Source organism: Leptonychotes weddellii, chromosome 12 (assembly GCF_054177405.1).
Source record: "Leptonychotes weddellii isolate Sample4059 chromosome 12, ASM5417740v2, whole genome shotgun sequence".
Lineage (NCBI taxonomy): Eukaryota > Metazoa > Chordata > Mammalia > Carnivora > Phocidae > Leptonychotes > Leptonychotes weddellii.
This window is the reverse complement of record NC_138380.1, coordinates 24,601,651-24,724,494: the sequence shown is the minus strand read 5'-3', so window position 1 is coordinate 24,724,494 and position 122,844 is coordinate 24,601,651. Positions and strand designations below refer to the sequence as shown.

Here is a 122,844-nt window from a genome sequence, read left to right as displayed (position 1 = left end):
AAAAATGTGAGACTTCGAGGGTATTTTTCAAAAGATTTCTGCAAACCATTTAAAAACAATATAAATGAACTTTTTAGGTAAAGCAAATGGATTGGTTAACAAACTGAAAAGAGCCTTTTGACTGCTCCAGTCATGCATTCTGGGCAACGCTGGGCCAGACATGCTGCTCTCGTTCCACACCCATTTGTGATCAGAACACATCCTATTAAATTCCGAACAGAATCTACATCTCAATTTTAATGGTAACATACCTGCAAAACTAGAAGAGGGAGGAGAAATCATCAAATCAGATCATGACATTTTCCTACCTAAGATGCTCCTGTGGCTCCTTCTTGCCTCCTGTAGTGGTTCTCAGACTCTGACACATTTGGACAAACTTACTCCACAGCGTTTGAAGATTATGGCTTTTTGGAAGGGAAGGATGTGTGAGGATGGGAGGTGGGGTTATACTGGAATGCCCCAAGGGAGTGCATGTTCAATGTTCAGAATATACACACAGCCTTTGAGACTCTGGTGAACAATACCACACACCCCAGTTAATGCCCAGGAGTAAGTCCTTTGTCAATTCCACTGCCCTGGAGGAAGAAATAAAATAAAACATAACTTCCCTCGTTTAGTATATAATGTTCTCCATATGCCGACTCCAGCTCATTTACTACAGGCTCCTCAGTGCATTCTGTGACCTTCCTCCCACATATGCCATTTTCCTTCAGTTATGTGTGTTATCTCTGCCTGGAATGGCTGTCCTTTTTTTAGATTATTAAAAAAAAAAAAAAGTCCTTCTCATCCTTCTCAGCTCAAGCCCTTATCTTCTCTGTGACACATTCTTTGTCCCCTCCTGGAAACTAAAGCTCACCCTCTTTTGGCCATCTCTCTAGGAAGAACTGCCTCGGAGATTACCGTTGTACTTGGCACATAGCTAATAAATCCATGCCTAGTAAATAAATGAATGCAGTACTATTCAAGGGGAAACACATTGCATTTAGGTTGCTCAGCTCAATGGTAATGTAGGATGTAAATGCTATTTAAGGGCTAACCTGTTAGCCTGTTTTTCTTAAAAAGATTTATTTATTTATTTATTTATTTATTTATTTATTTATTTGAGAGAGAGAAAGGGGGGAGGGCGAGAGGGAGAGGGAGTGTCTTAAGCAGACTCAAGCTGATCGCAGAGCCTGACCTCACAACCCTGAGATCATGACCTGAGCCGAAACCAGGAGTTGGACACTTAACTGACTGAGCCATCCAGGCTTCCCCCAAATAGCCTGTTTTAAAATCTAAGTCAGATAGAAGGCAAAGGAATGGCCAACATCACACACAGAATATTTTAGCAGAATCTGAAACTTTAAAAGTAAAGACTGTTCAAGCTATAGAACATAAAATGTAGAAAGCATTATAGATTCTTAAAATTGAAAGGGAAACAGCTCATCTAATTCCAGGACTCATTTTAATATTCTCGCTGAGAAAGGGAAGATCAAAAGAGGTAAGAGATGGACCCATTTCCAAATGTCCCAGCCATTTCTGATCTCAGGTTATGGGAGGAGCTATCGTGGGGAATGAGCTCGGAGGAGAAGCTAGAAGTGAGGGCCATGAAGTGCAGCAAAACTCTGAACAGTTACAAAAGCCCTCACGTGTGGTGCTTAGCGCTCTGGTCCTGCCCTGCACCTCACCCACTTGCTCATCCTGCACTGGGTGATTTTCTAAGGAATTAGTAGAATTGTAAATTCTACTTAAATGTCTATTATATGACATTGTCTCATTCTAAAGCAGTTGCTAGTATAAACTTTAAAAGAACTGATTTTTACAAATCCATGTCCCTTATTCAACATAAGGCTAACAAAATGAGCAGAGAGACATTTTTCAGAGAGAAAAGGTATAAGAAAGGAAGCAACATTCCCCGATTGAAGGAGCTACATATGGGTCCTATAATCCCCCAAACATAAGAACACTGTCTCCCTTCCCCATACCAAGAAGAGGGGCAGAGTGGGAGAGAGACGGGAAATCACAAAAGGAAGCCTGGATGGTTACTGAGATGATTTTGGAATAGAAAACAAACCTAAAGTTTGCTGAGTCCAATGGTCAGTTCTTAGTCCTCATCTTACTTGACCTAGCAGCAGAATTTGATACAGTTGGTCACTCCCTCATGCTGCAAATATTTTTCTTCCCTTGGCTTGCATTCTATCTTGAAGCTTCGGTTAACCCCAGGCCTCATCCCTTGAATGTATTTATTTTTACATCTACAGGTATTCATTTGGTGAGCTCATCTAGCCTCATGGCTTTAAATATCACTAATTTATTTCTGCAGCTCAGCCTTCCCCCTACCTCCCTAAATATGGACTCACATTCACCAGCCTATTGAACTTTTCCTCTTGGACTTTAATAGGTATTTCAAGCTTTACATGATCCAAACTGAGCTCCTATTCCTCCTCTTTAAACCTGCTCCTTCTGGAACATTTTCCATCTTAGTTAATGGTAACTCTATCCTTCCAGCTGCTTGGGCTCCATCCTGGTCTCCTCTCTCATAAACCCAATGTTCTGGGCACCTGGGTGGCTCAGTTGGTTAAGCGACTGCCTTCGGCTCAGGTCATGATCCTGGAGTCCCTGGATCAAGTCCCGCATCAGGCTCCCTGCTCGGCAGGGAGCCTGCTTCTGCCTCTGACCCTCCCCCCTCCCATGTGCTCTCTCTCTGTCATTCTCTCTGTCTCAAATAAATAAATAAAATCTTTAAAAAAAAAAAAACAAAACCCAATGTTCAATTCAAGCCAATACTCCAACAGATAAAAATCCCTGTATGTCAGAGGGTTCAATTCAAGCCAATACTCCAACAGATAAAAATCCCTGTATGTTTTATTCATTCCTGTACCCTGAACAGTATGTCTGGCACATAGCACTGCTCTGAAAAGACTTATCGAATAAGGGAATGTATGATTTTGAGACTAGGTAAGAATGAGTACATATTTTAGGGCGGGCACCTGGGTGGCTCAGTTGGTTAAGCGACTGCCTTCGGCTCAGGTCATGATCCTGGAGTCCCTGGATTGAGTCCCACGTCGGGCTCCCTGCTCGGCAGGGAGTCTGCTTCTCCCTCTGACCCTCCCCCCTCTCATGTGCTCTCTCTCATTCTCTCTCTCTCAAATAAATAAATAAAATCTTTAAAAAAAAAAAAAAGGAATGAGTACATATTTTATTTATTTATTTATTTAAGATTTTATTTATTTGACACAGAGAGAGACAGCGAGAGAGGGAACACAAGCAGGGGAAGTGTGAGAGGGAGAAGCAGTCTCCCCGCAGAGCAGGGAACCCCAATGTTGGGCTCAATCCCAGGACCCTGGGATCATGACCTCAGCAGAAGGCAGCTGCTTAACCGACTGAGCCACCCAGGTGCCCCATAACAAAAATATTTTTAAAAGAAAAATGATGAGGGATGACTTGCCCTCCCAAATAACACACCATTCTATTTAGCTGTAATAATCTAAATAGTGTTATCCTAGTGAAGGAACAGATGGATATAGGAATGTGTTAGCATTTCCTTGTGTTTTTCAGTTGGGGGATATAATTACCTCAATACGAAATCAAATAATCTTGTACTTGAATTGGGTACCAAATCCCCCTCTCAGAGATTCATTTTTTCTGGTTAAATTTTCTGAAAAATAAACTGCTTAACCTTGTTAAGTGATTAAAGAAACACACAACTTGTTTGAAACAGGAAACGCCTCCTTATTCCCTAAATCCCAATTTAGTAAGCACTAGAATTAAGTCCCCAAACTGAGCCATTACTTGTGGGGATTCCTATGTGACATATTTGTTACCAACGATTGTCATGCTCATTTTCTTCATAAAGTTTACTACAATTTATTTTCTTGTTTAATATTTACTTCACCAACGTAAAAGTAAATACTTCAAGAATAGGGACCTGGGGGCGCCTGGGTGGCTCAGTCCTTAAGCGTCTGCCTTCGGCTCAGGTCATGATCCCAGGGTCCTGGGATCGAGTCCCACATCGGGCTCCCTGCTCGGCGGGAAGCCTGCTTCTCCCTCTCCCATTCCCCCTGCTTGTGTTACTGCTCTCGCTCTCTCTCTCTGTCAAATAAATAAATAAAATCTTTAAAAAAAAAAAAAAAAAAGAATAGGGACCTGGTAGGTCATTGGGGGCCTAGGGCAGTACCTGGCATAGTACATGCTCAACAAATATTTGCCAAATATAGCACGGGTGAGAATCCTGTATTCATCTACTTCTCTGTGTCCTACCATTCTTGACTTTGTAAGATGCTCCATAGCCGGTGAATAGGTTCACTGTTCTATCCCACCCAAAGTCCCCTTGAAAGTATTTGCTTACACTGAGACTAAATGGTTCAGATCTTCAGGATTGGGAAATTACCTAAACATTCCAAGCTGCATAAAAACACCTTAACAGGGGCGCCTGGGTGGCTCAGTCGTTAAGCGTCTGCCTTCGGCTCAGGTCATGATCCCAGGGTCCTGGGATCGAGCCCCGCATCGGGCTCCCTGCTCCGTGGGAAGCCTGCTTCTCCCTCTCCCGCTCCCCCTGCTTGTGTTCCCTCTCTCGCTGTGTCTCTCTCTGTCAAATAAATAAATAAAAATCTTTAAAAAAAAAAAAAAAACACCTTAACAAACCTCAAAACTTGGGGCACCTGGATGGCTCAGTCAGTTAAGCGTCATGATCCCAGGGTCCTGGGATGGAGCCCTGCCTTGGGCTCCCTGCTCAGCAGGGAGTCTGCTTCTCCCTCTCCTTCTGCCCCTCCTCCCCCACTCGTGTTCTCTCTCACTCACTCTGCTCTGTCTCTCATATAAATAAATAAATAAATCTTTAAAAAAAAGAAACCCTCAAAACTCAACTTGATTTTAATATTTTTGATATTATAGGACCTGTGAAGGAAATGCGAATTGCCCTATTTGTATGATAATTGCATATTAGAGCCTCAAATCAAGTCACAACTAAGCCAAATATTTAGTAGAAATACCATTTTGGAAAATCCAGACTATTCTGTCCCATTACTTATACTGTTTTACTAGAGATATATCTAAGTCTAGCAGAAATAATCACGTTTTTCTAGTTTCCTCAAAGAATCACCAAACTTACCTTTTATACTGAAATCATTTGAACACACACAAAACAGTGGGTCAAAGTTGAAGTATAAAAAAATAAAGATCTGAAAGCAAGAGCAGCAAGAAGAGGGTCTTTTAATAGTAGAAAGGATGGATTTACATTGAGATTGTTGGGTTTTAACACGGTAAGTTTTCTTTACCAACTTCAGATAACTTTTATATAACAATTAATATTAAAATGTTCTTGTTCATAAACAAATATTAGTTGATGGAATTTCATGCATTAGTAGCTTCAAAAACATTGAAACATAACAGGTGCACATGAAAAACATCCTTCTTTTCAGAAAGTACAGTATACAATACTGAATTTTCAGTAATTCAAATTTTACTTTGGTTACCAATATAAAGTTCTATTATATAGTCTTGATTATGTTTATCTTAAATAAGATACTAAGAATATCAATCCCAATCAATTTGGGATAGATAAGAGATCAATATACAAAAGACAAGAAGAAAAATAAATACTCTCAAAGTACTTTGATGGTCTATTGATGTAAAGCCATTTTCTCTTTTTAAAACTCAAACATGTGTATGTCTTTGTTCTCTGGCCTTCTCCTCTAAGGCTACTTATGCATTATCACTCTTACCCAATTCTGGCTTCTTTTCTACTTATTTATTCTCTACACAATGGTAAACTTCTTTTTTTAATTAATTAATTATTTATTTATTTTTGAGAGAGGGGAGAATGTGAGTGACAGTGGGTGGGGGAGGGGCGGAGAGAGAGGGAGAGAGAGAATCTCAAGCAGACTCTATGCTCTGTGCAGAGCCTGACATGGGGCTTGATCTCACGACCCTGAGACCATGACCTGAGTTGAAATCAAGAGTCGGATGCTTAACTGACTGAGCCACCCCACAATGGTAAACTTCTTAAGGACCAGAACTGCATGTCCCACCTCTCTCCACATGTATATCCTGATGTGGCCTCGCACCACTGCACCATTCTGTGTATATTACAATGTGTGTGTCCACATATAGACTAGGCAGCCAAATGGGATAGTTTCTTTAATGTCCATTTTAGGTCTCCAAAATATAATACAGCTGACCTTTGAACAACATGGGGATTAGGGACGCCAGCCCCCATGCAGTCAAAAATCTGTGTATGACTGTTGACTCCCTCAAAACTTAACCACTAATAGCCTAGTGTTGACCAGAAGCCTTACCAACAGCATAAACAGTTAACACACATTTTGCATGTTATATGTGTTTTCTATAGTATTCTTATAATAAAGTAAGCTAGAGAAAAGACAATATTATGGAGAAAATACATTTATGGTATTGTATTAAAAACATCTACGTATAAGTGATCCATGCAGTTCAAACCTTCAAGGGCCAACTGAACAATATGATAGTAAGTACTCGATCTGTAGAGTGATTACTATTTTTTCAAAGAACTTCCTAATTATGCTCTCATTTTACTCTCATATGAATGATGTGAAATAACAAGAGCAGAATTATTATATAGGTGGAAACCAGGGCATAGACATTTAAGTGATTTGCCTTAACTCACAAAAACATGGGCACATCTGAAACTAAAATCCAAATTCCCTGCCTTCTTTCAATCCAGGGTTCTTTCTCTTTGATGTTCCTGAAATGTCTTCCATGGTAGTGAAAATTAATTACATCAACCTGCTTTCTTGAAATTTACTATGACTAAGTATTAATTGAATTCAACTTTAGTTAAAATAAATAAGAAATAAATGCGGGGGCACCTGGGTGGCACAGTCGGTTGAGCTTCCGACTCTTGGTTTTGGCTCAGGTTGCAATCTCAGGATCATGAGATCAAGCCCCGTGTTGGGCTCCACACTCAGCACAGAGTCTGCTTGAGACTCTCTCTCCCTCTGCCTCTGTCTCTCCTCCCCGCTCTCTCTCTCTCAAATAAATGAATGAATCTTAAAAAAAAAAAAAAAAAAAGGAAAAGAAAAAACTGCTAACCCAGATGAACAAGTCACAGTGTTTAGAAAGCATTTAGCATATATTTCATGTGTGCTTCCAACATGGTGAGCACTTTAGCAGACACCGGGGATAAAGTGCGTATAACTAAGTGCCAGGACAGAACACTTCCCCTTTTTCGCTCACCATTGGCTTAGCGTCTATCTACAGTGGTGCCTTACTAAAAACTGCTTTCTTGTCCCTTGCCTCTTTGCTGCTATATGGAAACAAGATGGCAGGAGCGATGCCAAGGATGCAGCTTCCTCAGAGGCCTGTGACGTCAGCACCCTGGTGGAGTGTGGTGCTGATCCATCTGACCCACAGGTTCGGCTTTTAAGTCTGAGAAACAAAACAAAACAGTAGAAAGCACAGTGAAAGCAAACCACCAATTATCAAAGTCCTTGGATGAACACCAGAAATAAAGTATTTTTTGTCTTTCTCACATTTTTCTGCTGTTTTATATACAATTGAAATAAAATGTGCATTTTTTAATCACAACCCCGCACAACCAAAATAATGAACAAGTGTAAGAAAGGGAGGAAGGAGGAGGAGAAAATTGGAAATACTGTATTTCAAAGTAAAAATGAAACCAAGTGACACATACATAGATGTTGCTTACTAAACTGCAAAATAATGGGACAAAACAAAGCAGCGCTCTCCAAGGAGTTTGGACCATGCCATTTTGCCCAGAAGGCAAAGATAAAATTGCAGTCTGATAAGGCTTTTATAAAGAAAGGGCCGGATCAGAAAGGAATCTGATAAATGGCTTTGTCGGGGTGGGGGTGGATGTGATTGTTTGGCTAATCTTAGCAAGATCTGTATTTTTAACTCACCGGCAAAGGCCTACAAGACCCATGTTTTCAGGAACACGTAGTACCTGTGAGCAAGTAAGGAGTGAGTAGCAGCAGGTGCCTTAAACATGAAGGCCAGGAAGCCACGTGCTTTCTGGAAGTTAATGTACAATGCTACCCAAATCCTTCATTCCCCAAATAAGATGGGTGCTTCCAGGGACAGTCCTTCTGACACTGTGCTTCAACCCTTTCAACCTAAGACTCCTCATTTTAGTTGCTATAATTATCATTGTGGAACAGGACATGGATTTCTTGCCATATAAAGATACAAGGACATGTATTTGGATGTCAGTATCATTATATGTGCCTTCCTCAGAACAGCAGTTGTATACAAAATTCACAGCTTGATCATACTCTTTGCTTGAAACACTCTTTCCAGGCAAACCCGAAGTCCACTGTTCAAAAATCTGATTCACTTTGTTTCCATTTTGAGAAGATCAACAGGAAAAGCCAACTTCCAAAACAGACAAATATGGAAATGATTATAAGCATATGAACAGATCATTCTTTTAAATATTTGAATTACTCAAAACATGCTTTATTGTGTGTGTAGAGAAGATTAACTGTTCGAGGAATAGGCCTCTTAAAAATGGTGGGTGTCACGGTCATTATATTATTATTTTCATTATTATGGTTATTATTATTCATTTCAGATGAAAAAATTGAGTCTCAAAAAATTTAAACAGCAAATCTAAGGTGACAGAGACAATAAGTGGTAAGGTAAGACTTGTTCATGGGCCTACGACATCAGGAACAAATTTTCATTTATTTGGCACCCAGTCTCTTTTTTGTCCTTTATTATTTTAAGCATTATTTTAAATATTGTGTGATGTAAGGAGATCTATAATAACTATTATATAAATGGATAAAACAGCCATAAATTTATCGGTATAAGAGCAGAAATGTCCCTGAAATGTGCCAAACCACATTTTTAAATGTTGGGTATAGATTTTATCCATAAATTGCATTGTACTCTAAGCCTTCATATGAATGTTTAATATTGTTAGTTTAAAAACGTACGGTATAAAAATTAAAGGGTTTCACAATGCCATTTGTTTTTTATAAGAATTTTTATTGAAAAATTCCAAATTATATTAATAGTTATAAAACATGCACAATGTTCTAACCCTCAACCTTGACCATTTCAAGATACAGTTAATAGTGGTATAAATACATAATATTTCTCAAGGTCTGCTCTGAGAATGACTGAAGTACAGCCTCTTCTATCACAAAGAAGAGCCAGGACCTCTGATTTCATGTTTATGACATTCAAAGTTTGAAAGTAAAACTGTAAATTCACTACAGTTGATGTGTTTATTCATTGACACCAAGTCCAAAAAATGGGTCAGACAGAAGAAAAACAAAAGCATATAGTTCTCCCCGAAGGCTGGGAGTAGTCAGTTCAGGAGAAAGGGAGGGACCGACGGCAGAAATCTAACAGACGGTCCGAAAAGTAATACACACAGTGTCTTTAGACACTAGGGGGGCATTGACGCCCTTTAGAAGAGTTGTTTTAGTTAAGTGCTGGGGACAGAAGCCAGATGGCTTTGTGAATGCTGACAGTGGCCCAAGCTAATCCAAGAAGAGCCATGTCAAAACAAATTTAAGGCAGATTATTTTCATTAGAAAATCAGTAAGACACTCAATTGCATTGGGTTTTTTTAAAACAGGAAATAAACAACCCTCCCCAATTAAAATCCTGATTTTTCTGCTGCTTTACATCAGCTGCTCACTTTTTTTCAGACTATATGTTTTATAACTTGACCTAAAAATCCTTGATTAAATTAGATGTCACTGAATGTCATATCCCCATCGGTGTATCAGACTGGCAGGTATGCAATGCAAATCAAATGAAAGGCAGTAAATTCATACACCAAGAAGATTGTATTTAATGAGATTTGACGTGAGTCTAAAAGATGAAGAACGAGAAATAGTGTGTGTTAAAAATTGATTACAAGTGGATTTGGATCTGTAGACACACAGACTCACAGACTCACAGTTTTGTCTCTTAAACAATTAATTTTAAGATACGTAAAAATTCTACTGAAGTGGTTTTGCTTGGTTCCCTCTGCAGGACCCCTCACTGCAGCTGGGTTGGCAGATCATTTATTTTCATGAGCGCTCTTTGAACCAATCAGGACACAGATAATCTTATTATACCTCTGTGGGCTTATGTTTCTTTTGATGAGAGTCTAGAGAAGTCATGGGTAATACTTTATTGTGTGCCAGGAACTGCTTATGTTTCAGTTGTTCAAGGTCAGATCTTAATTTAACCACCAACTGGGTACTTAATTTTAGATACACAGAGGAACACATTGGCTCCAAGCACTTCCTCTGGTTTAGGAAGGCAAGGCCCTGGATAAGAATGACAAGATGATCATTCCAAAAGGTGAGATTATGAAATATTTGATCTGTACCTCACCAGCTTGCTTATTAAGTAGTTTAGTATTGGGAATATTTTAAAAGGATGGAAATACATGTAGTGGTAGCTTCTCATTACTTTCTTTCTAATTGATCACCCGTGGGTTTGCCTTTCTAGGGCTTTTTTAATCACAGAATAAAGGCAGGGTTATTTTTTGTTTGTTCAGAGAATATTAACTCCATGGCATAGTTATGAAGCATAATAATATCATGAGAAAAACAGATCAAGAATGAGTATGCTTAGAGAAAGTGTCAATATATACACTATGGAATCTCAGAAGGGTCTTAGCTGGCCCTCGTTTCTGAGAAAAATATTAAATGATTTTTGTGACTAATTAAAATAAATTTCTATCAAGGCTTTTTCATCACTTACAACAAAAGATAGATGCTTTATGTTCAGGTCAAAAAATTCCTTTCAGTTCTTTTAAATCAGATGAAAAAAAGGAACTCAGTAGAATTGGAAATTTACTTCTGCAAAATAAATCATAGAATCTTGGGATTGGAAAGCCCTTAGAATTTACCTGAGCCCATCACCCATCTGGTTTGTAAATGAACACATAACATCTAAAGAACCTTCTACATCTAAAAGGAAATGATTTCTGTGAAATAGCAGTGATGTGGATGAGGAAGTCCTAACTCAGCGTTGTGCTGAGAACATTATATTATCGTCATAAAGTATTGTAATTTTACACTTCGGTTGTTTCTGTGGGAATAGCTTGTTTTCAGATGAAAATTTACATAAAATATGTATATTTCCACTAGAATTGTTTGATAGATTGCTGATTGTTTGCTTAAACTTTTAGAAAACTTACGAATATTTGGGTTACAAAATGAGACCTTCTTTTCATGAATTCTATTACAGTAGATGAATCATCAGTTATAGTAGAGTGGTTAAGCCTGTGTGACCTCTCATGCCACACAACTGGGTTTCTATCCACATCTCCACCACTCACTAGATGTGCAAGTGTGGGCAAATTACCTCACAACTCTGTGCCTCAGTTTCCTTATCTGCAAAAGAGGGGAAAGTGTGTTATCAAAATTAAATGTCATAACTGACTAAGGTACTTAGCATAATGCATGTCACAGGTAAGTACTCAATAGTTGTTACTTATAATAGTTATTAAATTCAATAAAACAAATTTTTATTGAGGATGTGCCGTGCTTGACTTTCTGCCAAACTTTGGAAAGGAGGGGAGCAACTGGTGTTGTTTCTAGGGAAAAGTCTAGAATGCATTTTTAAAGACAGCAAACTCCCTGAGGGCATGGATCCTATTGTCTTGTGTCTAGCACTATGCCTGGAACATAGCAGACACCGAACACATATTTTTTAATGAATGAATAAGATGGTTTGAAAATCCTTAGGAAAAAAAATAATAATCACCGAGAACTGGTGTGTCAATATTCCTCCTTTATCTTTTTGATTTAGTAGAGAAAGGAAATGTATAGACATTATGCACCTGTATTTCAACAAAGTATTTGACAGTATTTCTTGATGATGGTTATCAAAAAGGAGACATTAATACTAGATGGTGGGGTATTTGGGAGGATTTGTAACTAGATAAACAGTTTTTCCTGAAAGGTGCTAAATAATAGATCAATGTCAACCTGAAGACCTCTCTGTCCTGTGCCAATTTCTGTTCAACATTTATCATTATTAATGGAGCAGATGGACATATAGAAGACATGCAAATAGATCTGCAAATAGAACAATACTTGGAGGGATAGAAAATGCATTAGATCTTAGCAGACTGGAATCTTTTTTTTTTTTAAAGATTTTATTTATTTATTCATGAGAGACAGAGAGAGAGAGAGAGAGAGAGAGGCAGAGGGAGAAGCAGGCTCCCAAGAAGCAGGAAGCCCAATGCGGGACTCGATCCCAAGACCCTGAGATCATGACCTGAGCCGAAGGCAGACGCTTAACCATCTGAGGCACTCAGGCGCCCCCAGACTGGAATCTTAAAAAAAAAGAAAGAAAGAAAGAAATGTAATAGGGTTAAATAAAGAGTCCTGCATAGAAATGCAGAGCAATGTGAGAAAAAATATGAGATGTAGAATTTGGGCCAGTAGGGGTCCAAATCAAGCGTGTAACATGATAGCCCCCAAATTCATCTAAGCTTAGGCTAAATTAACAGATCTATAGTGTCTAGGAAAAGGGAGGTGGTCACACCTGCTTAATGTTGTGTTGGTCTGACTACAGGTGTTGTGCTCCCATCAGAGCCCATGGTCCAGAGCCACTTTTAGAAATAAATGGATAAACGAGTGTGTTTACAGGAAAGTGATCAAGATGGCGGAGGGAGGTGAACCCACGGCACAGGAAGAAAAGTTGTCTTGCCTCGGGAGGAGAAGGCCCACTGGAGACTTAACAGCCTTCCTGGGGAATGATTAAAGGGCTCTCATGTAGCAAAGGAACAACATTTTATCAGTGTGACTCTGAGGAATAGAACTAGGATCATAGAATAATGATTTGAGGAGATGGATTCAACTTCACTGGTTTTCCTAATTGCTAAAGCTGGCCGAAGATGAAGGGCTCTGTGGGGATATAAGCTTCCTGTCACTTTGGTGGTGAGGGCTGAGGCCGAACAATTACTCGTTGGGCATGTTGTAAATGGAATTTACACGTGGGGCTACCTAATGGTCAACTCTGAAATCTGGTGATTCTAGAGAAAAGGAAGGAGACGGAAATAATGAGTATGTCAGAGTGCCTGTTCAAGGGTGAGGAATAGAGCTAAAACTGCCTAACAACCCTTAGAATTCTAGTTCCTCATTCCAGAGGAGTTCAACTACAGGAAAATAACAGGTAATGTTTGCTGACGACTCACATCAAACACAGTTAATGAGGCAGCTAATCCAGAGGGCAGGATTTGAACAAAGTTTCAACTGCTACACCCAACTATCTCCCCCAGAAAGAAATCAATGGCCTGTATGTGATTTCAAAATAAAAGATGAAGAAATGCAATGGCTCATTACTGCTTGAGTTTCGAATGGGTAAAGATTTGACTTGAGCCTCAAGCAGGAACTTCTGCCATCTGAAATGAACACGTCCATATAGTAGTATATACATATACCATATATATAGTATAGACATATACTATAGTAGTGTGTTCATATACATATATAGTACATAAACAATGCTTTTGTTAAAGTCTAGAGGCATTTCATTTTTATTATTGTGGCTAATTAATGTAGTCAAAACATTTTACCCTAGCACTCAGTTGTCTAAACCAAATGTAGTTATTTTGTCTGTAACTGGCCTCATTTCCTCAGAAGCTGCCACTCACTAATTAGTGGAAAATGAACTTTTGGTCTCATGCAGACAGAATAACTCGGTAACAAAGCCTTTACTTGGATGATTCAGATAAATGGATCAGTCTTTCAGATTTCTGTTCTTCCCCAAGCCAAGAAACTCTCTCCACCAGATTTCACCTGCTTTACTACAAATTTGTGCAAATTTCTCTCTTATCAAAGTCACCACGGTCCCTGACCTGTTTCACTACCTGTAAGGTTCAGCCTGTGGGCCAGATGCCAGGCCAGTTTTCTGGAAGGCTTTGTAAACTTTGGTTCCATAAAGTCAATTTTAGTTTCTTCCAAGCAGCCGGTCAGATCTGATGAAATGAACATCATTCTCATACATGGCACTTTATCTATGGCAATAAATATTCTTCAAGGATATGAATTTTAGTAACTGTAGAGTTTTCCATTGCTTAGATATACTATAATGTCTTATACAAATTTCCTCTTGTTGGACATCTGATTGTTTCTAATGTCTTGGCAGTTAAATATGGCTGAGGTGAACATTTTCACATATAATTTTTTTGTCCATATCTTTGATTATTTCTATAAGATAGATTCCTAGATTTAGAATTATAAACAAAGGATAGGGCTTTTAAAAAAATCGTATTATCATTTGAGCTCGTGGTAAGGGCATTACCTATTAATAAGTTGCCTTTTCATAGGCCATCTTGCTCTGTTTTTTTCTATTCTATATTCCTCTAGAAATCCACCTATTTGTGAATCTAGAGCTCCTTCCTGTTCTGTGTACCATTTTCACAAACTAGCACGCATCTTCTTATATCTCTGTTGTAAATGGATTTGACATAGAAATCAATAGTAGAGAGTAAAAATATCTAATGTTATAATATGAAACTAGAGATAAGCGAAACTAATACGATAGGTCTTATCACTAGTGTATTTACGTAAAAACTAAGCCTCAGTTAATGCAGCTCCAAAACAGGAAGTGAACTTGCAAAAACATATGACATAAGAAACACAAGGTGAATCTATTAATTTGCTAGTTTTGAGTAGTGTTTATTTGATTATTCATTTATTTAGCCAATAGTTAGTATACTTTGCCTCTTTATATCTTTTCTAGAATGTCAAACTGTATCTCTTTGAAGCAATGTAAAAGTAGCACTGATTTTTTTGAACTGCGTGTGTGTGTTTGTGCATGCGTGCGTCTGTGTTCAATTTACCAGCAGAGCAAGTTGTGCTACCGAGGAAGGAGAACTGGTCTGGTTCTCCCTGTCATTTATCAGATTACACCATGTGGACGGAGTTGCTGTAACATCACTTATAAATAAAAGTTACCTGTGTCGGGACGCCTGGGTGGCTCAGTCGGTTAAGCGTCTGCCTTCGGCTCAGGTCATGATCCCGGGGTCCTGGGATCGAGTCCTGCATCGGGCTCCCTTCTCAGCGGGAAGTCTGCTTCTCCTTCTGCCTGCCGTTCCCCTTGCTTGTGTGCTTGCTCTCTCTCTCTCCATCAAATAAATAAATAAAATCTTAAAAAAAAAAAGTGAGCTGTGTCTGTGGGCTGGACCCCAATTCTGACAAAATTTTAGCACTCTCTGAAATCTCTTGGTTGACTGGTTGACTCACTGAAATCAGTCCAATGAAGCCATTGATCTGATTGGCCACTTTGTGCCACAGGATTCTGAAAGAGCAGAAGTGTGTCACCACCAAGTAAATACCAAAGTTATAACACGTTTTATTCATACTGATTCCAATACATCCAAAAACAAATAAATAAATTAAATAAATAAAATTACACATATAAATGGTCAAAATGCAGGCAAGTGAGAATGAACCTTGCTTTGAATATAATAACTGTATTTTCTTAACAAGACCAAAACATAAAAATCCTCTTTCACTGTTGCTATTCCTCTGGTAGGAGAAATCCTGATGATTCTCTCTGGGACCTCCAGTAGATGAACACATCACTCTGAAACCGTAGCAGTTTCAAGGTAAGAGAAAATTGCCTCAGGGTATGAGGGTCCCCCCTTCCACACGGCAGAACCTCCGGGTTTGGACTGGGGCTGGGTATGAAACTGTGAAGAAATCTAAATTTTACTGTATGTCCCTTTTCTTATTCCCCCTTATCACCCCCCACTCGACTAGGTCTTAGACCCTCTGCCCTTTTCACCCCATGCCATCCTCTAACCATTCCCAGAGACCCTCGTTCTGCACTGGGAACCCAAAGAGTGCGGCCGGCATTTTAAAAGGTTACACTGGAAGATGGAACAATAAGCCATAAAGAACAGAATCTCTCCATGATGCAACTGAATGACACTGGGGTGACAGGTGCCGGGGGCAGCGTGATCTTTCTGGACACAAAGGCCTTCCTTGCATGGAAGTGACTGGACATGCTGGAAACTGTTATGGCCAGCCCCGTTTAGGGCCCACAAACTCATCAATGGTGCAGCATTAGCATGGAACATGGATTGGAGGTAGTTTAGAGAATCTGATGCAGAGAGGCGTCATGTACCCACATTTGCTCCTGCATCATCGCTTGCAACATCACCCCAACCTCTTGACCACTTCAGTCGGGCACCAACTGCTACGTTGATCCTTTTTTTAAAGACAGTAATGTTTGGACTCCAAGACAAAAAGTACAGAATGGAGGCAAGTTTAGGACACCTCAGACCACCCTACGCAACTCAAAGCCTTATTGCAGGGTGCCAAAGAGAAAGATTTATGTGTCCCTGGGAGCTATTTTTTATTTTTGGAAGTTATTGTCATTTCGAGCTGGCTGTTGAGAGCAAGATCAAAGTGTTTTCTTTAAAGGGCAACAGACTGTGGGTTGTTTTCCTGCCACTTGGGAAAGACCTTAAAAATGAAGGTACCTGTGCCCTCTCCAGACTCTACGCAGTAGCTCTGTGACATTGGGCGGGTCTCCTGACCTCTTGACGCCTCAGTTTCCCCTTATGCACAACGAATCTATAATACCGACAAAATAGAATTGGGGGGTTTAAAGCAAGGCAGTATATGCAAAGTGGGTTCATAATCACCGAGTTTTTTTTTTTTAATTACCAAAGATATTCTAAAACTTACATGACCACCAAACTTACCCTGTTCCCACTATCTAAACCTAGGATTTTACTCAGCCCACCTGTAAAGTAAACTACTAATTACTGATACCTGAATAATACATTTAGCATTTGGAAATCCTTAATTCGGTGGGTTTTTACGGGCGTAGGTGACAGGGCTTCTGAGGATCCATGAATTTCCCAAAATTTTTTGCAGAATTTTGAGCAGGCATGTATCCCTCTGGAGAGAGAATCCATCGCTTTCATCAAATGTGTTTTTGACCTTGAGGAAGGTTAACCAGCACTTTATTTTTTTTTATGTATAAATTTCTTTTTTTTTTTTTTTAAAGATTTTATTTATTTATTTGAGAGAGAGAGCACATGAGAGGGGGGAGGGTCAGAGGGAGAAGCAGACTCCCTGCCGAGCAGGGAGCCCGATGCGGGACTCGATCCCGGGACTCCAGGATCATGACCTGAGCCGAAGGCAGTCGCTTAACCAACTGAGCCACCCAGGCGCCCTATGTATAAATTTCTTTTGAGTATAGTTGGCACACAGTGTTACATCAGGTCCAGGTGCACAGCAGAGTGACTCAACAGCTCCATATGTTGTGCCATGCTCCCTGCAAGTGTAGCTCCCATCTGTCCCCACACAACACCACACAGCACCATTACCGTACCATTGACTATATCCCCTCTGCTGTGCCTTTTATTCCCATGACTTGTTCATCCATAACTGGAGGTTGGTAACTCCTCTCCACTTCCCGCATTTTTCTCATCCCCTTCTGGCGACCATCAGTTTGTTCTCTGTATTTATAGGCCTGATCCTACTTTTTTGTGTGTTTATTCTTCTTTTATTTTTTTAGATTCCACATATGAATGAAATCATGGTATTTGTCTTTCTCAGTCTGACTGATTTCACTTAGCATAATAACCTCTAGGTCCATCCATGTTGCGGCAAATGGCAAGATCTCATCCTTTTGATGGCTATGTAATATTCCATGATACATAGCCATTCATCTACCCATTCTTCTTTATCCATTCATCTATCAGTGGTTAACCCATGCTTTAAGTGAAAAGGTTAATTGTCCGATATGATTGTTCTAGTTATTTTGTTAGCTGCTACTTATTGGTAGTAAATAAATCTCATTAGTAGGCTTCTCCAGAATAAGATTGGCAAACCATTATTTAGAAAGGATCAGTTAATTTCTCTAGACTGAGAAGCGGAGCCCTTAAAGGAGGTCAAAATATTATTTGGCCTTTCCTCAGATTCCTGGTTGGTGCTTTATTCTAAACAATTTTACATAAAGGCTGACAATAGAGTACTGCCAGCCTTCAGTTGGGATTGAGTCCTGGTTATTTTAAATTTGAGATGCAGATAAATAACTCTCCTCTTGCTCTTCTCATTGCATCTCAATGTCTCTGGGGTCATTCCAATGATGCTCTTTGATTGTCTGTTTGACACGTTCGTGCACCTGCACACAGATCTTCATTTCATCCCAAGCTTTCAGTAAAAGGTGGGAGAAAGCTTGTGTTAGGTAGGGGTTGTTCCACATGCTAAGCGTTTCCTCACTATTTCTATCCGGCTGTTGTTAAGGAGACAAAATAGTTAAGAGTCTTAGATAACTTTCTCCTGGATGGTGGTGAAAATGGCATCTAAAAAAAACAAAACCAAAACTTTCACAGATCACCTCAGTTCCATAAGGAGTCTATGGTACTGGAAGTCCAAATTGCAAGCAGGGTTAGAGCTGAGCTGATGATTTAAATAGGTAAAAAGGCTCTGGATCCCATTACTAATCCCAGAGCCATGCAATCCCCCTATCACCACAGGGATACCAGCAAGACAGGCAGCTGGCAATGCCACGGCTGAACTTCATGACCTAACTGTGCTGTCGGAAGGACTCGGGGCTTGTCTGCTAGTAAGGAGTCAACAATTCTTTCTACTGAGAACAGCCATTTGCTCCCAGCTGACTCGGAGTGGAGGTAGAGAAAAAAGATAGAAAAGAAAAAGAAAGTAAGATACTTACCTCGGGAAACTAATGATCCAGTGATGCAAAACACAAATACGTGAAGAATTTCCCAAGCAAATACAAAAGGAGGGTAAATCCAGATATTGGAAAAACATCACAGAAGAGGAGATGTTTACAGATAAGGAAGGCCCGAGGGGAATTGGAACATTTCAGCAAGGCTTCCACGGGAGGAACATCTTGAGCCAGGCCTGAGGCAGGGTGGGCCATGAGTGTGGAAGAGCTGGTGGGGCTTGTGAAGGAAGAGGAATAAGATGTGAGAGCACAGAAGTGAGAAAAAGGAAGCCAAGCACAGAGTGGGCCATCACACTTGATTCGTTGGAAGAAAGACTCCATACCTGAGTACATGGTCAGTTGTACGAATAAAGCAGGGCCCAGCTTATGTTAGTGGGTTTTTAATTAACTCATTCATTCATTCATTCATTCATTCACTCATTCATTCGACACACATTTAGAGACCACAAACCTTTCTCTAGGCACTGGAGATACAAATTCTCTGCTCTTACTGGCTTACATTCTAGGTTGGGGGGGGAAGATACACAATGACCCAATGAATAATTAATAAAAAGTAAACTACTACTTGAATCCATTTTGTGAATCAGACCCTTCGGGCGCATGTTGGCTTTTTGAATAGACTGAGATATCACTGTGTGAGGAAATGCACGTAGTGGATGCTGTTATTCTCTCATGGGCAGCCTCCCAACATTACTACTATTCTCTCTTTTATGTTCCAAGATGACAGTAGGGCACTGGTGCAGAACAATGAAAATACAATCAAAACGAGGCCATCAAATCCACGTGCAGGGTGTCCACAGGTCAGGCACCCTGGCTATCAGCATGTGTAGAACCATCCTTAAAGTCTGAGCTTAGCTTAACTTGAACAATGAGAGGTGGTAAAGCAAATATCAACTGTGTTTTGAAAACTGCCCACAGAAAACTGTTTTTTTTTTTTCTCCTTGGGAAGACACACCACTATGTAAAATTTCAAATAGATCATACATTTTGGCTCATAAAGTACCACTAATCAAATATAATTTCATATGGATCATTAAACCTAGTCATAGAACTACTTTGATTTCTACACTTACTAAATTTCCTTTCTAAATAAGAGAGAGCAATTGATCCAATAATAATGAGAGACAGTCCTTTAATTTGATCTTTGGAAGACATAAGCCAATGAGAGTCTACATTTTTGTGTTTATCTTCAGAGAAGTGGCTGGTGATGGACAGAGCTATGCAGGAGAAGGGATGGAGACTCTCTAGGAGGGGTGGTCTCTGGTCTGGGGATGGAGTAAGATGGTCCCTATTTCAATTGTTCAAACGATGCTCTGAGACTGTCAGACCTTAAAACTTGCCCTGTCAGACCAGCCAAAAAACAAAAATTGGGGCCCAAACAATAACCATGTGAAGGTTCAAGTCAAGAAGCATCATGAACATCACTGCCACGGTATTCTTCTCTTTTCTGAAGGAGAGTAACCCAAGCCTAAGACCCTGCCACTTTGGGAAAAGATTGGAAAACTAGCTGCTAAAAGATACCTCTCCTCATTTATTATTCAAAACACTAAATAATTTGGCATCTTTTTGTTTAACTTCCTTTTGTTGAAAAATGCTCAACTCAGTTCAGGAATTGCACAGAGCATAGCACATTGGTGCAAATGAGAAGATGCTGCCTCCTTGGGGCATGCGTAGCACGCTACCAGATTGTACAACTTGATTAGGGGAGATTCAGCTGGATTTCCTCCTCAGCCAGGAAGACTTGTGTAGTGCACATCCTGCACAACCATTTCTAATAGCTCTGATTTGGTTGAAACGAATGAGTGTGTTAGAGAGCTGAAATAGCCGTCAATAAATGATGCAAATCAGCCCAGAAGCCTCTCTGGTTTTTTGCTCTTCTTCGAAAGCACAAACTCATTTTTATTCTGCTTATTGTTTGCCAGGTTAATTTACCTGATGGCAGTTCCCACAACGAAGCCTCTCAATAGAGTTGGTCTTCACCACACCTACGCCTGTAGTAGCAGGTCCAGTATCCCTAACTGTATTAAGGATGCACTTTTGCCAAGGTGTCGAAAGAATCTTTCCATGGCCAGGAATGCAGGTAGCACAAGTTCATAGAGGTGGATTTCCCTGAGCACTGGAAGAACCATGCAGTCTATCACACCCAGCAGAGCCAGTCAATAAGGAGATTCTCCAAGTGCCTATAGCTGTTTTTTTGTTTTGTTTTTTTGTTTATTTGTTTTTATCACCTTAACCCTCTCCTGTTTTATTTTAAAGTTCTGGAATTTTGAAACTTGTTCACTTCACATGTGAAACTAGACAGTAGTTTCTCAGGAAGAACAGTGCTTGAAGTTCAAAGTTCCTTCCTTTCTTTCTTTCTTTTTTTTAAGTAGGCTCCGCACTGGGCATAGAGCCCAACATGGGGACTGAACTCATGACCCAGAGAACTCATGACCCCAAGATTGAGACCTGAGCTGAGATCAAGAGTTGGACACTTAACTGACTGAGCCACTCAGGCGCCCCAGTTCTCAGTTCCTTCTGTTTAAATTTTCCTTCATGGGCGCCTGGGTGGCTCAGTTGGTTAAGCGACTGCCTTCGGCTCAGGTCATGATCCTGGAGTCCTGGGATCGAGTCCCGCATCAGGCTCCCTGCTCGGCGGGGAGTCTGCTTCTCCCTCTGACCCTCCCCCCTCTCATGCTCTCTGTCTCTCACTCTCTCTCTCTCAAATAAAAAAAAAAAAAATTTAAATTTTCCTTCATGTCTTCTGTTTGCTCTGGTAATTTCTTGAGGGCAAGGCTAGGCCACTACATTTGTGACTTTCTGTTCTTTCTATTTTAATTCAACAAATGTTCATTGAGAAGCTTCTCTGGGCCAAGCACCTTTTAGAGTCGCAAGGGGTGCAAAGATGAATGAGGTAGAGCCCCTCCCTCAAAGAGCACAGAGTCTTAGAAGTTGAACACAAATACAGAATAACTGCAGTTCAAGGCAGCCAACGCAAACTATTACCAATGCGAGGAAAGGAATAAATTAGCAAACAAGCAAACACAGCAGACACAGAATTAAAAGTTAGGAATGTGAAAGGCTCACTGTTCTCTATTCCTGTCTCCACCTTACTTCTTCTTGGCTTGAGTTTTAAACTTCTAATGTGCTCTGTAGAGCCGTGTCTTCAGAAAACCAGTGGGCTGAAATTAGTGCAAGTCAGAAGCATGGGGAAATGAGTTCTTAAAAGCTTAACTAAAGAAAGAAAAAAGAAAAAGCCCAAAATTAGAAAATGCAGATACCTAAAGAGCAGGTAATTACAGGTTTCAAAATTTAGGATGGGCTTCATATAGAATACAGATTAAAATGTTCACTGCATTGATGTTTGTTCAATGGGGAAAGATGAATGTATTTTACTTTTTCATTTTGCATCATTCACATTAACTGTATGTACTGTTCTGTGTCATTTGCTGATAATAAGAAACTGCCTCTTTCAAAAATTCTATCCAGTCATGGATACTAATGATGACCCCGATGAAGACCATCTTACAAGTTATGATATTCAGCTCAGTATTCAAGAATCCATTGAAGCCAGCAAGTCTACATTTTATTCTGAAAGGTAACATTCAAGTTGACTGTCCTCAACAGAATTTCTTTATGGCATTCATTTTGTTGTCAGATAAAATGAAAGACATTTCCTGGCTTTCCTCTAGGAAAATGCTTACTCTTCTTTCCTGGCAGAGAATCCAATGGCTTTCCAAGGGCCACTGTGCATAGAGGCTTCGGCAATAGGATCTTCCACAAACCCCCACCTCTGGTGGAAGATGGAAATAACCTCAATGGGAAATTCTTAGTTGAATTTGGTTGTAGAGGATTGCCTATTTTTTTAAAATTAATATAGAATCAAAAAGGACAATAAATTTGAACAAATTTGCAAGTACGGTTTCTACAACTAAAATATAGATAGGTATACAGAAGTCTGCTCTGAATATTTTAAAGCCCCTTCTGCTACTGACTCAGACAACCTTTATAAGTAATGCATTTCATTTTTGCATCTTCAAACTATAAAAAATAATGTGGACTAGCCCCTAAGTCTAGCCCCAAAGAATGGGAAAGAGTTGAGGGCTTTTATTAAAAACAAGCACTATGTAAACCACAGCCTATTTAATTATCTGCTATCCAAATGACAGAAGTTAACAAATTAGACACAAAATGTCAATTTTGTGTTGAATCAATCCTGATTTAGCAGAAGTTATAGAGTCTGAAACTGAAAAAGTAGATTTCTGTCTTGAACAACACACATTATACTTCTAACAAAAATAAACGTTAGTTTGCTTTCTATTGTAGTATTTAGAATCCTGTATTATTCTGAAATTAGTAATACTTTTGAATAGGCTCCATGCTATAAAATTATTGCTTTTGAGCTTCTTAAAAATGGACATAGTACCTTTAAATTAGGTCTCTTTAATTTTTCCCTTATCGCCAACAGAGTTCCCAAGAAGGCTTTCACAACCCTAGAATGCCAGCAGATGTTTCTGCTTAATAGATTTGAATCAATTTCTTATGAAATACCTTGTTTCCTTTGAATAAACACACACACCAGAGAATTGCCATGAGGGTTGAAATCACGACCTGTTGGCCCAACGACTAGGAGTTTGTTCAGTAAATGCTCAGCCTGCTTTCACTTGTAGATAAGTTGATCAAAGGCTCTAACATGCAGTGTGGATCATAAGCTCCCAAATAAGCAATTATTAAGTTCAAAGCAATAAACTTTATTGAGCACAGAGTTTTTAAAATTGGAAGAAGCCTTAGAGATCTTTCTATTTAATCCCATCATTTTATTTATTTTTTTTTAAAGGTTTTATTTATTTGACAGAGAGAGACACAGCGAGAGAGGGAACACAAGCAGAGGGAGCGGGAGAGGGAGAAGCAGGCTTCCCGCAGAGCAGGGAGCCCGACATGGGGCTCGATCCCAGGACCCTGGGATAATGACCTGAGCCGAAGGCAGACGCTTAACGACTGAGCCACCCAGGCGCCCCTAATCCCATCATTTTAAAGATGAAGAAACCACTACCCAGAGAGGCTAATTGGCCTCCCAGGATCACAAAATCATGAAACCTGAACCCAGCTCCTCTGACTCTGACTACAACTGTTTACTCCATTTTCATTGCTTAGAACTAATTTCAGAGATAGCGTTATAATCTTGAATTCTGTCATCTGTACTAATGTGCTTATGTCTAGTGTATCATAAATATACTGTGTCTGATTCTTAGACATTTACATTTTTAAAGTAGATAAAATTAGTTGTGTGCATTTCCTATAGATCTTGATTATTATCATCATGTACAGAAACTAAATATAAGTTAAGTGTTTGGGTTTTTTTGAAGTCTGGGATAAATACGGCTTATTTTTCTTTCTCTGGTAGATTTGCACCACTAAGTGATCAAAACAGAAAACTTGTGGAAGCCATAAAACAAGGTAAATGGGTGTATTGCCTACAGTGGGGCAGGTTGGAGATTTCACTTTGCTGAGACAGAAATGTGTTACCAGCCCCTGTATTTGATTTAGGTCACATTCTTGCGCTCCAGGAATATGTGAAATATAGATATGCATTGGATGAAGCTGATGAAAAAGGATGGTTTCCATTGCACGAAGCTGTCGTTCAACCCATTCAACAAATACTTGAAGTTGTTCTGGATGGTAAGAGAACATAAAATCCCTTTAGCCAAACCGAAGAAAAATGTAGAAATTTTGAGTGCTTCCAACAAACATAAGCAAAAAGAAAAAGCAGAATAAAAGATTATTAGGAATATGGAAAAGAAAATATCCATGTTTTATACTCAGAGTTATAAAAATTAGTGTATTTTATGGGGCGCCTGGTTGGCTAGGTCAGTAAGTGTTGGACTCTTGATTTTTGGCTCAAATCATGATCTCAGGATTGTGAGCTTGAGCCCCATGTTGGGTTCCACACTGGGCATGGAGCCTGCTTAAGATTCCCTTTCTCTCTCCCTCTGCCTCTCCCTGACTCCCACACCCACGCTCTCTCTCTTAAAAAAAAAAAGTTAGCACATTTTGTGAGGTTCAGGGTTCACCCTTTGCATCTTTCTACGAATATGACAGAAGTTGGCTCAAAGATGTGGTTATAGGGGCGCCTGGGCGGCTCAGTCGTTAAGCGTCTGCCTTCGGCTCAGGTCATGATTCCAGGGTCCTGGGATCAAGCCCCGCATCGGGCTCCCTGCTCCATGGGAAGCCTTCGTCTCCCTCTCCCACTCCCCCTGCTTGTGTTCCCTCTCTCGCTGTGTCTTTCTCTGTCAAGTAAATAAATAAAATCTTTAAAAAAAAAAAAAGATGTGGTTATAACCTAAAAGTAATAAAAGTTAATATATATCATGAATTAATTGATTTGAATATAAAGCTTTTTGCTTTGGAGAGTCAGTTTTTAATTTATCATCTTGAACTATCTCTTAACAATTTCCAAAAGATCGTTATTGTATAACAAGTATATTCACAATATTTTGTGCTTATATTAATTTTTTCATAATGTAAACATTAGTAAATATGTTAAATCAACCCAGAGTTAAGTATTGATAATAATTTTGATAATTCTGATGTTGCAGCACAATATTTGTCACATCCTGGCAACTTTTAACATGTCTTGTGAGTGCCCTATCTTTCAATCAATGTTGCTCCCTCATTCTATGCTCTAGGAGACAATCATAGCTACTTGATAACTAACTATGCAGCCAGCCAGCCAGAAAAAAATAGCTAAGCAGATAGTCAGACAAATAGATATAGAAGATGATGTTAAGCATGGTATTTTCTAACATATTCTGACAGTATTCAAATACATACTTATTCCCACATTCACAGATTTCACTTGACAGAAAACAATTTCAGGTGCAATTTAAATAATACAAAGGATTGAGGAGTTATGTTACAATTTATCAAAAAATAAGAACTTGCAATCCATTAAAAACAACAACAACAACCCCTTAAAACATAGATTTTGGTTTTCTAGCTGTCAAGTCCATGCTCATCTACTTATACTCACCATCATTTGATAAAGTTTAATCATGTCTTTTAATCTTTCATCGACTGTTCAATCTAAAGTACATAATGTTGGATTATTCTGATCTCTGTGATATCCTTTAAGTAAAGATTTTTAACTTTATGCAATATTTTCACATCTCAGCATCCTACCAGACACTCTGGGAGTTCAAGACCTCTGATGGAGAAACACCCTTGACTTTGGCAGTCAAAGCTGGTCTGGTGGAAAATGTAAGAACTTTACTAGAAAAGGGAGTGTGGCCAAACACCAAAAATGACAAAGGAGAGACACCGCTTCTGATTGGTAAATGACTTCTTTTTCTAGAGCTTTGAGTTTGAGACAAAGAAATATTTAATAAGTATGTATTGGAAACCGCTATGTATTGAAGTTATGTGACCCCATCCCCTACTATTCCCTGAGCTCCTCCCCCCTAACACCCATCTCATCTGCCCTATGCGTTTGGTGTTTTAATCCTACAAAGGGGTCAAATGTGAAAGATCCTTCAGCACCCACTAACGAGGAGGGATCCAACCTCGGAGCGTTGTGAGGCCAGAAGTGCCAGTTCTAAAGGAATATTCTCTAGGTAGGGTCCGGTTATAAGTAGGGCTGCATGTGCAGTATGTAGCCAGAAGAAAGAGGCAGAAAGGGGGTTCGAAAGAGAGACATCAGGTTCACATCAGAACAACGAGGTGCCAGCAGATTCTGATCACACAGATGCAGCACTGGGCACCTACAAACGGTTTCACAACAATGACACAAGGAATGATGGTAAACCTAAAGGTGTCATTTATCAGTTTCTTCTCAGTCTGTGTATCCTGCTATTTTTGTTGACCAGTAAAAACTGGCAAGTCTGCTTGCAAAAGTGACATGAGATTAACTACAAATGACCAGAGATAACATTTCCTGCTACTTTGGAATTTGTCACAATAACACTTGTGCTCCTTATAAGTAAACCAGAACTCTTATCCTGAGCGGGTTCTATACACACGAATATTCACCTACGGTTGCATCACCACTATTAATGTGATCTGTATTATTTTTAAAGGCATATACCAGTGGGTATTTGCAATGACATCCACATATGTGTTGCTGTTTCTCTAGATAGTTCTCTAGATATCTATAGATATTTGATTTCTGCAAAGCACACATCCACACACACACACACTTTTCCAGAGTTTATATACTACCTCACTTTGCAAATGTAGAATTATTTTCTACTTGCTATTCTCAATTCACTTATTTAAGGGACAACTAAGTCATGATTACCACTCATTTGATTTCTTTTTGCCTTATTTGATTCTGTTTTTCTTTAATGCTTACAACAGAGCGTTAAGCATTTACATGCATTTCAAAGTTGCATATGTTTGTTTCTCTACTCTAGCGATATCTGAAGTGTGGGAAAGGAAGTTGGTCACTGAGTTATCAGAGCCAAAATAGAATTAACATCTGGAAATAATATTTTTTAAAAGCTAAATGGTAATATCAGGAGAAGACAGAAGTCTCACGAAGGAAATTTTCTGAACGTGTTTGCTTGTGTCTCCATCACCGATGTATTGGGAGAATGGAGTTTTTCTTGGGTTACCTTGTCCAGGACCTTCTTTGTAGAGCCCATTTCAAGTATTTTCAGGTTCTATAGATAAATGGATCATCCATGGCACTTTCCCAGTTTTCTTTTTGACTCTATAGGCTACTTTGAAATTTGCTATTTATAGCCCATTAACTTATAAAGGGAAAAATAAGAGAAAAAATGCCATTCTTTGGATTTTCCGTGTGATGTCATTTTTATTTTTGTTAGCCCAATGTCATCATCTTTGTCTTTATTATAGAATATCCTTAGATGGCCAAACAAATACCACTTTGTGTCCCTCCAGGGCTCTTCTTCCCCATCAGCCATCTGGTCCTTCCTCGTAGTACTCTGATGTATTACAGTTATCACAGTTACTTGCTGAGTGCTATCTAATTTGTGATCACCTGACACTTATTAAGGGTATTTTGCACTCAGACTCCCTCTCTGCCCACCCTCCAAAGTTGGTGTCACCTTTCTCCAGTTCAGGATTATCCTTGCATGTCTTATGAGTCACAAGATAAATCAGTGCTGATAATAAGACAATTACATGAGCAAAACACATATATCCAGAAAATGAAAAAAAATTACAGAAATTGAAAGGAAATGTGCCAGCAAACTATAAAGTGTTCAAAAGTGCCTATAACCTATGAAAAGTCTCTAATTCCCTAACTCTTCAACTGACGTTTGGTTTTCTTTTTAAGTGTTATTGTTGAAGATATGTAGATATATATTTATTTTTACTATGTAAGTTATTTAAGTTTTATTTTACTTAGTTATGTTACACAAATACTGTATCTGTGCCTTATTAGTTTTCATTATTTCAGACATTTATTGATTAAGAATGTCTTCACAGGTTAGGTTGGGAGGGATTCCCCATGATTTGCATTATTATTTCTATAGGAAATAAATATATTCTTAGTTCCAAAGCAGTTAAATTGCATGTAAGGTTTTATTTTTAAACTTATTTTAAGTTGTGGCTTATATGTGATATTATTTTCATGAAGAAAGACTAATACCTCTAATCAACATGTTTTCTGAGTCAGACAAAAGGAAAATAGATCATGATGGAAGAGATTCATTATTTTAATACATTTTTTTCTAGAAAAAAATGCAATAGGAGCAAGAAGATAAATGAGGACACGTATCTCTTAGTTCATTTCACTTATTGATGTTTTTCTCTGCAATGACACCAGCTAGGATGAGGTCATTCACTATAATTAGAGCTGCCAGTGGCCGGTGGGCCATTCAGAGGAAGGCATTTGTCAACAGACTACTTAGTGAGCAAGAGAAAAACTGAAATCTCACCACAGTGATGGCTTGCCTGCCTCCAAATGAAGTAGGCAGAGTTTGTCTTCGTCCTCCTGTGGAAGCCCTTTCCCTCGCCTTGGACTTTAATGCTTTCTGTATTCTGCCTTCTGCTCCCCAGGATGTTCTATGTGGCCCTGCATCTTCTCCTGCCTTCCCAGCAAAGACCTGGCCTCTGAGTCTCTCTTCAAAGAGAAGACATTATAGGCTTCTTCCCTAGACTATAGATTCCATGAGTGAGAACTAAGTCTGCCTTTTTCCTGTTGTGCATAGTGTAAGACAGCGCCTTTCATACAGCCAGAGTGCATGAATGAGTGAATGAATGAATGAAACTATATTTACCTCCATTAGCAGGAAGTAGCCCTCGTCCTTCTGTTTCTTACTAAGATTTTACTTACCGGGACGCCTGGGTGGCTCAGTCGGTTGAGCGTCTGACTCTTGGTTTCGGTTCAGGTCATTCCTCATCTCAGGTTCGTGAGACTGAGCCCTGCATCAGCGGGGAGTCTGCTTGAAGAGCCTCTCCCTCTGACCCTCCCCTCACTGCTGACTCGTGCACGTGCGTGCGTGCACTCTCTCTCTCTCTCTCTCTCAAATAAATAAATCTTAAAAAAAAAAAAAGATTTTACTACTGGTAAGAGAAAAAGACATTACATCTTCCAGAATTATTCATATCTAAACTGGGACAATCTCTTAATAACTCAAAGTCAGGGGAAGGGGGTGCTTTTAACTGTAATTTTATCTATTAGAAACAGCAGAGGGGGAGAGAGACCTCTGATCTAGTGGATCTCTTACATTGTAGTACATTATCTGTCATATACTTCACCTGTTTACAACAGCAGACCTACCCAGATTCTAAACATTTTCATTGCTGGGGTGCCTAGGGAGCTCAGTTGGTTAAGCTACCGATTCTTGATTTCGGCTCAGGTCATGATCTCAGGGTCATGAGATTGAGCCCCGAGTGGGGTTCTGCACTGGGCATGGGGCCTGCTTAGGAGTCTCCCCCTGCTCGTGCACTCTTTTTCTCTCCAAAAAACCTAAAAACAGGGGCGCCTGGGTGGCTCAGTCATTAAGCATCTGCCTTCGGCTCAGGTCATGATCCCAGGGTCCTGGGATCCAGCCCCGCATCGGGCTCCCTGCTCTGCGGGAAGCCTGCTTCTCCCTCTCCCCCTGCTTGTGTTCCCTCTCTGTGTCTCTCTGCCAAATAAATAAATTTTTAAAATCTTAAAAAAAAACCCTAAAAACATTCTCATTGCTAACCTCCCATTAAGATCACAGAAAAGAGAAGTTCATTTAATACTCGATGCTTTGTTTGGTGGAGGAAAACAAAAAAATCTTTCCTGGGGGTGGGGAGAGGGCTTGATGAACATTATTTACACATGTAGCCCCAGGATCCTAGAAGTGATGAAATTAGATTAATAACGGTTATAATTTATTGAGCTCCTAGTATACACTAAGCATTTCCATACATTATTTAATTTTTACAACCCAATAGTGGAGGCTATTTTCATTTCATTTACTTTCATTTTCTAAAGTTTAGAAAGAGTATACACAACATCCTATTATAGGGAAGAGCCCTGTATTCCATGAATCTCTTACCCTGCCTCAGGCCAGGGTCTTAAAGAGAAGGCAACATCATCTTGGGTATGAGAAATAGAGGGGAATGAAAACTACAATATCCTCCTGTAGAAGAAAAGGGAATAGTAAGTATCTATTTTCATAATAAATGTCGTAATTCGTTTCATACCATCTGAAGGATCCAGGTTCATATGCCTACGTTGATATTCTTTTTTAAAATCACCTTCCAGCTGTGAAAAACGGCTCCTATGACATGGTGTTCACTCTGCTTAAACACAACACCAACCTTGACCAGCCCTGCGTCAAGCGATGGTCGGCAATGCACGAAGCGGCCAAACAGGGCCGCAACGACATCATAACCCTGCTGCTGACCCACGGAGGCGACGTGCACCTGAGAGACGGATTTGGCGTCACACCGCTCGGTGTTGCTGCCGAGCACGGTCACTGCGATGTGCTGGAACACCTCATCCACAGAGGTACGTGCAAAGGAATCGCACGTTCTGGATGATTCTCCCGTCTCTCCCTTTCCTGTTCTCCAGCCCTCCTTGGCTCCCCTTCCTCTCCCGCGTGTAACTGGGCATCAGGCTTTTGTACCCGGCTCCCCCGGAGCCCCCTTGAAAGCCCCCTCGTCCGCGACTCAGGGACACCCTCTACGTCACGGCCTGCACGTCTGCACGGTCGGCCCCGGCTGCTCCCTCTAGCGGCGGCCCGGCCTCGCACACACGGCTCGCCAGGGCCTCACGCTTAGTTAGCTTCTCGAAGCGGACTTCTCTTCTTTCACACTTTTGACAACATAATCGCTCTCAACCAAGACGGAAGGCCTAGACTGACTTCTACGCCCTCCATCGCCTTCCTTTCCAAATCCAGTCAACCGCCGAGTCCCGCGGGGTCTCTCCCACCTGTTGGCACCGGGACAGCCCCGTTGGTTTGCATCCCGGGCGGGCTCCTCATGTCTTCCCTGGACCAGGGCAGTTGTTTCCTAACCGTTCGGCCCGTTTCCGGGCTGCCGGGCTCCCCGTCAGAGAATCCAGAGGACGTGCTGCAACTCGGCTGTTCTCCCCGAAGGACAGCTGCAGGGGCTCCAACGGTGTACTCGGAAAACGCTCAGCAGCTCCCCACTGCCTCTGAGTCACGCGCAGGGCCCCACTGCATCATCCCGAATTGTTCTGCCGGGTCTGTCCCTCACTACTCTCAACATGTGTCCTGTACCCCGGCTGCACGACCCCAGCAGGATTCTGGAGTATACCCGCATTCCCTCTGTCTGCGCTTGCGCCAGGCCCTTCCCCTCATCTGGAATATTCGCCGACATAACTCACTCTCTTGAGACACCTCCCCCCTAAAGCCTTTCTTGATTCTCCCAACAGGTTGTGACCTTGCCCTCCTTTGAGCCCTCCAAGGGCTGAATCGAGAATTAAGAGGCCAAATTCTTCAATTGGCTTCTACCACCTCCTTGCGGTCCAACCCTAGCCTTGTTACAACTTCCGGTCCTCAGTTTCCCCATGTGTAAATAAAGGCTAGCACCACATGATCCCTCAAGGATCCTCTGTGGAGAAAAGACTAACATTTTGGCAGTCCCCCACCATGCAACCCCATTTAATTGTCATCTGAGCCCTATGAAATAAGCAGCATCACTCTAGTTTACAGACGAGGAGATGGATATTCGTAAAAGTAGCTTGCCCGGGCTCTCCCAGTCGCGGCAGAGCCAGAATTCAAACACAGACCTCCTTCTACATCATGACTCCTACTTAGTCTTGATGTCACATGAATGTCACACGGTTTGTGTTCTTTGATACTTTGTTTCATTTCCCCTCTGAGCTGCTTCAGGTAGTCGTATCTATTCATTTTAGGACCTTCTGCTGGGTCACACACAGCACCTAGAGGGCAGTTGTTGAAACGAAAGAGAGGGTTAACATTGTCTTTTAATTTGAAAAGCTGGGGCACCTGGGTGGCTCAGTAGGTTAAGCGTTTGCCTTCGGCTCAGGTCCTGGGATCGAGCCACATGTCCGGCTCCCTGTTCAGTGGGGAGTCTGCTTCTCCCTCTCCTACTCCCCCTGCTTGCATTCCCTCTCTCGAACTCTCTCTCTGTCAAATAAATAAATAAAATCTTTAAAAAAAAAATTTGAAAAGCTAACTACCCCTTTCCCTGGGAGCATTTGTCTACAGTGTAAACTGACTTGTTGATTTCTCAGACATTGTTGTGATGCGAAGATTCGCTAATAAAACAAAACATGCACGCATAATTGTTTATTGAAAATACCGAGAACACAGATGTCCTTAATCCTATATTTTTAAGTCCTAGCCAGAAACGAAAACAACAGGTTATTTTTAAGGGGACTATCTTGACAATTTCATGATAACTCCAGTTATCGCTATGACATATGTTTTATATCGCCAGGTGGTGATGTGTTTGCTCTGGCGGATGATGGGGCGTCAGTGTTGTTCGAGGCAGCAGGAGGGGGCAATCCCGACTGCATTTCCCTCCTGCTGGAATATGGAGGAAGTGGAAATGTACCCAACAGAGCAGGCCATCTTCCAATACACCGAGCTGCCTACGAGGGACACTACCTGTGAGTAATAAACCGTAAGATGATTTCAGTTGATTTTCAGTTGAAAAATACAAAATTGTATATAGTCTCAAGTCTATCTATATAAAACTTCCCAAAATCTGAAAAGAAAAAGACAGTATAAATATTGGTTTGATTGTTTCCCTTTCTTTTTATTTTCACCTACCTCATGAAATTTCATGTGTTATTCCTAACTGCCCTGGTCCAGGGAACATTCCTTATACTACTTTTATAATAAAAAATTTTTCTTTCAGAAAAAAGTAAGTTACAACTGAACATTCTTCACAAGCCACCCAAATACGCCTTTCTGTTTTGTTTTGTTTTTCAATGTGTTTAACAACAGGCTACAGGGTTTCTAAAACTTTTGCCTTTGGCAAAGGATCTTGTGACAGTATTACCAGTATTACTCCCATTTTTACTAATACCTACAGATATTATGATATGATGTCAAATTTATCCTTGACTAGAAAAGTTTCGTTATAAGTTCAGGTTTCTTTATTCAAAAAAAAAAAAAAGTTGGATAGATTTTTAAATCACAATATGTGCCACAATCAACGCATCAGTTGAAGTCTATAATCACTATATTAAGCTACCCACCATAAGAGGACAGCTTTAGGCAATTAAATATATTTTATAAGTTTAAAAACTTTGAAATCATTAGGCTTTATCATTTGCAGTGGCCACATTGGCTAAGTGGCCAATGACACATAATTGACGCTAAGTGGCCAATGACACATAATTGACGCTAAGTGACATGTTGTTAAAGTTTACCTGGATTTACTCCCAGCGTTCATAAATTCACACATGGTAGCTCTGAATTAGGCACAAGAGATCAAGTTTTCCTTGCCTGTGGCTCTCATGTGTGTCTAGTTATTCGGTCAAGTGTGAAATTCACAACTGTTTATCACAGGTTCTTAGAAACATAAGCTGTGGTTAGTTATCCCCATTGGACTGATAAAGATTGATGGAATAATACTCTTTTTTGTGGCTGGTAATTCAATTGCAAGTTTATGGAAGCAGGCAGGACGTGCGTGGCCACTCCTGAAACATAGACTACTCAGGAAGCAGTGAAAGAGAAGTGAGGAATGAGAATTCAAAAGGCCTAAACCCTCGTCCTTGCTCCACATCCAACTGTGTGACCTTGGACAAGTCACTTCACCCCTCCAGACTTCCTGTTGCCCCTCTGTTAAATGAGGGGTTGGATTGAGCAATGTCCAAGGTCACTTCCTGTGACTCCATGATTCTCATGGTCAAGATTATGAAGCATTCTTCTATGGCATCAGATGCTCCTATCTTTCTTTTATATTTTTTCCACTAAATAGCTTTGGTTGTTTATAAGTATCATGTTGTTCCGAAAAGGACTGGAAGACGGGGAGGGTTCCTGAGGAACCACAATTCTAGGACCAAATATAGGACCTCCAGCATGTTCCCCGGGAATATTTAGAATGGGAAACTAAAAACAAAACTAGATTATACTAAACTAAGTAGTCAGCCAATGGACAAAGGTTAAATATTACATGTTTTTGTACGAGGTTATCTAGAGAAAATAAAAGAAAGTAAACAACCTGCATTCACTTGTCTAGTGAGGAAGCTGGTTTATTTAAATTCTTCATTTTCTTCAGGCCATGAGGGTATTGACTTTTTTTTTTTTTTTTTAGTGCGCTGAAGTATCTTATCCCAGTAACATCCAAAAATGCAATCCAGAAAAGCGGGCTAACACCAGTCCACTCCGCAGCAGATGGACAAAACGTGCAGTGCCTCCAACTGCTCATTGAAAGTGGCTTTGATGTCAACGCCCCGCTCGCGGACCACATTTCTGGGAGCTATGATGACGAACGGAAGACGGCGCTGTATTTTGCCGTTTCTAACAATGACATCCAGTGCACAGAAGTCCTCCTGGCTGCAGGTGCAGACCCAAACCTAGACCCCCTCAACTGTCTGCTTGTGGCAGTGAGGGCCAATAACCATGAAATTGTCCGGCTGCTTCTCTCCCACGGAGCTAATGTCAATTGTTATTTTATGCACGTGAATGACACGCGTTTCCCCAGTGCCATTCAATATGCCCTAAATGACGAGGTGATGCTGCGCCTGTTGCTGAATAATGGCTACCAAGTGGAGATGTGCTTTGAGTGCATGCATGGGAACATCTTTGGAAATTCATTTGTGTGGTCAGAGATAGAAGAAGAGGTACTACCGGGGTGGACATCTTGTGTAATAAAAGATAACCCGGTGAGTTACATCCTTTTCTTCTTCCTGTTGGGTCAGCATCCTAACATTTGCTCATTTAGGGACGTTACAAGAAAAGAAAAATCAACTCTCATATTTTTCTTATTCTTGAATTTGGGTTGGCAATAATATGGGGATATAAGCATAAAACCAGGCAAACAAGATTTCTTCTTTTTCTTGACCTGGAAACTGAACGTGGAAGCATGTGAAAATGTATGCAATTAATAATTTATGCTTCTTTGGTGGAATATTGGGTATGGAAACATGGAAAGAAGAATCATGGAAAGAAACACGATTCTTCCAGGTTATGTTGACTGCAATAACAGCAGAGTCCTGCATATAGCTTCAGGGCTCATAGTTTCACAGATACAAGCAATTTATTTTTCTTTTTCGTTCATTACAAGGAGGGTACTTTATTTTCTGTAAAAAGACAAAGACAGTAATTTTTCATAACAAAATTGAGTGCTTATGTACATAGTATAATAAATGTATTACTAAATTAAATTTTATCAATTCTCTCAGTTCTGTGAGTTTATTACAGTTCCTTGGATGAAACACTTGGTAGGCAGCGTTATTCGTGTGTTAATCGATTACATGGATTATATTCCTCTGTGTGCTAAGCTGAAGTCTGCATTAGAAGTACAGAGAGAATGGCCAGAAATCCGTCAAATACTAGGTAAAAAAAAAAAAAAAAGGTTTTGCCTTTGAATTTTTTTCCTGAAGAATGTATATAGGTGAAGTCTCTCAATGTCATCATTGTTACTTTTTCAGTGCTACTTCATTTTCATAATTATCTGGGTTTTTAAATCATCCTTAGTACTTCCTCTGATATAAGATGCTAATTTTTTGCTTTTCTTGATACTTTCCAACTCTTTAATTGTGTAATGAGTACTACTAAAACTATATTAACATTTTGGCTAGAATTCATTTTTTATTTTTATTTTATTTATTTATTTATTTATTTATTTATTTATTTATTTTAAAGATTTTATTTATTTATTTGACAGAGAGAGACACAGCGAGAGAGGGAACACAAGCAGGGGGAGTGGGGGAGGGAGAAGCAGGCCTCCCGCCGAGCAGGGAGCCCGATGCGGGGCTTGATCCCAGGACCCTGAGATCATGACCTGAGCCGAAGGCAGACGCTTAACGACTGAGCCACCCAGGCGCCCCTAGAATTCATTTTTTAAAAGGTTACTCTTATAATACCCTAAGATACCTGGACTGTAGTCTCCATGTGAACAGGCATCTATTTTATTTTTGTATTCTCAAGGCTTTTCATGATACCTAGTGAGTAGTAAATAATAAACACTGAGTAAATGAGTGAATGGAATGAATTAGAGTTATCCTTTTTGATATGCTCTCTATCAGGTGTTTATTGACAAATTCTTAACAAAAGTTTGTCTTATAGGCAGGCCATTTTCTATTCTCTAGTTTAAAGTTCAGTTATAGTCATAAAAGTGATTCATACTATAAATACAAAACTAAGGCTGAAGGCAATTACAAAACAATCTGGGCCCTATAAATTCTTCTTCTTTTTTTTTTTTTTAAGATGTTAAGTGATTCTGAAGCTCACTAATGTTTGGGAACCAATCTTTATTTTATTTTTTTATTAAGTAAGCTTTATGCCCAACATGGTGCTTGAACTTACGATCATCCCAAGATCAAGAGTTGCGTGCTCTACTGACTGAGCCAGCCAGGAGCCCCTGGACCCTATAAAATCTTGAAGCTGACCTGTCAAGGCTCCCTTTCTGAGCCACGGCCCGCAATGGGAATAAAATCGAAACCATAGGACAGAGTCATGAGAAAGTCCACATAAAAGGAGAGGCAGCAAAGAGAACAAGGCAATTTCAGGCAGCAAGCCACTATTTTGGATCATTACTAGAAGATAACAGAATAGGGAGTTCTGTAAAGTCAAAAGAGCTGTCTTGGACCAAGTATCCTTCTAAAACTTCAGGACAACTAACGTCACATCAAAATGAGCAACAGAAAATTATCACAGTCAAGTCTCATATAAATTTATAATAAGAAAATAAAGAAAGAGAAACAGAATAACATCCCCACAGACCAGAAAGCACACCAGAAAAGCATATCCTTAGAACAGATGAAAACTAAAAATTTCATTTCAAAACAAGCTAAACGGCATAAGGAAGATGATCCAAGATATGAAAAAATACAAGTTCAGAATTACAAAGATTCAGAAATGAGGTAACAGAACTGAGGGAAGAATTAGAAATAAAAAGAAAAAAATAATTTCAAATTTAAAGACTGAACTAGAATGAAAGCAAGAACTAATAATGCAATAGATAATATCTTCAGAGAAACAGAAGCTGAAATGGAAGAAAAACGTTTAAATAAAATAGAAATGAAGGAATAGATCAAAGGATTTTTTTTTATTTATTTATTTGAGAGAGAGAATGAGAGAGAGAGAGAGCATGAGAGGGGGGAGGGTCAGAGGGAGAAGCAGACTCCCTGCCGAGCAGGGAGCCCGATGCGGGACTCGATCCTGGGACTCCAGGATCATGACCTGAGCTGAAGGCAGTCGCTTAACCAACTGAGCCACCCAGGCGCCCCGGATCAAAGGATTTGAAAGACAGTGCCAGACATTGAAGACAGGCAATAAAGAGTGAAGAAATGAACAACAGGATTCCTTAAAAAGGAAAACCAAATTGAGGAAACAAAACAAATACAAAAACCTGTATTACAAAAAAAATCTGTGATAAAAGAAAAGGCAAAGCTACAAATTACAAATTAATATGTCCTTTGATCATGTAGGCAAAAAGAACAACTGACTTATGAGGGAAAAAATCAGATTCCCTCAGACAATATTGTTTCTCTGATTGCCTTCTGAAGAATCCACTAGAAAATGAGCTTCAGACAAACCAAAATAACTGGAGAAGTAATGACATAAGGACTAGTACTGAGCATTAGACAGAAGACCAAGACCAAGTGTGAGCTAAAAGGGAGGAGATACCATATGTAGGGTTGCATGGTCAGATAATGTGCATATGACACAAATATTTTAAAATGGGGAGAGCACACACAAAAACATTTTTTAAAGATACCAAATTATATGGTGGTGGCATCATATTAATATTGTTATCTGAGAATGAGAGGCATTCAGTAAGTGAGTGATTGTGGGATATTCTAACTCTATTATTCTTTGTATCCTTGAGAATACAAAGGATTGTCAGTGTGGAAGAAAGGAAATACAGATGTAATAGGTTAAAGAAAAATCTTGTAGTCCTGAACTTGAATTGGAAATATCAATATGAACTCAAGCTATTTTACCTGGGTATGTCTGTCTGTCTACAGTAAAGTCTTAGAAATAATGGCAAACTGAGCAGCGATGAACATCCCCAGACTGTGGTCTTCAATGACCATTTCCTAGAAAAAAAAAAAGAAAGCCTGATTTCAGGTCTCAGGAAGGAATGTGCAAGATGAGCCTGGAATATCTGTCATTCTACATTGCAAAGAAACTGTCTACCAGAGCATGCCAATAGAATTTAGGAGCCAACTTGAAGAAGCTCCTACTGGCCAAAGATGGGACAATTCAGCTTCCAAAGGGTAATTATTTTAGTGAATTGAAACCAACTAAATATGCTTAAATATGATATTTAAAAAATCAGTCTGCTCTAGAGAATAAGAAAATCAATTCATTATCTTGAAAATTGATAAAGGAAAAGATTTGAGCCTTTATTCTGCCTTACCTGTATGATTTGTGCCACTAGTAACCAAAGAGTAGATGAGCAAAGACGTCTCTTTATAAAAGTATTCCAAATAATAAATGAAAAAGAAAGAGATGTCACCACTTTGCAGCCCCCAGTCAACTAATGGACATAATCATTGAGCATCAGCTGCTCCTAATATCTCATTATGTGGCCCCTGATGAAAGAACACAGCACCAGCTATAGTTTTGCCAAAGAGATCAAACCTGAGTCTGCTCAAGTCTCTGGATCCAGCCATCAATTTGTGAGAAATAGAAATGGCAGTGAAACATGGAGCTACACCATGAAAAGGCAATCAATCAGCAAAATTTAGGCTGTGGGAAAATGCAGGGCTTTTTGGTTCTTCAAAGATGAATTGAAGGAAAGAGAAAGGGATGGAGAAAAGAACCTGTGGATTAAGAGACTTAAAGGTCCTAACAGATTTTTTAAAAAAAATATTGTCAATACAATCGCATAGGGGTAGAACACTTAGATGTTGGAGTTCTAAAGGAAGTGATTACCTGGGGTGCTGGCCTGGCTCAGTCAGTAGAGCATGCAACTCTCGATCTGGGGTTGTAAGTTTGAGCCCCGTATTGGGTGTAGAGATCACTTTTAAAAAAACAAAATCTTAAAAAAATAAATAAAAAATAGATATGACCATAAAAGTCCGAATAGTGGTAACTTATAGGGGAGGAAGGAATGAAGATTGCAATGGATTATGGAGGGAATTCTTGGATGACTGGGGAAATTCTTCTATTCATGGCCTGGCAGGTGATTAAAGGTCTTCATCTCATAATCACTAATAATAATTCATGAAGCTATGCATGTATGTAGTTACTTTATATATATATTTTTAAAGATTTTATTTATTTATTTGACAGAGAGAGACACAGCGAGAGAGGGTACATAAGCAGGGGGAGTGGGAGAGGGAGAAGCAGGCTTCCCGCCGAGCAGGGAGCCCGATGCGGGACTCGATCCCAGAATCCTGGGATCATGACCTGAGCGAAGGCAGACGCTTAACGACTGAGCCACCCAGGCGCCCCGTTACTTTATATTTTATTTTGCAATAAAAAGGTTAAAACATTTTGGAGATTATAAGAGGAAAAAAAAAAAAACAACAACCCAGAAGTCTTAAATACGCAAATTACCCAAAGTTACAGACCTAGAAAACAACAAAGCAAAGATGTGAACCCTTGTCTATCTTACTTCAAACCACTCTCTCCAACAGCACTGTGCTTCCTGTCATAGGCAGAACAGAGTTTGCTTCTAACTGGTAATCAATTGTCCATGTGTTTTTATTACAAAAGAATAACCAATTCTGATAACTGTAGAAAGGCGATCTAAGGAAGAAGAAGACCAGGAAGTTGTGATATTGTTTCAGTCATCCATTAATGCAACTGGAGTGGAAGTCAGTTGAATGCTGTGAGTGTGATTAACCACTGGATGTCAGGATTCGTCCAGACATATGTAAGGCCATATATTTGTTAAAGAAGAAAATAAAATGTAATTTTTTTAAAAAGATGGGCTTATTTTGCCTATTTCAGTAACAATAATTTTGCCTCCATAGTTTTTGAAAAACATTGTTTTTTTTAAGATTTTATTTATTTGACAGAGAGAGAGTTAGCGAGAGAGGGAACACAAGCAGGGGGAGTGGGAGAGGGAGAAGCAGGCTTCCTGCAGAGCAGGGAGCCTGATGTGGGACTCGATCCCAGGACCCTGGGATCATGACCTGAGCCGAAGGCAGACGCTTAATGACTGAGCCACCCAGGCACCCCATTGTTCTAATTTTTTAAGAAGATAATTTGTTTATAATCACAAAGGCAATGGAAATGTGATGTGTTTTATTACTGAATTGAGTGATACTTCATATTATTGAGTGGTTACAAAGTGCCAAGCAGTTTTTCACTAGCTCATACTGCTGGGATAATATGTCAGTGTTGTAATATAGATAAAGTAAGAGTTGAGAATAAAGACTAATATCAAATATTTAAGTAACGTTAGATTTTTTTTTTTAATATAAAATGTTTGGTGTCAGACACTGAAACAAACCTAAGATTGAATCATTTCTATCGCGTTTCCTGGATAATTATGCATTAGAAAGATTGGTAGACGAGAGAGGAAGTAAATAAATAAAACTCTATAGTACTCAATTCTAAAACATAAATAGGAGATGTGAGCATTTGCTTTCTTAAGTCAATTCCATTCATTCATTTAACATATCCTGGCTGCACACCCACTATGAGCCAGGCTCTTCCTGACACTGGAAGAAGCTAAATGCTTGTCTTCATGGAGACTGCATTCTGGAGGAGGGGTCTGGGATGCTTAATTACACTTTGAATTTCTTTTAAAATCGCTAGTTGCTAATGGGTACATACCTGTTTTTCAGAATGACACTATTAATGTTATTCTAAAACAGTCTGTATCTTACAGGTTAATCTACTAATATTGTTTTTATTTTTTGCTTATTTTTTCCCAACATTTTAGAGAATCCTTGCTCATTAAAGCATTTGTGTCGGTTAAAAATTCGAAGGCTTATGGGACTCCAGCGACTCCACCAGCCAGCCTCAATGAAGAAGCTCTCTCTACCACCAACCATCCAAAGATATATATTATTTAAAGAGTATGATCTCTATGGACAAGAGCTAAAATTGCCGTGATTTAAAAGATAATATTTTAAATGTGATTTTAAAAATATTTTAAAATGGGGTTCATTCAGAATTTCTTGGAATCATTTTACATCCTTAAGTGTATTTAAATCCATTAACAATTTTATAACGATCGTGTGTTCTTATCAGGATACCATATTTTACATCTTTAAAGACTTTACATTGTGATGTTTTTAAAGCTGGTCAATATTTTGTATGTGAATTTCTAATAATTATCTTCACTTCCAACAAGTCTTCAAATTATCCATCTCTCCTGCATTTATAAAACAATGAACCACTTTCTCAAACCCCCATCTCCAGCCAGTTGCTGGCTCTTTCCTTTCTTTTATACCCATACCGAGCTCCTTCCAGCCTGCAGATGCACACACGGTCCTCGGGCTTGGGCTCCCTCCACTGCCTTTCTCAAGGTCTTTAATAATTGCCTTCTTGCTAATTTCAATGAGCATTCTTAGTCCTTTCGCTGAATCCTGCGCATCTGGCACTGCTGTCTGCTCCCTCCTTGAAATGGTGTCCCTTTGTTTTCAGGACACCTTGCTCTCTTGGCTCACCTCCCCTACTGTAGTGCTCTTGTCTCTGGCTTCTTTCTGTGTTGCTTATCTCCTGCCAACCCGTTAGGATGTCTTAAGCCCTGTTTTCTTCTTATGCTATGTTCTCTGGGAGAAATGTCATCCACATCTATGGTTTCAATAACTAACTGTATGCTATTGGCTAGACAATTTATATCAGAAGTTCAACTCTTTCTCTCATCCTATGTAAACAAGTGTTCTAATGGACTTTTGGTTTTTTTCTAAAGATTTTATTTATTTATTTGAGACAGAGAGAGAGAGCACAAGCAGGGAGGAGAGTCACAGGGAGAGGGAGAAGCAGACTCTCCACTGAGCAGAGAGCCCGATGTGGGGCTCGATCCCAGGACCCCGAGATCACGACCTGAGCCAAAGGCAGATGCTTAACCGACTGAGCCATCCAGGCGCCCCTCTAATGGACTTTTAAACACAAAGGTACCTCAAACTCAACATGTCCCCAAATGAACCCACTACCTTCCTCCACAAAGAGGCTCCTTTCCTACATTCTCTAGCTCACTAGTTAAGCCCAATTATGGTCAGTTCAGTTTCTTAAGAAAAAACCTGAATGTCAGATCTAACCATCCCATTTTTCTTACCCAATACAGCAAATCACCAAATCCTGGTTAAGTTTGTCCCTTGAAGACATCTTCTTCTACTCAGTCTTACTGATTTGGCCCTAATTCTAGCTATCTATTATCTTCTTTTTCCTGGGACACTCTAGTGCTGCCTAACTGGCCTCCCTTCCTGTTGTCTTGTTCCATCCAACACACAGTCTACCCACAACATCCCAGAGTGATCTTTTACAAATCTAAGTAGAGTTTGACTCCCCTGCTTAAAACCATTCCCATTGCTCTTAGGATAAAGTCCAAAGTTCTTCCTGGCCCTTCCCTATCCAAATCCCTGCCTTCCTCCTTAGCTTTATCTCTTGACTTCTCCGTTTTCCCTCTCCTTTAACCATATTAAACACCGGTTAGAAGTCTGTTCTTTGAACAGTGATTCCCAGATTTTCAGATTTTCTACACCTGTAGTTTTTGCTTTGCTAATTTCAAAAATAGGGTCATCTATTTTTTAAAAATCTATCATCTACTATCACTGTCATTTTATAAAAGAGGGACCATCTTAATGCCAGAAAGCCAGTCGGTCTTAAACCCAGTAATTAAAATTGAATGACTTTAGGTTTGAAAAGACTTACCACACTGTCTTCATTTCCCCATTGATGGGTGAAAATTTCATTCTGCCCCAACAAATATCTGAGGTCTTTTGGGAACCACTGTTGTAGCAATAGACCATGCTCTCTTATACTTCAGGGTCTTTGCATTTCTTTCTCTCTGTGCCTGGAATCCTCTTTCCATCCCCTGTCACCCCTTCTCCTCCAGGTCTCAGCTTAGATGATCCCTCCCATGGGAGGGGAGGCCCCAGCACAGCACTTCTCAGGCTGAACCGGAACCCTGGTTCTCATCCGCCTGCCCCACTAGACTAGAAGCTCTACAAGGGCAGGATCTATGTCTGTTGTTTTCCAGTGTTTTCTTAGAGCTGAACACATTCCCTAGATCACAAAGTTCAATAATTATTTGTTGAATATAAAGAATGAGTACATTTTGTATAATACCCAGACAAAAATAATCAGTGACCTCATCACTATCATGGTAAATTGATAGTTCTGAATCTGTGAATTGGCTATGTAACCTTAATCATGTAATTATTTAGATTTGGTTTTCTTAGATTTTAATAATGTGTTTTTCTTATATTTATTTTTATCTTTAGAGTTACTGTATTTTTCCAATGGCTGATTGGTTTGTGAATTTTTCAAATTATATTTAGCTTCAGTTATCTCTAAAAGATAAATAAGCATAAAAAAAAAAACACCCTGTGCAATTAGAGCTATAGTGTAAACTTCCTGTGTTCCCTAGAGGATATATTTTTATATAAATTGTAATGTATTTAATTCATAACCATAATGTTTTGTGTATAGTATTGCATGATTCCTCTATTGTTCTAGTTGTGGCTAAAGACATTGTTACCTATAAGTAGCACTCTAAGTAAATAAAAACTAATACTGGGATATAAGTCTGCTTTCTGATGTTTCAGATATTAAATAAACCAAAGCATTGACACTTTCTTTAATGTAGTTTTGTGTAAGTACATTCAAGCTGCTTCATATAGTAAATAAAGTCTACTACACTAAAGCTGTGACATTTTTCTTTAATGTGTTTTATGTAAATATATTCATGAAACATTTGAATGTAAAGATACAAGTTCCTGGCGTATGTTAGCGGTTTTGCAAGTGGGTCTTCTGTTACTTGTGAAGCAGGAGAGAGATGTTTTCTATGAACCTGACACAATCGCTGTATCTGAAATGCATTTGATATTTTGTTCTTATATTTTGAAGTTTCCTAATTGTGCTTTTGTTTGTGTGTGGGCTGGGTGGTAAGGGAACTAATTATCTCATTAGGGCTGTCTCTCCCAGAATATGTCACTTTATCCGGGAGAGGACAACAGCTGCTTCTCCCCACTGAGCCGTAGGAGAAGCCAAACATGGTACCGTGGTGCCCGTTGAACCACTGTGGGATTGATGTGCTAGAGTTTTGATGACATCGCCCCACGCTGCCAAGATGTGCATGGTTGTTTGGGTCACTGGGAATTTTATGTCGGACAGACAGCCTGCATGCAAAGAAGCAGCTCTGACCTCTCATTTGAGTGTGTTTTGTTTAGTTTTTCAGGAGGCAATCTTGAAAGAGTATTTACATTTCTGACTAAAAATAATTTTATAAGCACATTGGAACCAAGTGCCTCCTGAAGACTGTGGTTCAGTCATTTCAGTTGGTCACAGGACATGTTTCTAGGCAATAGGATGACAGTGCAAAAGATGGGAGAAGGAGTGTGTTAAGCAATGCCATACAGCAAACTTTCATAGGTAACGCTCCCTTTGATGCAGGCTTTTGAAAAATCTGAACATATGGGTCAGACAGCATGGAAATTACAAAGAAGATGGAGTTTTTTATGACCCAGAGAACACACTTAAGCCTTGTCATTGACTTTTGCCACACATTCCTATCCAAATTTTGGTTTCAAGTCACATTATTCTCATGTATATAGTCACCTTCCAAGTCAGAAATTATGTAGGACATATAAAAACTCTCAGCTGCTTCAAGTTTTTAATGGGTCAAAAATGAAACACTATATGCCTATGTCCATACTTTCAACACACACGCAGTACATCTATGTGACATATACACATATATTCTACATACATACATGAGTGCATTGTAGTGTGGTATTTTCGTGCCATATAGTGCAGGAGGTGGAAATATGCACCTTGTCGTCAAACAGACCTGAGTTTGAACCAGGCTCCACCAATTATCAGCTGCTTGATTTTGAACAAGACATGACATAAGTATACAAACACCAGATCTAACCTAGAGTGAGTGTGTGTGAAACTCGAGTTCTCACCATGATTACTACAGAGCGGCAGCATCAGTGACAGACTTGCAAAAGCCAAGAACCTTGGCTTTAGGATATGTCTGCCAATTGTCGTGCTTGCATGTGAAAATATGAAAAATAATGTTAGAGATGTATATGACATCTCACTGTCATCTATAAATACTTTGAGAAAATTCACAGAATGAAAACTGCAGAGGATTGTCCCAAGCACATAACACCCCACCTCTCCTTTTACTAGGAAACCCCTGGGCATCAATCGTTGAAACAGAAAGAAAGGTTTCTCAGGGGAGAAGATGTGTGGAAGGAATACTTATCTGACCTCAGTGGCCCATGTTTTGCAACCTCAGGGAGTGCTAGAGATGTCTGGGGATTTGCTGTTTTTGGAAGGGGACAGTCTAGTAATTTGAATCTGGGCACTTGGAGCGCCTGAGTTCTAATATCAGATTGGCTCAGGATGCCACCTGAGGCACTTGATGGGTACTCACATTCTGTGCTTGAGATTCCAGTAAACTGGGGACAGCCATTTCTCTGGCCTTGGAAGTCTTCCATCCCAGGTCTCCCAATGAGATTTAAGATATAACTCCTTGGAAGCAGCCCATAGTGTTGAATAAGGTAGAAGGTGTGGAGGGCGCTAAAAGTGATACTTACCTTGGGATTGAGTGGGTGTGAGATAACAGTATCTGGTTCTTTCTGTCTGAAGTGAAGTCGGCACTGGCTTCTCAGAGGAAGTTGTTTGTTTATTTGTTTTTAATGCTTTGTAGAAGTCAAGTAACTAGACAGGACATTCAGTGGTCAACAATCTACATTCCCGAATGTCTGAATACCCCTGATCTAGTTACCCTAACTGGTTTAATATTGTTCCAGTGAAGTGACAATTTTAATCCCCTTTGACTGGAGGATGATAACATTTGCTTAAGTTTGACTCATGGGAAGGCCCTCAACCTGGCTCAGCTCTGCTCCCAGACCTTTCATCAGGGCTCTGCTCTGCACTGGGACCAGAAGTACCCAAGAGGCTATATTGAATTGTGGACTGGAGCATTCCCTGATCAAATCTGACCTTCTACTTTACTGAGTCCGATTTCCTACAGGGATTCTAGGATATCTGCAAACCCTCTCTTCAACAGGAAACACAACCTTTTGTTTGACAATAAAAAGTAAGGTTTAGAATGCAAGTAAATTTAAGAGAAGTGGAATGATATTAAAAGCCTTTCTAAGTAACAGGCTTTAGTGAGGAAAAGATGGTGAGACCCCCAAGTCTATAGAAGGAAACAGGTAAATATTTCCTACAGATCAAAAGTTTAATCATTTGTTCTATGAATGTGGAAAGAATCTTGAGAAACAGCTAATTTATTTTAATACATTCTCGGAAGACGACTTCAGTAACAGTGCCTTTCATTTTTTCGGTGTTTTACAGCTCACAAAGCATTCCACAGATCTCATCTTACTTGATTCTTACAACTCTTGGAAGAGCAGGGCAGGGAAGGCGTTAATTATCTGCACTAAGGAAAACAATCTTAGAGTTAACTAAGGTAGTAAATACCAGAGCTAGAGCTCAACCTGAAACTCTTGACTCCAAATCCCAAGCTCTTACCACCCCATCATTTTTAGTTCAGATTAGGAGGGTATTGTTCATAATAGCCAAAAAATGCAAACAATCTAAATGTCCATAAACTGATGAATGAATACATATAACATGGGGCATCTATACAATGGAATACTATTTAGCAACATACTACAAACATGGATGAATCTGAAAAACATTAGGTTAGGTGAAAGAAGTGAGACACAAAAGAACACTATTGTATGATTCTGTGTATATAAAATGTCCAGACAAAACAAATATACTGAGACAGAAAACAGATTCGTGGTTGCCTGGGGTTGGGGGTGAGAACAAAGGTTGACTGCAGAGGGGATCTTTGTGGGGTACCGGAAATGTTCTAAATTTACAACTTGGTAAATTTACTGGAAATAATCATTGAACTTTAGACTTACAGTGAGTGCCTTTTATAGAATATAAATTAATCTGAATAAATTGCTTTTAAAAAACAGGAGGCACATATCTCTCACCAACAGGTGATGCCACGTCTACAATCTCACTGAGGTAGCTCAGCTAAACAATGGAATCATCTGGCTCAGAAGCACTTGGTTCTTGTGCTAGCAGCACATGATTTATTAGTTTTGCTCTGCTGATAAGACCATTAAAAGCAGATGACACAGCATTCAAGGGCAGCACCATGCTTGCCGCCTTAGCCAGTCTTACTGGCCCTCAACCCAGGCAAATGTAGCCTTTCTGCCAACCTCTGAGATTTCATGCTGATTGTAATACGACTTTCCCATCTTTTTTTAATTGTTGTCATTGTTCTTATTGCTATTACAAAACATAGAGAAACATACCAATTGGAGAGCTAAAAATGAAGGTTTCCTGTTCTATTGAGGGCATGAATTGGCAAGGAATTGTGTTACCAGTGGGTTGGGGCTTTTGTAACACCCCTGAAAAACAGCTCCAATTCCCGGGGGACACCGTGGAAAGGGCAACAAGCAGAAGGGGGGGGTGGCATTCAGAAATGAGGGCCAGGGGAAAATGAGACAAGGCAATCATTCAAGATCTCAAAAACACAGGGGAGCTATGAAGGTAAAAGTCAGTGAGGATCTGTGAGTCTGGGAAAAGACAGTGCCTTTGATGTGATACAATCTCAAATGAAAAAGCTCAGTAGCCAGATAGCAGCTCTCAAGCAGGAACTGTCCCGTGTTTGGGTACACCGAGTCGCCATATTCCTGTACTCTCACTCTGAATTTACCTTTTGAGCCAATCTTCATAGCAGGATGTCAGCTTTTCTGCCCTTTAAGATACCACTTCCCTGCAGGACTTGTCATGAACCTGACAGGGGAGCCATCCCAAGGGAAAGATCCATGTCTTGGGAGCCAGCCCTCCATCTACATCATTCTTTCTGATACCACAGTGAGCAAATCTGTCCAGAAGGGCAATATCAACACTCGAGGTAACAAATAACTAGGTCCTGAAATGAGTGGAAGCTTCAGACCTTCCAGGACACCCCAAGGAAAATTTCCTTTATTAGAACTTCATATAACATATATCAAATATATCAAATCTGCTCTTGCTTTGCAAGTGCAATTCCATACCCATGATCTGCAGCTTAAAATGAAAGACCTGACTAATGAAGTTCAGCTGTTCAGTCCTCATTTTGGAATTTTTTCTGGAAATCGGTTTTTCGCCTTCACGGTTTTCACATTATCAGTGTATCTGTCCATCTGCTTGCATGGGACTCATTTCTACATGTTCGAATTAGTTCAACAAACGAAAATTGGACCTACTCTACACAAGGCAAAGGACCAGATGCTCTATTAAAAATTTCTGTCTTTCATCCCATCTGTCTTTCATTTCGGTACGTTTTGAAACGACACACGAGTAAATCTCAGTATGAGAAGCAGCTTGGACTTCTGATACATAACCACAGTTATCTCTTACTAGCTGGGTATGCTTAAAGAAGTTTTTGGAACCTCTCAGAGCCTCAGAACCCATTTCCGTCCTTCACAAAGTAGAAGTAATGATACCTCTTTCACCAAGGGCTGACTTACCCGCGGTAAGTGGGAGCAACACACAATGACTCCGCGGAGACTGTATTAGTACATGAGGCTGCCTTGCACATTGTATGCAAAAGCATGTTGTGAACTGCAGATGTTATACAACTGCAAGATATTATTTTTATAAATAGCTCCAATAATTTTAAATTTGACTCATGCTCACTACCGTAAGCTGGCATCGCTTAGAGATTTGCTTGGCCGCCAGGCCTCAGAGAGAAGACTTGATAAGTGTATTGCCAGTTCTCAGCTGAACCCTGTGGCCTGTTGGGTTGTTGTTGCACAAAGCCTGACCTTTGCCTGACATTCCCCCCAGGGAGCTAATCTGAGACGCTCCGGCAGACAGACAGGGAAGTCGGAAGCTTCACTTCCTTAGGGGTCATTACACCTGTCCAGCACCGTTGTGACACACCGTCTGTAGGAAATGCTGAAAACCCAAATCCTTCTGTGTAAGTATAAAATATGTTAGATCGAGTTCAGAAAGCGATCTTGCACCTGTACATTGAAAGGGGTTAGATAAGCCTTAAAAGGCGGGGGGCAAGCGTGGAGGGAGGGTAGAAGTGAGGAACAACTTGTTAAAGAGTAGGGAGACCCTTGGCATTTGTAAGAGAATTGCCAGTTTCCCAATTTTGCAAGTGACACGATCGTGTATGATTTCCATGTTTCCTCACCAGCAAATTGAGGACAATTTAAATAAGAAAGGTCTCCATGAAATGAGCAGGAATGCCATTCTGAGATATGAACACTTCTGTGGCTAGCTGGGCTCGTTCATTAGTTGGAGACCACACTCAGAGGCAAACTGGCCATAAAGCAGGAACTTCTGTGCCCCTGTGAGTATTGGGGTTCACAGGAGGAGTAGGGTGTTGTGGGGGGCCGGGGAGCCGAGGAGCTGGGTTACAATTAGGCAGCCCTCTTCTATAAGCCTTTTTGATAAACTGCTTAAAGAGACCTCAGAAGAAAGCAGCTCAGATCACCTAAGACCTAGAAGTTCGTCATGATTCTATTATTGTTTCAAATATAGCCTCACTTTCATAACTAATTTTGTATTTATAATTTTATATTATTCTTCTTAAAGAAGGCCTTAACACTGGATAATCTTCAGGCTCTGTAAGACTTGGATCGACTCCTGCCTATACAGTAATTCATCTGGTTTGTTTTTTTAAACATACTTCTTGAACACCTAATAACTATGCAAAGCCTTGGGGACAGTGAGTGGGGCAGGTGTGGCCCCTCCCTTTGGAGAAAATGCCTTTAGGGCAAAGACCAAATTGAAACAAGCCATTCTAAGTGGGATGCTGCGGAATGCAGTCTGTGGGAACTGGGAAAACTAAACTGGACTCCAGCATCAGGAGAAGCCTCTCCTTGGGAGACGCACTTAAGACCTGAGCCTGGTAGAAGAGGCAAAGGCATTCCGGGCACAGGGTGGAGCATGGACAATGACCTGGGGATGATGCAGCAGATGTGGGGAGTTCAGAAGCCCAGTGTGAGAGTTGCAGGAAGTGACCCCAGCTGAGAGTTGTGATGTCAGCAAGGCCTGGTGCTGGAGGGGCCAGAGGGCACAGTAAAGATTCTGTCCCAAGGACAATGGGAGCCATTCAAGGATTTTAAGCAGACAATGACCCAAGGAGATTTGTGCTTTTAAAAAGTTACTCTGTTAAGAGTACACTTATCTTGATGAGCACTGAGTAATGTACAGAATTATTGAATCACTATATTGTACTAAAATAATGATTGAAACTAATATAGTGATTGAAACTAATATAACACTGTATGTGAACTATCCCGGAATTAAAAAAAAAAGTTACTCTGTCTATACTGTGGAAAAGGGAAAATGTCAGTCTTCCAAAAAAAATGAGGACAGCAGCTTACACTCAAGTTCAGACAAAGAGGAATAGTCAGAAATGAAGCAGGAATTCAAGGGTGGTTTAAAATCCAGGAGTCCAGACCTTGTGATTGAATATGCCCAGGTTGGCGAGAGAGGGAGCCAAAGGTCACACATGGGCTCCAGCAACTGGGGAGGGGGGGAGGGCTGGAGGGGGGATGGGGCCTTGAGGATGCCACTTTCAGAAATGAGGAAGTCTGCGTGTGGGGTAGGGGAAGCAGAAAGAGGGAATTCAAGATACTGGTTTGGGACCAGTTGAGTTTTAGGTGCCAGAGAGACACCCAGATGCAGATAAATTTTAGCTCAGTAAAATAAAATAACACCTCACTGTAAATCTGGATTTTTGAAGTCCTTTCACATCACTGAAACTACTCATATGAAATCTGTGACTGATAAGGTCCGATTGCAGAATAAAACAGAGGACCCGCGGAAATGAGATTTTTATTAAAGAGATTCCTATCATGCATTCATTTCACTCTGTTATGTGGTTATAAATAGAAATGCGTATATATTTTGACATACAAACAATTCCTAAAATGACCAAGTTCTTCCAGCAATTTGAAGGTTATTAAAGAAAACACAGAAACAATCGGTAGGGCCTCACAACACTTCTAAACATTGAGAGCCAAAAGTACACAACCCACAAGCGAAGTAGTTCGCCTTCAGGCAGAGGGTCTCCTGCCTCCTAGAGTGTTAGGCTGACGTACTTATTACTTAGGAGAGGAGGTAGGAGGTCTCCGATGACTGCCTACAAATACTATTTACTGAAATACCAGATCTGCTGGCAGGATGGGTATTGCTGAGTTTTGAAGATGCTGATGAATTTTGCTCCTGTTGAGTTTCCATTAATATTAAGACACTTGCTGGGATTAACAGTTGCCTGTATTTAAGAGGGCAAACTATGGCTCGGGCATAACATCAAAGACTTCCATTTAACAGTAGATGATAATGAAGTCCAAAACTCCTTGACATGGCCTTTCAAGTAAAAAGTATCCAACATCTTTATGCATCTACCGTGATGCTGTGGCTGTTAAAAAAAAAAAATAAGAAGGGACGTCTGGATAGCCTAGTCGCTTAAGCGTCTGCTTTCTGCTCAGGTCTTGATCCCAGGGTCCTGGGATGGAGCCCCGCGTCAGGCTCCCTGCTCAGCAGAAGCCTGCTTCTCCCTCTCCCACTCCCCCTGCTTGTGTTCTCTCTCTCACTGTGTCTCTCTCTGTCAAATAAATAAGTAAAATCTTAAAAAAAAAAAAAAGAAAAAGAAAAGAAGTAAGGTTGGGGGGCAAGATACCAAGGCATTCTATTGGAAATAGTCCATGAGCCAGGGTCAGTTTCTGCCCATCCCCACCCGGATGCGGAAGAATGCCCCAGGTTTCGTTTTTATTTTTGCTTTCATACTCCTATGTGTTTGTTCAGAGGCTGCTATCTCTGCCTGGAAAGCTCTTTATCAGCTTCTGTGCTTTCTCCAACTCCCCCCACGTGGGCTGCTTTGCTTCTTCCTCTACTCCACGTCTCTCCTTTTGCTGGCACTTTGGCTGAGCTGTCCCTGCACTGTGTTATTGTCAGCTGTCTGCCTCTCTCCCAGGAGTGTGAGCTCCTGAGGGCAGGGACCAGATCAATTTCTATTTTTCTGTTTGTAATCCTAGCTTCCAGCACAGTACCTGTCCACACAGCCGGCGCTTGGTAAATGTGTGTTGAATAAACAAACAGATGATAGCATTTTCAAGAGGATACCAAAAGAGAAAAAAGATTCAAAGGGCCAACTCTGTTTTTACTAAAAAGGAAATCGCTGATATAATGTGAAATCGTGTGTATCTGATTGTGAATCAAGAACCATGAAAATAATTCTCCCCAAGATAGATATTTTTTAAACAAAAGATGCTAATCATCAAAAGGCTTGTATATTATTGACTCTAAAAACAATTCAACCCCCAAAACAATGTAATCAAGTAAAAAAAAACTCCTGAAATAGAAAATGCCGATGCCTGGAAGACATTTGATTGGATTTTTTTCCTCAAGGAAAAAGGGTTTTTTTTCCTCAAGGTAGACAAAGTTGCAAAGAAATCTAAATTATTCATTATATTTAAGTCTGGCCAGGCTCAGGTAGTCATGTTTAATTGCTCAGCAGAATTTCATCCAATGGATTTAATGTTTGTGGAGAATACTTAGAGGGGATCCAGTGAACTAAGATCATCCATGAATTATAATTGTTACGGTAATCAGAGTAATTTGTAACATATATACTAGGATATCTAAGGACCATTGTTCTGAAGGTACTGTCCTTGAGAGGCCATAATTTTTTTTTTCAGTGATGCTGTCACAGAGCAAAACTCTTCCAGATTCATTTCCAAAGTCGTTCGTCAGCCATCCAAGATTTGAGAGAAGAAAGTCACGTAAGACTACATTTATTCTGGGTTGTTCCAACGAGAAAATTGAACTATATGGGGTGATTTTCAGGAGATCAGTTTCAACACAATAGAAAAAAAAATTTTTTAATGATTTGAGCTATCCAAATAATGAAATGGATTTTTGCTACTGTATAATTTTCACTGGAAGTATTCAAGCAAACGCTAGATGACCACTTACAGAAGTGATAGAAGATTAATGTACTTCAAAGTCCCTTTGAATGCTGAGAATCTGTGATTCCAGGAGTATCTAATTGTTTGATAGTCACACTAAATGTATATTATAATCTGCATGCATCAAGCCAGGTGTGTGTTCAAACGTCACCTTATTACAGAGATCTTACCTACATGAAATATTACCCCACAGTCTTCTTTCTTCTCTCTTACCCTGCTCTATTTCTTTCCATAGAGTTTTTTCTGATATGTTTTGGTTTTGTTTATTTATATATTGTTTCCCCCCCCCCGACTAAAGAATGTAGGGATGCGTGGGTGGCTCAGTCGTTTAAGCGTCTGCCTTCAGCTCAGGTCATGATCCCAGGGTCCTGGGATCTGTCCTGCATTGGGCTCCCTGTTCAGTGGGAAGCCTGCTTCTCCCTCTGCCTGCCGCTCCCTCTCCCCCCCCGACAAATAAATAAATAAAATCTTAAAAAAAAAAAAAAAGAAGAAGAAGAAAGAAAGAAAGAATGTAAGCTCCATGAAGGAAGGGATTTTGTTGGTTTTCTTCACTGCTCTAACCCCAGCACCTAAATTGGAATCTGGCATAAAGTGTGTGTTTAATCGATTGTCCAATAAAAATAATATTAAAATGTTACAGAAAAATTACAAACATGAGAGAGAGAACAAGAGGAAGGGAGAGAGAGAAAAACACAATTCCACTACTTTTTGGTATTTAATTATACACTCCTTGTATTTTCTTCTCATCTCTTTGCTTTCAAAGAGGTTTATATATAGTTGTAATCATCATTCATCTCTTTACCTAAAATGTTTTATACAGCTGAATAATTCTCACCTCATTAGCCAAATTTGGCTATAGTGATTTGATGTCATTTCTAAAAATCAAACCCATTTTCATATTGAAAAAAAAGATGTATGACCAGTAAGGCTACACAAGAGGTGTATGCCACAGCCCAAAGAAAACCAACAAACTCACCATTTCTAATTTCATAATCATCTCTCTCATCACTATCACTGAAAAGAGTCATAGTTATTTTTGGAGGCAGAATACCATCATGAGTTAAGATCATAATAGCCAAAACATTCTTGCAAAAAAAAAAAAAAAGTTGGAGGACTTTCACCTCCTGATTTCAACATGCACTACAAAGCTATAGCAATTAAAGCAATGTAATATTGGCATAAAAAATAGACATATAGATCTACAGAACAGAAGTGACTCCCCTGAAACAAGCCCTTACATGTATGGCCAATTAATCTTCCACAAAGGCACCAACAAAATTCAATAGGGGAAAGTATATAGTCTTTTCCCAAAGGCATGCTAAGCCAATCAGATATCTGTATGCAAAAAGATGAATTTAGACCCTTACGTTACATATACGCAAATACAAGTTGAAACGGGTGACAGACCTAAAATACAAACACCTAGAACTGTAGAACTCTCAGAAAGAAAACATAGGAATGATAATCTCTGATCTTGGGTAAGGAAAAGATTTCTTAGCTGTAACACCAAGAGCTCAAGCAGTAAATGAAAAAAAAAACTGATAAATTGGTCTTCACTAAAATCAAAAGACACCAATAGACAATTCATAGAATGGAAGAAAATACCTGCAAATCATATACTTGCTAAAGTCCAGAATATATTCTAGAACTCTTACAGGCCACTAATAAGAAGACGACTCAATTTTAAATGAATGTAAGATTCCTTTCAAAAAATTTTTTATCAAAGTAGAAATGAACACATGAAATTATGCTCAACATCACTAGTTATGAGAGGAATGAAATTAAAACTGCAGGGAGATCTATTTCACGCCCACTAAAATGGCTATAACCAGAAAGACAAGCAGGAACAAATTAGGATGTGGAGAGACTGGAACTCACATCATTGCTGATGGGAACATAAGGGGGGGGGCAGCCATTTTGGAAAATAGTTTGGCAATTTCTTGAAAAGTTAACTGTAAATATACCATATAACTCAGCAATTCCTCTGTCACGTATCTACCCGAGAGAAATGAAAACATATGGCTACACAAAGACTTGCGCGTAAATGTTCACGGCATTATCTATAACAACCCAAACCTGGAAACAACCCAAATTTTCACCAACTGCTGAATGTAATAAACAAAATATGGTCTATTATACATGTATTAAGAAGTGTATATTTCTATGCATACACATTTTAACAGCTCTTTATCTATCTGTATGTTAAAATGATCTATCGATGAAGTCCTGCAAACTGTGTATATATTTTTCACACTCATAAGAATATGGACATATATATCTCTTCAGTTTTCAGCCCAGACACAAATCTGGGTTCAAATTCTAGTTCCACCACTTTTTTAGCTCTGTGGCTGTGGGCTAGTTACTTAACCTCTCTGGGGCTGTAGTCGTAAAATCTGGAGGATAATATACCCCTGACAGGACTGTGGGATTAAATGAGATAAAATGTTTAAACTGCTTAGCACTAATAAGCCAGACCCAGTATTGTTATCTGTCGTTGTGGAGTTTTATTTGCAAGTCTAGCTGTTGACTAATACTCTTGGTTGAGGAGAAGGAAGCCATGTCGTGCAGTGGAGAAAGCCACTTCTGTCCTTCTAGCTGCCTGACTTCAACATTTTCACATAAACTCTCAGAGTCTCCATTGCCAAAATCTGTAAAGGAGGATAATCATCTCACAGGACTTGTTACGATTAGTGCCTTGTAAACTGCAAAATACAATAAAAGTTTAAGGTGTATTAGGATGGCCTTCTGTTACCATCAATACCATCCACAGTATGTTTTTAGAAGAACCCGAATAACCACTCATAGAGTGATGTGTAGTCGTTTCTCAACCTCTGAGATTATCATCAAAGAATCTTTTCATGGCCATGGTGGTGGTAGCGAGTCATTTTCAAAATAAATTTTATTCTCCTGTTGCTTGAATATAAAGTGAGAACTGTGTTACTGCCTATCTGAAACACTCTCTGCCTGTCCTCATGAGCTATCAGGCTCAGCTAAATATGTCCCTGGCCAGTATGTTCATAATCCCCACTGGTTCTGAGACCTCCCTCCACCACCGATGTGACATTCTTTGTGTTCAAATGTCTAGCTGACGTCTGCTGCTTAAAACAGCCCATGCTTTCACCTCCTCTCTGCATTGTCACGGCCCTGTAACACCGCTCTTAAAAGGCCACTCCTAGCTCTGGTTGCTGACCACTTGCCTCCCTGCCTGTTTCTGGCCGCCTTGAATGCTTGCTTCTTCAAGCTCCTTGTGGCTCTGACAAAGCAGGGACCATGTCTACCTTTGGCTACAGGAGAGGACTTAGCAAATATGAATCCATCGATGAGGATGAACTTCTCGCTTCCCTGTCAGCTGAGGAGCTGAAGGAGCTAGAGAGGGAGTTGGAAGACATTGAACCTGATCACAGCCTTCCCGTGGGGCTAAGGCAAAAGAGTCTGACCGAGAAAACCCCCACGGGGACATTCAGCAGAGAGGCACTGATGGCCTATTGGGAAAAGGAGTCCCAAAAACTCTTGGAGAAGGAGAGGCTGGGGGAGTATGGAAAGGTAGGCTCTCGGGTTTTTCCTTAGCTACTCCCACCCTCGGCCCCCCACCCCCAACCCGGGAAACCTGTTTTTCCTAACTTTTCAGTCCGCTTCACTTGTCTTTTCTCATAACCCATTTGCACCTGCTACAGAACAATTCCTCAGGCCACCCAGTGGATCATAATATGTAATACTTTTAGCTGGGATCCTTTGATTGACTTTAGTCAGTCAAGATGGGATTTTCTAGAGGAAAAAAACCCACAAGCAAGGCATGGGTTTAGATATATTGCCAAACATAAGTCTAATTTGAGCTGTGAGTTGCTAATGAGGCATGATATCTGTGACTATATATATATATAGCAGCTGAGTAAATTTATTTCTTTCTATAAAGACAGAAGTGGGTACTCTGGTTGCTTTGACTGTGATGGTGGCTACAGTAAACAAAATTCTTTTTTTCCAACACCGAGAAGTGAGCAGAGGTGGAAAGTCTGTGGGACTGGGAGCCAGGGGACCTTATTTCGAGTCCCTTTGCTGTCCCTAAGTTGTTAGACCTTGAACAGGTAGTCATCTCTGCAGGGTTCTTTTTTCCATCTGTCCCTCGAGGGAGTTGAATCAGGGTTTCTCTTGTAAATCAAGAACCCCTTTGAGATTTTGATAAATTACAGACCTTCTCCTTAAGATAATGTGTGTGTGCTTGTACATACGTACACAATGGGTAGAGGGTGTAAACCCATCCCCACCACAGGACAAAGCTCCAGGCAGCGGGCAAGTGGGTGGGGGCGGAGTGGCCGTGTAAGTGAAGAGCAGTGCAGAATGAACCAGAAGGAAATGGGAGGCTTGGTTATCAGGCTGTTGGCTCTGTAAAGGCTTATGAAATTCATGTTCAGTGCCTGTTGAATGACAGCCTCCGTTCACTTGGGTCCACACAAATTATGCTGCCTTAAGCTCCAAGGGGCCTTGGAGACCAGAGGGTCTACAGCTCCCCTAACTTGAGTATTTGCTGGGTGTCAGGCATAGGTACCAGTCAGTTCACTCACATTATTTCATTTAATTCTCACCTTCTGCACATGAGAACTGAGACCAGGAGAGCTTAAGAAATTCAGTTGAAATGAACAGCTTATAAGGAGAACAGACATTCTAACCAAGGTCTGCTGGTGCCAAGACCACCATTCTCAAAATGTGGGTGCCCAACCCCTCAGCATCACCTGGGAATTTCTCAGAAGTGCTCATTCTAGGGCTCCCCCAGACCTCCTGGGAGTGGGTCCCAGCATTCTGCGGTCTCACAAGTCCCCCAGGTGATTATGACACACACTGCAGTTGAGGACCACTCAACTAATACCGTACTTTCTCTGAGACCTCTCAGAGCTTTAATGACTTGACTAAAGTCAACCAGCTCTTCAGGGATAGACACAGACCCAGAACCAAAAGGCAAGCCTCTTGCCTCCTTGTTTATGTAATGATGCCAGGGAGGTGATCAGGAGACATAGTTGGTCCCTTCTTGTTGCCTTATTTATTCCCTAAGAGTGCCAACATTTGCCTTCTCTAGACTCATCCCTCAGGCTTCACCCTATCCCCACCTTCCCACCCCCATTCTCACAACGTCCAGATAATACAGGAAGGAGGCAAAGATTTTTTTCGCATCCTCTTACCTCCCTCTCCAGACCCTTTCCTCCCTTCTGGTGTCCTTCTCCTAGATGTCCCCCACCTAGGGCAGCTAACCATCTCAGATCGTCTGGGGCTATTTAGGCTTAAGAACTGAAAATCCTGCATCCTGGGAAACCCCTCAGCCCCAGGCGAGCCAGGACAGTCACTCACCCAGCCCAGGCCCTGTCCTGATCCTCAGTGGCTGGTAGCCAATGTCAGTGTAGATCCATTCAGTCAACAAATCTTTATGGAGCCCCTACTACATGCTAAGCACTGTGCTAGATGAACAAACCAGACATGATCCCTGTCCTCACCCAGCTAACAGTCTTTTGGGAAAAATGACAAATAAGTAATTAAAATAGGTACTTTACTGGGGGCACTACCATGCCATATATGGCAAGGATAATATAAGGGGACAATGCGAGGAGGTGTCAAAGAAGGTTTCCTGGAAGAAGTGTCATGTAGATATTACACGATGACTCACTGCTGGATAACAGTTTCAGATTTTGTCTCTGAGACACATTTTGAGGGGAAAACATCTCTTGAAGATAGAGCCTAAAGGTCTTTTAAAAACCAAAGTGGATAAAATTTAATGGTGGCATGAAAGGCAGTATACCTTAGATTTTGAGACAGATCCCTTTCCTCCAAATACTGGAACAGCTAAAGCTTCACACAAACACACACGCACGCACATGCACACAGCATCCCCCTTCCTCCTGCTCCTAAAGAAGGTAGTAAATAAAGACTAGACAACCAACCCAGGAGTGGCTGACCCCTTCCCCAGGCCATCACTTGATGCCTGCCACTCCAAACAAGTGGATAACTGGAGGCTGTTTCGTGGTAGCAACTGGGCAAACAAACCTGGAGACAGGCAGTGTTTTCCAAAGCTCAGTCCACATGCCTCAGGCAGCAGGAGCCCTGGGGGTGAAAAAAAAAGAAAGTTGCCAATGTAGAGGGAGTAACCAAGGCTTTGGGGACAGAGGAGGGCTTGGGGCTTCAAAAGAGACAAAAGAAAGGAGTAAAAAGATTGCATTAGGAGAAAATGGACTCTGTCAGCAATTTCCAGAAAAAAATTTTTTTTTTTAATCAGAAAAGATGGTAAGAAAAAAGAAAGAAGGGGCCACTCGGCTTCTTAGTATAAAGTCTGGTAAGCAGGAAAGACAAAGATAGAATTGAGACTGTGTTTGCCCCAAAGTCTTTCATAACTGATACATGGTAAATAATTTAAGACCATCAGGCTGGGGCAATGGCTTGCTTCAAGATTTTTTACTGTCCTCTGCTGTTTCATGTTATGGTTAGACTCTAGTTAGTGCCAGGGGCGATTATCTTTCCCACCCTGTGTCTTCTGCAGTCCATCTCCTTTAACCCTGCACTAGTATGAGATTTCAAGTTGATTTGCAGCAAAGGGTGACCTGGATGCTTTTCTGCAGAGCTAGGTTTTGACCTGCTGCTTGCCATGAGCAAGCAGCCCTGCCCCCTTGGCTTCCCTTCCCCACAGCAGCCAGGGACAGCCACAGGTATCGCGGCTATGGGGTCTCTGAGACCCTGTGCCAGGCTCTACCCAGAGGTAGATGAATGTTGGAAAAACGAAGAACCCCCTGCCTCTGTCTACACGTATGCAAACCAGGACATAGAGCACCTGGCAACTGTCACAGCTGCTACTGGAGGCAAATTGGAGGAAGACTTTTTGAACATTAAAAAAGGGAATCCATTAACACGTTGTATATTTTTGTTGTCATTTCTTTATTTGAGGTGGCGAAATAAGGAAGGATAGAGGAGTGATTCTAGAAGGGAGGGTTGAATTTGCTACATTCGAAGTAGACAGGGAGTCAAGTAGTTCCGAACAAGTAGTTAAGAGAATGAAAAATGTACCAAGGGTTTTCCAAAGCTGAAGTTCCAACCCATTTTTCAAATTGGCAAAATGATAGTAAATTTTCTTAATATAATAAATAGAATTCTGGATATTTATTCCGCAGAAAACAAAAGAAATGTTTGTTTAAAAAAAACTGTTGAAAGTTATACAATGAAATGTTAACCCTGGTTGCCCCAACTAGAGAGGTCAGAAGCAAGAGATGGACTTTTTCCTTACATGCTTTTGTATTATTTGCCATGTGTTATTTCCCTTTTTTTAGTTACTGAGATATAATTGACATATAACATTGTTTGGGTTTTAGATGTACAACATAATGATTTCATATATTGCAAAACCATGTGTGCAACATAATGATTTCATATATTGCAAAACCATGTGTGACTTTTGTAAATTAAAAAAAAAATGTGCTTAAAAATGACCAACTTCATGATGATACCGTGCTCTTCAGGTTGCCGAAGAAGACAAAGAGGAGAGTGAGGAAGAGCTCATCTTCACTGAAACTAACAGTGAGGTTTCTGAGGAGGTGTATACAGAAGAGGAGGAGGAGGAAGAGGAGGAGGAAGAGGAGGAAGAGGAAGGAACAACTGAAAACGAGAAAGGTATTAATGGAACTGTAAATTATGATGGCATCGATTCTGATAACTCTAAGCCAAAGACATTTAAAAGTCAAATAGAAAACATAAATTTGACCAATGGCCACAGTGGAAGGAACACAGAGTCACCGGCTGCCATTCACCCTTGCGGGAACCCTACGGTGATCGAGGATGCCTTGGAAAAGATTAGGAACAACGACCCTGACACCACAGAGGTCAACCTGAACAACATCGAGAACATCACGTCGCAGACCCTTGCCCGCTTCGCTGAGGCCCTCAAGGGCAACACGGCAGTGAAGACCTTCAGTCTGGCCAACACACGCGCGGACGACAGCGCGGCCATGGCCGTTGCGGAAATGCTCAAAGTCAACGAGCACATCACCAACATCAACGTGGAGTCCAACTTTATCACAGGCAAGGGGATCTTGGCCATCATGAGAGCTCTGCAGCACAACACGGTGGTCACGGAGCTGCGCTTCCACAACCAGAGGCACATCATGGGCAGCCAGGTGGAGATGGAGATCGTCAAGCTGCTCAGGGAGAACACCACACTGCTGAGGTTGGGCTACCATTTTGAGCTCCCAGGACCAAGAATGAGCATGACAAGCCTCCTGACGAGAAACATGGATAAACAGAGGCAGAAGCGGATACAGGAGCAAAAACAGCAAGAGAGCTATGATGGAGGAGCCAATCTTAGGACCAAAGTCTGGCAAAGAGGAACACCTGGCTCTTCACCTTATGCATCTCCCAGGCACTCTCCCTGGTCATCCCCCAAACTCCCCAAGAAAGTCCAAACTGTGAGGAGCCGTCCTCTATCTCCTGTGGCTCCACCCCCTCCTTCTCCGCCACCACCTCCGCCGCTTCCCCCGCAAAGGCTGCCACCTCCTCCTCCGCTAGCACCTCCTCCACTCCCAGAGAAAAAACTAATCACCCGAAACATCGCAGAAGTCATCAAACAACAGGAGAGTGCCCGGCGGGCATTACAAAATGGACAGAAGAAGAAAAAAGGGAAAAAGGTGAAGAAACAACCAAACAATATCCTAAAGGAAATTAAAAATTCCCTGAGGTCAGTGCAAGAAAAGAAAATGGAAGAGAGTTCCCGACCTTCTACCCCACTGAGATCAGCTCACGAGAATCTCATGGAAGCTATTCGGGGAAGCAGCATAAAACAGCTAAGGCGGGTAAGTAACCCAAGAGCAGATTTGGGGCACGGATGTAGTACGTGAGTGAGCCTCCACTGCACGATGGTACCGAAGTCACCTCTAAAGATGTTTATTAATGTTTAAAATGTTCTAGTATGCAAGAGCAAGCCTCCAAATTTGGAACACCAGGAGCAGGCCACCAGTGAGCACATTTCCATTTGAGACGTGTGCTGGGACCACCTTCTTAGCATCTCCGTTCTGGACGGACCAGGACTATTTTAAGACACTCCAACACTTAAAAATCCTGATTTCCTTAATAAGAAAATGGGGTAATATAATTTACATTCCAAAAAAGATTCATCACTTGTCAACATTTTTACCTGAGTTGCAAGTGATTTACAACCTCATTTATAATATAAAATTTAAATATCGAATAGCACACAGCAATAATCAATCTATTTCCGAGTTTGTCTCAGAGAATACTGCTTAGAGACATACCCTACAGATTTTTTTCACTTTATCATTTGTGTTGTTTTATTGAAAGAAAATCCCCTATTTTTATAGGTGGAAGTTCCAGAAGCTCTGCGATAAAAACATGATCTTTAGAAGAGGATGCAGAATCATTCAGTGGTATTAAATAAGACACATTGTGAGATGTTTCTAAAATACCTTCTTCGATTTGAAATGTTTCCTGACTTTAAAAATAGCCTCACCCATTAATTCCAAAAAGAATTTTAAGAAACAATCGGCATGTTTCTTCTGTAAATATGAAAATAAACTACTTTTTTTTTATGTTATGAGATTTGTATTGGCAAGAAGCAGGTTATTTAAAGATGCTCTTTTATCTCTGGATGTGTTGATAACTCTGAGCTGTAATGAGTTAATGAAATGTGCTGTTATTTTTGTAATCCCAATAAATTTGAATTGAAGTTTTGTTTTTTTTTTTAAACAAACCAATTTTTGTGTGTGTGAGTTGATACATCTGCCAGGTATGTATGTAACACTGCCAAATATTAAAAATATGCATTCTCACCCAAAAAGGGCTTGGGTCCTTAGCATTTTCCTTTCTTTGCTTTTTCATGTCCAAGAAAATTCGATCAGAGCTCTTTCTAAAAAGTCTGAAATCAAAAATTTTCTTTTTAAAAAAAATTTTTAAAAGATTTTATTTATTTGATAGAGCACAAGCAGTGGGGAGGGGCAGAGACAGAGGGAGAAGCAGACTCCCCACTGAGCAGGGAGCCCAACGCAGGACTTCCCAGGACTCTGGGATCATGACCTGAGCTGAAGGCAGCCACCTAACGGACTGAGCCACCCAGGCGTCCTGAAATCAAAAATTTGCTTAAAAGTCTTCTTGGTAGTGAGATAAAAGCTCTAGAGAAGACCCCAAAGTGGCCGTTATCATAGTGGGTACATTGACCTTAGACCTAGAATGTCAGCTGACACTCCCACATTCCCAAAAGGCTGATAGGTACCAAGAAGTCAACTCAATATTTACAACTATTTCTGGAAGAAAAAAAAAAAAAAGAAGGAAGGCTTCTTGGTAGAGGAAATAGTGTCAGGGGAATTCCTGGAAAATAAGCCCTGAATTCAGAGCTATCTTGTGGCTGATACTAAAGATTCACAACTCTCAAGTTTCCTTTTGAACTGTCCTTAGATGAGCCTTAGTCCAGTGGGCCTCAGCCTTTTTGTGCCCTACACAAATGGTAACATGGGCGTCCTTGACACACATCCCAGGACAAAGGCACATGTATTTCTGATCCCCAAATATCATTCAATCCCACCTCCCTCTCACTCAAGGAAGGTCTGAATTCAAAAAAGAGAAAGACGTTTCCGAGATTACCTTCATCCCACTCCAGTGCTCCACTCCAACTTATGAAAGCTATAAATCTCTTCTAAAGTCCTTTGTATTAACTATGATTAGCAATGTTTCCTCTGTATCCTGCAGAGTCTAACAGTGGTCCTGGCAAGCTCTCTGGGCCACTCGTTCAATGATTGTTTGCTCTACGTACAAAGCTTTGGATTATCTCCAATCAAGAGGATTATGTTTCACTAGGAAATTTGTCCAATAGTTCTTGGGTCTGTTTCTTTTAGTCTGTTTCTATTGTTCTCTTACTTGGTGAGCACCACCTACATGATCTCTGAAGGACGGGGCCAGAGGCCTGTGAGCTTAGTCAGTGCCCTGGCTCCATGTGGGGAGTGACTGACACTTTCTGTACTATCTGAATTGTCTCAGGTATATTTTTCCCCAAAAAACTTTAAAAGGGGCAAAACAAACAAAATATTATAAAGTCCATCATAAGACAGGTATGATGTGATCAGAGACTGAGCGGGGACATTTTTCATTCAGGAAAGACATTGCTAGAAGGTTATTTCAGAATATACTGCTTAAACATTCAAGGTGCTATGACTCCATTCAGCACAGGACAGGGATGAGTTCATCCTGCCTGCAAACTCATAGAGTTTGTATGGAAACTAATTAGTTCATCCTCTATAAAGAGCTTTCAGCTCACAGGGAGAGGAGTGTCCAGGACCAGATGGAGTGTTTAGGCTGTGATTTATACTTGCACATTAATCTCTTGAAGTACACATCATCCAGGTTTGAAACGGGGCCAGGATGCTGAGTCTACTGCGCGTCAGGAACCCGGCTGCCCCAGGCATTTATAACTCAGTGTCAGCAGATGTTGATTTAATACCTGCCCTGATGTAGTTGCTCCAAGCGAGAGAAAGGTAGAGGTACTAACAGGCTGCTGAGATGCACTGAGGAGTAGGGCAAATCCATAGATTCTTGAAAAGATTCCTTTCATGACAGAGTTAACACTATCTTTTATTTCTCTGAGGCTTGAAAGGTGCAGTCTTATTTTCATTAATCATCAAATAGCATGGTCTAAAAGACTAAGAATTGACCTAAGAATTACAGAACTCAGAAGTATGGTACAATGTTAATGCCTTTGACAATGTCCACAAAGATTTTCTAAGGGCCCACCATGTTCCAGTCACTTTTCTGGACGCTGAGGATACACAGTGAACGAAGGAGATACAATCCCTGTCCTCGTGTAACTGACATTCTCATGGAGGGAGCTCATCATGCATTTACTTACCAAGTGCCTCTGCTCAGTGCTGGGGAGACCAAGTTAAATTAGAAGTGTCCTCCACCTCAGAGCAGTGGGAATCCTGAGAAAACCATCCCTTCCTGAATATGTGGTAAGAACTGACTTAAAGACAGGTGTAGGGTCCTATGTGGGCACTGAGGAAGCCTCATCATCTAAAGTTAGTGTTAGCAAACTTTTTCTGTAAAGAATTAAGGAATAAATAGTTTAGACTTTGTGGGCCATTCAGTCTCTGCCAAAACTATTCAAATTTGCCCCTGCAGGACAAAAACAGCCACAGGCAATATGTAACTGAGAGAGCATGTGTGTGTTCTAATAAACTTTATTTATAGACATTCAAATTTGAATTTTATATAACCTTCCTGAGTTAACTTTCCTCTTTCAATTTTTTCAACCATTAAAAAATGTAAATGCTCTTCTTAGTTCACAGTTCACAGGCTGTTGGATGTAGTTGACTTGTGAGCCACAGTTTACCATAGACCCTTGACCAAAAGCAGGTAAGTGGTCAAGAAAAGCTTCTCAGGGGCGCCTGAGTGGCTCAGTTGGTTAAGCGACTGCCTTCGGCTCAGGTCATGATCCTGGAGTCCCGGGATCGAGTCCCGCATCGGGCTCCCTGCTCAGCGGGGGGTCTGCTTCTCCCTCTGACCCTCCCCCCTCTCATCTCTCTCTATCTCATTCTCTCTCTCAAATAAACAAATAAAATCCTTAAAAAAAAAAAAAAAAAAAAAAAAAAAGAAAAGCTTCTCAGTGGGGTGGCTGGGTGGCTCAGTGGGTTAGGGGTGGCTGGGTGGCTCAGTGGGTTAAGCATCTGACTTGATTTTGGCTCAGGTCATGATCTCAGGTTGTCACATTGAGCCCCGAATCGGGCTCCACACTGGGTGTGGAGCCTGCTTGGGATTCTCTCTCTGCCCCTCCCCCACCTCTCTCTCTCTCTCTCTCCCTCTCTCTTAAAAAAAAGGCAAGAAAAAAAGGCTTCTCAGGGACAGTAACACATGATTTTTTAGCCAGGCTAAAAAAAAGAGTCAAATGATGGGACTAGGGAATAAGGAAGGATATTTAAGTTTGAGGAAACAGGGCAATACAGAAAATAGTTGAAAATCATAGGGTTTAATGTAATTCTGTAAAAACAAAGATTTGGTAAAGAGTTACTACTTCAGTCTTTTTTTTCTAGTATTGATAATTTTGATGAATTAAAAGTAGAACTATTGTATATTTTCTCTATGGGCTTCTTTTTTACAAAAATAGCATGTGATCATTAAGAAAAATCAGAATGTACAGGAATCAAAAGAACCTAATGAATCCCCATATTCCCACCCACACAGAGCAACCACTGATGACCCTTTAGTGTATATCTTTTAGAGTCTCCTTAATGCATATTTAAATGTACATATTGCTATGTTTTCTACAAAAAGGGGAAGATAGCATACATACCATTATACAACCCACCATATTTTATGTAAGAAAGTTCAATAACTATTGGATATTTAGGTTATTTTGATTAGTCCTCTGATGTTGGATATATAGTTTGTGTCATCCCATCCCTTTGAGTTATTCTGACTTGAAACTCTTCCAGAAAGCCCTTAGAAGAACTGATTGATGAATGATTGATAGCTAAAAAGCCATTTCCCAGATAGACAAGAATTGGGAGCCAACATTGTGGTACCAAAACTGGAAATTGGGTTTCAACCAAATTGTCATGTTTACCAACTTTCTCATAGCCAAATTATATGCCTATCTGAACCGCAGAGACATGCATTAGTAAGATGCTTTCAAAAAGTTCATACAATTTCATACAATTTTCTACTTCTGAATAAAAAAGGCTAAGAGGAATTGAGAGTTACAGAAGCCCAACCTGAACAACTTAGTGCAAGCTAAGGAATGTGGACTTAATTATGAAAGTCCTGGGAGCATCAGAGAATTTCAAGAGGAGGAGTGACATGATGTTTATACAGGTTTTGAAAATACGACCTGTGTAACCAAGAGAAGGATGGATTCTGTGAGGTCCAGACCATTATAATCATTTAAGAATGAAGTGATACAAATTTGAACTGTGAATGCTGTCTAAGTGTAAAGGGGTCCAAACAGAGCAGAGACTAAGAAAGCACCTACTCCACAGAATTTAGTAACTGGCTAGGTGTAGGGGGTAGGAGGCAATGAAAGAAAGGAGTCTATGTTGACATTTGTGCTCCTGGCTGGGCCTTTTGGGTGCATAGTGGTGCCAAAACTGGGACAGGAGCAGGTGTTGGAGGAAGAAGATGACTTCAGTATTAAGTACATTGTGTCTGAGGTGCCGGTCCACTTGAATGTGTGGGTGGGTCTAGAATGATGGCGGTGGGCTTCCTGCTGCAAATAGGGGCTTGGGGGTCACATGGCTGAGTGGCATTTGAAGATGGGGGTTTGGGTGAGGTCACTCAGGGAGTGTGGAGAATGCAGAGGCAGAGTATAACCAGACAGAAGGAGAGGAGAATCGTGTGGCACAGCAGAGAGTTGCCCTAAGGAAGGAGCCGTTGGTCCCATAAAGTGTCTCAGCAAGTTCTGGAGCCTGATGGTGTTCACTTTCACTGGCAGTCAGGTGAGAGCAAGTCTGTGGGAGCAGTGGAGATGGACATCCGATTGTAGGGCTGGGGTGGGACACTCACCAGGATGAAGAGAGTAGTGCAATGCTTCGTTAGAGGGGATGCTGCTGGTGGGAGAGCAGAGCGTCCCCAAATCTCAGAATAAAAAAAGGCACATCCTCCTGGTATGTCATTTTTACTTGACATGAGAAACAAAAGTTGTATTTTATACACACACATATACACATATAATCATTTTTACTTGACATGAGAAAAAATTATATTATTTATATATTTATATATAAATTTATATATCTATTTTATGTCAAGCAAAAATATTATTTATATACTTACATATAAATTTATATATATATATTTTATGTCAAGCATATGTGTGTACATAAATATATATATCTCCTGATTTTTTAAAGTTTGCATTATGCTACTTTGTTTTTATGGAAGATGTATATTAGTACTTGTTTTCACTGACCAGAAGGAATCCAAAGAGGATTGTCACTTTTACAAGAAGTGAGAATAACCATTCAGTGTTTGTTTGACAGCGAGCCGTTGCAGAGGTAGCGTGCATGCCAAGCAGCGAGAGGGCCCCCCGAGTCCCCTCCCCAGGACCTGCACTCGGTGTCTCAGCATCAAGCCTCCATAGCTTTGCACCATGTCTGTGAGCATCTGTGCTTTATCTCAATTTATTCTGTACCTCTCTTAGGAAGATGTGTATTAGAAAAGCCTAAGAAAGGTTATTTTTGGGGTCTGGGAATACTCACAAGTTTTTCCACATAAATTAAGTCATTGCTTCTTTGCTTTAGGCCATTTCTGCATGTGGAAGTTTTTATAGGAACACTACTTTAGGATAGTGGGGGAAACCTGTGTGTATGTTCTAGATAAAGTCAACTGGAAATCTCATTCCATCTCTGTGACAGGCCATGGTCTTCTGCAAGATTTCTGAGAATTCCTGGGATGGAGGAGAATTCCTGCTCATAGTTGTCTCCGCATCCCTGGTTCCAAGCCCGCACCTTGCAAACCTATGATTTAATGGCCCTGTTCCAAATTATATTGACCTAATGTGGCAATTAGCCCTCTTTCTCCATTTCCACAGCCTCAACATTGCATGACAATTTGGGAAACAAAGGAAGGGCTGACATTAGAGCAACACAAACGACTTCAAACCAAACACGAGACGTTTCTGTTGTGAGAAGTCCTCTGCCTCACTGACCATCACAGATTTTTTCCCCACTGGCTATTTCACCCCACTTAATAGTCTGTATTTTCTTGCTAGTGTATCACTTCCTTCCTCTCCCCTCAAGCTTCTGCATCACTACTGTCCTCCTACGTTACCCCTGGGAATTCCAGATCCGTTTCACTCTATTAAGCACAGCAAATTCAGCTGTCTCTGGTCCCCTCCCAAGGTGCAGTTCCTGTCTACCTTTGCACCTCCAAACTCATTAGTGTGGTGCAGATGCCAGGAGCCTTTTATTTAACAGGAGCCACCCCTAGACTTATGGCTCTGAAGAGAATTTCTTCCCCCCTGGAAGATGGCATATGCTTTCTTTGAACACCACAAAACCCTCAGAGTCACTCACAATCTGTTGGCTGGACTGTTGCTTCTGAGCTGGTTTCTTCCAAACTGGCTTCTCCACTTCCATTCTCACTCCTCCCAACTTGTCTATAACATGCTATAGAGGGATACTTTTTTACAAAATGCAATTCCGATCACAACAGTCACCTGCTTGAAATTCTCCAGGGGTAGCCCATATTCTCCAGAATGAAGTTTAAATCCCTTAGCATGGCAAAACATGGCCCTGATTATGTTTCTGCACCACTTGTCCTCATGTACCCTGTGCTTAAGCCGGACTGAGCGACCTGCAGCTCATCGGACAAGTGGTGCCCCCTCTTGACACACCACCTTTCACATACCGTCTTACCTGCCTGGAGTTCCCCTCCCACCCTTTAATCTGGTTAGCGCCTAATTCCTCCTTCCAAAGAGGCCTTGAAAGACAAGTAGCTTATTGACCCAAGTTGATGTAGACAAGAGAATCCTTCAAAAGAGCCTCTGTTCTCCACATTCTCCTGGATGATCTCATCCAAAGAGCTATCTTTAAATACTACTCATACCACATGACCCCCAAATCCAGCACAAATAAATGCCCCCCCGTGATTCTGAATGCAACCATTCACATCAGACACCATGTATTGAAAACTGAACTCATCTACCTCCTTCAACACCTGCCCTTGTTATAATCAATTTCCCACAGTCTCACAATACATTTTGCCTTGCGTTATATACTATTTGTGTACATGTCTTAGTCTCCCCACTATCTTTACTGGACTATAGATTCTGGAGACCAGGGACTGTATCTTATCTTTGTGCCTAATAAAGCCAAGCACTCGATAACCGTATTTGAATAGACGGATATATTAGCTACCCAACAACAATGAAGAGACAACATGACAGTGTCTTTTTATCATTCTTCCTGGAGCGGCCAACAGTGGTCTGGGATCAAAAAGGAACATGGTTGAGAAATGAAGTTCTAGACGCAAGACCGGTCCCAGATCCTACACATGGAGCTAAAGGGCTCCAGTGAGCACCCAATGGTACCATTTCCTTTGTGCACGTTGTAGGCCAGAGTTCTAAGAATATTAGCATCCACTCTTGCTGCTCAAAGCCCCCACACCTTTTCTATGTGTGGATCTGGATTTCTATGTGTGATCTGGATCTAGATTGCATAGTGGCTATGCAATCTACTGTCAGGAGAGCATTTGAGCAAGCCAGGAAAAATGGGAAAATGAAAGTCCTATTCTCTAAATGAACGATCCTGACGTAAACTTAGTCTGATCTTTAAAACCCCAACGACAAATTTGCACTCTAAAGTGGAAGTTTTTACTTGGATACATTATCTATTTGTATATTAATATGCTGCACTAATTTTCAGATGACTAATCACTTGTTCCAGATTGAAACACTGTGTAATTAGCTATATAACCTTTATTATAAACTGAACAGTTTCTTAGCAACGCAACTTCTGTGGGGTTATATATTTTGAAATTTTAAAAATTAGACATGTAATTGAAAAGCATACTAATCTGTGGTCAAGACAGTGTTGACACTAACACAAACTGCTAAATTTTCTCTCTTCCTGAATGGAATCTCAGACGATCCATCTGAGTGGTCACTGTCACATAAACACAAAAACAGATGATCAAAAGTCAGCCTCAGGTTACAATTTGCAAGCTGCCCTCCGTGAATTTATCCTGCATTGATTCCTTTTCAAGCCAGTGGCCGGGGGGTGGCAGCACCCTGGATTAAAAACCAGTACATCATCTGAACATAATCCAACAAATAGCGGCTCAGAGGAACTCTTTACAAACTCTCCAGCAAAAGTGGGAAAATTAAAGGACATTTTTTTGGATATTGTTTTTGGACTTTGGAAGGAGGAATCAGAGGGAAAAATACATGTATTTATATATATTTATGATGGTCTTTTTAGAAGTTATAGTTTAGTCTTCTGCAGCTTTACTTTTTATCCACATGGTACCATCTGGGAGTTGCGGAGCCTACCCAGGAGACCAGCAGAAAGCTGAAAATATCACATTCAGGAGGAGCAAGGTAATACTAACACCCTCATTTATTTTTCTCTAAATGCTGCCAAGAATGTTTCTGTGACTCTTTTCAGAGACACTCATAGGAAGTTTAACAGGAATCTTGATTTGTTAGGAAGGATAATTAAGCTTTTACCTCAGGAGCCATTAGTGGTGAATGTTGTTTTTAAAGAAATGTGAATTTTTTTAACATAAGCAAAAAAAAAAGGCAAAACAAATCCAATTTTGTCTCCACATATGATATTCTTAAATTAAAAGTCACCATTGGGGTGATAAAAATATGAAATAAATGGAAATGCTTAAGGAAAGGAGACACACTGGCAGAGATTACTTTGAGTTCAGAGAGAGGACTCTGAGGTAATTCCAAATAAATTCTTGTGTCATCATTTATTAAGCATTTGGGATTACTCAAACATGTTAGTTACCTCATCTAATATTTCAAATAGAAAAAAACATTTTAATGCTGACGGAAAGGGGAACGGGGGTTGGGGATGAGCAAACCAAAGACAGATGATAAAAATACTATATTTTATTCACTGAATACTCCCAAATACGAGCCTGTACACTAATCTCACAACTTGCCTTGGGTCTTGGCTTGCTTCAGTTGCTGCTGGATTAGCTGTGTGATCATATTTTCCTTTCTGTTGAATTTTTTTTTTTTTCTGGAAAACAGAGAATGACAGCGTTTCCCTTTGGGCTTTGCACGTGCATAAGCAGAACAATCCCAAGCCTTCTACATCTGAAGTAAAGCTGCTGGAGTAATATTTTTATTTTTTACCCAGACTATCACTGATCACTTAATGCACCTGCGAGGCAGGGAACCGTAGTGGTAAAGGCACAACCTCTGTATTAAGACAGACCTAAGTCTGAGGCTCAGCTCTGCCAGGTACCAGCTATTTAACTTTGTGCAAATTGTTTAACCTGTTTTGTTTGCCTTGGCTGAAAATTGTGACAAGTTCCTCACGTAAAATATTTTGTGCAGTGTCCAACTGCATGTTAGTAAGTGCTCTAATAAATACTGGATAGTATTAAAATGGATACTTTTAAATATGACTTTCCTCAAAGGAAAAATATCTCAAAGGAAAAATAAATGGGCACAGAGTAAGCACGGCCATGGGGCTTTTGGAAGGCCCCTTAAATGGCTTCATCATTATCATCAAAAAGTAGCCCAGTCTGAAACTAGATGAGTGTCCACTTTACAGTTCACCCTGCAGAAGGGAGACAGGGTTCAGGGTGTCTCTGTGAGGAAGTCAGAGAGAGCAGGGGACACTGGGGATTGCAAACTAAGTGGGCAGGTGTTGACTATGCCCTCTGGGGAAAGTGTTTATTAGAAAAACACTTGTAGCTACACTGGAATTAAAATTAAAACTTAATTTGGGGCGCCTAGGTGGCTCAGTTGGTTAAGCAACTGCCTTCGGCTCAGGTCATGACCCTGGAGTCCCGGGATCAAGTCCCGCATCAGGCTCCCTGCTCAGCAGGGAGTCTGCTTCTCCCTCTGACCCTCCTCCCTCTCATGCTGAATCTCATTCTCTCAAATAAATAAAATCTTAAAAAAAAAAATTAAAACTTAATTTAAAAAAAAGTGAAAGCAAAAAAACCCGCAAAACACTTGTACAGGTTAGTAAATGTATTGCCAATATTTCTTCCTATTACTTACATGTCCATGGGATCTTCACTGCGTTACTTCCCAATATCAACTCACAAGTTTCAAGAACACACACATGCAAACCCAATCCTATTCTGTGCATTTTATATTCCCAGCCCTCTTAATTACCTGACAATTACTGTTCATTTCTGTGACGGGGGAAGGAAGTAGAAGGGAATGACAGGAGCCATACAATAAAAAATTGTATTAGATAATTTCTAGTAGGAGTAAGCACAAGGGAGGTTATTGCTACCATATTAAGAGAAAGAGTAATGCTGGAGAGTGATTTAAGGGGACAATGCTTTCAAGAGAAACATTAACTCAGGAAAGCAATCCCCGTAATTTTCTGAAGCCTGTTGTTTCTTCTGGTTTCCTATTCAACATAGTGCAGTAGTTTCTATCTTTGAGGGAGATGCTGTGAAAAATTGCCAATGGGAATTTAAATCTGGAAACCAAACAACTTGGGAAAAATTTTTATTTTGAACTTTACACAGCATCATTTTTATTCCTCCAAAAGATTTGCCAGAACAGCTCTGGTAAGTCAATTAATACCATTGTCAAGGTCACATTAATTCAGGCCACTTATTTTAGAAGAAATAGATTACAGTCTACATGTTGTCAGCACCTACATTTTGCAGGACAGTATGTTGGATATTGACAGCCTGCATGCCCAAAATGCCATGCCTAATGGTTGGTCCTTTTCCCCAATTACAAAAGAAAAACCAGCCATGGAGAAATCCTGACTTAGCACTGACAACTCTTAAAGGATATACATATATTTCCTACGTTATATCAGTGACTTATTTAAACTCTTGCCATATTTATAAATTATACAGTAGACTGATATTAACAATCCTGTTTTCAGTAGCCAGTAGTCGGCAAATCTTGAAACTAGCCTAAGTCTTCACCATTTGACCCGTTGCCAGCCAGTCTTGTGGGTAATGATTACAAATACAAATCTTTTCCTTATCATTTTGTTTCCCCCCAAATTTTCTCATTAGAGGCTGAGTGCATTAATGTAAACTTTCTACAAATCCTGACCTATGGCTCAAACGCTATTTCTCAATCTAAATGGAGCCAGTCAAGTCCTTGTGCACTAATTCCTCTTTCTCCTACCTGGGCAAGCTAATTTCTGCAGGTCAGGTGGATCCATGAATACATTTTGTATACATCAATATACATAAATGTTCCTGCTCATGCCCACTAACACAAAGACAGTTTCTTAAATAACATTAAATGGCTCTAAGGTTGCATCTCCAGTGACCTGCTAGAGCGGACCTTGTATTTTGAGACAGGTTTGGAAGGGGCTCACATGCATTGGTAGCCACACAAGAGAATCTCCAGCATCCAGTGTCAAGGTTTTTCCAGCCTCCTTTCCTGTTTTACTGATGCATGCCTGTCAGCCATTCTCTCATGATCAGTCATGAGCATACCTTCTATTCCTAAACTATATCAAGGTGATTTAATAAACTACCTGTTACAAAGTTGGCAGGGGAGGTGGAGAGCCTGATTTCTCAGTGGGTCTTAGCATTATGTGGCCACGTGAATTTCTATTTTCCTGATCTAGAGATGTATTAGTACAGAACAACAGATTTGTTTTATTCTGGGGCCTACTTCCAATTTACAGTAACAATAATTCATTTTAAGTAGTTTGGCTAAGCATAGGACATTAGGATAATAACACTTGCATTCAAGTGCACTCACCCAGTAGCTCCAAAAATAAGAGGTCGGAATTTTTGAAGACTCGGGAACTTGATACAGGAGAACATTTTCTTACGTTCCTGTTTCTTCTTGCTTTAGCCACCAGTTCCTATTAATATTTTAAAAAAAAAACTTGTGTATTTGGAAGGTTTTTGGGGGAACTCTCAAAAAATTCCTTCATAGTTTTTACACTGCCCATCCCTATCCTCAGTTTCGTGGTGTTATCTTGTCACAGTGAAGATACAGCTGTGGTTTCCACGTGTTGAAAGATACTTGCTTTATTATGTCAAGCAGTTTGCGTGTGGAGTCATTACTGAAATCCTAACTTACCATGCATCACAAACCAAGACCCAGATACGAAGAAAATGCTACACCTAAGTGTTAACCAGCCATGTGGTGGAAAAAATACCATATTCCCGCCCCCGCCAAGTTATCCTATCTTTTCCAATGACCCGCTAAATCCCATCTGAGTTCAACTGTGCATAATGATTAGAGAAGTAAGCTTGACAAAGTCAAGACTGAACTCAAATGCCCAACGTACTTGTTTCTCTCTGCCCTTCTTCTCGGTGGCATGACGCTTGGCTTCATATTTAGAGTTGGGAAAGGAAGAAACATCTATGAAAAATAATACAGCGACTTGCCATCAAACCAGGTTTTCTGTTGTCCTGGAAAACCAAGTGATGCAAGTGGAAAACAAAAGGAGGATGTTGAGAGGGCTCAGTGGCACATGGAGCTCTCCACACCCAGTCTCATGGCATAAACCACATCAGACTGACCCAGACATGGTGGCCGTAAACGTCTGGGCTCTGGTGAGGCAGACCTAAAGCAATTGTCTGGCTCAGAATCAACTCAAACTTTCAGAACATTTTTAGGCAGCAGGTCCTTACAAACATGTTCTATAGCATCCAAGCATTCAACCAGGGACAAAACAAGGTCACTTAAGTTTTAGCAGAATATGCAATTAAAAAAAGATGGCTTTTCTACATTTATAGCCTTGCTTTTAATTTTTTTTAGAATTTAAAAAAAATTTTTAGAAGATTTTATCTTAGGAAGAGAGAGTCAGAGAGAGAGAGGGGACGCATGAGTGGGAGGAGCAGAGGGAAAGAGAGAGAGAGAGAGAATCTCAGACTCCATGCTGAGAGCCCGAGGCAGGACTCGATCCCAAGACCCTGAGATCATGACCTGAGGCAAAATCAAGAGTCCGATGCTTAACCAGAGCCACCCAGGCACCCCTATATCCTTGCTTAATAAGCAAACATAAACCAAATACCCAATTTCATTAGCTTCTTAACTAGTTATCACCCTTCAAAATGGAGATTTTAACACACTTAATTTTACTTGCTAAATGTTTTCCCAATCCCAATCTTTAAATAAAAATCTGCTTGCAAGCAAATTCTCCTTCCTATTCTCTGCCTCCTTAGACTCCCACCCTAACTAAAAAAATAAATAAAAGTTGTTTCTTTTTAGGCTCAGAAGCTGATTTAAGGAACTAGTTAGAGTTCTCTTAACAGATCTCTACAGAATTGAGACATTATGAACAGCTTTATGTCTTCCTATAGTTAACTGGACATGACGATGCCTTTTCCTTTCACTTAATTTGTTTCTTTCAACACCAACACTAGAATACAAGCTTTATTTTCCTGCGTTTTTTCCAGTAAGGGTGAAATACATGCTGCTAAATTAGAATCTCCCCTCTCTCACTAATAAGAAAACCAGGAAGCTGGATTTAAAGCGTTCGGTTTGTCCTTGTCCTCTTGGAAGAACTCCCGGTCTTTAAATTGACAGTGCAGCTGTTGACTGAAAATTATACAGAAAGATTAATACATTCTCAAACTGATTTTCTGTCAGGAAAGTTGAGTGTTAAGGGTTTACAAAATACTTACGTCTAAATAAAGGCAATGCTCTTTACATCCATAGGAAACAAAAATAATTTCGATGTAGAATATAAAGCTCAATTTTATTAACCCAGCACTAAATGACAAGAGTGTCCTGTGATGACCGAATGCTTGGACAATGTAGGGTGTCCGCCATCACTGAGCCAAAATACGATCACATGCTTCAGAGTCAGAGGCCGGTTCCTCAAAACAAGCCAGCTTTCCTCGGCAGAGACAAGAACAGGATGCCAGTGGCTTCTATCAACACCCAGATGACAAGTACGAAAGAGTGAAATTCATAGCCATAAATCTTTCAGAAGCAAAGTAAATCTCCAACTTATTAGTAATTTAAGAAAAATACAGAAAACAAGGATAAAACAGTATTATGGTGCACAGAAAAAAGCAACTGAGCTAGTAGTCAAGGCTGAATTCTAGTATTAGCTCCTTCTAACAGAACTCAGGCGAGCCCCTCTACCAGTCTGATGAGAGTTGGCCTGATGGAACTTGATGGTCTGCAGCTGTCTTTCAGCTGTGAAGTAAGTATTTTAAATGTAAGGAGGGAGGGGATCTACCTTACTGCAATTATATTTTAATGTCCATCACCTATTCAGTCTTAATAAATAATTGTTTAAATATGGCGATATTGATGCTTAAAAATTCTTAGACTTGGGCTTGGATGAAAATCCTCACACATCTAGCCATAACCAAGATAAAACTGAATTCAGGTCAAGACATGCCAACCAGTCCAAGACAGAAAGTGATGTCAATATGACACCTGGAAATTGCAGTTCCATAACATAATTTGATACTGTTAAAATGGAACTTCCTCTTGAATAGAAAATTTAAAGAAAATCCTTACTAAAGTAAGTATAAAAAATGTTTGTGGTTGTTAAAAAATTAAGGGACTTCAAATTTACTAGAAATTCCCCAATACATAAATACCTAACCTAAAAACCACCTATAAGCTTCTTAACTGTTAAATTTTACTCAAAAAAATTGTGTGCTATTCATATATTGATTTGTCAATCTTGATGGTGGTACAGACCAGTTTAGATTTACACTGGACTTGTGTGAAATTAAATACTGCACCAATAGTTAGGATGACCACTGATACAGACTTAAAAAAAAAAAAAGATATGGCTTATTTATGTAGACATATTTTGTTATAAAGCCAAAATTTTCAATGGGCTCCCTTCATGCAAAGGAGGATACATGTATCACATGTTGACATAAAGGCAGTCTTAGCATTAACTGCAAAGTATGCTCCCCATCATATTCATAACACCCAATTTATTACACCTTTTTCCAGGGGCTTCACTAAAAAGCAAAGGTTAAAAAAAAAATCCATCAATGAAAGACCAAGAGATTATAAGAGAATACTGTATTTTGGAGATAAAATCTAACAATGTCAATAAAATGTGTGCAAAGTGAAATTTATCTTTTCCATAAAGAATTTTCTATTGTATATAAATAGACCTTATTTCTATACTTGTCCTTTAAGAACTCCATTTCTAAAGGACAGTAAGTTATTTCAGGAATTTCTCCTTTGATTAGATAAATATAATATGACAAGAGCAATTCTGAGGCATTTGCCTCTCAAAAAAAATTTTTTTTTAAAAGTTTGGTTAATACATTCTTAAGTGTTCACATCTGCACAACAGAAACGAATTTTTAATAGAAGATATTATTGAAATGTTTAAATTTGGCTAAAGTTCTTAGAAGGCATTTTGTAGCATCCTACACACTAGATTCCATAACTCAGTTTAATCTTCAGACACCCACTTGTGCCAAAGTCAGCAGCACAGAAAATTCTATTTATCAAAACTGAGGTTCCTGTTTAATGTACCATCTTTGATACCATTGATTAAGAACTATTTAAGTCCCACATGAACTGCTGTATTTAGCTTTTACTGAAATGACCAGTAAACTGCAGTATCATTCTGATTTTAGGGAACTGCAACATTTTCAGTATGCCAAACAGCTCCAGTTTGACCTTGCAATGTGAATGCTCTGTATACCACAGCAGTGGCTTCCAGGGAGCTGAGCAGCTGTCCCATTTCCCAGCAGAACAGGGTGTAACATTCTTTTTGCTCACCGTGTTTATTTAATGGCACACTCTCTCAGGGCATGCAGTCTGCTGAAAACTTCAACCATCATCATTCACTGCTGTGTACCCTTTACTATAATCTACAGTTAAAAAAAAATGTTTTTATCCATTTTAATCTCTTCACAATAAAGAAAAACACAGCATTTTAGCCTATTTGGGTCAAATTAATTTTATTATGCTCCATGATGAATTGCCACCAGTGCAACATCCTATCACTATACATTTCAAAAAAATTCACATACTAAACAAAATTTCAGTTGATAAATGGAAACGAATGATTGAAAAGTCTTTATGAATCTCACACATACAATATGTGGCTAGCTGAAATTGTCTATCACGTAGCATATAAAAAGCCTCATGCTGTTTGTTAAATGCGAAGGCTATCAGACAATCATTTAGCTGCAGAATATATGGGAGGCTTTCAGACAACGCACAGGTACAGTGCTGCCCACAGTGCAAGGTGGTGGAGGACCGAAACATGCAACCTTTACATCTACAGTGGACTTAGTCTTCATGCCTGGACTGAACTCCACAGCTGCTGTGTTTCAACCAATAGTAATTTAGACTTTGTGCAACAACAATAACAGAAAGCCTTTTTTTCCTCAAGAAGAATAAACTCAATTACCTTTGGCAAATTTTATACTCATATTACATGTTTAAAATTGTTTCCAACTCAAAGAATTGATATCCTTTTATTCAGAGCAGCTCCTGATAAATATCATACCGAAGTTAGCTGGAAAACCCTGAATTCCTTGGCCAAAAGTTAAGAGAGATCTTAAACTGGCATTACCTTAAAGACATTTCTAGGATATTTAAAATGTTTTTTATGATGTCAAATGAAAAAAAAAGGAGGATGCTTAATATTACTTAAAATAATTATAATGTTCTATTTACCATTTGCACAAATTCCTAACTCTATTGGTTAGTAGTTGTCCAGCCTCATCCACACCAGACTCAAGTGTCACTGAGCTCAAGCCACGATAAAAATGAGAGTAAGCAGAAAAAGGTTTCTAGCAGCAGAGGGCACTGTTTTTGCAAGAAAAAAAAAAGTCTAGAATCTTTCCCATGTGTTTAAATTACTCTTGCAAGAAAGGTAACATTCTTTGAATAACTTAACTATCTTACTGCACCACTTACTGCTTTCAGCAACAAAACCTTTTAAATTATTTATGATAACTAGATGCATGATCATTAGAGATTATGTGATAACTGGTTAAAATTCAAGCCATATCTTGCAGGTCCAGCCTGTCAAGATCATGCCAAATACTAGATTTTGGTCGGTACAATTCTAGAGAGCTTAATTTTTAGTTGGATATTGTGATTATAGTACTGAAATACATTTGGAACTACATTCTGCATATGACTCAATGTGAGAAAAATACGTGTCTGTATTTAAATCAGATCGTTTTCCTACCTAAAATTTAAAGTAGGTAGGTATGATAATTAGCACTATAAATATGAAAACAACCACCTTTAGGCAGATTAGTGTATTGTAGAGAGGCAAGGAAACCCTAATTTTAACACATCATTTAGTATACATAACAAATGTGCAGGTTGTAAAGTTTTATTTAAAAAAAAGAATCTATCATTCAGTTATGTGTTTCAAGAAATATGACACTGGGACCACCAATCTTTTAAGAAAAATGTAACCCTTCACCTGACATTTGACAAAAACCTTGAGAAATTATAAAAAAAAATTTTAAATAGCGTAAGAGGTTCAGCATTACAGCGTTTACCTTTGCCAGCTAGATTCGATTTGTATGGCTGGTATTTCTGAATACCTCAATCCATACAGACTACACAATAAAAATAATTCCACATCATTTTTATAATGTTCTGATTTTTATAGTGTATTTAACTAGATACTGAAGTAACCATAATGTATAGCCTCCTTCAGTTCATGTAGAATATTAGCCCTAGAATCCCCCAAACTGCAAAAACTTAAACTACTGTTTAAGAGTAATACCAAAAATATTTTTAAATTTTTGCTAAAAAGAGCCTGACACATTTGCTATAGCATAAAAATAATCTCAGTCAAGTACAGGTATGCAAGGTCTCCTTATGATTCCAGCCTCCAAATACCACTTCTGTACAAGAACAGGCAATACTGTTACAAGAGGTGTGTTACTGATTTTCCCAACTAGCGTCTCTGTAGTGACATTATGCAGAGCATACTGCTACAACTTGAGAAACTGCATCAGTGTAGTGATGTCTAGAGAACTGTGCAATGTGTCAGCTTCAACATTCATGTAGCATGGTGTTCAAAATGAAGGGGCTAAATAAACTAAGGTCTGTATCACTTAAAAAAGAATGTAGTGCTATACTAGATTTTAATAAGAAAATTTAGGTACAGAAAAAGTAGGGTATGAAAATAGTGTTTTTCCTTCTGGCATTATAACTAAATTACATTAAGGTTTTTGTCAGTCTCACATATAATATTTAAACTCCCTTGTTGATGGAATGAAAAATATTCACAAATTAAGTGAGCATCCTGGTGTAAACTTGCACACAATAAAAGGGAGTAGCTTTGTAGAGGATTTTGACAAACCTTTACAGATTAAATGAGGTATTGCACAGATTAATTAAAAAAAAGCAAAAAAGGCAACAAAAATATACAGCAAATTGGTAGAACATTTACATGATAATTTTACAGAATCCATAGACAGAAAGTAGTGTTTAGTATTTCACCTTAAAAATATATATATATAATATATAGATCAGTCTTCCCATTCATCATCATCCTCAAAATCTTCTTCGTCATCTTCATCCTCATCTTCATCTGGAAAAAAATCACCAAGGCAAACAATCAAAACATATGTATAAATAAAATAACATTACATGATTCTTGGATGATTCCTCCAATTATTTAACTTCTGAAACAAAACCATTCAATTCTGGAGGAATCTGGTTACTAGGACAATTTAAAATGAATCAAATAAAATACATCTAAAGAGTAGGATGGTCAGATGAAGATTAGAACAGGAGTCAGAAGACTTGGGTTCTCGTTCCGTAGTATCTATGTAGTGAATTTCAACCAGTGTTTCTTTATATGAAAACCCACATTTGCGTTGGCCTCTCTGAATTTTCACACATCTCAAATCCAAGAGTGGCCCCTTTAATGACTATTTTTAAAGAAAAGTTGTAAAAAATACACCTGACAGATTGTTCAGCTACCAATTCCAGTTATAATTCTAGTGATAGGCAGGAAACTCGTTGATACTGAGGACACTGAGCCACTAAGGAACAGAGCAGGCAGTCCAAATACCCAGCCTCCCCTTCCTACCCTCCTATTCTCTCCTGAACCCAATGACATTGCTCTTTCCAGGTCCCCAATAACCTACTGTTGCTAAAGCTAAAGCTCAATTTCCTGTTCTTGCTTTCTTGTCCGATCACATACATTTGACCCAGATCATCACTCCATCCTCCTTCAAACACTTCATGTGGCTTCTAAGACACTCACTCTCCAGCCTTCAGACCTTATTACACCTTCTCTTCTCTATTCACATCCACTTCTTTAATGATCCCATCCCATTCTGTAACTTTAAATACCACGCCTATTTTAATGACATGCAAATTTATTTTAACAGTCCAGACCTCGCCCCTCAACTCCAGGCTCATAACCAAATGCCTGCATAACATCTACGTTTGAATTTTTAGTAAGTATCTCAAATTTAATATTTACAAAAACCAATCTCCTGATCTTTCCTCTCAAGCCTGCTCCTCCTTAAATCTTACCCCACTCTGTTAATGAAAATTTCACCCCTTTCATGCTCAAGTCAAAAATCTTGGGAGTCATCCTTCACTCCTTTCTTTTTTCCAAACCTCACTTCCAACCCATCAGCAAACTCAAGGATCTCCACAGTCAAAATATACCTAGTATCCAACCCCAGCTCACTGGTGCTACCAATCTGATTCAAACTTTTGCTATCTCTTGCTTGGATCATTGCCATTCCTCAGCTAAGGACCTTCCAGTGGCTTCCCATCACATTCATGGCCTCCAAAGCCTTACTACTGGCCTCCTACCATCTCTCTTACTTCATTACCTTCCTATTCTTTCCTCAGCCACACCGGCCTCATTGATGTTCCTCAACCTCAGGGACTTTGCATTTGCTGTTCTTTCCATCTGAATGAACACATTTTCCCCAGTTTTCTGTATGGCTTACTCCCTAAACTCCTGGTCTTTTTTCAAATGTCACCTCAGTTAGGCCTCATCCTATTTCAAAATGAACTTCCCTCCCACATCCTTTAAGTCCTTATATCTCCCTTTCTGCTTAATTTTTGTCCTTAGTACATATGACCATTTAACATATATTTTCCTAACTTTGTTTACTGTTTGTCTCTCACTGGAATGCATCCATTCATGCTCCATGAATGCAGGGTTTTTTTTTTTTTTTTTTATTATTCCATGATAAGTATTTGCAGAATGAAATAGCCTATTCTCTCTTTATCACACAGTACAAGAATAAATATGTCTATTTAAGGAAAATAAATATTGGTAATAGATCCTAGATATCCACATTCTTACAGAGAAACAAAGAGAAGAAAAATGACATTTATTGAGCACTTACTATGTGCTAAGTAATCTGCTGGTTAGTTACATATTATTTTATTTATTCTTCATATCAATCATGATTCATGAATTCTCTCCACATAACAAGTAAGAAAATTGAGCTCGATAGAGAGTAAATAATAGATTTAATAAGAACAGAGATCTGATTCTGGTACATCATGCTGGGGAAGCTCTTTAGTAAACCTCAAGCGTTATATCAAGACCCATTGCTTTCTCTTTTGAAAGTAATATCCACTTATATGGTGGTGTACATATGCTTAATAATGGCCTCAGAATAGGGACAAGTTTATTCAAATAAACCTTTTAGGAAATCACAAGAGGACACAAAAAACTTTAAAATTCTTTAGCAAATCCCAGAAAACCCAATTTCTCAGCCCTGATTCTCACAAATCAGGGAAACCTGAATTTCTCATGTCACAAGAATGTCACAGGAATGAGATCCAGAATCTCAAGCCTAATTTAGAGAGTTGCCAGGCATTCTATTAGTATTTCCAGTATAGGAAATGAAATTGCTATTTTTCTGAAGTCGTTCTTCCAGTTTATGGTTATGGCTATGGTGTCCTGGAATCCATTAAGCTTCAGACAGACTAGTCACAGTGGCAGTAACTTTTAAAAATTTGTCCTAAAATCCACATCAGTGTTACTCAACAGCAGGGGAAAAGCTAGCAAAGACTATCATAAAATCAAAAGAAAATAGAACTTCAAATATTAAAATTAAATACACATATGTACATGTAAATATACCTGAAGAATGAATGGCTTTGCTCCTTTTCTGCATCACTTCCATTAATGCACCCACAATTCCTGAAGTGGGTGCAGGTGTTGGTGGTGTAGACTCTTGGCCATCAGATACCTTGGAAAAGAAAGTTAGCAAAATTTAGAAATAAATTCTTAGCAAAAAATTTTTGTCTCCAGAAAGTCTTACGTTTTTAGAATCACTTCCTATTTAAAAAAAGGAAAGGGATAAAAAAGAGCACACAAACCCAGGACAGGATTAACCAAGTTAGGAAGAAATAAACTGCTGCCTTAAAATAATTATTCATATACTCCTTAATGTATAAAGCCAACAACACATTTGTTATTAGAATAACAAACCCTTCCCTAAATAATACTTGTCCTTGCAGATGGATTACTTCTGTTCATTTTCATTCTAGAACACAAAGCCTTAGCTGATGAAACTTTAAAACTATTATCAAGGAACATAATTTTAACAAAACTAAGGTAATGTCCAGATCCCTGGAGTTGTTAGGTGAGGACACTTAAGATATCTAAGAGCAAATGAAGAGACTTCTGCTCTCCTAGAAAAACTCAGCTTTACTAACAAGCTTATCACCTTATATACTATATTTATACCTATATGTAATTTTAACTCAAAATGAATTTTCTTTCTCATAGCATTATGAGGAGTTAATCTCTTTAAGGAGATCAGTTAGGTAGCTTTCAAAATATACCTACCTCACAAGGCAACCAACTATCCCTAACTAAAGTACTTCTATCTAGTATAAACTACATTCAAGGGGGAAAAAAAAATCAACCTCAAGGGGTCTCATTAAAATCTAATTTCTATACAAAATACTCCCTGATTCTAACTCTCATTAAAAAAGAGAGAATACAGGAAATCTGTTGAGATTCAGGGAAAAAAAATTTAGAAAGTACTCCTCTAAGTGTACTTTGACTAAAATGAACAGTCATTTATACAAAATATTCATTTTGTTAATTTCGTCTCTGGAATTATATTACCTTTGTAAAGGTAGAATACTGGTATAATTAAAAATGAAATCACACAGCTGTTTCATTTCAATTCTAAGTCATTCTCCACCCCTACCACCCCCCCCCCGGCCCCCGCCAAATTACTTTGTTACGGCAAACTTCTTATTTTGTTCTTCACAACTCTTCTCCTAATACTACTTGTCTTTCTGGATTTACAGATCTTTTTCTTTTAAAAATAGTCAAAGTAATTCCCCATAAAATACTGACTCATTCATTAGTATTTAGGTTTTTAGAGACCAGATGTTAACTATTACTGGTATAGAAATGCCACAAATGAAAAAGACAACAGAAATAGTTTCAGAGCTCTGAATGTCAGCATGAGGCTCTCAAAGAAGTATAGCAGCAATAAGGAGAAACAGACTCCCCTTAAGCAAGCTGGTAATACGAGGCAGGGAGCACTGCAGGAGCACGACACTGCCATAAACATGTTTTCTAAAGCACTGACTTAGACATGGTGCTGTCCGAGGTACTATGAACACAGAATTCAAAAGATATGTAAGTGAATACTTACACCTTTCCTGCCAGCTCTTTATAGTAAATCTGTGATCTTATGTTAGTAATTTTCATCACTGAACAAATGATTTATATAGACTGTTAAAGAAACAGAGAAATTTCAACCACAGAATGGTTTCTTAAAAAGGAAATAAAATTATGGACTCAGATCACATATATAGCATGCTAATAATTCACTGATTCATGCCCTCCAGGATATTACTTTGCAGTTAATTAAAAGAAAAAGGTGATTATTTAGGGTAAGGATGGCTTACACTTAGAATGGAACACACATTTCTTTTTCTAAAAGAAATGCAGAGATCAATTTACAGGGTTTTTCGGACAGGGAGAGAGTTGGGATGGGAAGAAATGATGATGGGGAAAATAAAGACGGAATTTAATTCGGCAACTTTTTAAATTAAAAAAAGAGGACACAACTTAATTCATTAAATATAACACCTTATTAGTATCAGCAAATGAGAGAAAGAAACAAAGTTGACTGTGGAAGAGAGAGGAAAGAGAAACAAAAGGTAAGTTACGAGTGGCAGATGTGGGGATGAGGGACACATTAAGTGGCACAGATTCTAAGCTGCAAGCTTGAAAATGACTCCATTAAAACCTGTTATTCACCGTGGCTGTGGTCATTTTGACACTAATTCTTCCCACTAACAACTGTTCAAAATTCTTCAACTGTTCCTGAGAAACCTTTAGTCTAAACTAAAGGGGGAGAGGGAGCAGAGACAACTGCTCACAGCTTAATCATATGGTAAGAAAAAGCTCTAGATACATTTTAAAGATCAGAGTTTTTTAAATCTGTGCTATGCCAATGTTTAAATGTTTTCATTCAATCAGCTGTGTTCCCTATCCACCATTCTCTTCCTAGCTAAAGTTTCGGTGATTGAGAAAGTTACCATAATTCCCTAGGTCACAAAATAATTTTCAATCAAAATCCCCTTCTTTCATCTTTATTTACTGCATAGAAAAATCTACCGTCCATTACCTGTCTGAAGCCCCGCAGAGCAAATGTTCCTGTTGGAACTGACAGACTACATGTAGTCTCAGAAGGAAGTATGTCAACGCTGGCAGTTTAGGTTCTAGAAAAGCGGCCAGCAAACTATTGCCCATGGGCTAAATCTAGTGTGTCCTATTTTTGTAGAACTTTTTAAAGTGAAAAATGAGTTTTACATTTTTAAATGGCTGGAAGAAAATCAAAAGAATAATATTTGTGACACGTGAGAATTATATGAAATTCAAATTTCAGTGTCCCTAAATAAAGCTTTATAGAACACAACCATGCCCATCCAATCATGCATCGTCAGTGCTGCTGCTTTTGTGGTACAACACCAGAACTGAGTGGTTGTGACAGAGACCACATAGCCTGCAAGCCTAAGATATTTACTATGTGGTCCTTTAAAAAAAACCAGTTTGCCCACTTCTGCCTCATCCAGTACAGAGATTTCTTTCCTTTTTCTGCAGAGTCGGATTTTCTACTAATCTAACTTTCAGAACACAGGAACTTTAGAATACAGTTTAGTTTTCATAAAGGTAATGGTCTGAACTTACCAAGGTGATTACAATTGGTCTATAAGTAGAGTTTATTTCTCTATAGTTTGAAGATTTTTCTTTAAATTTAAAGCAAATTTTATTCAGAAGTGAAGTCTAGAACAACAGCAAACATGTTGGAATATTCCACTTACCTGAGGTTCTAGAACAGGCAAAACTAATCTACGGAGACAGAAATCAGACTGGTGATCTTTTTGAAAGGGGGACTAACTGGAAAGAGGCATGAGGGAACTTTCTGGGGTGATATTTCGATTACAGAAGTATGGGTTACACTGGTAATAGGTATAAATGTGTGTGTTTTACCATATGTAAAAATATCAGAAATGCAAAGGGTTAAAAATATGAATACCAAGAGAAAGAGCAAAAAGTGAAATAAAGACTTTCCAAGTTGTCTTATAAATTACTTTAAAAATTCCATTAGGACAGATAGTCTAAACTGAAAAGAACAGATTACTTACAGATTTCAGCTGAATACCCTGTCGTATCTGGTCTAAAAGTGCATCCCTTCCAGAACAGGATACCGGTCGACTGTTTTGTTCCACTTTTTTTAGCTGAGCACCCTCTCTAATTTGATCTAAAAGAGCTGCTTTGTTTCCTGCAGGAGTTGGAACTTGATGGTCACCATCAGAAGGGAGGCCAGGGGGAGGTGGCGGCCCCGGTGGGGGGGGCGGGGGTGGGGGCGGGGGCGGTGCTGCTGACCCCGCCAACGACAGAGGCGGAGGTGGTGGCGGAGGCCCTGCTGGTGCTGAGGAGGGCAGGGCTGGAGGTGGAGGAGGGTACATCCTATTTGGCGGCGGTGGAGGGACTCCTACACCTGGCCTGGACGGAGGCGGTGGTGGAGGTGCAGCTGTGGGAGCTCTAGACGGTGGTGGAGGAGGAGCGCCTCTCCCCCGGGCAGGAGGTGGGGGAGGGCCTGAGCTATGCGGAGGGGGCGGAGGGGGAGGCGGCCCTCCCCTAGATGGTGGTGGAGGAGGTGGTGCTGAAATAAAAACAGAAAAAAAGAAAGCATACTTTTTCCCCCCACAAACATCATACTGGAAAAAAAAACTTACTTCAACATATATAAAAAAAAAAACTATACGAGGAAAAACAAAGGCCTCATCTTTGTATCTTATTTTACAAAGATATGTAAGCACAGATGATATCATTCTATTTGGGAATACTCAACTGAAGATCACCTTCTTGTCGTTTCTTGAAAAATATTAGCTAAAACTGTAGAATTTAGTTTTTAGGAATCAGCATCACTTCTGAAGGTAAGGGAATAAGCACTTTCTTAAATAATAACAAAAATATCACAACAAAACTAAACACTGGTCAATTAGCATTATTTAACATTTTCATAAAAATTAATGGATACCTTCCCTCTTTAAAGAACTGAGTTTTAGTTACTTTATAAAATTAATTTACATTCAGAATTAAATAGCTGATGTAGCATAACCTACCAGAGTTTATTCAAGTTAATCTGAGCTAAACCCAAATTGAATACTTTTTCTTTTAAAATTTAAACCTTTGCCACCTTATGTTTATATTTTATGTCTTCTATTTTCTATACAAGATGGTCAGTAATTCTAGTGATGGCAGTTAGGGAGGCTTACTCAGGTGAAATATTCAACTACTTATTCAGAAGACACAACTAACTATTAATAAATTAACTGAGAATTTCTACACACTGAAAAACCAAAGTTATTAATAAAATATTAAGACTATTCTGGTATTAATCATATTCACATTCTTTTTCTACTTAAGTAAAAATGTAAGATATAACAAGGAAAAAATTCAAGGTACACATTTATTATATTTCTGGAGGCATGATTTTACCAACAGTATACACAAATTTACATAATAATGAACTTCATTACTTCTCCATTCATTTAAAGACTGGAGAGAAAAATTAACTATTTTTAGGAGTAGAGAAATCCTAGAATTCATAAAAACCATTTGTATTTACTGATATAAACTATATTATTGATGGATAGTTCTACAGTCTTACAAAATACAAATGCCAACCCTAACTACAAATAACAAGTACCTTTAGATGTTCAATAACACAATGTTACCAGAGAGGGGGAAAAAGCCCTCATTTCAAAGGAAATAAGAAAGTATCTTCTAATTTAACTTGGGGCAATCATGGGAAATATGCTACCAAATATAAACATTAGATAAAATATGCAGAAAGACCAATACTCACAGGGTATTGTCTCCTTGCATACAAACTTTTAAAAGTAGAAATAATATATATCTGCAAACAGGAGAGTTACCCCACTTAGATGTCAGCCATCACAGAGGAAAGTTCCTATGATTTACATTCAAGGCACACTGGAGGTCTGAGTGTTGCAGCTAAGGTCCACCCAATTCTCTCACTGGATCCAAAGTGAGGAGACTTATTAAACTTGCTAAAAGCAAAGTCCTTTTCTAGCATATTTTGTAATAAAAGAGCAAAACCAGGAGGATATGACATAAATGTATTACGTATACTCTGAATAGGGACAGTACATCAAATCCTTCCAGCAATTTTTTTTTTTTAAAGATTTTTATTGGGGTTCCTGGGCAGCTCAGTCGTTAAGCGTCTGCCTTTGGCTCAGGTCATGATCCCGGGGTCCTGGGATGGAGCCCCGCATGGGGCTCCCTGCTCAGCGGGAAGCCTTCTTCTCCCTCTCCCACTCCCACCTGGTTCCTGCTCTTGCTGCCTCTCTGTCAAATAAATAAATAAAAAATCTTAAAAAAGAAAAAGATTTTTATTTATTTGACAGAGAGAGACACAGTGAGAGAGGGAACACAAGCAGGGGGAGTGGCAGAGGGAGAAGCAGGCTTCCCGCCGAGCAGGGAGCCCGATGTGAGGTTCAATCCCAGGACCCCGGGATCATGACCTGAGCTGAGGGCAGACGCTTAACGACTGAGCCACCCAGGCGCCCCTCCTTCCAGCAATTTTAATCAGTCTAAGGTTTATATTTCAAATAGTTATGATTTACTTGTTTTTTAATTAAAAGGAAAATAACCACCATATCCTACTATAAAAAGTATTAGTAAATCATTTCTCATGGTCTCATTGAGGACTCTGAATCCACAATCTTTTATACTAAAATGATCTATTTCTTCAGTAGAGAGAATAAAAGTTCTTTCGAACTTGTAGTAAGTACTTTATTGGAATAATTTGCACTCTAGCTATTATTCATTGGAATGGACATTAAATCACTGCCTAGGGGAAAGGAAGCCTTAACTGACTGTGTGTAAATTATTAACTGCATCCAGTTTGGGTACAGCACAAGTTCAGCATTTCTATGATCTTGAAAAGTGACTGGAAACATCTCTATATTTTTATGATGAAAATCTATTACCAACTTTCTCTTTTTTTATAGTCCATATTATTTCTACATAAAAATAAGTATGCAAAAAACATGCCTTATCCCAACGTAAAAATGTGAAAGAATTAAAAAAGGAGAGGAAAGGGCACAATGGGAGTTAGATGTTTCCATGCACAAATATGCCTGCTAAGCAGATACCACACAGACCAAGAGAAAATCTGATGGCCTAGAGACTTGCAAAACTCTATGAGTCACCATAAACACCAGAATCACAATGACAATACTTCTTAGATTTCTAAAAAAGAAATAAAGTGAAAAATATGAAACAAAAGTTACAACCAATAAAACTTCTTACTATCAAAATTTAGTTAAAAAGGAAGAAAGACTGGCATCTATGGAAAAAAACCTTGTCTTGAGGTTATACTACAAAAAAACTCATATACTTAAAAATTATTATTATTGCAGATCAACATTAAGAGTAATAGGTAATTCTCTAGATATTTGACATTTACAGGTATTATACATAGAAATTATAAAGCAATATAAATATAACTAATATTTAAAAGAAATACAGTATTACAGAATTCAGGAAACATTAAAGAACTGCTCTCATGTACTCTCATCAAAGTAAAGCAAACAGAAAAATGCTACTCAACACAAATTTAAATTTATGGGAATACTGACAACTCCCTGAGTAGAACTAACGGTATGTATTTATATTAAGTACCCCCTCCCTGACCCAAATTAATGTAAAAATCTAAGTATATCTTATACAGGTTACTGAAATAACGCCAAATGTGAAAAGCAATCACTAGGAATAAGTATAATAAGCAACAATAAAAACAATGGTGCTGTGGGTAAGAGGTGTTTTTAAAATATCCACATAATTTCATTATAATTATCTAAAGTCAGATGAAATACGAGCTCAGACTCATACAGAAATAAATTAGTTTGAGTAGAGGACAAATAATCTCACTGGATGCTTGGAAGCAGGATAAATGAACTCTAGCTTCTTTGAAAGTAAACATATCAAAGCATACATAATTTAGAGCACTGGGTCAAATAACATCCCACATACATACCACTCCACTGTGGTGGACATACACAGATTATTGAGTAAATGGCCTTCATTTTTTTTTTTTTTAAGATTTTATTTATTTATTTTGGCGAGAGAGAGGGAGGGAGAGAGAGAGAGAGAGCGAGCGAGCGAGTGGGCACGAGCAGGGGGTGGGCAGACTCTCCACTGAGCAGGGGGAGCCCGATGTAGGACTCGATCCCAGGACCCTGGGATCATGACCTGAGCCGAAGGCAGATGCTTAACCACTGAGCCACCCAGGCACCCGAGTTAATGGCCTTCAAACAACTGCACAGACACACAAAAAATATGTTGGAAATCACAAGTCTACTACTTTTAAAAACCTGATTACATAATTTTACAAAACAAGTTTCAAGAGATTTGATCAGCAGATTTTACTATATATATATTTTTTTTCACAAAATATATTTTTAAGGCAACTTCATAAACTTCTCTAATTTTTTTTATACTTTTGAACACATATGTTCTGCCTGGAAAACATTTCCTTAATAAATCATTAGTCTTTTTACTCTTCCATTGAAAAAATTTACCTTCTATAAAGTAATTCTTTGGTGTCTAAAAGATTCCACATTGGGAGTTAGGTTCTTGAGTATGACAAGAATTTAACTTTGTTCCCAAAGCATGTTTTTTTAATGCCTGTATATTTTTTTGTTTTAGGTAATTCAACTGAGGACTTTGCCTAATTTGATGCTTTAAAAGCAGCTAAAATAAAAAGCAATCACAATAAAGTTTAAAAAACAAACCCAATCAAGTTAATACAGTCAACTCTTAGTCACCGGAATTCAGGTGTAAGGGCAGATGTATGGATGGTCTAGTAAATGTCAAGAGTAGACTTATAAACTTATAAATTCAGAGAGCTCAGAGAGATGTCAGGCGACATCTGGTAGAGTAACGCCAAAGTGTGTGGTAACAGTGGACAAAAAGAGAGTCAAGGAACACATTAATAGTAAATGTGACTCACTCTGGGAGCATTTAAAAACAATGGTGCTATGCCCAAGGTGTTATTAAAAATCCATTCTGGAAATGTAATTTTTTCAAAAAATAAGATAAATTAGCATCACACTAGTTTCATTAAAACTAACACCGTGTTTCTACAATAGCAGTTATTGACTATATACTTGTTTAAGTATCTGTTTCCACACTAGACTGTAAGATTTCTGAGGACAGAAACTGTTTATTTATATCTAAATATCCTGAGTGAAGACAAGTGCTGACATAATAATGTTTACTGAATATATGAATGAATGAAAGGCCGAACGAACATCAGTAGTGAAAAAGATACAGGTAAGTCAAACCCCTAATCTAAAATGACAGTTAAATTCCTCAGAAGAATGCTTTAACTAGAGCTTTTGTTCCAGTACACAAAAACTAGGAAGAAGAAAAGCAAGCCCAAATGAATAAGGTGGCAAAGAAGAGTTTTTAATAAGAAAAACCTTATCAAAATTTAAGTTATATCAAAATAATGCAAAGCAACCAGGCCAAGCTACTTATCTATAAATTCAAATATTCTGCTTAAGGAAAGTTCACATGAACGTGTGTAGCTGTCTTCCATGAAACTGACCTCAAAAGATTCACAAGGAAAAAAAGATTTGAATGCCTGAATAGAAAAAAAAAAAAAAAGTTACCTTGCCTTCGTAGTTCATTTTTAACAGCTTCTACACCTCCTGTTTTTTCAATGAAGTCATATATAACTTTTGATGTTTCTCGGTCTTTAAGTTGTGCCTCTGAGATTCCACACATATCAAAAAGATTCTTCAATTCTGGATCCAAATTATTCAGCTACAAAAGATAAAGTAACTGTTAACTATAAAATCTACCCCAATTTTTAAAAATAAGCACGATCAAATTCAAATTTAGTTCTCACCTGAGTCCTTTATGAAATTATTTTAAATTTATACACTTTTAACATGGTTAGATTATTTATAAGCCAACTAAACTTTCTTATTTAAAAAACAGAAAAGATAAGAACAAAGAATAAATTTTTCATTTTTTGTTCCCTATCTTCAAAAAGAAGGCATCTCATTTAGAGTTTTACTAACCCATTCCTGATTCAGATCTCCAATGTTCACCTGTTACTAAATAAGATTTAGGTATAAACACAAATAAACAAAAAAAATAAATCAATTTGAAAATCTGAAGGACCTCCTTATAACTTCAGCATCCTGTACAGAGCCCAACATAAAGAAGCATTCAATAAATGTTGTGGAGTTAACATTGTAGTTAGTAACAAAAAAAACCCAGAAGGATTTCTGACCCCAATCACAAATATTTCTCTTCAAAATAATTTTTCCAAATCCTGATTATCTGTCAAATGTGAAATACATATTACTTAAGCAACCAAAATAGATTAAAAATGTTAAAAACACTTATTTTTGCCAGCAGTTGCCTACCTTGCTCATAGTGCTAAAAATTAAATAATGACAAAACTGCCAAAAAGAATAGAATGAAAAGATTTAGATAATTTAACAACTGGATATTCAGAATTTGATTATAGTACTTTCCAGTAATTTGGTATATATTCCCCTAAAATGATCAGTTAGCAGAAATAATTCTCTTGGCTGTCAACACACAAGAATTTTATAGTATGTAAGATTTTATCTATCTATCTATCTATCTATCTATCTATCTATCTATCTATGAGAGAGAGAGAGAGAGCAAGCAGGGGAGGAGCAGAGGGAGAGGGAGAGAGAGAATTTTGAGCAGACTGGCTGAGCGCAGAGCCGACACGGGGTTCGATCTCATGACCCTTAGATCATGACCTGAGCCGAAACCAAGAGTCAGACTGAGCCATCCAGGCACCCCTGTATTACAGTACATAAATCCAAGGAGTATAAAACCTTTGTCTTTACAGACATAGCCATAAATGACAGAACAATACTAAGGTTTCCAACCTCAGTGGTATATGTACATAAACACATTCAAATAAACGCTAGAATTCACAAAAATGAATAATAAAAATCTACCCATAGGCCACAGCATTACCACATATTTAGAGCAATAATATTTATGGCTTGAAAAGACACTTACATCAAAGCCAGTATTTGGATCCCAACCAACATGTCCAATGTGCCTAAAGAAGTAGACCAAAAATACATATAAATAAAAAATAGAAAATACATAAAAAGCATTTAAAACATAAAATATATGAAATCCAATCCAACCAATAAATTTTGGGGCTGAACTAATAGTTCTCACAGACATACCCATATTCAGGGAAAAACTGTGTGAGGAGTCAGGAGGCCAGGATTAAAACTGAGTTTTAACATTTTTGCACAATCTGTCTGAGCATCTATTTCCTCAACTGTCAAACTAGCAGAAGAATATAAACATATATACATGAGAGGATAGGAATTTTGTAATGAGCTAATGAAATGATGTATATGAAAATGCTTAAAATATGTCAAATAAATACCAAAGGTTTGATGCCTACTACAGACTAAATGTTTGTGTCCCCTAAAAATTCCTATGTTGAGACTTAATCCCCAATGTGATGGTATTTGGAGATAAGGATTTGGGGAGGTGATTAGGTTTTGAGGGTGGATCCCTCAAGAATGGGATTAGTGCCCTTAAAAAAAAAGGCCCCAGAGAGTTCTCTTGCCCTCTTCCTCTTTTTTTTTTTTTTAAAGATTTTATTTATTTGACAGAGAGAGCACAAGCAGAGGGAGAGAGAGGGAGAAGCAGGCTCCCTGCTGAGGAAGGAGCCCAATGTGGGACTCGATCCCAAGACCCTGGGATCATGACCCGAGCCGAAGGCAGCCGCTTAACCGACTGGAGCCACCCAGGCGTCCCTCTTGCCCTCTTCCAACATGTGAGGAAGACAGCTAGAAGACAGCTGTCTATTAATCAGGTAGTGGAACCTCACTAAATTTTGCCTGCCTCTTCCCAATCTCCAGAACTATAGAAATAAAATTCTGTTGTTTATAAGCCACTCAGTCTACGGTATTCTGTTGTAGCAGCCCAAATGGACTAAGACAGTGCCTCTAGGCAATTTCCAAATACCATTTATAGGGAAAAAGTGAGAAATCATTATGTCCAACAGTTATTTAAAGAAACAACTTAATCTGATATTTCTTTCCTGATGAGAAGGGTAAATAAACTGTAAGATGCACAGGAAGTCTACTGAGCAATAGCCTTAAAAAAAAAAAAACACATACACAGACAAAAAAACCCAACTCCAACAAAATCTATAGCGAAAAAAGTATGCAGATGATAAATGTAAGGGTCCTCCAAAAAAGAAAACAAAATTTTCTAACAAGGTAAAAACCAAGAGCAGCAGTGAGTAAATGAAAAGATAAGAAAAACAAAAGAACTCTCTTACTGGAAATTGCTTGGTGTTCCAATATCTGCCTTGGTTAATCTCTTCTTTTTAGCTTTTCCTTTTTTCTTTTCTTTGGTATGGGAGATGTTGTTGACTTGTGGACCATAAAATCTATTGGTTGTGATTTCTGGATTTTTTATGTCAACGGTTGCCATGGGTAGATTAGGACCTGCAAAACAATATGAAAAGGATATAATTTAAGATAACAATATTACATTCATAATTTATAATTTAAGTATCTTTCTCTGAAGTAGGACCACTTCACTAATATAAATATTTAAATTTTAAAGTTGCATGTTAATTTTTTATAAATAATGGATAAAGTACTGCCAAAATTTCAAAAGCCTATAATAAATTCTTAAACACATTAGCATAGGTGGTATTTCAAAGAGAACTTACATTTTTGTAACATTAAATCTCATGGAAAATAAAAATTTTCAATAAGAATTTAAATTTAATTGGTCTAAATCCCTTAAATTTTGACTATAATAGCCTTACACACATCCCATTACTTGTGGGTAAAGTGGTATATATGACATAACAAGCATAATAAAAATTAAAAAGAGCATATACTTTTTTTTTTTAAATCTGACACAGAAATCTAGTCTTACTTCTTTGTTTCAACTTTATTAGTCCATGAGGGAAAAAAAGTACTTATACAATTATTACTACTATTTTTTCCAAAACTACCATATATAAGTCCAGTAATATTTTCCCTATCAGTATACGTACACTTTGACTTTGGAAGTACAGGGCTCAAAAATGAGATGGAAAAATTCTCAAAACACTCATCTTCCACAAGAATCAATAGTGAAAATCTCCAGCATCTTCAGATATTGATAATAGCACCTTTAGTAGTGACACTAAATATAATATACAAAACCTGTTTTATAATTCACAAAAATATCCTTGGCTTTAAAAGCATGACAGTCTAAATGAAATGTATTCAATTTAAAAATTCCTTATAAATTTAACTAATGGCATCACATGTTCCTATTTTAATACAGGATTCTCTGACAAAACCTCTTACTAGAAAATTCCTCTGAGATGAGTATATTAATGACAACTTTCAAAATGGTGGATAAAATGCAACCACTACTGCACAGAGAAACAGTTAACATAGCAGGCCCGAGACTGCCATCCTTAGAAAGGGCTGCTTGTAAGATTTGCTCTGAGCTGGCATCTGGAAAATGGGATTGCAAGAGGGTTTTTATCATTCCCTGATAAGATGGGCTTATTGTGCCTCAACTATTTGTGCTAACAATGTGCTTAATGCTAAACACCTGCGTTCCTTCTGGGAGTCTAGTATCTTGGTATGTGCTAGAAAGAGGAGGACTACGTGATTAACCCCCAATAAACTCTGAGCACTGAGTCCCTAATGAGTTTCTCTTTTAGACAACATTTACCATGTGTTGTAACAACTTATTACTGGACGAATTATACGCATTCCCCACGACTCCAATGAGAGAAGACTATGGCAAAGTTGTATGTGGTTTCCCTCAGACTAACCCCATATGTCTTTCCCTTTGTTGATTTTGTTTTATATCCTTTCACTGTTGTAAATCTTTGCCATGAGTATCCCACTATATGCCTGGTCCTGTTGAGTCCTTCTAGCAAATCAGCTGTGGGGTGGTCTTGAGGCCCCCTGACACAATCATAGAATGGAAAACAGAAATCCCAAGAAATTACAGGCTAATGTATATTAGGTGATAACTAAATGCTAATTTGACTGTATTTCTTCAACTGCATTAAAAACCTCAAATGTAGCCTATTCATTAAAGTTATATGAAAGAACAATGTTTATCTAAATGGGTATATTATATATAACCCATGTTCTCTCTTTCAACTCTACTATTCAAGATGAAATAGAGCTAAAATAAAATTTACAAAAGCCATCTACCACCTTATCGGACAAGTAAACAATTTGGAAAGATTTGTATTTTTAATATCACCAAAATTCAGCTATTTTCCCTCCATATTCAAAGTCTACTTACATGTAAGTGTCTAAAAGTTCTATTGGTATTTTCATATAAAATTCCATGGGAAATTGCTCATATCGGCAAGAAATAAAGAAACTGTTATTTGAAAAAGATGGAAGGTAGTGAATAATACGGATAAGACCATTAAAATAAGCTGATTCAGTGTCAAGGAATAATAAAAATGACTGGATCAAAAGTTAAAGGTTAGTTATGCAATACAGAAGGCTTATGAAATAGTAGATAAAGGCTGGATTTTCAAATTTGTTCAGGTATCAGATTTCAGTGTTTACTACAGTTTCACAAAGTAGGGGACTTATTGAGAATACCCAGAACTCAAGTGTTGGAGGGTTAAATTGGTGCCATACTCAAAGGCTTATCTACTGATCTGTTTCTACTTCTCTTCCTTTCTTTTCTGCCTTCCCTCTTATTATTTAGCTTTACAAATCAGTATCAGCAACACCATCCATGGTAAGATGCCGCAAAACACTACCTACTCTCTTATCTTTATACTTAATAGAATTTAAGAGTTAGCTTAAGACAGATATAGGAGTATCAGAATGAGGCACTTTCCTTATACATTACCACCCCTCCTGAAATAGGTGTTCAAAGAGCAACTATAAAGAAGCAACCAGATTCACCATTTAAAAAATAACAAAACTATTACTAGTTTTTAGAAAAAAACAAAGATGAAAATATTTTTATGCTGCTTTAGGTTATATAAAAGTTATTATTATACCATGGATGTTTTAAATGGTAATAGAATGGGGTAAAGTGAAGTTTAATAGTTTAAATTATCCAAGCTAATAAATTCTTTTCTGGGAAATTTAATAAAGTTAAGATTCTTGTAAGCCTGATTCATAACTCACTAGAGAAAATAATTCAGTCATCTCTGAAGAAAGTTTAAGGATAAAGAAGACAGGAACAAAATATAAGTGGTATGTGGAATGAATAACAAAGTTTAACTCATACTGTAGTCAGACTGTTTCCCCTCCTCCCTCTACCCAAAACAGAGGTGTGGATATATTGTTACTGCCACGCAGTTTATAAAGCCTTTGAATTAGCTATTTAGCGTCATTACACATGAATTTCATTAGTACTAGTTAAAACATTACTTAAGTCTATACAGGAAAATTCAAATTATACAGAATACAGAAAATTAGTATTAGCTGAGAAATTAGAGTGTTTTTCTACACTTTTCATCTTATAGATGAAAACTAAGGATGAGAAGGGTCAGGTAACCTATCTAAAGTCACACAATTAGTGGCAAAAGCAAAGGTGAACTCTGCTATCTTGGTTCCTAGTCCACTACCCTATTAATTACTACTGTACTTTTTACACTAAAGTCAAACCATAAGGTGATTGATAATGCTAACGTTACCAATGTTATCATATATCATTTCCTTATCAATCAGTTCTCTCAATTTATATAGTTCAACAGTCCATCATTCAATAAATATAACTTCCAAAATTTAGAAAAAAAAAACTCCTACATAATCATGGGATTTAGGTACTTGGTTATTTCTGTTGACAATAGTCACTTACTTTAGAGTTTGAAGGTGTTTGGAAGTAAGTTTAAAACGGTGTTCTAAAGCCCAATTAAATATTTGTTTCAAAAGTGACAACCTGTGTAAGGCACGGAGTCATTTTTTAATAAAGTTTATGGAAGATCTGGTAATACAGATACTCCTAAATCACTTCTAGTAAAAATTAAATTATTCCATTTATGAAATTGTACTCATCCTAAGAACATATACTAAGTAAATATATAATGGAGGGGGCTGTTTCCCTTCTTTAAAAAAAAAAAAAAACCAGTCAAATGACAAATTACCATTTTCTGATTAAAGACAACTGTCACAGAAAAGGCTTTTTAATATTCTCACTGAACAGCATTTCTAGTTAATCTTTAGAACTAAAAGAACAAACTAAAGTCTTCCCCTTAATTACATAAAAAGCAGAGAACTCTCACCAAGGTAAAATAGTTGAGAAACAGGTGGCCCAGAGGCCTCTGATGTCAAGCAGTCATGAAGCTGAGAACAAATCATTGGAAAGCATCTAAGCTAAAAGGTGAGACTGACCAATAAAGAAAAAAGAAAGATGTATGGATTAGGAGTTAGTGAGGAAGACACTGAATTGCATTTCAGGAATATATGTTACTTCTACATAAAGTGTCTTTTTAATAGTTACAATTTGACAAAGTCTACTAAACTGATAATCCAAATGCGGATTTAAGACAAAACACCTGAGTGGACACAGCAAGGTGGTTAAGGTGTCCACTGCGCCTGATAGTAGTGTACCAAATGCAGAAAAGTAATATGCTGCCCTCAAAACAGTAGTCTCCACATAGTGGGGAGAGCAAGACAAATGACTGCACTGCAGGAAAAAAAAATATGAAAACTTCTATTAATTATTTCATCCTTTATTGTGTATGTAATATGTTAATACCATATTATATGTATATTTTATAAGGAAATATACAAATGCTGGCAATACATGCCATATAATTTTGCCTTTTAATGATACTATTTTTTTAAACTCTCATTTAATGAAAAGAAGTTTGGGATCACTGTGCCAAAGGATTAAAACTACAGATCTAAAGATTTAAAACCAAGAGCAATCACAGAGAAAGAAACTCTATTTAATTATGAGTACCTCTCCTACTAGGAGTAATAAAATTGCAAGACACCACTGTCACCAAATTCATGAGGTGCCTGGTAGCTCAGTCGGTTAAGTGTCAGACTCTTGGTTTGGGCTCAGGTCATGATCTCAGCAGAGTCGGCTTGTCCCTCTCTCCCTCCCCTTCTGCTCCTCCTCCCACTCAGAGCTCTCTCTCTAATAAATAAATAACATCTTAAAAAAAAAAAAAAGAATATCCAAATTCTGTGTATTCACGGATTAGGTGCCTCTGCAGAAGTACATTTTATATGTACTGAAAACTCCATAAAGTATTTATATTGTTAACTTTAATTATTTATACAGCATCTACACTTTAAAACCTCAGGTTACTTTTACCAAAGATGCCACTTCTAGGAAGCCTTCCCCGCTGGTACTCAACACATGCTTACAGAATGCAGAATAAATTCAAAAGGATTAAAATATTGAGCATGCAACAAGGGAAAAAAATTCTAACACTGCTGTAAGAGTTCACAGATGAAGGACTTCTGACTCAGCTGCTTCTGCTTCCTTTGCCTCTGCCTCGTATCAGCTGTGTAACTTAAGGCATGTTATTTACCCAGTCTAGGTCTCAGTTTCTCCTTCAAAATCTTATGGACATAGCACAGTGATTAAGGGGCCAGGCTGTGGAGTTAGACTGCTTGAGACTGAATCCTGCTCTACCACTTACTAGTTTTGTGACCCTGAGCAAGTTACCCACCTTTGCCCCTGTGTGCTCTTCTATAAAATGGGGATAATAGCAGCCATTTCATAAGACCGCTGGACAGTGCGTGGCTGGTAGTAAATGATCATTACATAGTAGCTGCTAAAATTATTGTTGTCATTGTCTTCATCATAACCAGTATTTAGTTATACTATGCTAAGTACTTTGATTACTTCGTTTAATCTCCACTGCAGTCCTATAAAAAAGTATTAAAATTTCCACTTAAAAGACAAAGTCAAAGTATACAATACTTGGCACAAGGTAAGTCTTACTGAAGGTAGTCATTTTTTAAAAAAATTATAATAAGGTAAATAATCCAAAATTTAATACAGCAATATTTGGTTCATGTTTTCATATCAGGAAAACAAATTTAAGGACAAAATCAGAAATATATCTGATTAAGAGAAACAAACCCTAACAATCACCAATAGCTGTCACATATTGTTTGTTTCCTGGAATAAGCTATCTAAATTCTAATGAGAGGATGTGAGATGCTTTAAAAAAAAAAAAAAAGCCGTATTTTCCATTATAATTAAGGTTCCTGGAGCAATGGTTCCTTTCCTCCACAGGGTCAGGGACCCAATTTAAATGCGATGAAAGTTCTGCATCCTCTCTCCCCAGAGAAAATATATACACTTAAGAATTTACCACACTATTTCAGGGAGGGTTTATGGAGTCCAGGATAAGAATCTCGCCCTAAAGATGTGGGACTTTGTCCTTTCTATTTTGGAATGTACACCTTTCTGGTATATATGTTTTTGTTTTTTTTAAATGAATTCTCAATACTTCAAGTGCTCATCATCAAATTAAGGAGGGTAATATACAGCTACTATTACTTCTAAACACACCATTAAAGTCAGTGCTCATTCTCACAGAGGCTAGTTTCATATTACCAGTATGAAATAATATTTCAAAATAAAAAACATAAATCTTAAAGTAAGAAGTGAACAAGTATGCTACACAAAATTTACTACCTTTAAGGAAGATATTAAGTCAATATTATACAGTTCCTAAACTTAATCAATTGTCAATACAGAATGAAGATGTAATAGTGATCTTCACCCTACATAGTCCTCCTTCATCCTATAAAAAAGCCAAAGAATAGTACATTTCTAAGACTCATCTTTGTTATTTTTAAAATGACACAATAAACTACAGTATTTGATCACAGATATTAAAAATTAAGTATTAATGTATGATACATGTTTCTAAAAGGATTAAACAACCATCCAAAATCTTCTAGATCAATAATTTGTATCAAAGAGCTTACCATTTGGGGGGTCTCGTCTCTTCTCTGTTAGAAAATAAATTAAAATAGTATTATTAGACATACACAATACAAAAATCAACATAAAAAATTAATTCACCTAAATTCTGTCTTATTCCTAAATCAATGTATAAGTGGCTAAGAAAGGTTTCTCTTAGGAACTGACATCTGAATAAAATAAGAGAGGGAACAACATATTTAAAGGCCCTAAGGAGGGAACAGCATGAAGGAACATCATGAAGCTTGGACTAGAGTGAGCCAACAGAAGAGAAAAAGGAGACCCAGGGACTGGATCATATAGGGTCCCACAGGCCATGGTAAGGAATACAGATTGTATTCTATATATGATAGGAAGCTATTATAGGGTTTTCAGTAGGGCCAGTGACATAATCTAATCTATGTTTTTAAAAGTTAACTTTGGCTACTATGTGGAAAAGAGATCATAGGGGGCACTGAGTGGCAGCAGGGAGACTAGTGAGGGAGTTATGGTAGTCCAGATGACAGATGATGGGGGCTTAGATGGGGGGGGCAGCAAAGGTGATGAGAAATAGATCCGGGATATGTTTTTGAAGGCAGAGACAACAGACTCACTGATAGTATTTACGAGAGACCATGGTAAGCCAGAGCAGAGCCTTTTACCAAGTTGGGGAAGATGTGGAGAGGAGTAGGAACAGGTCTAACTGGGGTTAGGGAACATGGCTCAAATATTCTGCTCAGACATGTTAAGTTTGAAGGTTATTCTGATGCCCAATTGAAGTAAACAAGTCTGAAGGTTGGGGGAAACGTCAACAAATTTGGGGGGGCATCAGCATATGGAGAGTTTTCAAAGCTACAGGACTCAATGAAAGCGCAAGGGTAATGAGAGATCTGATCACTAAAGCAGACCAAAATAATAATAAAAAGCTATAGAAGATTAGGAAGGAGTAAATCGAGGAGGACTATCAATCCTTTGCACTCAGACTCTTACATACCAAGTTTGATATCATTTTGGCTTTAAGAAATTCAAAAGTGGTTGAAGAATTTTAAACAAATGTAATTTCCACAGATTTTCTAATATAAAATTGCCCAAAATTATAAGAGAAATACCCATAAATAAGGATATAATAATTAGTTCATAAACAGCCATAAACTAAAATTAATAGGATTTAACTGGGGGACAAGTTAAAAAATCCTGGCAATGGGAAACACAAATTTATTACTCCATCTGGTGGTCTGATGAAGTAACTTTCTGAAACACTGGACATAAGCAAGTCCTATCTATGTCAATGAATGTCAATCTCCCATTTCCCAGGTGATGTTATCTCTGCAACCACAGAGGAAATACTTCTTAAACTGATAACACAGATATGGAAATATACTGAGATAAATATAAAGTTCAGAGGATAAGTTCTAAAAAGTAATTTACAAGTAAGACACTAACCGGGCTTGAGAGCCATTCATATGAAAAAAGTGCGAGTTTGGTTGAACAAAGAAGAATGGGAGCTACTGGTGTGAGGTATTTGCTAGAAACATTTGCAGAACAGTGTTTAATCAAATCAAGAGGTATTTTAGTATCAACTAGTAAAACTACTTGTGGAGTACTGTGTTCAAATATGACCACAGTATTTGAAGCTGGGTCATTTCTTCAAATCTGGACCATCTGAAGAAGACATAAAAATCTATAGTGGATTCAGAGCACAGTATTCGGGATGATGCGTCTAGAAACTACATCATGTGAGGAGTAAGAAATTGAAACTGGTTAAACTAAAGAAGTAAAGGCATGAGAACATGATAGATGGCTTCCAGTATTAAATAGCTACTGGGAGGAAAAGAAAACAGACTAATTCTTTGTTGCTCCAAAAGTCAGACTCCATGCATCTAAGAAAGAGAGGGGAGGCTGGAGTTTGACTTAGCATGAAGCACTACCCAATGATCAATCAGCGGCCTCCCTGATCTTTCTGCTTCTGAAACACCATGCTTAAAAGTTTAGGAACTACATAAAACAAAATTCCTGTACCAGCTGAAAGACACCTTTAAGTGACCTTCCTATTTCAAAGTCAATTAGTCTATATTTTAAGAAATATTTTTTACTTGTTTTGATTTGGAAATGTCACATATTTTGACTATAAGGAGCCCCACAGAGCCCCTGGCCTAGGACCTGACTATGTCACTGAAGTAGAGCACTGAACCATAAATTATTCTATACCTTTAAATCCTTTCCTAGCATGGAATCAAGTAATTCATGTCCTTGGTCCCAAAAAGAAGTAACAAAAAACAGGTCCCTGATAATTCTGTTTACTCATTACAGTTGAGGTATGATAAGGCAATTGTGAGGCAAAACTTAGTTCATTTTATTTTCATTTTTTATCTCACCTCCCTCTTGAAAACCCATTAAAATAACAATAAAGATGTACAAAATGGAATACATGATTTTACATTTCTGTTTTCTGGATCCAATGTCTTATTTTTTCAAGGCTTAGTTCCTTTTAGTGGTAAAGCACATCCTGGAATACAGTGATCTTCAAAACTGTGGTAACATGTACCCCCAGATGTACAGAAAAACTTTCCAAGGAGCGTACGGCATAGCTAGTTTGAAGGGGATCTATTTGGTGATCGCAACTCCCATATGTCCTTTCTCCTAAAACTCATCTTCTTAAGATGATGATTTTAGAGAGGTTCACCTTTCCTAATCACCCTTCTCCCACCTGATGACAGAAAGGCCTAGTACACTGTTGTCAAATATTTCTGTATCAATAAATTTAAAATTCTATACTAGACTGCATCATTCTCTATTTTATATGTATTACAGTCTCATGCATTAAACTACATTCCTTACGGTTTTATAACAGACAACATTAGGGACAAAACAGAGACAAAACAATGTTAACAGACTTTGTTTGCAATTTAGCTTATTTGCTTCTAGGCTTACCTAAAAAGTCTTTGTTGACAAAGTATTAAATATTCTAAGAATCTAAGTTAAGAACAATGCCATAAAAATGCAAGTTTAAGAGTCAGTATACATGGAATGTTATCAACAAAAAAGGTTATCAGAATGAGTTCTTCAGTAAATTTGAGAAAAATTCTTAATAAAAATATTTCTCTTAAGGATTAGTGCATTTTTTTTTTTTTTTGTAAGGGGCCAGAGAATAAATATTTTAGGCTTTGTGTGCCATAGTCTTTGTTGTAACTACCCAACTGTTGTGGCACAAAAGCAGCCATTAGATGTATTATACAGACAAAATGGAAACCAATGAGCGTAGCTGTGTCTCGCTAATACTTTATTTATAAAAACAGGTGTGGGTCAGATCGGTCCCATGAGCCAGAGATTGCCAGCTCCTGTTTAAAAGAATTAAAAAAAAAAAGTTTACCAGATTTCCTTTGTCGCCGGCCCAACAAGTCTGTAACTGCTTTTCGGAATTTTTTTGCTTCTTCTTCATTGGCAAAATTAAGAGCAACTTGACAAGTCTGAAATATTTTTATTAAAAAAGGTAAACAACAAAAAACATGAGTCTAGCTTTATTTAATAAAAAAGTTGATAACAAAGTACATTTCTAAAGAAGGAAAGCTGAGTTTACTAGCAGACAAGAGCTTAGCTTAGCTTAGTTTTAATTTTATCTGAATAACTTAAGAATACTGAAAGCATGGAGAAGGCAAAGTAAAAGACTACTATTAGAAAAGTTGCCTCTCACAGTAGACATTCAAATATTAAACGGAATACTCCATCTTCAACAACAACAAAAATAGCAAACTGAATTTGATCTTTCAATAGAACTCTACAAAATGATTTGGATTTCAGAAAAGGCAAACACCGGAAAAGTTGGTCAAATGCAGGTCAGCTCTATCTTCACTAGGTTGTATGTATTATTTAAATTATAACCTTAATTCAGATAAATTATTAAAGATGTGGAAACACACTGACATCGATTATGGCATTTTATACACACTTTTATATATGTACATATATTTATATTTTATTAAGAAAAATGTGAAAAATAACAGCTAGAGAAGAAAATACTTTTTGAAAAGATATATCATCTAATCTAAACTTTTTTCTCATTATACAAAACTTAGGAAATACAAATATGAAAATAAAGAAAATTAAAATCGCCTATAACCTAGTTAGACAATCCCTGTGAGCATACAGTATGGAAATGCTTCTAACATCTTCCTCAAGTTTATGCAATAAATTTTTAAAATTCTATTCTCCCCTTATACACATTTATTGTATTTTTGCACTCTTCTAGGCCATGAACTATTCTTTCACAAAATAATTTGAATGGCAATATAACGTTCAATATTTAAAAGATAACATGGATTAGTGGGCAAGTAAGACTTCATTTTTATACATAAGAAAACTAAATACCGGAAAGATTAAGCTATCTATCCAAAGACAAAGATGACAAAAAACCAAATTTCTTTTCTACATAGCAAATTATATTTACAATACTCTTTGGAATCTTTTTTTTTTTTTTTTTTGGCCCTTTAAAATCTTAGACATTTCTGGGGCACCTGGGTGGCTCAGTCGTTAAGCATCTGCCTTCGGCTCAGGTCATGATCCCAGGGTCCTGGGATCAAGCCCAAATCAGTCTCCCTGCTCAGCAGGAAGCCTGCTTCTCCCTCTTCCACTCCCCCTGCTTGTGTTCCCTCTCTCGCTGTCTCTCTCTCTCTGTCAAATAAATAAATAAAATGTTAAAAAAATAATAAAAATTAAAAAAAAATCTTAGACATTTCTTCCTATTTAGCTATACTATCTATGAAGAAGCTTTTAAAAGTAAAATAATTCTTTTTACTTTATACAATGTTTACACGGAAAGCTCATAAATGCTTTCCACAGACAAATATAAAAACATTTACATTAAACAGGGCAATAAAAAAAATATGACTTACATCTCCAGCAAAGGTATGAAAATATCCTCTAGGACTATTATATACAAAGTTATTGTATAGCTCTTGCTCCCACAATAGTTTCCCATCCTAGAAAAAAGTTAAAATAAGAGTTACCAAAAAGATAATCTCTAGGAATAAAACAAAATAGATGACTCATATTCAGGGAATTAGCTTTTACATGCACAGAAAACACACGTGTATAAAACATAAATAACATAATTTAATCAGTAATTTCTTAACAAAAGAGTAAATTCTGGATGTTTCTTTCAAAAAACTACATAGCAAATGAGTTTAATTCAGTATGCTAAGACACAGTCTCATTAGCCTTGTATTCCCAAATATAGTTACTCAAATACAAAACTAGAACAATTACTAGATCATCAATGTTAGATAGAAGGACTAGAATACTGTTGTACATGCACTGATTATCAATGCATAGTTCCATTAGCAATAGACTGTGTGCTATCAAATATTACAGAACAGTTCATGCTCTCTTCCTCAATTCTGTAGATTCTGGGAGGGTCAAATATACCTTCTCTGTATTGCTCATTAACAATTTTTGAATTCCTAACTTATACACAGTGACCCTCTAATTAAATACTAGTAAAAGCAGTTAGTGTTGATCATGTGCAGAAAAAGACTGATGATTAAAGTGCACCGAGGTTACAGTATAGTTAAGAGAACCATGGATGACTGGATTGTCATATCTATGGCTGCAGTAGAAGAAATATAATTAACCTAATACCAAAGGTGGATAACTGCAAGTATTCAGCATTGGTTATCTATAATTAGAAATAAGTGGTTAGAGAAATATAAGTATTGTCCTATTCCGAAATCAAAGTTCTACCTAGACCATGACTTAAAGATAATTCAGAAAACACTGTACGCACATATAATGCAATTCCTTTCTTCTCAGTGGAGTTATATGCACACTTGATTTCTAAACAGTGCTTCTCACTGGTGTTGAGAAATATGTCATAAAAACTAAACAGTTTTTTTCGAAACATGCATGTGTTCCCTATCCCCTAGAATCACTGCCATAGTGAGCGCCCACTACAGGAATATGCCATGTCTCTCAGCTGTCCTGGCGGATGGAGAAGCGGATGTTAAGAAGCACAGTTACAAAGTACAGTAACTTAAATCTTATTTAATCTCAGGGAAACACTTTGCATTAGAACCAGATGGTTCTCCCATTTTACAAATAAATAAGCCAAGGCCCAGAGAAGTAAAACAGTTTGACTACAATCTATCTATCCTTAAGCATCATCCAGGAGAGTTCAAAGTCAGTTTATTTTTGGTAATTATTCCATTATACTTATTGCCATATCATATAAATATTACAAAAGCCTACCTATAGAAAAGGTTTTGTTTTTTTTTAATTTATTTATTTGTTAGAGAGAGAAAGAGTGAGGCAGGCAGAGGGAGAAGCAGGCTCCCCGCTGAGCAGGGAGCCCAATGTGGGACTCGATCCCAGGACTCTGGGATCATGACCTGAGCTGAAGACAGACACTTAACCGACTGAGCCAACTAGGCGTCCCCTATAGAAAAGGTTTTAAAAGATAAATGGAGGCTTCATCTCTGCACAAAGGTAATTACTTCTACGGTAACTGTAAGAGGGTGAATACCTGAGAATGGGCATTGAATCTAGGACAATATGGATTTGTGTTTGAATGTGAGAGGTACAAAGCTGCGAAAATCTGAACATACCTATGTTGAGACAACATAAGGAAAAATGGGTAGCAAACACATTATTATAGATACTGTATCATGCTTTAAACCTAGGATGAAGTAACTAACAGTACATACTAAACTAAAATATACTTCTATAGTTCCCTGAAAGGACTATATATGCTACTCTGTAATGGACAAAATCGAATAAAAGAGTACCATTAGAAAAAGAGAAAATATAAGGAAAGCCCACGATGTAAAGGTATTAAAAACAAAAACAAAAAAGTCCTTTAATATGTGGTGGCTGTGGAAAGATAAAATAGGGAACTATTCATGTTCTGGCTTACAACCTATTCCTGTTTGGTTGCAATGCCCATGCTTCATTATCTAAAACCAAGCTTCACTCTTCTAATATTAAGTATAATTTAACAATACATACAGGATGAACAAAAATTATATATATAACAATATATATAAATATATATAAAAATTATAACTGAGGTTAAAAAACCTATTCACCTACAGTTTAAAGTGGAAACAAAACTCACCTTAATATCAAATATTCTTAAAAAATAAGATCTCTGTGGATTGTCCTTAACAAGACAAGCGACACCACTGCACTTCTTTGACCACATACAGTTACGATCTGCTGCATATAATTGTACCACTGCTGAAGACATAGTCTGGAAAATATAAAATTTATAGCCATTACGTTCAAATTAACATTCAGATGACCACAGCCCCTGCTGACATCTTCATTGCAACCTCATGAGAGACATGCAACCGGAACCACCCAGCTATGCTGCTCCTGATTTCCTGTCCCACAGAAACAAGGAGATAATAAACATTTATTGTGGGGCGCCTGGGTGGCTGAGTTGGTTAAGCGACTGCCTTCGGCTCAGGTCATGATCCTGGAGTCCCGGGATCGAGTCCCGCATCGGGCTCCCTGCTCAGCGAGGAGCCTGCTTCTCCCTCTGACCCTCCCCCCTCTCATGTACTCTCTCTCATTCTCTCTCTCTCAAATAAATAAATAAAATCTTTAAAAAATAAAAATAAAAAAAAAACATTTATTGTCACTTTAAGCCATTACTTTTTGAAGTAATTTCTTATGCAGTAGTAAATAACACAATATCTACACTAAAAATAACTATGGAAAGCAAACATTTACTGATGCTTAGAATGTGTCAAAAATCATGTTAAGCACTTTAAACTCAACTCCATTTAAATTTATTACTATTATAATCTCATTTTATGCTTGCAAACCCAAGGTTAAAGGGATAAATAATTTGCCTCAAATCACACAGCAAAGTGGCAGAGTTCCAAAGAAGACAATCTGTGACTTCAGATCCTATATTCTTACTCCCTGTAATATACAGTAGTCCCCCTTTATCCATGGGGCATACATTCCAAGACCCCCCCAGTGGATGCCTGAAACTGCAGATAGTACAAATCCCATATATACTATGTTTTTTCCTACATATCTATGATGAAGTTTAATTTATAAATTAGGCATAGTAAGAGATTAAAAACAATAATGAAAAGTAAAATAGAACTATTATAACTACTGTAACAAAAGTTATGCAAATCTGGGATCTCTCTCAAAATATCTTATCATACTATACTCATCCTTCTTCTTGTGATGATGTGAGATGATAAAATGCCTATGTGAGCAGATGAAGTGAGGTGAATGCCGTAGGCATTATGATGTAGCGTTAGGCTACTACTGACCTTCTGACAATACGTCAGAAGGAGGATCATCTGCTTCCAAACTGCAGCTGACTGATCATGGGTAACTGAAATTGTAGAGAGCAAAACCGTGGATAAGGGAGGACTACTATACCATTTTCCAATACAGTGAACATTTAAGTAATGAAGTAGTAGTGTTAGTAAAGGCTGATGTCCATATAGCAGTTAACTACTTTAGTACGGTACTAAATCAAACCTGAGGCAAGATTTGAAGGTACAAATTATAGGGCTGGGCACTCTGAACATACCATCATCCTGGAAGATAGATTCTAATATCACCTTTTTATTATTTTTTTTTAAGATTTTATTTATTGGACAGAGAGACAGAAAGAGAGACAGAGAGAGAGCACAAGCAGGGGGAGTGGCAGGCAGAGGGAGTGGCAGGCAGAGGGAGAGGGAGAAGCAGGCTCCCCACTGAGCAGGGAGCACAATGCGGGCTTGATCCAGGATCCCGGGATCATGACCTGAGCCGAAGGCAGACACTGAGCCACCCAGTGCCCCTCTAATATCACCTTTTTTAAGGATGGCAAAACTAAGGGAAAAAAGACATTAAGTGACTTGCACTTGGCCATGCTTGAGAGCTATACATGAGAGCTATACTGAAGAGTTGAAGAATTATTTGAGTTATTATTGTACTAATTTTCTCTAGGATATACCTAACTAGTACCCTTTTAGATGTGTAAGAGAAAAGCTAATTGTTACAAGCAAGGAACACAGCACATTAAGTTTTACCATGTTGCCACCTCCCTCAGGGCAGCATCATGAAAAAATGGAAACTTTAGTTTAATTCTAAATTAAAGTTTTTTTTATATTATAATCCCGGACGTTAACTATTCGATTTTAGTTTCTGTAAGAGTGATACACAGCACTTAAAAATCCTTTGAAAATAATAATCATGTTTTCTGGTCTAAATCTAGTGATTTCACTCCAAAACTAGAAACCAACAAAATAATTTAAAATACAACAAAAATTTATTATTTGTAATATAAATATGAAACAAAATGTCTATATAAATACATTAGTTATGGTTTTTTTTAAATAAAAGGAATTTAAATAACCAGAAGTGACGAATGATTTAAGTAAGAACAGTACATAAAAAAAAAAAAAAAGAACAGTACATCAGTTCAGTGAATACTGGGCATTGTTAAAGAAAATAGACTACATTAAGATTTAGAGATAAAGCTGTTTTGGGTTACTTAACTATGGCTGGGGAATGCCTTCCTTTGATAAGAGGATTCCAAAGAGCTAATATACACACACACACACACATATGCAGGTCTTTTATAGTAATAAAGTCAAAAATGTAAGATCAGCGTACTTTTGGGGACCAAAATATATAAAGACTTTCCTAAGTAACACTACTCCATGTTATGTTTTTAAGTTTTGTAGACCAAACTCATCTCTGAATTTCAGAATCATGAACAGGACACAAAGCAGCAGGAAAATTTCCACAAGAGCCATTGAAAAAATTATGAAGATAGCTTAGAAACATAAAAAAATGTATATACTAAGATACTGGGCTTAAAAAAGGACACTGAAGAAAGTTGAGTATGCCTCTGACCTGCTCAAAACATACTTTGTTCTTCTGCAATTGTAATACATATCATCATCTACTTGGGCTCCCTGACCCCAAACTCCTAACACTAAAAACTTAAAAAAAAAAAAAAAAAGGATTTTGCATATATTATCCAAAGGTATTAAAGACCAGGCTGAAGGATTCAAAATCAGATGAGTAAATTCATTCTAAGTCAAATTCATACAAATTAGAGCTCTTTTAGTATGATGCTGTCAAATGCATTCACTTCTAAAAAGAGAAACAACTAGGAAAATAGATACCAAGAAAAAAAAACATCAAAAAATCCTTTTAGGGGCACCTGGGTGGCTCAGTCAGTTGGGCGTCCAACTCTGGATTTCAGCTCAGGTCATGATCTCAGGGATCATCTGATAGAGCCCCGTGTCTGCTCCCCACTCTGCAGGGAGTCTGCTGGTCTCCCTCTGCCCCTACCCCTCTCCTACCTCACGCGAGCACGTGCACACACTCTCTCTCAAATAAATAAACCTTTAAAAAAAAAAAAAATCCTTTACTTTTTTTTTTTAACCAAAAAACAAGAAGTAACAGCTTGCAAAAGAAACAACGTATTATCAAATAGAGTCTGAAATTCCATTATGGAAATTCCCTTGCCAAATGACCAAATATTAACATGTACAACACTGAATGTATATGTGAACTTAAAAAAAAGTAACAAAAAACTAAAAATCCACATTTAAACATTTATATAAAATTCTTAAAACATCTGCTTAAGAAATAAAGACCTGTGAAACAGTTCAGTAACATTCCACATAAACGTGGTTGGTACTATAAACCTCATTCTAAAACAATTTATAAAATTTTAATACTGAAGAAACCACCTAATCATAAGCTATTTTCAGTAACTGGATTTTCAAAATTTTGCTACAATCGTATTATCAGTCTAAGTATGCCCCTTTCACTCCCTTTTATCTTAAACTAGCAAAGTCTGAAAATTATATAAATTTTATATAAATTAATCATTATATAAATGATTAATTCAGGAAAATTACAGTGAATGCAAGAATAGCTTACACACATAAAATTTAATATATAAATGCTAGAAATATAAAAACAGTGACTATCCCTTAGGCTCTAGATTGACAGTGGCTTAATTAAGTTTTTAAAAACATTCCTTCCATTCCTTTAAAGTAATTACAGCTCATCAACTCCATTACTTCTGTCTTTCATAACTGAGAAGGTATTATTAAAAAACAACGGAGGGACAAGTGCTTAGGAAAGGAAATCTATTAGCCCAATAATGTTAGGGTTAAAATTTGTTAATTAAAGGAAAAAAGTACTATATCAACTTTTGTAGAAATAGAACCTGTCCTACCTTACGCATTCCTGATATTTCAATATTAAGTTATTGCCATAGCATATTCATCCTCAGAACTTTGTCAAGGGCGGAAATAAGATAAAGGATGAATTCTGGGATGTGAATCCTTCCCACTGTCCTTCAACGGGGCAATTTACCTCTCAGGCTTACTCTGCACTGTTAGGAACGATTTCCCTGATTCCCTATGTTAAATGACTTTTTTTTTTTTTTTCATATTTCTAGAGTACAGAATACCTTGTGTAAATCTTATTACATCACAGATCTTATTCTAAAATAGGATATTTTTTTCTATTGACTTATTACCCATTAAGTAGACTGCTTAATTCCCTTAAGCACCTAGTTTCTATACCAGAGTATAGAAAGTATAGTTTCTAGACTACACTTTCACTTCACCTACACTTTGCTCTAAGTAAGCAAACATTTGCTAAATTAAAAATTACATATTCTGATCTTGATAATACTACTGTGATAATGCCCTTGATTTTAGGATCCAGATCTTGGGGATATCTGGGTGGCCCAGTTGAGTTGGTTGAGCATCCGACTCTTGGTTTCGGCTCAGGTCCTGATCTCAGGATTGTGATATGGAGCCTGGCAGAGCCTGGCATCAGGCTCTGTGCTCAGTGGGGAGTCTGCTAAAGTTTCTCTCTCCCTCTGCCCCTCCCCTCTGCTCGCTCACATACACTCTTTTTCTCTCACATAAATAAACTTTTAAAAGGATATGCATCTTGAAGTATTATAAAGGGTATTACATTGGCAACTTACTCTCAAGTGATTCTGAAAATAATAATATGTATGTGTATATACATAGAAGAAACCCTGGTAAAATGTTATAAATGCTTGACAAATCTGAATGAAAGATATGCAGGAATTCTTTGCACTATATTTGCAACTTTTCTGTAAGTATGAAATTATTTTGAAATTAAAAAAATTTTAAAGCCCAAATGATTCATAAAAGTGTAAGACTCTCAGCCTCCTTCCACAGCCATGACAGTCTTGGGAAGGTGGTTCTCTTCTCAGAGCCACTGCTACCTGTCCACATATAAAGCACCACCCACACTGACCCAAAACTAAGAAAACTACCACTTCTTCAAATTCCTTCTATACTGACACCAACTTTGTTAAAAGAAACTTCATCCTGAGTTAAGACTTAAATCACAAATATCCGTCACTTCTATAGTTTAAATTCTTTTCACATTATCAGAACAACCGTGTTATATAACAGGTCAGAATAAGAATTTTAGATGAGGAAAATAGATGTTTCTTTTATTACAGAATCAGCTAATAACAGGAAAAGACTGGAAGATACTAGGTCTTATAGATTCTTGCTTGACAACCAATCGCCTACAAGTACTAAGGGGACTTAACAGTGAATAATTGTCTACAACTATTATTATTTTAATAGTCCAATAAATAAACAATGTTGTTAGAGGAAATAATTTTTAAAGATATATATTCAATTAATATCCAAAATAAACTGAGTGTGGAAAAAAAAATCACATGATTGAATAAGTAAGTCTTTTCTATGGTTGCAATGGCCTAGATTAATAGTCAAAACACTCCAGCTTTTATGTGTTGTGTGTACCCAAGTACCTAAAAACTAATCCAGGAAAATCCACCGTAAGTTTTCTTACTATATAAAGCTATTTTAAATATGTTCCTAAATACTCTGATGATATATTCATGTGAAATGTCCCATTCGTATCATGAATATGAAATTTTAATATGAAGCATAAGAGGAATCACAAAAGTAAAGAAAAATAAAGAATTTGGTTGTACTTCAAATAAAATTAAAAATTATTTAAACAAGGAATCTGGCTGAATTCTTATAATTACTTTAACTATGCAGTGATCTCAAGGAGCCATTTTCTAAATAATTAAAGTATAAAAACACCTCAGTTACATGGTCACCTAAAAAACCCAATACAGAAACCAGCAATTTAAAAAACAGAAGCAAGAGTCCTGATTGGTGAGTACCAGTGAAAATTATCCAGAAAAAGAAAACACAAATAATTTACTCTGGAAAGGAGAGATTTCATCACCTGGTAATTTCCACAGTGTGAACCAGAAAAAGAAAGAAAAAACAACAGAAAAAGGAAGAAATTAAAAAAAAAGAATAAATCAAAGATAGAAGACTCCACAAGAAACAGTAATTTTTAAAAAAGCAAAGTTGGAGGACTAGAAGAAGAGGACGAAAGCAGTAAGTAACAGAATCTCAAGAGTGGAAAAAAAATGGAGCCACGTGAGAACAGCTGCTGTCTTGTGGATCAAGCAGAAATAGTCTTTTAGGCCTTAGGAGCTGTTTAAGAAAACAACCATGTTAGGTATACTCATTTACCAAATGTTTACCGAGTACCTATTGCATGCATGGAACTGTGATAAATGGGGGTGGGTGGGAATGAAAGTGAGGTCAAGTAAAAAAATTTATTACACAGGCATGGTCCTCATGAAACGGGTTCTAATGGGCACACAGACATTAATAAATATTACAAACGCTATGAAGGAAAAATTCAGTACGCAGGAAAAATGTAAAACCTACCCAGCATGGGAAGGCTTCCCAAAAGTAACAATTTACCTAAAGGATGAAACTGAGTCAGGTGAGCAAAGGGGTGAAGGGAAGAGGGAGTGGAAACAACATTCTATGCAGACATATCAACAAAGACCCTACCATGGGAAAATGCTAAGGGAGTTTGGGGAGCTGAGAAAGAGAACAGTGGCATGGAATGAAGCTACAGACTTCATATTAAAGTAAAATAAAAAAATAGCTCACCTCTGTGGTTTAGAGAGATAAACAGCCACGTGTAGTTTGGAAAACCTTGTCTGGAGATGTGGTACAGTGGTTTATTATTCCTATAATGGCTTTTGATGCCCCTTAGTATACCAGTTCTGGTATACTCTCCTCCCCCACTGACCCTGGGTTTGTCCATATAACTTGCTTTGACCAACAGGACCTCTGCAGATATAAGCAGAAGCTTGAAAAATACTTGTACAATGTGGCTTGCCCTCTTGGAACTGCTGCCCTAAAATCTTGGGGTGAAAGAGCATATGGAGAGCAAGGCCCCCATCATATTACTTGACTTTGCTGAGTCCAGTTCCAATCAGACCTGCCAGCTGAATGTCACTGCATGAGTGAGCACAGGTGACAAAGTAACCACTCCACCAATCCACAGAATCATAAAAAATAAACCGATGCTGCTTTAAGTCCAACATTTTTAGGTGGTTTGTTTGCAGCAATATGTAGGAGATTATTTTTTAATATAATAGATGGTGCTAGCTCCTTTCTCCCATTCATTTATATTGAACTTGTGTTTAAAATTACCAGTGAAGTCACCAAAATTTTTTATCTACAAATCATAAAGTTCTAGAGCTCACTCTCACTATCAATGCATTTTCTTTTTTGGAATCATTTTTAAAATGCACTTTATATCCAAAAGGCTTACTAAAAAGTATGTACTGAACAAGAGACTAGGCTCACTCACTAAACCACTCATAGACACACATCAATCTCATATGGTGCCTGTGATTTAAATTCATACATCAAAAAATTATAAATTATGTGGCAAAGACCTTTAGCATTACCTACAATCAAAATTATAGATGCTAAAACCACAAATGGCAAGTTTTACTGTACTCTTAATTTTCTACTTGAAGGATAACCATATATAGATAAAGGTGAGAGTAATACTGATCTCATTACAGACTGGGTTATGTTTGCGAATAGGTGAGGACACTGTGTTAAAAGAGCAGCAAACAGGTGTTGGCTTGCTCTCCTCTGCCTCTCCCTTCCCTGCAGGATAAGCGGACCTGCTGAAAGGAGTTTTTCTTCCTTCCTCTTCTGTCTCCTCTTCCCTTTGTCTGCCTCTCTCTTACAAGGTCAGTAAAACCTATGGTAAAACCTGAAGTGTGGGTTTCAATTTTCAGGGAATGAAGGTAGAGGTAGGAAGGAGGTTCCCTAGGATTACCACCTCAGCTGACCGAAGGTTAACATTTACCAGTTGAGACCCAAGCCCTGGTAACAATATGTGTATAAGTGTATAAAATATATTATAAAATTATAAAATATATAAAGTATATTATAAAGTATATTGTTTCATAAAATATGCATTACATATTTATAAAATGGTACATATATTTTATGTGTATAAAACATAAGTATATATATTTATTATATATTTTTATTATAAAATATACATATTTATTCATTATAAAATATATTTTTTATTCTACCACTTTCCTGTGCAAATAACAGTTTGGGAAGAGAAGGTGGAAAGGCAGGTAGTTTGGTCACTGACAGGATTTCAGTGTTCCTGAACCTAATACCACTTCACCATAAATTTATTCAGAGTATAATCCAAACCCCTCATTTTACAGAAGAGGTCAATTTATTTGCCAAAGGTCATCTTGGTCAGCTCTGGATGAACTTCACAATCAGATGCTCATTTTATATTTACCATACACTACTCACTGATTCATCTCAGTTCCTAATTTGTTATATTTTTGCCCTATCCCATCTAAATGATTCTCAAAGAACTATGTATCTTTAATATAATTTTATTCATCTACTAATCCCATTTGGTTTACCTTATTTTGGGGGAGTGTGGCGGGGGGTTAGTGGTGGTGGAAAACAAAGGGTTGCTAGTGCATGAGAAGAAAGGATCTTTATGAAAAAAAAACTTCAAACAGATATAAGTTATACGTCCTGGGGTCACAGGTAGATTTACCATGAAGTCTATTAGTTTAAGCTTTACTTGGAAGCTTTAAGCTTTACCTTTACTTGGAAGAGCCCCTTACAAGGTCTGGCTCATTCTCCTTTGGGGATCACGTGAGGTAGCAGCAACCCCAGCCTCACGCTTAGGGACTCTTCTCTAGCTATCCTTGAAGGTTATCCTGGTACTTCCATCAAGGCTGTACTATCTCAACATCTGCCCAGCCCCAGCAAATAACCTGTCCCCTCTTGGACCACAAAATGCATCCAGACCCAATCTTCAACCCCAAGGAAAAGGTCTGAATGACTGCTGTCTAGCTCCCTGCTGGGGGTGGCATACTAAGACCAAACTTCACAAAGTGGGGATGGCGATGGGGAAGTGGTTCAGCCAACTGAGATCAAAGGGCTGGAGTTTTCCCCAGGTAAGAAGCACCCTCTAAACAAACTGAAGGAAATTAAAGATGTATTATTACCAGTAACTGGTTTCAGGAAATTTCTTTCAGCTTCACAACTATCAACATTTTGATCAAACATACTAGAGCAGGAGTCTTCTTCTGTAAAGTGCCAGACAGTTAATATTTTAGGCTTTGCTGGCTATTTGGTCTCTTTTACCTCTGCTGCTACATGTGTACAAGAGCAGCCATAGATAATTTGGAGATGCATATGTTCCAATAAAACTTTATTTACAAACACAAGAAGGCTGGATTTAGTATGCAGGCTATAGTTTGCCAAGCCATGTGTAAACAGAAAGGTTCTCTCTAAAAAAAATATAAAATTGTTGTCATGTAAAGAGGTGTTCAGTGAATATGTAGCTAAAGTAGATAGGAAAAAAGTATCAAGGTGTATCAGTCAATTAATAATAATAGCAATAAGTTATAATAATAAGTAATAAGCTATTATTCTGGATTTTGTGATGCTTATGGTATTTTTTTGTTGTGATCTTTTCTCATACTATATAACTATTCATTTTTATATTAATTTTGGATTCTTTTTTTGAAGAGAATCCCTCCAAATTGTCTATGTTTCAGGCCACAAAACCTGGACCAGCCTTACTGGGAGTAAGAAAATGATGCATCAGTTGCAGCAACAGAACTCTGTATCTAAAAAAAAAAATGAATTATCTAAGTCAATATATTCCTTTTGCCTAACTAAACTTAATGTAGTAACTTTTTAACATACAATGACCTTGCCCATATAAGAAAACTGTGGCCAAGCAACTTCAAAAAACCACTCAATAAAAAAAGTGTGAAAAGCCAGTGGGTACATATGTGTGTATGTGGATGGGCTACAAGTCTTTTATAGTCAACCTTCTATCCAAAGTAAAAATCCTTCATATAACATTCTTAATAGATAATTAAATAACATGTGCTTGAATGCTTGCTGTAATGAAGAGTTCACAACTTGAGGGGAAAAACTCCTATTGTTGAGCAACTCAGAAAATTAATACTGAACCTAATCCTGTTTTCCTGGCAATTCCCACTCATAGGTATTTAATTTCTAATCATTCATTTAAATATCTGTTGAACATGTGCTATACGATAGGCACAGGGCTAGTTACTGTAGCTATGAGCTATAAAACTGGGAATGTACACTGTTCCCCACTAATTGCAGCATACTTATATCTGTGTAATGGTAATAACATTTTCACTTCCATGAAGATGTACGTGTTCCAACAACCCTACTTCTCAGGTCATCTCTTTTTCAGCAGGAATTTATTTTGATTATTCTTCATCTGACCTGATTTATGGATTCCTTATCAGTCTGGTAAAATGAAACAGATAATATTTACATGTGGTCTGAACAGTGCAGAATGTGAACAAAATGATGGAGGAAATAATTTGTTTCTAATTGCAAAAAGAAATGCATGTGTGGCCTTGTTCTCCTCTATCACATGGTATACAGAAGACACATGGGACCATCTTTTTCTAAATCATTATCTGCTCTCACCTCCTGATCTTCCATTTCAATTCTGTGCTCTCAAAAACAAAACACTCTCTCTCACCATCCTTTTCCCTGGCTAATTCTGCTCACCTTTCAAACCTCAGTTCAGATGTCATCTATCATATCCCTTCCCTGACTTCCTCAAAGTGTTACAACTTAACTAACTGTTAATATCTCACTATTTATTAGAATAACAACATAAGCTTGCCTAACAAGACCCTTTAGTTAGCTTCAGTCATCAAAACTCGGAAGGAGGAATCACTTTTTCTTTTCACTGGGCCTTACCAAGAAGATTCTCTTAAAAAGTCACTGGACTGGTTAGATAATTAGGTCCTCTCAAACTACACCAATGGTCAGGTTAAACATTTTTTAGTAGACAGGAAATGCTAAAGAATAAAATGAAATATAGAATTAAAAAGTCTATAAGCAAACATGCTGAGAAACTTAAAGTTCATTAAAAAAACACAAGGAGGGGCGCCTGGGTGGCTCAGTTGTTAAGCATCTGCCTTCAGCTCAGGTCATGATCCCAGGGTCCTGGGATCGAGCCCCGCATTGGGCTCCCTACTCAGCGGGAAGCCTGCTTCTCCCTCTCCCACTCCCCCTGCTTGTGTTCCCTCTCTCCTGCCTCTCTCTGTCAAATAAATAAATAAAATCTTTAAAACAAACAAACAAAAAACACAAGGAACACAGTCAATAATATTGTAATAACGTTGTATGGTGACAGATGGTAACTACACTTTTGGTGGTGAGCATATGTTGTACACCTAAAACTAATGTAAGATTGTATGTCAACTATACTTCAACAATAAATAATAAATACTTGGAATAGGAAAAATTATGATCTCTGATGTAGCTAGTGTAAGAGTTTTCCCACTAGCACACAGAGATACTAATAATAACAATTCTCTGAACGGAAGCCCAGTTGAGTGCTGCTTGGACAGAAGATCTGCCATAAATCCTCTGCAATAGAGCCCACATACTCAGAAAATATACGCAAGCATTACTCAAACAATCTTGCTTATGCAAAACAGTAGCAGATCTACAAGATACTGAGATAAAAGTATCTAATAACTAGCAGGGATGAGAAATATTACATAAACAGATAATATAACATACAGTGTGAAAGAAGAGCTGTAACTGACTAGCAATAACCCTAAAAAAGTTAAGTCTTAAGCATAGGCAAAATGAACAAATTCATAAGATGCAGCATGATATGACAATTTGTATCCTACAATAATGGTATACTTCCTTTGGAGCAAGGAAACAGAGCATAGTAAAATATATGGTACCCAGATTGTTCACACAGATGATCTAGTTTATCATATAGAAGTTAAAATAAATTTAGTAATGTGTTTGGTCTATTTTACTAAAACTAAACTAAACTGTGTGAAAAGAGTAACATATTTTAGAAAGCCTTCCATCAAAATCACTGGAATACTTCAAATCTTACATCTGTTAATTCAGATCTTCAAAACCTTAATATTATCCAAAATTATTCAGGCAACTGGAATTTTCTAGGTCATCAAGAAAAATAAACACTCAACTCATTAAATTCAGCTATACAATGAGATACTATACCGCTGCTAAAAAAAAAAAAAGAGAATGAAGAAGCCCTAAGTAATGATAAAAATTCTCAAGATACATTGTTATGTGAGAAGCAAGCAAGCTGTAAAATGAAAGGTATAGCATGTTAACATTTGTGCACAACAGCAGGAGCAAGAATCCGTATTTGCCTCAGTATGCATAAAACTGGAAAGGGACACAGTAGCTAGCTGTTTTATGTATGTACAGGGTGTTTTGTCAGGGAAGAAAGGACTAGGCAAATCCAAGATAGGATGGAAAAGAAACTTTTTACTTTCATACATTTTGATTTTAAACCATGTGACTTTTAGCTTTTCAAAAAACTAAATATTGATTTGAAAATACGCAAGACAAAGAAAAAGACCTATTCAAGTCCTATCATGTTATAAGTCTGGGGGAAAAAAGGTCTTTGTGAACTGTAACTCAGGAGGAATTTCTAGTAGCTTTTAAAAAGCTTTCCCCTTAAAAATTAAAAGTGAACACTGCTGAGGGGCACCTGGGTGGCTCAGTCATTGAAAGTCTGCCTTCGGCTCAGGTCATGATCCCAGGGTCCTGGGATCGAGCCCCACATCGGGCTCCCTGCTCGGCCAGAGGCCTGCTTCTCCCTCTCCCACTCCCCCTGCTTGTGTTCCCTCTCTCGCTGTGTCTCTCTCTGTCAAATAAATAAATAAAATCTTAAAAAAATAAATAAATAAAAGTGAACACTGCTGAATATAACACTACACATAACATACTGTAGTATCTGAAAGCATAAATAAAAAAGCAAACTTTGGCTACTATAAAGAGACAGCAAAGGCCAATGTCTATGCTTTCTTTCACAAACTTTCCCTCTGAGTCTTCTGAACTTTTAAACATGATTAATCAAGACAAGCAAGTTTAAATAAAATTCAATTGGCTTTGTCTTCCCTATTTGTTATTCTATATGCAGCAACTCATAATTATCCAAGCTTTTATAGTCACAAGGATGTGTGTACATATTATATACACATATGTATATATG

General features: G+C 38.3%; 3 protein-coding genes across 4 annotated transcripts in view; 2 read left to right on the top strand and 1 right to left on the bottom strand.

Annotated features, from left to right (window-relative positions):
* Window positions 1–10,198: 10,198 nt before the first annotated feature.
* Window positions 10,199–41,354, top strand: ASB15 (ankyrin repeat and SOCS box containing 15). Its single transcript, XM_006727825.3, has 11 exons — window positions 10,199–10,284; window positions 15,481–15,553; window positions 22,123–22,231; window positions 24,038–24,090; window positions 24,181–24,312; window positions 25,805–25,963; window positions 30,338–30,583; window positions 32,503–32,674; window positions 34,330–34,900; window positions 35,420–35,573; window positions 41,086–41,354. The coding sequence occupies exons 3-11, from the start codon at window positions 22,125–22,127 to the stop codon at window positions 41,256–41,258; spliced, it is 1,767 nt and encodes a 588-aa protein (XP_006727888.1). The 5' UTR covers window positions 10,199–10,284; window positions 15,481–15,553; window positions 22,123–22,124; the 3' UTR covers window positions 41,259–41,354.
* Window positions 41,355–56,502: 15,148 nt separating this feature from the next.
* LMOD2 (leiomodin 2) lies at window positions 56,503–63,032 on the top strand. The gene is made up of 3 exons (XM_006727811.3): window positions 56,503–56,872; window positions 60,817–62,142; window positions 62,668–63,032. The coding sequence occupies exons 1-3, from the start codon at window positions 56,600–56,602 to the stop codon at window positions 62,692–62,694; spliced, it is 1,626 nt and encodes a 541-aa protein (XP_006727874.2). The 5' UTR covers window positions 56,503–56,599; the 3' UTR covers window positions 62,695–63,032.
* Window positions 63,033–78,857: 15,825 nt separating this feature from the next.
* WASL (WASP like actin nucleation promoting factor) overlaps window positions 78,858–122,844 on the bottom strand; it is a 67,260-nt gene continuing 23,273 nt past the window's right edge. The window contains exons 1-11 of one of the 2 annotated variants that reach the window (XM_081800169.1): window positions 110,697–110,993; window positions 109,517–109,651; window positions 107,301–107,387; window positions 105,782–105,878; window positions 102,438–102,461; window positions 95,816–95,984; window positions 94,525–94,567; window positions 93,123–93,276; window positions 87,558–88,078; window positions 84,019–84,127; window positions 78,858–81,483 (exon numbers count right to left, since the gene is read on the bottom strand). In XM_081800169.1, the coding sequence (XP_081656295.1) occupies window positions 81,422–81,483; window positions 84,019–84,127; window positions 87,558–88,078; window positions 93,123–93,276; window positions 94,525–94,567; window positions 95,816–95,984; window positions 102,438–102,461; window positions 105,782–105,878; window positions 107,301–107,387; window positions 109,517–109,651; window positions 110,697–110,726 (1,431 nt within the window). In that variant the 5' untranslated portion in view covers window positions 110,727–110,993 and the 3' untranslated portion in view covers window positions 78,858–81,421. Of the gene's footprint in view, window positions 81,484–84,018; window positions 84,128–87,557; window positions 88,079–93,122; window positions 93,277–94,524; window positions 94,568–95,815; window positions 95,985–102,437; window positions 102,462–105,781; window positions 105,879–107,300; window positions 107,388–109,516; window positions 109,652–110,696; window positions 110,994–122,844 lie in introns of those variants that run through there. The other variant, XM_081800168.1, reaches the window with a different exon arrangement.

What these genes read in the sequence shown, in the direction of transcription:
- ASB15 (XM_006727825.3), top strand. Translation starts at nt 22,125, where the DNA reads ATGGATACTAATGATGACCCCGATGAAGACCATCTTACAAGTTATGAT. An exon ending in TCTACATTTTATTCTGAAAG is followed by an intron (nt 22,232 to 24,037) that starts GTAACATTCAAG and finishes TTTCTCTGGTAG; the next exon opens with ATTTGCACCACTAAGTGATC. An exon ending in AGAAATCCGTCAAATACTAG is followed by an intron (nt 35,574 to 41,085) that starts GTAAAAAAAAAA and finishes CCAACATTTTAG; the next exon opens with AGAATCCTTGCTCATTAAAG.
- LMOD2 (XM_006727811.3), top strand. Translation starts at nt 56,600, where the DNA reads ATGTCTACCTTTGGCTACAGGAGAGGACTTAGCAAATATGAATCCATC. An exon ending in GGCTGGGGGAGTATGGAAAG is followed by an intron (nt 56,873 to 60,816) that starts GTAGGCTCTCGG and finishes CGTGCTCTTCAG; the next exon opens with GTTGCCGAAGAAGACAAAGA. An exon ending in GCATAAAACAGCTAAGGCGG is followed by an intron (nt 62,143 to 62,667) that starts GTAAGTAACCCA and finishes CTATTTTTATAG; the next exon opens with GTGGAAGTTCCAGAAGCTCT.